Here is a 144,179-nt window from a genome sequence, read left to right as displayed (position 1 = left end):
AGAAGAATCGCAAGAGGATCTGGGCATGAGGCTGAATGAGTGAGCGAGAAATGACTTTGAAGAGCTCATCATCTCCGATCTATTCTTCCTGCCAGCAATTCATGCCTTCGCATAGTGCCACTTCATTATGGGGAAATAACTGTACACTTCTAGCATATTCCTGGCCGTCCCTGGCGGCCCCTGGAGGACCCTTAGCTGGTTAATACCTCATCATGGGCTTCATTGAACACTTTAATCTGCACTTGTGTGATCAATAGAATCCTGGTGTAAATTAAAAGGACAATTTCATGTAATCAAGCCTGTTAATGCTCATTTTGAAAACCATTATTTGTGGAAGGCATTTAGGAGAAAATTACAAAGCGACAGGCTGATGCACTCCGAGCCGATTCAGAGGGAGGTCTTTTTTGTGACTCTGTGTGTGTGGATGGTGGGGGCTGCCATCAGCAAGTGCGTTGCTGTGCTAGGCAGGAAGAAGGGGGCAGGAGGAGGTAGAGGGGTACTAAGAGAAGCAGTCCGGCAGGAATATGCGTCTACCTCCTTGCCTTCATGCGGGGAAGAAAATGAAATTTTCCAGTGTTCTATTTCTGTGGCAAATTCAATTACTGTGGGGACTTGTTCAAAGCGGTGTAACTTCCAAGAGGCAGAAATTGAAAACCTGGCAGCTAATGAAACGGCAAATCACTAGTAAGTTCAGACAGGGGCTGTCAGTCAGATCAAACATCTAGAGAAAAACAGTAGTTTCCTTCTAGTTTTCAACAGGCAGCCTTTCCTTTTGCAACACACCCACCCACACCCCTTTAAAAAGCAAACCAAAACTTTCTAGGGCACTACAGTCATTCTTTTCCTGAAATTAAAATAATCATCAGCATCACATGCTGCTTATTCCAAGGGCTGTGTAAACCTGCTCCACCCAGAAAGGCAAATCCTGCCTTTACTGGGTACCTGAAGCTGGTTTTAAGCAGATGAATGAGGATAACACTTGCCCAAAGCTCTAAGCTCAACACTCATCTGAGTAGTTCCAGCCTCCTTGCCTGTGTCTGTAGCACTGCAGCCCCTCATGTTTCCTGTCATTCAGAAGCTGACAGTTTTGAACCTTTAGGAAACAGAGAGATGGGAAAACCACAGAACACTTTTCAAATATTTCAAAAAGTACTGCATGACCTCAGCTGGCCAGTGCTTCCTGAAAGATAGATGTCACTAGTCTAGTGTCTATTGAATACCACTTTGCCTTCTCTACATCTAGGGTACGGGTCCACCAGCCACCAAGTCACACTTTGAGGATGAAGTTCCATGTAGGGACACAGCCTAGGCTCCATGATACTTTAAATGCTTCTTCCTCATGCCCTCTGTACATAGAATCATACCCATTATTAAGATCCTTATCATTCTGTAGAATCCTGTCCCTTTTTCTCTTGATTCTGGAACAGACTAGACTCTTTGTTGGTTTGTTCTTTTCATCAGGATGAGTTTCCTCACTGAGCTTCAGCAAGGGTAACAGCAGAAGATGCTGTTATGGACTCCTGTCTGAACTCAATTCCAAAAATACAACTGGTTCCCAAGCAGTGGAAACTAGAAATTCGCCAACCTTCCAGGATGTCCTTCTGTGCAGTCCTTTCAGAAATCCCTCCTTACCGATACTGATTGTTTCCTCAACAAGACATGTGTATTCATCTCCAGCTATCCACACCTCTGCTGTCAGTGAACAGCCATTCAATAATCACCCAGTCTCTTCTGAAATAAGACATTGAACTGAATGCAATACATTTGCCTTAATATCAGATGGCCACTTGCAGTGCCATCAAAGGGGAACAGGCAGTCTAAATCCAGGCTAAACGGACTGTGGCATAGAAAACTCACAAGTTCAAGAAGCAGCTAAACTTCTCTTTTTACTTCTAGGACAGAATTCAATGGATTTATACCAATATAAGTGAGAAAAACTGGTAAAGAAGTAGAGCTGTTGTTCTTCATAACAGGACGGCCCCTCCCTTTCTCATACAGTAAAGGCTATAAACAATCTGACCTCTTTCTGGTATAGATTGATCTTAATGTTGAGATAGGAGTGAGCTCCACCTCTCCCCTTTGGCCACTGTTGATGGTGAGTATATTTGGGCTCTTTCTTAGGAAAGATGCTTGTAAACACAACAGCCATGTGTCATGCTCATGTTACATGTCTTTCTGTGCCACTCTTTTTTAATGAAGTAATTTAAACCTCAGGCACCCTTTTTTGTTGCCATCTGAGCTATTTGGTTCAATTGCCCTGGCTTTATTTCTCTTCTGGAAAGGGCCAACTTAAAAAAATAAAGATGGATGAAAATGGGTGAAGGGAGGAGTTGTACTTAAATATACAGTATGTAAACAAATTTATTTCTATACAGCCAGATTCTTCAGAGGCCCATAACAGGTTGGTTGCATGCAAAAGGAAATGGTAAATAGTGTATGGAAGGCTTACTTTATTCATGCTTTCTTTTTCTGTCTGAGACAGCCCAGATAGCCATGAAAAGACAAGATAATTTGTCTAGGAATCACTGGGAACATGCTAAAGTGCTGAAGATTAATCAGGAGACAGAACTAAGCAACTCTTACAAAAACTCTGAAGGAGAGAAAGCCACAAGGAACGACACTAATAACACAGTGCTTCTGCTACTTATTTTTATCTCATGGTCTGTTTTGGAATGAAGATCCTGTCACTCCTCCAAAACTAAGAAAGCAAGAGCACTAAGCCTTGGTTAACGAGGATAATCAGCAGAAGACATCCTGTGAACTTGACAGAAGTTCTTCATTGTCTGTGAAAATTTGTGTTGGCAGTGCAGACAGAAATTCAAGTTCAGCATATTTATTTTGGGAAGGACTACAGAAAATGAAAGGAAGTAGGAATGACATGAGTGAAGAGAGCAGAATTTGACACTACACATTTAGAAAAGGAATTCTTCAAACTGATTTGGAAATAGAAAAGATGTCTTGTGCTAATGAGAATTTAGATTTCATCTTAGAAGTTTTACCAAAAGTTGCCTAAGGAGGTATTCTGACCCTGATTTTCCATTGTCCTGCATAGCTGTAAAAGTCAATACAAGAAACAAACTAGGTATGAAATACCCAGTCAGTGTCCCTTTGGTTTGAACAGTAATAAGCTCTATATTCCCTACTCCAAGTCAATTAAATTGCACATCTGATTCAGTGAAAAATAACTTTTCCTGAGATTCAGAATGGCAGGATCTTGATGCTGAGATACAAAATCTTTTGCAGAGTTAAAGGAAAAGCTTATCCCTTATTTATGGATTTGTAAAAAATATCTGAAGTCAGTGCAAGTTCCTAGAACAAAAATGGAGACACCAGGATGATACTGCAGTTTTAAATTCTGCAATTAAACTCTAAATATATTAATATTTTAAAAGTTTTTTTCAAGTGTGTCTACTACAGAAGTAATTTTGAGCTTGCTTCCTTCTTGTATTAAAGCTTGCACTATACATGAGGCTTTTGTCTAGAAATACTATCTTTGGTTATGACTGTTAACTAAGTTGTTTCCTGAAGAAACAAAACTTGCAGTCATGCTATCTATGTTCCTTGATGTCCCTCCCCAAAAACTTTCCAACCCAAGAACACATTCTGACCAACTCCAATGGGCAGAGAGGTCTCCATGATATAGAATTCCCACAGCCTTAGGAAAATGGATGACCAGAGAGACAAGAGAGAGAGTGAGAAAGAGCAAACCTTTGTCAGTGCCCCAGTAGAGATCAAAGCTGCAACATAAACTCACCATCAGGGACACAAATGCTCTTGGACTCCTTTCAGACTCCACATAGAAGCACATTCTTGCAAGACAGACGCACACAGAGTCAGACTTTATCAGCTCCTCTGTTAAAGGAACTGCTTGTTCCACCCCTGCAGTTCTGACAGTAGTAACCCTCGATGATTTCTACACCCAAATAATTGTAGTTACAGAAAACAGGCCAGGAGGTGGAGGGATCAAACCACTTTCACTTGGAAGTGATATAATGCTAAGGTGGTTTCCACTGCACTGGTGGCAAGCCCGTTTGGATTACAAGGCAGTTCTACGCAGCGGCTGACATCAAGGAGATGAAAAAATGAAAATCAGAATAATCCAACAGGAAAATTCACCATGTGCATTCTGGCTTTCCTGGCTATATTTGAGCAGAAGCTACCCAATCACAATAATGCCATGTCCCACCCACTTGATCTAAGTATTAGGTGCCAACAACCTCGCTGGCAAGCAGAGGGCCATCAGGGTCATTGCAGAAGTGCTTTTGTCCAAGGTAGTTTAGCACAGGATTGTTTTAAGTATGCGTTGCATTGCATTAAGTTTGTGATGCAGAAAAAAAAGTGGGCCTTTTCCCCCATAGTCACAGGCTCAGCTTTGAAAGCATCTCCACGCAAGCTGATTCTGAGTTTCCATCAGAACTTTGCTGAAACCGGCAGAGCTCTGCATAGGAGATGGCTGTTCAGCTTGGACTGCAAGACTGGGACTGAAACTCATGTAAAGCAAGAGGGAAAAATAGTGACTCTTAAAACATGTGATTAAGTCTAAGCATTTACTGGATAATAAATTATTTGCTAAAACCCTAAGACAAACTGAAGCTTTATCATGATTTTACTGTTAATTCAATCATTCTGAGGTACTTGAAGTTAAGTTAATTAATTGTTGTTGGCATAATTATAAAATATCTTCAGTTTTATAATGGGTATAAAGTTCTGAAATATAAATTGAAGATACTTCACATTTTTAATAGTTGTTCCTTAACCTTTAAGGCATTTAGTTTTGTGTGGTCAATGAAGTCAATGTGAGCTTTTTTCTATTACACAGAGGACGTTATCTGAGATATTATTTATCAGGCAACTGAACAGGTAGTGTTTGTGTTCTTACTTTTCCAGGTTTGTCCCTCTGTGATACTTCCATACTGCACACACATCTATCATAGATCATCCCATTTTGACACTCAGCCAATACACTGAGTATGGTCTTCGTTTAATCTCTTTTGCCCTTTTTCAGTTTACGTAGAGTAACCTTTCATAAAAGCTGCAGGACAACTGCCACTCAGTGGTCCAGGAGGTGCACTGGTCTCATTCCAAACATATGCCACAGCATTGTCTAAATAGGTTCTTGCAAACCGACAGAGATAATACAACCCCTTATTCCAGTAACACCTACGAGCTGGAGAAATCATGCTAGAACAAAACAGGGTAATGATGCTTTTGATCTTGCCTCTAGGACCATTACAGCCCACCTCAGGGCAGCGTACAGCTCTGCTATTCCTTTCAGTGTGCCCTCTATCTTGCTGGAAAGGCACAGGCAGCCAGCTGCATCACACAGGCGCCTCTGCCAAACTGTTGCAATAGTGTCTTACAAGAAAGTAGTCAGATTGGCTTCCAGGCAGTTATCAGGTCTTGGTAACATCTCAGTAGCAGTTAGACAGCCTGAATGTATCTCTCTCAGTGCTTTCTATGAGATGCCGCTTCATTCTTGTTGTGGTTGTACCAGTACCTGGAACATGTGCTCAAAAGCCAATTGTTATGGATGGGCCTCCCAAACCACCCATCTCCACCTCACAATGACCACACTAGGGTTCAGAGGCATTCTCCCCACTCTCCTTCCACAATGGTGCTACGATAATTATTTACTCATGAGCAGATCATTTTTCCCTAACCAACTCAGAGCATTGTCAACTTCTTGCTTTATTGCGAGGCACTCCACAACCCTCTGGGGACCCAGTCTTGTTTCTGAAAATCTTGCCACCGTAACGCCACACACCCCTGAAGGAATTGTTCTTCAAGGAACTGAAAGGTTCATAAAAAACTATGAAATCATACTGAGTAATAAGAAACCTGCAGATAGGAGTAGAACATGAGTTAATGAGACCACAAGCTCAAGGAAATACTGACTTTTTCACAGTAAGTGAGAAATTATAACAACCAGTGATTCTGAGGGTTGGTTTCTCTGCTTCTCCTGTTCACTCAGCAGAATGTCAGACAAAACTAATTCTCAAGGTGTTTCTTGCCACCCTGCACCTTCCAGACAATAAATCACATCTTTGGGATCCTTTCCCAAAACATACACTATTCTAGGGATACAATCTCCCCAGTGTGACCCTTGAGAGCTACATTCAGAGCTCAACTTCTCCCTCAAGGGTTTCCTGTAATCCATAAGCTTGTTGTTTAATTGAAAAGTAATGAAGATATCCATGCTTAGCATTTCCCCCAAGACTGTTGACTGCTACAGTAAAGCTTTTTCCTAGACATGTAAAGAATGCTTAAGAGTGCTTATGTCCCTTGGGTGTTGCCAGGCAGCTTTGTTTACTGGCTGTCCAGGAAATAACTCTATCAGTCAGAGGTGGCTGCAGAATCTAAAAACCTGGACGGTACTTAACTTGACTATAAAAAAATTTATTTATCCATTCTCCCTTCAGATCAGCAGGGATGGATTTAAGTCTCAGCTCAGCATATGAGCTAGAAAAAAAATCACATTTTATACAATCATATAAAAGAGAGCAATGAACACAGCTCATTACTACTTTTTGACAGGGCTTGGTACATCAGCAACCAAATCAATGTGAGAAGTATAACATTTTGGAGTAAAAGACACCAAAACCTGTCTGGATTGATTTGAAGGGCAGTGTGCTACGATATAACAAAGAATCAGCTCCCTGTGATAACTGCCATATTAAAAATAAATAAATTTCATAGTAGGTCCTAGTAGCACCACTTCCACAGTTTAACTTCAGCAAGACAATGTCTCTGCACTTCTCACCCAGAACTTATCGTTAAGTGCCATGCAAAAGAGTGCATCCAGACTTCTCACCTATTGCTGTTGTTCAGCTTTCTTTTCAAGCTTCAAGCATAGTGAAGGATGTCCTTGGATAAGCTTTGACTACAAGCTGCCCCTTATCACAGTGTTCTTACCACATATCAAGAAAATATGGCATATTTTATGAGTCTGATCCCCCCTCACCTGTGGTTAGCTTGTCTTACAGCAAAGGCATTACATTTGTCAGTGTCACCTTCCAGGCATCTCACACCAATACAAAGTCCTATGCTGTTGTTTCTTCCAATACTTAAAATAAATGTTGAACAGAGATCATCTTTCTAATGAAAAGCAAAAAGCCAAGAGAGATGGGCTTTCCTGTTCCTATTTTCTCCTGAGCACGCTAAGCCTTAGGCCCACTTCTGGGTGTGTTAACCACCTCATCTGTCCGAGAGAAACACCAGCCAGTAGCACCATTAAAGCATTGTCCCCTCACACACTGAAATTCATTACAAAGTGATGTTAAGTAGAATGTCTTTAGGATTGATGCTGGGTTTTTTTCACTGCCAGGACAGGAACATAGTCTGTTCTAGGTCACAAATAAAAGAAAAATGTATAGACTTTCATCAAATTATTTTTGTCTTCCCCCCTCCAGCTACAGAATATTCTCAAGATCACAATTAGTAGCAAGAGATCTGAGGTATTTTCCTTTCATCCATGCATCTCCGTCTCCATCCATCACTGGCAACAAAGTCACAAGGTTCCATTAGCCAAAGATATCAGTGCATTGATGAGGCTGTGGTAAACTATTCTTTACTGAAAGCTGGTGAGACTGGCTTTTCTGACTATGGAAAGCAATACATTGTATCCTCTTCATGCTTAAGCATCATTAAAAGTAGATAAAAACATACTATCAAACCAATTTTATAATTGCAGAAAAGAATATGACATGGACTAATCAATAAACCTCACAAGATACACAGGGAGATGATGGAGAGAAAGCCATCAACTACAGAAGAGTTGAGGTTGTTCAGCCTGAGGAGGCTAAACTGGAAGTGGGACATAACAGTCATGAAATATATTAAAATTTTGCTGCAGACAGGGAAGGAACAACTTGTTCTCCACTTTCACAGTGGATAAGCCAAGAAAGAATGGCTATAAACTGCAAGGAGAGAAAAAAAGCTTAGATGAAAAAGCTTTCTAATGGGAAGGATGATGAAGCCATCCAACCGATCACCTGGACAGGCTGTGAAGCCTCCAGAAAGGGCCATCTCTGAACTCTAACTGAACAGACATCTGTCAGGAATAACAGAAGTATCGCTGAGCTGAGAAATGGAGAAGGCTGCTTTTAGCGATCCCTTCTGCTCTGTTTTTCTACAGTTTCTGTGGTCAGTTCAGGAATGTAGCTGGGGTAAAACCCATGGCAGTGAAAGGGGGAAATCCTCTGCCTTTTTTAGGGAAGGAATCTGCAGTGCAGCTGTGTCCCAGTGCTGTGCCTATTCTGTGTAGAGGGTATGACACTACAAATAAAGTCTAACAAGACCTAACATTAGTACTTCATCTTAAAGTTGAGAGAACACGCCATTCAAATTTGGATGCCAAATGCTCACCCTAGTTTATCTCAAATACTCTACTGGAAGCTGTATAGCTACTTAGCAAAGACAATTTCTGCTTACAATCTATGCTGAAAGAGACAAGTGGGGAATGGATACACAGCAGGGTAATTGGATATACCCTGGGACACAGGCAGCTAGGTAAGACCTCAGGTCTCTTTTCAATAGGCCATATTCAGGGGAAGAGGACTACAGAGGTTTGTTTCATCCAAGAAGGTAACCGTGACTATTTAACCTGTTCTGTGCACCATATAGCATGTCATGATACATTTTCCTCATGGTGACCTCTACAGGAGCTTCACTGTTTTTTCATTTGAAAATTTGTTTTGTGTCCAAGTACCAAGGCTGTGGCACAGCTGTTGGCTCTTGGAAGTGCCAGAAGGGCAAAGGTAAGATTAGTGTTGATTGACGTCCAGACATTTATAGTTTTCTCATGCCATCACAGCACAGCCACTGGCTCAGGTGTACACACGTATTTTCTGGGTTGCAAATAGCTCAGTGAAAAGACTGTATCTAATTACCCCTAGCCTTGTATTTGTACAGCACCGAGCACAACACTGCCAAGACCATAACTAGCTTTCTCGATGGTAATCTTTAACAGAAATGTGAAATACCAAGTTAAGTGAAGAAGCAAGCATTTAAAGGAAACCTGTGACTGCCAGAAGCCGTAATTTGATAGTATATACATTTAGTGCTCTGTTCATTTAATTACATTTAATAGTCAACGTTTCTGGATGCGAATCACTGGCAAAAGATGTTTGGGGACCCATATGAAGACCTTTTTAGATCTGTGTCAAAGAAACAAGTCAGGCAACAAAAATATCTCCTCCACAGGAAATGTGTATTAAAACCTCTTTGGGGAGTTTGAAGGGCCCATTTTATGAGGCTTCCAGGTCAAGGCTCAGAAGAGAAGCAAATTTTTAAAATGCTAAGTAGGCAGAGTTGTCCATTTGACTATTTGGTTCAAGAAAGTTCAGAGGTTGCTCTTGTGACGCACTAGGCCGAGGCTATCACGGAAACCATGATAAATGTGTTTTCCAATGAACTGACCTGGACGTTAGCATATTTTTTTGCTGAACATTATGGGGTACTTTGCCTACTATATAATTGATTTTCCAGTAAAGCTTAGACTCCTTTCAGATTCCAACAGAAGTCTGCAAACCGTTTTCTTTATTATTATCATTCAGCACTGGGGCAGGGCTGGGGGGTGGTGGGTATGGTGGGTGGGGGAAGCACATTCTGAAAATCCAGCAGCATTACAGAGTACTACTTTAGTAGCTCTGAGAATAACCTGTTGAGTCCTTTGTGTGAGTGCACACACTCACATATTCACCTGATCAAGGAAATCTGCAAATCCTTAGAGGTCTTTGCAAGCACAACTGGATGTGCCCCAGCACTTACTCAAGTATTCAAAAACATTGGAATGAGACCTGATTAAAACTCACAGCTGATACTTCTTTTTTCTGTTCTATGTATGTTCGTTTTTTCCCTTTATCCTCTCACTTCCAGCACAAATATGTTTTCAATTTTTAGAATCTTTCTGCACAAAGCTATTTTTTATTCCTCCCAAGTTCTTCTCAAAATTGAACCCAAACTATCAAAGCTCTTAAGAGTAAATAAAAATAAATAAAAAGTTTTAAAAATCAAGGAACCTTGGTATATTTATTTGTTTTTTGAAACATATGAAAGACATAATTTGGAAAAAGATCTCAGGGCACACAATAGGGAAATATAGCATGTACAATCCAACTTACTTAACAAATGCCACATACAGTTATGCAGTGTGTCACCTGCCTGTAATTAGATCATCTACCATATGTAAAGTTTCCCATATAATATATACTATAACCTAGGTCACACTGATAAAGAACTCTACCTCCTATTTGATATATTCAGGCTGCAGAATCTGCTATTTCAAGAGTGCTTTCACCCTAGGCACTAATACCTATATTCATCCTGCTGCCCTTTTAGGGCAGATGCCCTCTTCAGGCATTCAGAGAGAACTTAAGACTGCCAAACCAAAAGAAAGGTGCTAAGTGTAATGTCAGCCTGCCAGTTGTCGGATTTCTTTGCAAAGCGTCATCAAAAGCTAACTGGCTGCCTTCTGGCCTCACACGTACATCCCTCTACTCGCACAAGCCCACATACCGTTTCTGTGACAGTATCTAGATATGCAAGACTACCCCGTTCTAGTAAAGGGACACAGTGCTGATCAAGGAAGTGGCCCTCAGTGCTCAATGAAGGCTTGCTTGTCACTGCTAGTAGTACACCACTAGCATGATGGGAGCCATGAGGCATACAGAAATGCAGCTGGTTTGCACTCTTATTCTTTGAAGAGTGGGTCCAATTACTGCAGCACTTAAAATGCAGCCTGCAGAAAGTAAACAACAGCCACTAACACTAAAACTGCAACAGGGGTACATGGCAACAAATCAAGGCACCTTCCCATTTCATTAGCCTGCTCAACCCTCAGGCTGACCTACCCATGCTAACCGATGCTTTTTCCCTTAGGATAGTCTGAATTAAAACTATCCCCCAATGTAAAAGCCCATCAACATTTTTACTTCTTTCCCCTCTGTAATAATTTACTTTGCAATCATGCTTTTCTCAAAAAGACCATAATGTACATGGGAAAAAATGAGCATATGAACAGCAGTAATATGCGAAGAAGGTGAGAAGAACACACCAAGTGCATCAGTGCATCTGTGGGCTTGCCAGAGTCCCATTTCTAAAAAGGTTCATCATATTCCAGCAGCAATGGCTTTGACTGTTTTAATTCAGCAGTATGTGTCCAGGGGCTAAGGCCGCCTTGTCATTGATACACTTGACTGGCAGGCATGGATCTTCCCTGTCAAAATACCGAAGTGTTTAAGTAATGACTAGTGCCACTTGAGTGGAAAAAACTAGGCGAGCTGTCAATACAATGGGTGTCAGAAGCACATTGTTACTCATCCTAATCACAGTAATTGTACACAGGGACAGGCAGGGAAGAAAAGGAAATGAATGCCTATCTGCTGGCAACAATGCAACTTCATTTAACCTTAACAGACCAGGCATTGATATCATTTCTTCCTGGCACTCTCTGCGATCCTGATGTCAAAACAGCTTCTCATTTGCAATGTATGACAATTTCCTCACATCTGAAAAGACACTGCTGCAAGTCAATAGACTATAAATTGCACTTGGAAATGGGATCATCTTAACTAAAGCCTGCCTGCTTTCCCCAGGAGGCCCAAGCCCACTCCCCCCTCCTTTTAATAATTTGTATGTTTAGGTGTTCGGTCAATTTACTCTACACTTGTAATGTCTTATAGCCAAGACCATCAATCAGATTCGGTGTGACAAAAATATCCTGCTACGATATTACAGGTTATTAAAGGGATGATGGGAGAAGGCTGCATGCATTTACTGGCCCCCTTTTTTCTCATCTCGGGAAACCTGTCACAGACCTAAGCTGGTGATTCATCTTCTCTTCACTATCAACAGGTAGCAGTCAAGAGTGGACTTTGATGAGCTGCTTTTACTACTCTTTTCGCCCCAACCTCCATCCTCCTCTAGCTACCCGCCCCCACCCGCCTGCATCACATTTTTGCCCATTCCTGAAGGAATGCATGGGCCAATTGCTCCTGTGAAGCCCAAATGGGTAATTAACTCGCAGCTTCCAACAAGGCCAGTGAAGAGCCCCAGGAAAGGTCAGTGCCCATTGAAGGGCTTTCAGGAAGGCACCTGTCAGAGCCTGGAGCACCATATTTTTTCAGTGAGCTAGATTCACCCTGCAAACATTTTGCATAAAGCTCTAAACCAAACGTTGATTAAATGCTACCATTCAGACACTCTTCTTAAAGATTTTAAAAGAAAAAATAAGCTAGATTATATATAATATTCTTACAGATGATAAAATATATACATAATTCTATTTATTAGGACTCATGCCATTTTTTCTGAGCTTTACAGCCTAGGACAAAGCAGGGAGGAGTGGAAGGGCAACAGCTTGATTTCCCAGACTACTAACTGTCTGCACGCAGGGTGTCTATTTATGACACTGCACATCACCACCAGAGCCACATGTCAATCCCCAAATTGAAAAAGATAGGGCTGAAATAAAGTAATAAGCACAAAGAACAACGTGAGGCCTACACACTACCCTGGGATTTCTACAAGTGACAGCCTGGGTCAGCAAGGGTCTGAAGGATGCAGCAGCCAGCACACAGATGCTGAAGAGGGATATGTGATCTCTCTTCCCATGTTTAGTTCAGTGGGAGAGAGTGTCACCCTGACTGTTTGTGATATACCAGCAGTCTTAACATTTTAAGCCAAGGGTCTTATTCCAATATCATAACATTTCCTGTCTTCCTTTGGAATAAAGATGATACTATACACCTGACCCATAACATCAGCGCAGCATCTCCATGCTGGCCCATCTGACACACGGAGAATCTCTGGGCAAAACAGCTGTTTATTTTCTGCACCACATCTGTGCTGTGGTAATGAATGGAGACAGTGTTACTCTCACAATAAAATACATGACTGAACTGGTAAAGCTCTGCTGAAAAGCAAGATATGCACAGTCCACCTGACCTGTGTATTAAAGTATGATTATTATGTACATACAGAAATATTTAAGTTAAGAGATCAGCTTAGGCCCCATTGCCTTTCCTCATGCTTTGCCATATTCTGTTCCTCTTTAATAACCTCAGGCTCCCATCAACTGATCACACATAAAAGCTCCAAGCCACGAAGGAAGAACTGTAGCTGCACCCAGTGAGTGATCAAACTGCAGAAATCTAAGGGAGACACACTGGTACTAGTCCTCCAGGTTTTGGCACACTAGAAGAACACTGTCATCATGAGATACAATCTGGCTTAGTACCTAGGAAACATGCTAGGCAATCAGAAACCTTTTAGTCTTAAAATCTTTTGGGGCCTTTCTGGACATGGTGTCTATTAAATGTTTGCCAGTTTCTCTGAGGGACCTGATACAGTGATGCCCATGATCCTTAAAACCCTGTATTCCTCTCTCCTATAATCTTTAAGAAATCCAGGACTGCTTTTGGAACTTATAATTATATCTTGTTTATAATTCCATTATTGTTCTCTATTCTAATTTAAGTATTGTCTTCTTAAAATCAATTTATCCATTTGGGTTGGTTTTTTTTTTAGCACTAGCTGTCCTGCAAGTGTGCAGAAACATTTAGGGAACATACACAGCATTAACCCCAAAGACTTTCACTGCACTTCTGACCACTGACCAAAATGGCATCATTGACTGGCTGTGAACAGTTCGTGAGGTGGCACAATTGCACTCAGCTGAACCTATGCTATCAAGCATTGGATCAGGCTGCCTAGGGAGGTGGTGGAAACACCATTCCTGGAGGTGTTTAAAAAAACTCATAGATGTGGTGCTTAGGGACACGGTTTAGTGATGGACTTGGCAGTCCTGGGTTAACAGTTGGACATGGTGATCTTAGAAGGCTTTTCCAACCTAAATGATTCTCTGATTCTGTGATCCTATGGCAGGAAACCGTGGGTTTCCATGGGCTGGTCTGCTGCTTATTCATATTTTCAAGAGGCAAATGCCTACTAATAGCAGTCACACAGCTAAATTAATGTAATAAAAGCATAAAAAAACCCAGTTACATCGTTTCACCACATTTAAGCCTTTCAGTCTCAGATGGCTGTTTTACTGCGTGCCCATGACTCAGATTCTTCCGCAGATAGCACTGTTTGTGTAAGAAAGAGGGCACTGGACTAGAGTTTGAAAAGGATATGTTTCTTACCTCCCTGCCCTCCCACCCTGCATGCAGGTTGAAAACCTGCTAGTCAGCCTGCTCTGAAATGCAGTTTCCTACCAAAGAAACGGCAAGGAAACATTTCTCCTGAGCTGTACAGGGCTGGAAGGACTTTTACATGGTCTAATACAGACTAAGACGATGATCATATCATCAGACAGAAAAGTTAGCAGTTTACCTGCAAAGAGGTGGAGCAATCAGTCCAAGAAAGGCCATTAAACAAGTAATGCATGAGTGTGCAAGTTGCACCTAAAGCTTTATGTGGAACGAGTGAGGAAGGAAAGACTGGGAAAAAAATAAGTTGCTGGAAAGACCACAGGGCTCTGCCGATGGCATTGGGAAGGAGTCGGTAGCGCATTCTTACCTTCAAGAAGGTGTTTCAGTTGCAGGACACCAGCTACCTCCCATGTGAGGTGAGCTGGCTGCACCGCCAGCAGGGGCTCTGTGAGACTTCCACAGGCTGGCTGGCAGGGTGGGGGTCACAGCACAGGGGCCCCCCTAGCCAAGAGCCCATGCTGGCTTTCTGCGCATTATGGGCAACTGATGTCAGCAGGGTTTTACTTCCCAGAGGGGAAAAATGTAAAGAGTAGGACAGGCAACAAGAAAAGAAAAGTGAGCCTAGAGCTAAAAAGTGATGGGGACACAGGCCTGTGTTCTTACCTGGGTGCCTGTCAGTGCTGAGGCTGCCTGGCATGAGCTCCCTCTGTGCCCCCCAAGGTTAGCTGGTGGCATCCTGGGGCACACGGGCCAGCTCTGATACGTCCCAGCCGCATCACTATAACTCAGGGTGTCTCAGAAGAGCTGTGGAAAATCCGCAGAGGGATAGGAAAGGTGAAGCATGACTGTTAGAAGACAGGACACAAGAAGAAAAACAGCAACACAAAAAACGTTTACAACACTAGAGGAAGAAAGCCCATGGAGACTGGCCAGGGGTGGGTGCTGCCAGGACTGGCCTTATGGGGCCAAGCACTGACAGCATCCTCCCTTGCCTGCCCCAGGCCCATCTGGCCAGCAGTGCCCTTCCAGGGCATTGCCAGCTGCTATGTTTTGCCTTGCGAGCTGATGAAGCATTTGGGTTATATTGTGAGGCAGAGCCCCTGCAGCAGGGATGCTTCCCCCATCTTTCCTCCCTGGCTGGCAAAGCCACCTGCTAATCCAACGGTGTTTTCACACCTACATACTTTTTTTCTTCCATACTCATCATCATCATTATCAAAAAAGGTTGCTTGTTTTTGTGCTTGTTAAGAGTGCAGTTCTAAGCATGGTTGGGTTTTGTGTACTGTTTATTAAGAGAAAAGGTCACAGTGATTTTGCTTTGCAAGCCATTAAGGGGGATATACATAAGGCTCTGATACTCAGCACAAATTAATAAAGCTCTCAAACAACCCTCGGCTTCACAGTTTGCTTTTCCTTAGCACCAGCCTTTTCCATAATTTAGGCAGCGCCCCTGCCCCGCCCCCCCCCCCCCCCAAATTGGGCTGCAGGGCAACAGCTTTATCTGGAAGGCTGAGAAGGAGGGGGGATGGATATAGTGAGTGCATTTTTTTTTTGAGCAGTGACGAATTTAAAAGAAGCAAAATAGCACTCCCAAAATTACAGGCAATTTCACTAATTTACTATTACCTAGTGTAGCAGAATTTTGACAGCAACGGCCACAGTATGAGTTACTGCAAGGCATGTTGTAAGATGCTGTGATCTTTGCACAGCCAGCCCATTTTTTTTGTATTGAACTTTGAACACTCTGTAGCGTCTGCGCCTGTGGAGAGATGGCCCAGGAAACAGCTAGAATATTAAGTACCCAGTTATATGTCTCCCAAAGGAGGCTGCTGCTAATATTATACATTACAACAACATTGCCTGAATGGTTTATTAATGGTAGCAAAACAGAGTGAATACGACATACAATGATAATAACAATAAATGTTATTTATACGGTGCCTATCTGCGACAGCGCTCTAGAGGCCTCACAAAAATACACTTAAAATGCTAGCATTGCAGTATTAAAATGTGCCCAAAGCCTCAGCAAATAAAATGGATTTGATGTTTAAAATGTGATTTACTTATACGCAGCGTCCTTAGCAGAAAATTTACATTTTAGATGGACAGATAGACATTTCTAAAAACCACTGATGGTTGTGTTTACCCAAGTGTCTGGAAGCCATCTTATGCTGATATAAAAAGATTTTGAGCCCAAGCCATCTGCACGTTCCTTTTAGGACTCAGAGCAGATTACATGGAAAGTGAAGCTCCTGAAGCAACCAGTTACATTGGATTATGTGTGCATGCAATTATAACTGCTAGGTAAATGTAAATGAACCTGGTTTTAAAATGTAGCTAAAGCGCAAGACAGCCAAGATAAACCAAAATGCCCCTGGGGTCTTTGATCCTTCTTTTATATTGCTAGATAAAGAGTGCTGCATATCTGACAGTCCTTCTCGACTTCCTGTGCTTTTCCAGCTTGGGAAACACCTTTCTCATGAGCTTATTATGTGTGTTGGGATTTCCCTCCTCAAGCAGTCTGCTGCTACCTGAGCAGACAAGGTTGTGCTGCAGCTTGTCATAGCTGCCTCCTGGCCTCTGAGCTCAGCCTGGCTTTCCACAAGGGGCTGGAGCTGGTATGTTATCTCATACCCGCACCACCCTGGCTCTCCTTCCAGTGTCCAAAGCCTTTCCTCAACACCATGACTTTGACCTCAAGTATATAAAACACAGCAGATTCTCAGGTGCTGGCATCGGTGTCAAAATGAGCAATGTCTAGAGGAGCAGCAAGTCCCAAACTGCAAAGCCAACGATTTCCAGAGCTCACATCCCTTCCAGGATTACAGGGTCTTTCTTTTCAGTAACTGTAACTTCAAAATTTACCAGCAAAGAATAAAGGCTATAGCTGCCAGAAAGCTCTGCAGACTAGCTTGGGGAAAGCAACTTGGCAGCAGGTGACAGAGACTTTAAGTTAATTCCTTTATTTATACTTGGTGAGGATAGCTGAGTTAACTGACAAATTCAAACCTGACTCTTCATTCTTAAATGCTTTAACTGATCAAATAGCCAAAATCATATTTCACCATTTTGTCTAGTATGCCATTACAGAGCCATCTTCTATTTCATTTTACGGTGTTACATAGCCCAGTTACCTGACCACACTTGAAAGGTGTAAGGAGACTGACCAGTGCGCCATGTATCTGATAAAAGCCTTTCCATATGCACTTCTGACAGCATCACAGCATAGCTAAAAGGATCCAGATTTACTGTGGAAAAGGCACAACTGCAGGGAAAATCCATTACTTTGACCTTAATGTTACCATTGATAAATAAAGGTTATTAACATTCATATACTTTAAATATACTTAAGTGTATGGTTTTATTTTTCTGGAAAAAATAAAAATCTGAGGTCACCTAGAGGGAAAAGATCTCAGACTCCATGGAACAGAATCTGGCAAATGGGCACAACCTGAGGGTAAAAAAATAAAAATTAAAAAAATAATCAATCAGTAAAATTTCAGTGGTTTGCAAGCATTTTAAACCACCAGAAAACTTGGTCCCAAATTCTCCATAGAGAGTATATAAATAATTACAGCAAAACTGTTCTTAGTCCCAGGGCTTCTCTCTGACCACACAAGGGTCTTTCACCATCCCACTCCACGTAGTACGCACAGTCTCTTTCTTTAACTGTGAACAATGACAATTTCTGCATTATCAAAGAACCCAGGGGAGAAAAATCGTCTTGTCTTTGCATAAAACTCAGCACATTTTTAAGCTTTATATAAAATAATAATGAATGTGGAAGGATCGCTAAGTTCCAAATCAATCACAGTCTTTTGATGTTATTATTAACTGCACATACTCCATTCTTGTGGTTTATGGTATCATCAGAACCCCTCAATTGATTTATACCCTGGTGATCTAGTTGTCTCTATTCATTATCCCATATTTAATTAATATATGCCTCAGAAGGAGTTGTCAAAAGGCAAAGTTAATTATAGCAGAAAAAAAAATCTAGTTGAAATCACATGTCATATTTTAGTTTAGTGACAGCTCCCACAAAAGATCATTTTAGCTGCTTCTGTAATTTTTCTGCTTCTCTGAATAAATACTATTGTATTTTCCCACCCAAGTAATAAAGACTTGTCTCTACTATTTACAAGGCACTTTAGACTGCAAAAAGGGTTCTTACATAATTAATCTTTTACTAAATATTTGCAATTTTTGAGCTACACTTAAAAACCTGATCCTGAAGAATGCAGAATTTGGCAACAGATTATTAATCTTACTCATCAGGCTCATACAGCATCCTTTATGAGGGAAAGCAAGTATTATACAACCTGTAGGCAAATACATCAGAATTTTTATTCAAAATTATTCCAGCTGTGTGGGCAACCTTTTTTGAGGTGCTTTCACCATGTTCAAACAAATGACTCCTTCTGGAGGAATGTTTGTAGAAACAGTACTTTTTAAGTTCATGTTGGAAAATATTGATATAAAATGAACATTTTAAGTCTTAAGTATAAATCTTCACTGGGGGAATTTGATTCAAAGCTTTACACTCATCCAATCAGAGGTGTGAGGCTCACATATCCAAAAAGAAGTTATTCTGCTTGTCTTGAGTTAGGTATATTTGAAATTGTATCAGTCAGAGCCTACTTACAAATAATACTGATTTCAAGACACGTTTGCAGAATTTTAGTGAATTTAAAAAAAATTGTAATATATTGAGGAGATCCTATCTATTCCCAGGTATAACTTACTAAAAGAAATAACAAATATTAATCATAGTAAGCTGGGGATGAATGCTGCTATGTACACAGCACTTGCACTCTTTACGTTATATATGCTGACACAAGGAAACTATTAAACCAATACTTTTTAATACTTGTTGTATAGGATTCTATTCTCATATATCTGTGTTCATTCTGCTTTCATTCTGACCTTTTACTTGAGGTCTAATAGTAGAATCTCAGAGGGATGGCAAAGTTAGAAATATAAAACATGTAAAAAAATTATCTAAAACTATTCCACCCATTTACAACTCCTTTATTCCATATGCTCATACCTTCCATTACACAGAATTTTACTGTATACAGCACCTGCCTAGATTCCTTTATAGAAATCCTTTTACACGACTTCACCAGACAGCTGATGTTCCTTCACTACAAAGATTCACAGATGTTTTAGACTGATGATTGCTGTCACCCCCCAGATTTTCTCCACCACCAGCACTATTGCTTAGAAATCTGTGATTATATATATTCCAGGTTACAGGTCTGGAGACATGTAACTATAGACCACTTATCATGACCTTATGGACTGCAGACTACCATTTATGAACCAGGGCTTTGAGACTCATCTTCCAGCTGTATGGAATAAATAGTATTGCTGCAAAGCATTTGAGGACACCCACATCAAGAGGCACAACTCTGCTCTCGATTACAGCCCATATGTATAAAACCACTGTAACATACCTATTTTATTTCCTGAAAGCTTTCAGGGGAAAATTTTGTCATCAGCAGATTCTTAAAGTGGAATTTCAGACTTCAGTTTTTCCCCATCAGAATTGACTGCAATGTTTCTGGCTGCCATTCTGCAACACTGTCATTCCGGAGTAACACAATCCTTCCTTCGGAGTGCCGAAATTTTCAGAACTCTTCTAAACGCTGTTTCTGATTTGGAACCTGCAACATTAGCATCCATAACAGTCACAGTGCACTGGACTGTGAAGTTGAACAGTATCTATGCCTGTGAGCAACAGCAACAATTAGCCCATCAAGCAGGAAAACACACCCTAGCAGCCTCATTGTCCTCTGCAAGATTAACACTGCTTTACCAGCCACCTGAACAGCATCATGTCCCAACCAGGGACACGGCAAGCATGTACTATTAATGAAGACCTGACATTCCTCAGCCTCTAAAGCTAAAATTTTCAAAACTGAGTGGACAAAACTGAATTCCTGGGTCAACACTTCAATACTGAATGTTTTGATCTTGCAAAACATGTACTCATATTCTTTTCTGTTTGGCAGTATATTTCACCTCAAGAGGACCGCTGCTCTACATACAAAGTTGATCAGAGTTTTCAATGCTTTGCTAAATTTCAAAAAATTGATCTAAGGATACTACTGCAGGACGTCTGTGCAGGACCCACAGAGCCTCCACCCAGCTCCCTATTGTTACAGTATCCCTAAAAGGCATCATCTTGCCCATCCCCTGCCACCTGCAAATCCTAGGCGATGCCATTTCTGGAGAAACTATGAATGTCTAACAGAGCTGGTCAACTTGTTCTCTGTGAGTTTTCCAGCAAACCGGGTGACATTATGTTGGTTCATTAACCATTTCTGAGCAGATTTCAACTCTTTACCTATCCATTTACTGTTTGTAGCCATATAACGCAGCTAATGCAAGTTTTAGCAAGCAAGTATCTAAGCCTCACTGCTTATTTAGATTTCTTGAATGTGACTTAAAGCATTTGAAATAATGAACACAAATAAAGAACATAAGAAACAAGTATAGAACATAGATATGGATATATTCTTCTATATAATATTTAGCTTAAATAACTAAAATAAATCTATAAATATTGTTTCTATACCTAAAATAATACCAATATATAACAAATAACACAAGTCTATATACAAATAAAGAACATAAAAATCAAGCTAGACCGTATTAAGTATCAAAAAAGGAGGTGTATCACGAACAAGTAATTCAGAAAGAAATATACTTTTGCAACATTTGCAATATGTGACCCACTATAATTTCTAAGAGCGAGACTGACCATAGAATACCACAGTTTATAACCATTCAACCTACATAAATATATTTATGAACTTTCAAGCTTATCTTAATTTTTACCATCATACAATACTTTTTGCCTTAATAAGCATGCATTCACAGGTTTGGGATTTTCTATTACAGCTGTTTAAGCTGGCTAATTGGCATATATCAGTGAAGAAAGTATTGTGCCCTTTAAATTATATCTCAGCTGAGACAGTATAGCGACCAGAATCAGAGAGCTTGTCTGTCAGGGAAATTATATCTTGGCTGAGACAGTATAGTGACCAGAATCAGAGAGCTTGTCTGTCAGGGTGGGGAGCAAACATCTCCCATCACCTTCCCAGAGGCAGTCCCTGCTCCAGCAACTGTATATTTAAGGACAGAATATGATTTTCTTGCAGTACTCTTTTCAAGTTACGCACGAATACACACTGGCACTCAGGTACAGTGATAATGGATATAGGCTGAGGAAAAAAGAAAAACCTGTGTAGGATGGAGGGTATAGATGTTCTTTCATCAATACAAGGACACTAAAAACACACCTAAAAAAGCTTCATCAGACCACCTCTGTGCATTCTTGCCACAAATCACCACTGTTCTCATGAATTTACAGAGGAACCTAGTAAGTAAATACCTCTTCTTCACTTGTATAGTAAAAATGGTAGGGAAAAAAAAAAAAAGGTTGTAAAGTGTCTGCTTGGGAGTATATACAAACTAAATCAAAGGTATTGTTCAAAATTTACAGCAGGTCATCTCTTCTTTTTTCCTGTTTCTTTTCAATATCGAATGAAGGGCTGACCAGCAAGGTCAAACTTTCCTTATTAATGAGGCATTGCTAGAGCTTTGTCTCATTAGGGCACTCAGAACTATGCATTTACTGCAATTTGCAGCACTTAATAGAGAAAGGTCAGAGCGGGTTACGTTCAATTTCCACTTGGCAGAGGGAGGGAAAATGGAAGCAATTCATTTGCACAAATTTGAATAATTCTTCTCAGTCTCCTTTTCTTTATCTATGTCTAGATAATTCGTGCATCTTAGCCCACTCACAATCATCCCAAACCTGCCAACAGCCAGCTTTCTATAAAAACTGTAATGGAGCTGACAGATTCTATGAATCCAGGTGTCAAAATAAAGCCATTCAGCTCGCCCCCCCCTGCCCCGCACACAACAGGGAATAGGAGCTGCCTCTAGTGAGCTCTTAAACTTATCATAAATGTATCAAGATTGCTGTGGGCCATGAAACAGCTGTAGACAATTAATCTTTCCACAATTCTTCGGCATAAGAATTGCTTTCCCCGTGAAGTAACATCTGCCATGCTGAGGTGATTATTCATGGGCAATGGGCGCCACCATAGTTTTATGCATAGAGCCATCAGTGGCAATGAAGCAAAATTTATAGTTTTCCCTGGTTCAGTAAAAATAACATTTCAGCTGCATTAAAATGTCATCCATCAGCATTGTCCCAGAGCACAGGGCCCCATCTCATCCAGAGAAATTAAAAAGTATTCATTTTAATGGTAACTTGCGAAGCTTGCAGTGACATTGCGCTTCCCCCCCCCCCCCCCATCTTTTTTGTAAGCAATATTGAGGAGGAGGAGGACTGAAGGAAAAGGTTATGTGGTGCAGCGAAGCTGAGGATTAAATGTGCTACTAGGGAGTAATGATATACCAATTACTGGGCTGCTGGTTCTTATTTATTCATAACCCCTGAACGTTTAATCAAAAATCCTTGAATCAAATTGAACAACTAAAGAAGGAAAGTTATTTCACAGAGATAATGTAATTCTTCAACTTAAAAAAAAAAAATGGAGAAAGAGAGAGCGCCAAATGGATGTAAAGGCAAGACATGGCTCTTGCCAGAATGACAGTGTTAGTCTTTTAAAACATTAGCTTAAAGGAGTAGGGAAATTTAAGCCGGAAATGTAATGGTCGTAATTTACAAGTGAGTTTCTATTCTAACTCCTAGAGTAAAGCTGATTAATGTCTGCTTTGGCAGCATGCTCAAGAGAGAAGTGTGCAAAAACTTACTGTGTGAGTTTAAAGTGCTCTGTGTTGCTCACATGTCATGGACAGACCCCAACCATCAGGCCGTTCTGGCAGCACCTTGCTCTAGCAAGCACTGACAAGTCAAGGACTGCTTAGGAACTGGGGTGCCATTCACGTAAGCAAAGACAACACAGCCCAGATTTAAGACTATTTGGACACTTACATGGATGAAAAACATTTTTCCTTGGTACAGAAGTGACTGAAACAAAGAGCGGACCACATCTGCACCTCTTGGAACTGGATCTGGACATACGGGCTCCACAGCCCCCTCTCAGGTATTTTTTTCCATAGCATTTCTGTAGAGAAAAGCTTTCCCTGAGGGTTCAAATCCTCTGGTTTGTGTTTCTCTGTCTTATAACCCACCTCATTAAGACATAAGGGCCCAAAACAGAAATTCAGGCTTGGACCAGGAGACAGATCTCAAATCCTTCAGAAAGTTAAGTGGTACCAAAATATATGCTGCTGAGTCTGGAACACCTTTAATTTCAATAGAACAACTATAGCAAGTAGATGGACATTTATCTGTGAAAGTATAGCTTATTCTAATAAAAATACCTCCTTCTCTCTTCTGAGAGTCTCTAAAAAATACCAAATGCACAGTGAGAGGCAAATTCCCAGTCTAGTGCCTTTATCTGAGAAGGCAATGAATTATGGTCTAAAAGAAAAACTACATTTCCTTAAGTGAGAGACAGGGCTCTCAGGAGCTGAGTGGTGGTGAGCAACTCCAATGAGGAACAAGCAGGCTTGTGCTAAATTGTTACCTGAAATGTTTGGGTTTAGCTTCATTCTTCTGTTTGCTGTGCAGTAGGAGGACTGACTCAAGGCCCACATCTAGGTTGAAGGAGGCTTGAGCTGATCTCTAATGGATCCTACACTTTTTACTGTTTGCTGCAGGAAAAAAAAAATTGTGACGCTATGAGACCTATCCCCAACAGGAGAACAAACAAAATCATTTTGATGGTTTGCATAAATTGTTTCAATCCCGCTGCTGATTCATTGGAAAGGACAGGTTCAGCTCTTGGGTCCTGACCAGACCTCCCTTGAATTATGAGGGGCCTTGGCTGGAAAAAATATTACTGTTGGCAAGATCAGAAAACAGTAACAGTGCCTGCCAGGCCCTCTTGAGACTTCAGCGATCAGCTTAAGTGGCATGCTGAAGGACAAGACTCAAGAGCAAAGAAAATACTGAAGGGGAATTACAAGTAACAAATCCTGTATGGATTCAGAGAGAGAAGGTAACAGCTAGCGGGAAATTATCTAAGAAATAAATTTCACTTAAGGAGAAAATACAGATTGATTCATCAGTGTGGTAAGGAAAAGATACCCAGTGTTTACTAGACTCCTTTGTTGAGGGAGAAAGATGAAGTTTAAGGAGGCAAAAGAAACCCCTATGAGAAGAAGCCAGAGAATAAAAGCAGAGGGAAAGGCTCTGGGAAAGTTGGGAAGACAAGGTATAAAATTAGGGACCAAAAAAATAATTAAAAAAAAAATCACATGAAGAACAACAAAGATAAAAAAGTAGCAGAGAAAGCATGCACCTGATACAGTGAATTCCCAGCAGCCAAGGCTCTACAGTCTGCAACCTTACACTCAACTTAAGAAATTCCATTTAGGAAGCACTGATCAAGATCCCTCCCAGTTTCCACAAGTAATCTGAACTTTCCTGGATTCAGCCTATGCACAGAAATAGCAACCTTTGGGTCCCGCTGCAGCTGAGAAAGCACAGTCATCCAGAGGAAGTACACACTTTGCTTTTTCATAGAAATTTTACTTTCATGTGATCTTGGACTGCATTCCTTATCTTAAAAAATACAGGGTTTGGCTTATGAATATGCAGCTCTTTATGAACAGAAAAAGTCCACAGACTGTGGATGACTACCTTTAAAATAATACAAAAAAAAAAAAAAAAAAAAAAAGAAAAAAAAATACAAACTCCTCCTCTTTTATTTTTTTCAGTCAGAGAGGTAAGGATAAAACAACGCAGAAACTTCAACAAACAAAGAAGTCTGCTAAGTTTCATATGCTTAACTCCTAGAAGAAAAATAAAGCAACCTTTATTTTGTGTGCTGTGGAGCTGCCTGGAGGCTTATATCAAACTGTTTAGTTACAAGGTTAGAATTGAGTTTCACAGGTACTAAGAACAGACTCAAGATCCATTCAGTACTGCACCTCTCTCTGACAGCTACAAGTAGCAGACTCCTCAGGAAACTGCATAAGATCAAGACGGAGTATTTGTTCTCCTGGGTGTTATTCCCAGTTTCCAGCAATGAATATTTCAGGGATCTCCTGTACCACAGGCTGCCTCTTCTACATCACTTGTAATAGCCAATCCTGCTCAACAGTATAATTGTGCTTTCGATGAACAGTTTCAAGCAGCTCTGGAGAGCTGCCCTTAACTCAGTGCTATGCCTTCCCCTTCCCACTACCTCTCACTTCTGGAGAAGGGCGTTAAGACAGATGTTGGTCAGCGCTACTGGCAATGGCCCAGGCAGATGAGCATCATGTCAAGGACTCACAGAAACCAGGTCTCTTGTGCATTCAGAGGAGAGACAGAATCCTTTGAGCCTCAAGTAGGGAAATTGGCCGAGGTGTTCAAGTAGGTGAACCCTCTCCTGGAAGTTAGCAATACAAGGATGAGTTGGCTTTCAATTTAAAAATGTTTCAACTCAAATGGTAAGCCACAAGGCTTTTAAAATTTGGCTCTTTTTTAAGCTGTACAATTACCCTTCCCAAGAAATGTTAGGACAAGACAATTAACCATGTTATTGATTTTCTAAAATAGCAATCTTACTGTGACTTCATCAGGAAATCTGCTGATGCCGGGCCATAACTGCATTCACTGGCCACACCAAGCTGTCTTTTCCAATTGGGAAGGTCTCCCTCACCTTGAAGATGCCTGGGTTTCACCATGACACAGGCTGGATATTTTTAGGGATTCATGAAGGAGTTTCAACTATCATTTATCACCTGAGGCCCAGAAAGCCCAATGGAAGCTTATGCTCATAACAGAAATCTGCACAGCATTATCCAACATCCCTGTACTAACTCGCTCTAACAGAATAAAAATGTGCAAGGAAGCACCGATGTCATAAGCTGCAGCACACACTCACAGCCCGAGTATGTACCCAGGGTGTCGAGGGAACCGGCATCTGAGTCGCTCAGCCAGGATGAAACCGAATCTCTGTTCTCCCATCTGAGGTCAGTCATGCATTGGATTTAACTCACCAGGCTCCACAAAAAAGTACAACTGTACTTCCCTTTTGCTGGGCAAATTTACCAGTGCAATTAGGAACAGTGTGTCAGCTTCAGCCAGAGGAGTCACCCATAGGCAAAAAATAGGGAAACCCTGGCAGGTAAGTACTGTTAGCCACTTGACAGGTAAGGTGATGAGGAAATTACAGACAATCTGCTTAAAGTCATGTAAGATTGCAACCAACCTGGGAACTGTCCTCAGATCTGCAGTCATACTCATCCATCAAGTATTCCTTCACACTCATCTTTTTTCTTGGTACATGGCGAGATGTACTACCGTCCAGCAATTTCTCAGCAGCTATGCCCATGTGCACTGAAAGAAGCAATTTAAGGCGAGCTGAGGGTCTTCTGTTAATTTAGCAAACCACCATTTTTTCTATCCTACCAAAGTCATAGCAAGGAGAGAATCTGCAGTGAGAAGGAACAACATGTTTCTGCAACATCAACTCTCAGCCAACAGCACCCATTCATTCACTTTCTAGCAATAACAAAAAATATGAGGTGTTCACATTTGGAGCCAAGGAGAGAGCAAATGAAATCTTTTCTCTTATTCTTCCCATAGAGCTAAACACCTTTTTTTTTTTTTTTTTAAATGTGGTTATTTACTATAACTTTACTTCATTAGTGTTAAAGACATTATTTCATGTTAAATGTTGTGGGTCTTTTAAAATAGAAGATACTGGGAAAAAATGGAGGGTTGCTTTATCAAACACATTAAACTCTATCTCTATCTGATTTTAAAAAATTGTGAAGCACAAATTATCCAGAGCTTAGCACTCAGTGTCTCTTCCTTGGCCTATAAAGTCAGCAGTTATGGTGTTAAAGTTTAATCAATCCCATAAAATGTTACTCAGAAAGTGACCCTGGTGTTATGGCTGAAGTACATCTCCTACATTAAAAAGCACTTTCGTGGAAGCCAGAGCAGTGTTATTGAAAGAGAGAGCTAATAGGTATCTAGATGAGGTTATGAAAGGGAGGTGGAAGTAAAGGGGAGTGTTGGGAAAGGCAGTGGAAGGAAGAAAGTAAGAGGAGAGGGAGGAGAAAATTCTTTTTTTCCAAGTGGTTCCCCACATAGCTAAATGTAAATATGTCAATGTTCTGGTTAGAAGGATAAGAAGTTCTTCTGACCATTGCTCAAAAGCAGAGTTCTTAATGAATTTCATAGTAAAGATGGATGCAATTTTCACAGTCAACATGGGAAGATTACAGCAAACAAGACCGATGGTTACATCACTGTAGACAGATGACAGGTCATGACTAATTTCTGCAAATAATAGGGTTTTGGATAGTCTTAAGATGAGGTTAATAAAACTATAACTTCATTGGAACATTATTTTTGTTGGCAAAAAAATAAAGTCAGATCACTAATTATGGTCTATGAACACCCTTTTTCATCATTATTGTCCTGACTATTGATTCATTTCCTGACATGCAGATATATTCCGCTGCAAATGTAAGCACTAGGTAGGATATAATAGGTCTTCCCACATGTTCTAATTAATTTATGTTTTGGGTCAGAACAGCCATCATCCTTTGATACTTATATCACAGCGCATGATAACTCTGTTTGGATATTGTCATCGATGAAGAAAATGAAAGCACATAAACACTTCTGAAGGAGGTAATACGGCTTAAAATCAGAACAGTTAAGCCTACCAAGAAGTTCAAAACTGCAGAGTGTGCTGCCAGATCTCTGTATTTCACCCAGCAGATTTTAGACTCCATCATTCACCAATAGATTTTCATAAAATTCTATCAGACTTCAGGTCAAGATTATTAACCATGCTGGTGCAAGATACCATGTCTTCTAGACCCATGTCCAAGCACATGCAAACAACTAAGATTATCAGAGGCATTCAGAAACTACTTAAGTCAGTACCTTACCAGAAATAGTCCCCTCTGTTAGATGCTATGCAAGAAGAACTAAACAGAGACAGATTCTGAGGACAACTCAATTTTAAGAAGCAGCTGAACAAAAACTATTTTAAGATGGAAAAAAATATTCCTCTTTCAAAGGACTCTGTCTCTAAATTACCTGCTGGTGATTAGCAGGGTATTCCCAAACCCTAAAGAAAACAACATTTGTTTGCTTCGTACCTATGAGAAATTTCAAGTGACTTTTTTTCTCAAGGCTACGGATGAGGAGAGGGCCATATTGTAAAGATCATTTGAAGTTAGTTATACCCTGAAGTGTGAACGTCATCTGCAGCATCATAACATAGGAATGTGCTAGTGTTCTAGCCTATTTTTACTACAGTAGCTAGTACTTGCTATTTTATTAAAAGATTATCCAAGCCTGACCTGGGGTGGATTCCAGTACTGCTTATTCCAGAGTGTCTTTAACTGCAGTAAGGATTAGCATGTAGTTCTGAAGAGGAAAACAGGAAAGCTCTCATCTTAAGGACAGAAAAAAATTAATGTAAGAATCACCACTGCAAAATTCATGTAGAAAACATCGCTGGACAGCTCCCTCAGCCTGCTGGGCCCTCCAAGACAAACCAGTTGGCAGCCAGCCTTCCTGCTGCGGCTGTTTTCCTCCAGAACGTGTTACAACATCTGAAAGGAAACATTCTCCAAACCGATTTGAGTTAAATCTCAAATAACCATATGTTCATTATCAAGTGAATAATTTACAAGGAAGTAGATACCTGCGATGACTTAAACAGAAGATGAAGATTGACTCTGAGGGCTTTGTAGATTAGACTGAATCTCAGAAACAAGACCACAACCTAAGGAGTAAATGATGACAAGTTATTCACAATTCCTACATGTTCACAGTTCTGCGCAAACTAATCTGTAAAGGCTATTATATGCTAGAGCTCACTGAACAAACTTAAATGTACAAAGGCATCAGAATGTATTGTCCAGGCTCAAACCAAATGATATTATTCTGAATTTCACTTTGAACCTCTCGGTTCACACAATGTGGAATTCATTCAAGTTTTTTAGTGTTTAGAGCTGAGGCTTTAACTATTTTAATCTTGTAATGTATTGCAATGCAAGAAATATTTTAATAAATGTAGTCCTTTAATCAGAAGGGAAATTATAGTAAGAATTCCATTGTCATTCCTAAGCAGCACTCACAACTCAAACATGGAGGCATTCTGTACAGTTTTATACCTAACTATGCCAAAACCTGTCTTTGACATAACCATTCTGACTGCAAGGCAAAGGTATTGAATAAAATTATGAGAAAACCCACCTTATTAACTCAAAGACCTTGAACTGTTCAGGTGAAATTTGCGAACATGCAGAAGTTGACATCAATCAAACACAATTTCTAAAGTCCTCAACTTGCTAATTGGTCCAGATCTCCAGAATGACCAAAGCTGCAAGCACAAAAGACTGGTTAACTTACTGTATTAATCTTCCAGTCTTCTGGGGCAATTGATGTGCATTTTGACGCCCAGGCTATTTTTAAACAGCTTTGACCACAGGCTTTCCTCCCTGCTGAGAGACTACTGCAAAGCCATGGCTGCCACCAAAGTTTTCGTTCAGTATTTAAACTAAACATTTTGCCCACCTTTTCATCTTGCTGCTCTGATTTTCTATGTCCTGTATACAATTCATAATTCCTTTCCCTTTTTCAATTTTTTTCTGATGAAAAATATTTATAGACAATGATTTCTTGCTCAAAATTGAGATGTTTGTAAGGCAAACAGTAATTAATTTGTCTCCCTGCCATGCCTCAGAATAACAAAAATCAAATTGAATTTCTCTCTAAATAATTTCACACAAAAATAAAGCTCTTTATCATCATCTTGACTCGAAACATATTGCTAGTGAACACACGTATAATCTGCAATGGGAGGAAGGTCTAGTATTTAGCAGAGATACAATAAATTATGAATAAATAAATATAAGCATGTCTTGACTACAAAGTTTCAATACAGATTAGTGTTTGAATCTCCCCAGCACAGAGGAAGGGTTGCTATTTCAGTATTCTTCTGACCAGTCTATTCAAATTATGAGCTAAAAAGGGCTTCTTTTTTTAGTTCCCTTAAATAACTTATTAGTTAAAAGGATGTGAATTAACTTAGAATGAATGTTCAATTCATATAGTAGAATCGCCATCATCATTATTACAGGAAGCTCTAATCATTACGCAGCCACTAATATAAGACATTCTGCTAGCTTGCCTTTAATGAACATGACTCACATTTCACTTTAATGATTCCTGCACCCGTCTCCTCTGTGCCTTCTCCTTCTACACAACCATGGGGGGAAGGGTGGCCTACATAGCTTTTTAAAGATGAAAGGCTACCTTTTAAGAAGAGAGTCACTTCCAGTACCTTTATTTTATAGGAGCTCACACTGCAAAGCCTTGGAGAAATCTGACATCCAGAGAGTACTCGGAGCCATCTCCTTTCAAGGAGTCTCCAACCAGGCCACCCAAAATGATGGCACGCCGCAGGAGTGACCTCCTCAAGGGGGCTGAACAGTCGGCAGCACTTCCTCCAGAAAAGTCACCTTCTCATCTTGCCCAGTCAATTCACTATTTTCTACAAGAGAATACAGCAACTTCTGCAGAGCAGAGCTCAAAGAGAAGGGCCTTGCAGAGGTGGCAAAACAGAGACACAGGTGCATTGTGTTAAGGACATGCAACTCCAAAGAGTCTGCAGGAATATTCCAAAAAGCAGCCCAGCACCTCACACCCTCCTTCCTCACCCAAATCTAGCCTCACTGTAAAAATCAGGTTTTGACATACTGAAGCTTCAGATGGCTAAAACAACCCATGTGGTCCACTTACTTCTACCTCCTAGGGCCTTAAATATCTTCACAGCATAAATCATTTCTCAAAAATCAATCAGATCACAGTCAGAAATACCTCTGTGGCACCCATAAACTATTGTTTGAGAAGCACTACTAATAACAGCCAGGGACAATCACAAAGTTAGCTCTTCACGTCTGCTACAAAAATACCCCACCCAACTGCATTCATGGAAACCCACCCAACTGCATTCATGGAATGAGGGATAAATAAAACCGCTAATTTTCACAGGATTTACATTACATTCCTTCCAGTTTTGTGGCCAGTAGTTACACAATTGAACCGCAGAATTAATTTCACTACAAAGCCCATAATTTAAACAGAATCCTACTCCTATTACCCTGACTGCTAGAGCCAATTCTATGCCATGTGTTATCACAGCCTTCCCAAAGGATAAGACTTTAATAGTTTGATGCAGTCAGGTTCTGGTTTTATGGGTGGTGGTTACAGGTGTAAATAAATTACTTCTTTACACACCAAGAAATTCTCCTCAGCCAGATAGACTAAATAGACTAAAACATTTTACAGCATTCCTGGGAACCAGATAAAGGAAAAGCAGAGATTATTTCACAGAAGTTTTCCCACATCCACCCCATCCAGGTGTGATGTCTGGCACAGACCCACAAAGCCCCCAGCCATGTGAGGCCAGGGCTGCACAATACTACAGCCACTTAAAACACTGACGTTAGTCTAGGGAGGAATGATGTCATTACTAAAACTGGCTGAAAAGTTTAACATTAGTGTGCTTCCCTTTATTTGGCAGTCTTTAGGTTTTTTAACTTTTACACACACCAATTCCTTTCCTCTTATCACTAAATTTACAAAGTCTGGCAAAGTTAAATCTAAGTTTCTTAAATTATTTTAACTGTCCAGAACCTGTTTAATATCCAGTCTTACAGGCAGCACCATACAGGAATAAGGTTTGATCCACTCACTCCTGACTTAGAGGCTCCAAAGTATAACTGTCATTCAAACTCCACAGGGTGCTCCTAGCAAGGGACACGGAAGGGGCACAGAGTGCAGTTCCCATGTCAAGAGGCTTGATTGCAAGCAGGGGGGACATAACATTTTAGGAACAGCACATTGAGCAAAAAGGGCCCCTGATCCTAAACTAAAGCAACAAGGCACCCCCTTCTAATTACCAAAAAAAAAGACAAGATACTGCCTTTTCCCAACAGTCTTTGGCTACCGCCATATGTGACACACGCCCATGCCTAGCTCCTCAGTTTCATTCATTATCTGTCTACAGCACATCCCTTTATGCCCAGCACTCTTAAGAGATGCACAACTTTCTTCCATTTTGGTTTTGGAAGACCATACCTACTATTTCATGCATTCTTCTCTTCTGCAGTTGCTTCCCTTTACTCCTTACAACTATACAACCTTTTCTCACTCCTTGGTCTACAGCACACAAGGATTTGCAGGATCACAGCTGAACTATTCCTGAAAATGCCAAACATCTTATGCCCAAAATTCATCCATGGTGTAGTTCAGCAGCTCAATCCATCACCAATGAATATGGCCCAACATGTCTGAGTACTTTTCTAAGAGGAATGGAACACCAAAGTCAGCTAAAACAACATTTCTGATCTGAAATGTTGACCAAAGATTTTAGTGGTCCAAGAACAAAATGTTTTCCTGTTTGGTTTTCATGGTAACAAAATTAAGATCCTCCCCCCAGAACTCACTTTTTGCTGTCATCCTGCTTCACATTATTACAACCAAGAAAAGAAGCAGAACTGCTGATTACCATCAGAAAGACTTTTCTAGGTTGACTGGCAGAAGGAAAAAACAGTTAACCCAAAAGAAAACACAGTACAAGTTCAGAAGCCTGCAAAACCACCCCAAGGCACCCAGGCATTGCCCACAGAAAGTCCCTGAGTCTTTTGAGTCAAATTCACACATTTCAGCTGGTGCTGAAGAGCATCTTTCTCAAGTGGCTGAACAAATGACTGTGAGCCCGTGCGTTAGACTCTGACCCTCACAGGCTTGCTCAAGTTTGCAACGATCCCAAAATTTATTCTTGTCAACACCACACAATTTTTAATACATCACTTGCTTTTCAAGTAAAATTAACACTTCACAGTCCGATCCTGCTTCCTAGACAACTCTATCCTAATTGAAACTTCCGTGATTTTATTCCAAGAGAGCAAGAGCTTTGTAATTTTAGCTGCAGGGATAGATAAATAATGAACTGCATAGGTTTCTCCAAACAAAGTATCACGTCCCCTGAATGCAGCTACCTGACAAAAGACATTAGACTACAGGAGCTGGGACTGTGCTTAAGCTCAAACGTGTATTGTTAAATGTGACATGCTCAATTTATCATTAGTTATGAAGTGAAAACGGATGAATACACATTCAATTTAGTTCAGCTGCTTTCTTCATTTATCACACTCTTTCATCATCCATCATTCTCTCCCGCCACCCTTTTGATTTGAACAAATAACACACTTTCATAAGTTTAATCTAATTAATCATAATTGTAAGGTAATGTTCCCTTAATGAAGCGTATATTGGGCTTTATAAAGTTTGTTGCAATTTTAATAAAATCTGTTCCAGATAAAATCTACAAATGTTTTCAATGGAGCCAAAACCAGCCCTATCTCTCTCCCACTCATTACTAAGGTTGATGATGATGTATCATTACAAAGGATTGCACAAGCATATTGTGCTTTTATAGAACCACTGTTTCAATAAATTGGAAAGCGTTCATCATTTTATGAGACAAGACATGCAGTTAAAAAAGTTAATTGAAGTAGAAACAAATTAGAAAACCAACCTAAAAGATTTTTCACACATTATTGTTAGGAAATACACAATACTCCCTATCTTCTGAGGGCATCTCACATGCCAAAGATGATATGAAGAAGTTGTTCCTTAGCAGCAGAAGTGGTGTACAGAGCTACTAAGTTTTGTTGCAGTTCTCCAACTGCAGTTAACCCAGAAGAGAGGCTTTCTAGCAACATCAGTGAACGTGTATCTTCATGCATTAGACCAAGGTAAGAAATGCCAGTTTTTCACAGGAGAACTCAGTTTTGTTCACTGAAAGTTTTTGAGCCATTATGACCCCAGATTCCATTCCCCACCCCACCCCCATGCCCCGCCTATGCTAGACAAAATTTCTTACCTCATCTTGTTGTGATTTTCAAAGGCTCATAAAGCATTTTGGAGCATCTGGGCAGAAAGTGCTGTGGAAGTCAATATTATGTATGATGATTATTAAAGAGCAATTTTATTTGATCATTAACAACATACATGGACTCTTCATACCAAGATTAACATAACCTCCATTTGCTAACATCATAGCATACTCATTTGTATCTGTTTCACTCTTATATTGGCAATTATTTCTAAGTTGCAAAAGCAGAAATAGCACATTAGAAAATTTACTTATTTTCCCACTGACAGGATTTAACATCTCTGAGGCACTACTGACAGATGTCTGTCCTTTTCAAAATCTGGTTGAAAGCTGTACTTCTTTGATCCAGTGATTTTTTCCCCAAATCAGTACCATTGTCATAAAGGTTGCTGCACAGGTATTGGCGATTCATACTCCACCCACCCAACCCTTTTTCCACAATGTAATAGCCATATTTTCATTTTCAAGTGCAGTTTTACTAGCTTTAGTTTAGCCTTTTCCCAAACTAGTGAGAAATTTTGGCAAGAGGAACAATTGTAACCATTATGTATTACTACCACCACCTTCATCAAAATGAAGGTTCACCTGGCTAGATGATGGGTGAACAACCCAGAAAGCACCTAATTCCAGCATCTTATTCTGATGCAAGTCATAGGATCCTTTCTCTTTTCATCAGGAAGGAGTAAAGACAACGTAGTTCTACAGATTGTTCCCTGGTTTATGTCAAGGAGTTGCAGAGCTTTTCCCTTCCACTTTGTGAAATGAATGTGTGATGGTTTCTGGCAGACTGTTAGACAAAATGTGATTGTGACTCTCCCTTGTTGCACACAAGATTAGAGCTGCACAGCTGCCAGTGCTCCCTTTAGACCTGGCAAGTTATTTTACATACCACACAAACAGTGGCAGAAAATAGAGATTTACTGGTTACAAACAAACACAAAGGCAACACTAAAAGGAACTAACTTCATGTCTAACATGGACTTACTGTGGCCGATTGCCTCTTAACAGCCACTTATTTCTGTAACTCACCCCTTGAAACACAGGAGTACAGGGCTTAATAATCCACCAAGGACACAGAACACCTGAGTAGTAATGCCAGGAACAGGAAATAACACAAGAGCAGTAACAAGCCCTTGTAGCTGGAGCTCACTGCAGTAAGTTCACCTGTAAAGAAGCAGATACCCAGGAGAGATACCTGGGTCAGCCTCTTTCTAGACAGAGGCTGGTACAGTGATATTACGTGGAAAAAAAACTTTAGACATTTAACATAGTTCCGTATTCTACTGAAAAGAGAAAAACTGAGGTCTCAGCTGGTAAGGGAGAAGGATGCAATGCAAGCTCTTCTCTCCAGACAGGGGGAGTTTCTACATCTTCCCAGCTGGGAGCTTTCCTGCTGTAGTCCCCTTTCCCAACTCTTCCCCTTATTCCCATTTTACTCACAACAATTACATGGGCCAGTGAGGTGGTACTTTCTGTTCCTTGTCTTATGCCCCTTCAATTTTTAATATTTTTTTTTTTACTCAGAATGAGTATATCCTCTAAGGCTAAGTTGCTACACCAGCCAGTGTGGCCAAAGCACTGCTACCAATTAAGTTAAGTACAAAGTATGAGATCAATTAATCATTCATTATCTTTACAATGCAATAGCTGAAGCTTCCAATAGCTGAAGGCAGCCCAATAATCCTTACAACCCCCAAGGTGCTCATCTTCTCCTAAGTTGATCATTCATTATCCAGAGCATATCAGCACAGAAAATTTTTCATTTTTCAAGGCAATCAGTCCAGTAGAAATGACAAGCCTTTGAAGCTCTGGTCCACCTCAAATATATGAAGTTTAAAAGGCCTGTAAACACAAGTTCAATCTTAAAACAGGTTTAAGACCTCATCCTGCTTTCAGTGAAAGCAAAGGGAAAATTCTTACCGAGCACTTGGAATTCACATTCATTTCACAATACTGACAAAACCAGGTAACCTTTACAAATGTATTGGTCTGCCCTAAGTGCTACCTCTGTCCCAAGGCAGAAATATATAAGAATCCAATCCAAGAGATGCATATGCAGTGAAGAAAGGTGCCTTTGGTAAATCGAATATAGGCAGGAAGTGCTTTCAGGCTTCTGGTGTATGAAAGCTAGAAAGTACACGTGCAAAATATCCCAGCTCCTGCCTTCCTTGCTCTGAAATGACCTGCAGCCTCTGCCACAGAACAAACAGCAAGATGGCAGCACAAATCACAGAAAGCCCAGGAGGTACACACATAAGTTAATTCCCTACTAGAAAACATTCAGACACAAAATTATGTTAATTCTCTTGTGGTGTGGTGCACCCATTCACCCTTTTAACAAAGATGTATTTTATGATAAGCCATGTCAACTTTACAGAGAAAGATTCTGCAGGAAAGAAGGCAATGCAATGCATCTCTGCTCCTTAAAACAGAGCAGTAACAAAGAGAAGAGAAAAAACAGCTCTGTGGAAATGGTGAAGCCTGTGACCTTAAGGTCTCAAAACAGGACTGTCCAGAGTAATATAGAGCATGATTTAGAGAAAAGTCATTGCCAAAAAAGATAAATACTCAGATGATGGGAGCGTCCAATTCAAAGGAACATGCTGGTCAGCGCTGACTTTAATTTACCCCCATAAGATCACACAGCTGTCTCCTCCTACTTCCTTTTGCCCCCAAAACTTCCTTTCTTTCAGACTCCAACCAAGGCCTCCCACAAAACCTTGCATCCCAGTCAAAGTACAGTTCCTAACATAGAAGTTGCTGCACAGGCCACCAAACGGCCAGAGGGTCTGGGATCCTTCATGCCAGGGCAAAGCAGGCATCAGGGCAGGGTGGTGATGGTCTGTGTATATGTGTAGTCCATAAGCACCATCTGCGGTGGAAAATGATTTAACCAAAAAGTGAGCCAGCAAGCAAGGAACTAGCATTTTCAGTGCTGGGGACCACAGGCAGCTCACAGATCTGCAGGGGCAGTAGGTCTTGGAGAAGGGGTTGTACACACTATCCAGAGATGGCTACTCATCCCAGCATTATACAGGAAAGCTTACACAGCCCTGGATCCTACGCAGCGATTACCTAGCTGTGTCTTCGCCACAGTTTTGGAAACTTTTCAGATGTAGTATGGCATACAAAACCCACTCAGGCTTAAGTTTAAAGAACCTTGCCTCCAGTCCTTTCCCTCTCTCTGTGGGACCTCCTTCCATACAGCAGGACTAAAGAAATTTGCTCGCATCCGGGAAACATAGATAAGTAGGAATGATAATCCCCAAACTGCTAAAGAAATCTGGTCCAACTTTTCTAAATAAGAGATCTTCCATGCAAAAGAAAACACCTTTCTTCTTCCAAAATGAAAAAATACGACAAAACCTCAGAATCTACTTACTTTCTATATTTTCAAAACTTTTTTGAAGGAAACTGATGACTGGGAAGATTTTTCTGTTTATCAAAGTTTCTTCTCCTACTTTTGCTTGGAAATGAAAGGGGAAGAAAGGAGAAATCTTAACACAGCTGAGTTAACATAGTATTTTTGCTAATATCCTTCCAAATTCAACTTTTTCCTTCCTGCGAATCATGTAAGAAAAGGAACTTTGTAGTTCTTCCATGGCAGTTTCCATAAGATTTCCACCAGCTCTCATGCAAAGAGGTAGCATTCCCAAAGGAAACTGCATCCCACTAAACATAGCCAAGTTAAGGTTCTAGGGGCACCTTCTCCATCTGAACAACAATACTGCCCATGTGTGCTTGAGACACAATTGTTGCAGCAGTGCTGCTTCTCTTCCAGTACAGCAGGCAGCAAGCAGGCAGGGGTTAGCCTACCCACTTTTGACTTCACCCACCCAGCAGACACTGGAGCTGCTGGATGGTTCCCCTCAGAGCTAGACTTGGCCCTTTCCTCAGAGCCAGTGGCCAAAACAACCTCACCCCTTATTATTTTTTTAGTAATTTTCGCTTCTGGTTTTCCCAGCCCTACAACTCACACACCGCAAAGGCTTTGAGGCCACACAAGGGCTGTTGTGTCCTACTTAATATTGGTAATTGTGTCCACTTCAGTGCACTCATTGAGTCAGGAGGATTCATCCAGTGAAACTGGTGGAAGACCCTTCTATTTAAGAACTGATTTGTTACAGAGAACGATCTCTTGCATTTGGTTGTTGTCTGTCCAGGGAGTTCCTTTGTCATTTACTTGCATGGTGCAAGGTATTTACTGAGCACTGCATTCCTGGCAGCAGCACAGAAACTGCTCGGACTCAATTCATTAGCATTTAACGTTATATTTGTAATAAGATCCACCACTTCAAAAGCCCTAGCAAATGTTGCCACCATATTATGCTGCAAGCACAAGGTAGGAAGAGGAGAAAATGTACTTAACATTATCTTTGTTACATATATGCCAACGTTAACTTTGCTGTATGTGGCCATTAAAACCTTGCTTTCAACTCTACTGAAACAGCTTGTAAAATCTGCTGCTGCTATACAGCACTGTCTGCTCACTCAGTGCTAATGTTTAATTACATGGATACTTCATAAGAAAAACACAAGAAAGGACAAGTACCTTCCAGTTTAGGCAAGACAATAACTCACTCGTATACAAACATATCCGCAGCTTCAAGTTTATGAGTGTGTAACAGCACAATATCAACACACCCCAGCTCCTGAGCTATGCAGATGCATTTGTATTTGTTCAACACCCATACTCAACGCAAGAAAGCATTTCCTTCGGGCAAGAGCCTGACTTAAAAAATAAAATAAAATAATCATAAAAATCTTAACAGCATGTTACCATTCAAATTTTCTTAAGCAAGCAATTATTTTTTCTTTTCTTTTCCAACTTTTGGTTAAAAAGGTGTTTTCTTGGAATTGTTTAAAAGAAAATTGCTAGGGAACAGAGCTGATCAATTAACACCAGGAAAGAAGAATGGCGTGCATATGGATAAGCAAGGAGGAAGCGCAGGGAGAAAAAGAAGTGGTAATGAAGGGGTACAGAAGGAAAAGAACTGAGCATTTCCTAGGAACTGTCTTCCATATGTTGGCACCTAATCCCAGCTTTTAAAAGGAGAGACACAGTCTAGAGAGAAAATTCAGCAGTGTCTACTTGAAATCTAAGAGTAAACTTAGGCCCTGACAATTACTAAATAAGAACATAATTAATTATTCCTTCAACTGAATAGTCCTGAATCCTACCACAAATCAATCAGTTCTTCTTGCCTAAGAAGCTCTGACTCTATTTTAGCTCAATGAAAACAAAATCAATGAAGGCCAATTATAGCCCATCTCGTTAGAGTATGCAAATAGTGCACCATATAGATGAGCTGCTATTGCTCACGGCACTGCCGAGGAAGACACTTGTCAGGCACACGCAAACGTGAGCCGGTGCTGGCCCCTAGCTGCCTCCGCTGTAAAACACCAGCTCCTTTCCAATTCATTTGAAGGGGACGCAAAAGTCCCAGAGACCAAGTGTGCCCAACAGCAGTCCATCAGCTTCCTACTCAGTAATTTCAGGCGCAGAAAGCCGACCGATGTGTCTCAGAAAGCAGATTTAAGGTTAGTTACAAGTAATGCTGCACACAAAGCTACAGAAAACTGAGCAAGCCTATCTTTCTTTCACTGCCATCAGCCAGGTTGGATGGAGCTTTGCGCCACCTGGTCAAGTGGAAGATGTCCCTGCCCATGGCAGGCGGGCTGGAACTAGAGGATCTTTAAGGTCCCTTCCAACCCACTCCATTCTGTGATTCTACGATCTTATGCCAAGAAGAAAAGGCACTTTAAGCAGCACATATCTATATCGCAAGGCAAGGATTTCATCCAATCACCACTCCATCAATTAAATATCTTGCCCTCTCAAATGACAACCAAGAGTTCTGAGTCTCTTGAACACATTTCTGGCTACGCACATAGACAGCGGTATACAACCACCCTGCCACCACTCTAATCTGAGCTTGCTTTTCCCCCCACCAAACCAAAAACAAAACTGTAGCATTTCAGGAAGCTTCATCCTCTTCCCTGCGAAAATTTGAAATGTGAAGGAAAAGTTTGCCAAAATTTTCACACACACAATATACGTTCTACAGCTGTCTGGAGACACAAGACACAACGAACTGTTTATAGTTGAACCAATGCTCCGCAGCTCTGCATACCACAGCCATGCAGGAGTATTGACATAGTAGATGGCGACTGTATACACATCCTTGCAGCATGCATGCAGTGGGCGTGCGCCTGCCAGACTGTGAGATCCAATTTCACACACAGGCAAAAATCAGGCCTTCCTGGGTCCCATCCATCCTGACCGATTTTCCCATAGTTTGCTCACAACAGACAGGATTGATTCTTTCAAGGAGTTACCTACAGGGACTGAGTTTCCCAGTTCTCTGGCTTCAGCCCAAGCACATTTTTGGCCAAAAGCCTCCTGCATAGTGGCTTTCTTGCCCATGTAGTGGGACTCTACCCTTGGTTTTATAAAGACAACTTTGACAGACAGTTTCATCTTTCCATTGGTAACCTAAAAATTATGATGTAATGCTTACTTTACTGCCACGCTTGTCAATGTAGCCAGGACTTGGAGTAAACTACACAACAGCAGCTACAGAAGGACTTAAAATGAAGCCTGCGACTTTTGCAAGATCAGGGTGCCTCCAATTTTATTTGTGGTGTTGAAACTGATATCACAGCACAGCCCAGGCTTTTGGGATGTGCATTTTCCAGACTTTGGGTTTGGAGGGTTTTTTTCTATTTTTGTGTTTTGTGTTCTGATTTCTAAGCTAAAACTGGACATTTGCATTTTTGCCATTAAAAAAAAAAGTCTTTTTATTTAAATTTTGTACATCTCTAACTTCAAGAACTGAAAGCATTAGAACTGAAACCTTTAAAGCAAAAAAGTGGAGAAAAAAATTGTTCATTACTTCATAAGCAGCTATATGCAATAAAAAGCATCCTCTTCAGACAGTTTTGAAAACAATGAGCAAACCCTTGTGGCAAAGTAACATGATGCTCAATAGCATAATAGCCTCCTTGAAACAGTATCCTTTAGAGTTTATTTTACCTTTCTGCTAAGAGAAGAGTGCAAAATAACCACCCTCATTTCAGGATGCACACATAAATGCACACAATTAGAAGGCTTTCTGAGATGCTGCAGCAAGGAAATTCTGTAAGCTGTAATAAGGTCTGCTGGAATTGTCATCACAAGCCCATGAAAAAAAATTCAGGGCTATCAAGGGCATTCTCAAGACAGCACTTCTCCTGTCGCATCCTGGGATGTATTTCTTCTGCTTTCTCTCTGGGTCACAAGCAATTCAAATAGCAATTTTCTTAATGGCTGAGAGTTTTACTCCCTGCAGAGTCCATCTTCTTAAAGAACCACAGTGACATATACAAGCAACCTTATTCTTTATCTATTTACTGATATCTCTCTCTCTCCTTTTTTAAGCCTCTGGGAAAAGATGTTCTGCAAACAGCCAGAACATAACAGCAGACAAGATGAGGAAGGCTGCCACACCGAAGGAAAATCCCAAGGACAGCAACAAGCCTGCAACAAGCCCAGAGAATTGGCTGGAGTAACATAACCTGCTGTGAGACAGGTGGCCCAATATAGAAGGGGCTAAAATGCAACACCATGTAAGCCTCAACAGTGGGTCCATTTACACAGATTCCATCTCTACCCAATTTCATTTCAGTTGGTGATGTAGCAAGGCAAATAAAGCTATCTCAAGCAAAGATTAATCCAGTTTAAGGTCTCAAATTGTTAAGCCACGTCAGCTCTGAAAAGCTGGACAGTACAGTCTTAAGTAAACAGTTTTAGCTTTCTGACAATAAGCCTGCACTTGGCTCATTTCCTAAACTGGATTTCTATAATACGAGTTTATTATGACTTAGCCAGATCAAACTCAAACTCCGTGCAAGAAGCTGATGTGTATTTCCACCAGAAGGAGCCAAATGGTCTTATTTGCTCCTACAAAGTCAAGTCCAAAGTGATAGTAGCAGTACCACCAGTATTCCCAGCACCAGGAACTGGTGCTGGCATCAGCAATGACTAAAACAGCTACACCTGATGCACAGTGTATCAGAGAAGCAATGTCTGAATTGCTACATACAGATTTGAATATCATTAGAGTATGAAAATCCCCATTTCCCTATGTATCTGATCATCTGCAATACTGCTTACACCTTTGTCATCTTTAAATTATTGGTGCACACAACGCTGAGGTTGGGGGTTGGGGGGGGGAGGGGAGGTTTGGAGGGTTTTGGGGGGGTTTTTTGTTACTTTAAAGCCTCAAGAAATTCCAGTGCAAATTCCGAATCTGAATGTCATTAGCATAAACCTTCAGGCCACATGGAAAGCATGTGGATCTGCTTTTGGTTTTTTTCTCATGCAATTGTTTTATTCTTTTTCAAGAAAATTTACAATGAATCGTGTCCCCAAAAGTTGTTTATCTAATGAGCTGGAGGAGTTGCTAATAAGCCTCAAATGGTCCCAATGATAGGAATTTTCTTTATCTAGGAGTGCTGACAGAACATGAGGTAATGCAGATTTCCAGGAGCTTTTTGCCAAGCAATCAGGCAGGATGTGAAAATGGAGCCTGGCAATTTTACACCATGCATATGATGGCACTTATGTCAAAGGTACATTCATTTTTCATGAAACATGGAGGATTCGAAGAGGTAAAACTTATCTACACAGTTCATGGTCTGGATTTTGCAAATGGATTCTGGCAGTATTTTGGGTTCACAACCACTCTAGGCTCTGTGAAATAGAGATCAGTAAGTGGAACTTGAAACATACGTATATGTCATATATTTAAAAAAATGCCAGACACTCACTGCTAATGTCCTGCTGGAAGACGCAGTATCTGAAAAGAACCTAAAATGAGGAGTATATGCAGTTTAAAAGGATGTGAAATTCATTTGACAGAAACATAGTTATACCAGAGGCTGATTATTGTATAAAAATGGGAACAGTAATTTAAAGAAACTAGCAGCATGCCTTAACTTTGGCAATTAGAGATGGCACCTGTAGTAGTGATAAAGCAGACAGGCTGGTTAGTACTTGCTAGTACTTGCTAGTGAGCAAACACATGCATCTAACCTTGATCTTTTCTTTACACTATATGATAACATGACAGTGATGCCACTCTGCATAAAAGTTAACTCTCAGTCTTAGCCCCTAGTATAAACCTTAGCCCTTTTGCCAAACTACCCCAGCCCTCCCAGTGTGCTCTGAAAACCTCTGCAAATACAGCAGCAAACACCCTGTTCAAATAACTTAAGGACCAGAAATCAACATGTCTATGGAAACTGGAAATCCTAGTCCCGAGATAGCACGATAGCACTGGTTATCAACTCCCCAAGAGTTTCCTTAAAGAGAGAAATGAGTGAACGAGATTTCAAGAGTAGCAGGATGAAAGACAAACACTGCTGCCATCCTCAAGGTTTATTTTGAGCTCCTTTGAAACACAGCAAATCCTGTACTGATTTAAGAGGGAGCACAGGTAAATCCCGAGACCAAAACACATTCAAAACTGTTGAGGACAACATCTCAAGCTTGAACACAAGCAAAGGTTTTGTCCTTTTGGTGCATGAAGAGTTGGTCATTAGACTGCCCAGCACAGCTCTATAAGACAGAGATGAGTACAAACTAAAGATGCAGTCTGGCTTGAGCACTGCATTTTCTGAGCAGTAAATTACTTCAAAGTCATAACTGCAACCCCTCCCGAGTCATGTCTTCTTTTTAATTCATGTGTTATTTTAGTTTCACCAAACTAGTCCAAGTCTGTGTTATGTTTGGGCCTTACACCTTTCTCATGGTGCCAGGGACAATTTCCAAAGATCTTTTGGCACCTGAAGATTAAGATACAAGGTTTTCAGGCATCCCAAGACAGTATCTAATACCCACCAGGCACTTCACAACCTTAGAAGCCTAGAGTACCCTCCCCCACTCCCTAAACCCTCCCCAAACCACAAACAAAATATTTAACTTTTACCCTAAGCCAGCCCAGCTAAATAAACGGGTGGGTTTGGGACTTAGGTTGATCACTGTTTTCTTCACATGGCCAACTTGGGGGTGACCACCTCCTAAGTAAGATTCTTCTTCTCCCTCCCCAGCTGATATCATTATTATTGTTAAGCAAGGCATGAAAGAAATTTCTGCTGCTGACAAGAGATGATGCTTCTGAATTCCCTTCCCCTAAGCACAAACACAGGATTAGGAGTCGAGTGCATGAGTGGAAGTTTGATTGCAATTGTTGGAAAGGATTAATCCCTGCCCAGGCAGCCCACTTCCACAGTGCAATAATTAAGTGGAACCGTTGCACGAGATGAAGCATGAGAAATAAAATTAGAGTATACCATGCAAGGGTTGTTTTGTACTAGAGCTGTCCCCACCTGGGTTTGCACTCCATCAGGCTCGCTTTGTGCAATGCTGTCAAGCATCTGGACTAATCCATTATTCTAGGATGAAGTGAAAAGAACAGAGGGCCAATCTCATCGTTCTTCTATGTAATTGCAGGAGACAGTGACTTGCTATTGCATGGGAATGGAGGTAAAGAGACAAAGTCCAGAGGCAAGCAATATAAGATCAAAACTGAAAATACATACAGACATCATTCTTCAGTGACAAAACTTCTGCCTTCCTTTTGAAAAAGAAACCCAAAACATCCGGCACAAAATTGAACAGCCACAGAACATTTAAACAAAAATAAAACCTAGGTTACAACAAATGCATGACAAAAAGCACAGAAATGTGGGAAGTCCTGACGAACAACACACATAAAAAGCTGCTGCTGTTCAGTAAAGCTCTAACTCATGTCAACAAGTCAGTTCAGAGGCAGAAAGTCTTGGCATGTCTAACCTAATACTGACACAGGGCCCCAAACTGTAGTTGGCAGGCAGTGCACTGGTAAGAATCCCCTCTACTTGAACTCTTAAGAACTTCAAGGAAGACTGACTGGCAAAATGCCCGAGTCCCCTGCTCCCATCCTAGTTCAGCACTGGTTCATCCCAAAAGCCCGCTCTTCACTGCCCAAAGCAAGAGCATTTCCACTGTTTTATGGAAAGATAAGGTTATAAGTTACCCTCCAGCCACTTCATTTCACAAGGATGTAACCTGACCTGGGGGTAGAAAGACCCACAAAACCCAATAAACCTCCATGCAGTCATCAGCTGAAAGATGGGACTGCTTGGCAAGGATGTTTCTGTCCTGCAACACATTCAGTATATGGCTGGATTAAGGTGATGGCCTCAAGGTTTCGAAGCAGATTTCCTTTAGATTTCCATGCAACTTGCTTTTATGTGAGGCAACTCAGGAATTATCAGGATTTAAAAGCTTAAGTACTAAGATAGGGCACTTATCCAAGGTATAGCTAAAAACATCGCTCCCGAGATCCACTCTTGTTTTAAACTGACATGACTCCAGCAAAACGGACTAAGTTAGACCGGTGGAATAGTGTCAAGACATCACATGGAAGAGCAACTCACAGAACTTAAGGGTTATTAATCTCTCACGTTCTCTCCAAAATTAAAATCCCTGCAATGTTAGGTCTCCAAGACATGCCGTGCACACAGAACGCCATCTGGTGTGTGAGAAAAACTGGATACAGCCCAGCCTGAGTTGTACTCTACCATGGCATAAGAATGCAACAGAGTCACCGCTGCTGCTAAGAACACTGGAAATGTCCTGGAATTGGGCAGGGCAGGTGGCCCTTCCCACCACAGAAGTGCACAAACTGCAACCTGGCTGCCTTTAGCTGAGTTTCCACCCCTGTGCCATGCCTGGCCTACAGAGAAAACGTAGGAAGCTGCTAGGGAGATTTCACTGGGCTTCCCCACAATGTTGTGGGGCAGCTTCACTGAAGCTTGGATGCAGATCACTCCATAGCCCCCTGCCTCAAAGGCAGTCCCAATCACCCAGCAATTTTGAAAACTGAGCCAAACACTTGCCCATCTCGTGCTAGTTAACAGAAGTATCGGTCTTATCCATGGAACTATCATATCTTGTGACTGTCTTGTATTTAAAAACAATATCATTTTTCTTATTAGCCAAAGGGTAAAATGAGGTCACACAAACCATTATAGAGCCTAAAAGCCAGATATTAATTTTGAAAGACTGTAATAGCTTTGTGATCTGTGAAAAAAAAAAAAATAATTCACCATCATTCCAGATGATGTCTTACATGCACTGCCTTCTCTGTAAAATGAATTTACCTTTTCATTATTATTTACTGACTGTGTTTGTATTTCATTTGTATGGATTTTATCCAGCAAACCAGAGGGAAAAAAAAAAAAAACGCCTCAGAAAATCTAATAAAAAGATGGAGACAGCGAACAATCATTAGAATCTGTATCTTGACTCTTGAGGTCACATTTCTGCCTTTTTTATTATGTTCACTTCAGGGAAACAAGAACAACATTCTGAATGGGAACAAATCAGAGCTGGTAATGGCGTGGACACATTCTTCAGGAACGGCAGCGCCACAAAGCACAGCTGTGACAAAATCAGGAGTTCACCATCACTGTTAGGCAATATTAAAAATCTCTGAGACTTTTCAGTAGCTTCCTAACACAACTGCCTATGCTCACATATGGCTGAGTCAAGATCCTTATTTTGCAGCACATACTGTCCTACACCCATGCTCCAAGTGGTGGCCTTCAGGGGGCTGTACTGGGAGCAGTACTGTTTAATATCTTCATCAATGACACAGTGGGATCAAGTGCACCCTTAGCAAGTTCACAGATGACACCAAGCTGAGAGTTGCAGTTGACAGCTGAGGGATGGGATGCCATTCAGAGCAACCAGGCAAGCTTGACAAGCCGGCCCATGTGAACCTTATGAGATTCGACAAGGCCAAGTGCAAGATCCTGCACCTGGGTCAGGGCACCACCTGGTATCAATACAGGCTGCGGGGATGAAGGGATGGACAGCAGCCCTGAGGAGTGCTTAGGAGTGCTGGTGGATGAAGAGCTGGACATAAGCTGGTAACGTGCACTCACAGCCCAGAAAGCCAACTGTATCCTGAACTACATCAAAAGAAGCATGGCCAGCAGGTCAAGGATGCTTCTGCTCCTCTACTCAGACCCCGCTGGGAGTACTGCATCCAGCTGTGGAGTCCTCAGCACAGGAGACATACACCTGTTGGAGCAGGTCCAGAACAGGGCCACAAAAGTGATCATAGGAGAGGGGTTTCATACTTCTGAGGACAGGCTGCGAAAATTGGAGTTGTTTAGCCTGGAGAAGAGAAGGCTCCAGGAAGACCTTGTTGCAGCCTTTCAGTACTGGAAGGGGCTTATAAGATGGGGGACAGACTTTCTAGTAGGGCCTGTAGTGATAGGACAAGGGGTAATGGTTTCTAGCTAGAAAGTAAATTCAGACTAGATATAAAGAAATTTTTTTTATGACGAGGGTAGTGAGACACTGGAACAGGTTGCCCGGATAAGTGCCAGATGCCCCATCCCTGGAAACATTCAAGGTCACGCTGGACAGGGCTCTCTCAGAGCAACCTGATCTAGCTGAAGATGTCCCTGCTCATTGCAGGGCAGTTGGACTAGATGATCTTTAAAGGTCCCTTCCAATCCAAGCCATTCTATGATTCTATGAAAACACTGCATTACACCACAATTTCAATTAGAGCTTGCAGTCTAAACTGAGACACAACTGCATATAAAATCAGGCTTCCTTAGTGCTAGTACTGACAAATGTTCCATTTATGCAACAGCTACTTCATGTCCAACACCCACACAAAAAAATACCTAACTAGGAACCTCCTTCTAGGGCATTAATACTAGAACCTGGGACAAGTCTTCATAGCTGAAGTCTGCTTTCATCGTCATTATGTGTCTTCAGGGTGTAATTTGGTATTTTCCTTTAAAACCTCAATGCTGCTTAAAATCCTTTCCTTCCACAAGCAAGAATTTGCTGATTTGGATATATGTGGACTCTCCAATTCTTGAGAAATACTTTGCCAGCCTGGTGCTTAGTCTTCTACAAGTCATATCAGATAAATATTGGGGGGGTGGGGGGATGGAGGAGAATGTGACCTAAGTCTAAACCAGAAACCTCTAGCAATCTGTTCAGTAGCGGGGAGGACAAAGACATTTTAAGCAGCTTAAATCTCAGGGTATAATATAATTTAGATTTTGACCCAGAAGCTTCCAAAGCCAATACTGAGTTTTTTCTAACAAGTTTGCAAGGACTGTCAGTTTGAATATTTTCATTAGTCCCCTTCATATCAAGCAAGAGTTTCCTATGACAGCCTGCCTATGTTTAATGCATTACAGGCAGAGCAGTTTAACAGGATGACCCTTGGCTACACCCACTGTGTACAAGATAGAAACAGCATGTAGATTTCAGCAATAGGAAAACAATTAATGACATCTGAACTGGATTCCACCACCATCTTTAAAACCAACTGTTTCTTTGCCCAAAGCCAGCGAGGCACATACATTTTTTTGTCAGAGGTTGAAAGGGGCCGCTCGTTCTCTGAACTCAAAGATCTTCCTTTAAATCTAAACAAAAATAATAATACGTACTTAGACTGTTAAATAAGAATCTCTAGGAACTAAGACTTCAACTGCTGCATGGATTTCTTGAGCTGTCTCTACTGATCCAACTGAATTCACCTGCAACATTTCCCAGTTCTATAAGGTGGAAAGGAAAAAAATTGCACAAAAAGCTTTCCAAAGGCAATAGAAAGAAGACAGTAACTTAACTGGCACCGAGCAAAATGGTATCTTGTATTCGCTGCCCTTCTGCTATTAGCCATTGTGGTATACATCACTGCCCTATAAAAATACTTCTCCAAAGTTAATAGACTCATTTCCAAACCACTCAAAGAATGTAGATCTCATGCTGTTACAAGTTTGGGACATGGCCCAGAACCATCTATCAGTAGCCACCATTGCTTACACAGACTCCCTGAACACAATATTTTCAGAGACAGATCAGTAATATAGGGACACAACACCAAAAACCTATCAAGTCTTGCAAGGAATGGAGTCAAAGAACAAGCAAGACAACATTTTGCTTAATAAAAATGTATAAACAACTGTAGGTTCAAGAAACCTCATCAGCTTATTCACTCACCTACATCTTCTCCACTCATGCAGCAATTAAGAACTGAGTGATGCCTCTTCTCATGGCCACACAGATATACTCTACTCATACAGCTAATCTACATGTTTTCTTGATAAATCCTCTCCAAAATAAAGCAGATTTTGTTTAACAACGAGTTCAGTAGAGGCTATTTCTAAGTCTGCCGAAATCACAGATTCTAAAAGAAAGTAAAAACATCCCATTTGGCTTGCCAAACAACATTTCATTACAATGTCACTGAATAATCTTATTGTCATCATCCTCTGACTTACAAGGGTTTGGGTTTTTTTGCCTTAAAATTCAGTTTTGCCCTAAGCAAGAAACAAATTGCTTTGACACTTTTCCCAAAGCTCACAAATCTGTTGCTGTAAACATGTACACCCCAGCAAGCACAGTTCAGATTTCAAAAACCACTGCAGTTCAGTAATTGATGACTGGACAACTCCAAAAGCAAGAAGCAGAGGAACATCAGCACATAAACTGACTGTGAGGATTCTCTTAGGAATCATATATTTAAGCCTTCAGCAAAACAATTCTTGTTCCATCTACAGAGGAATACATCACAATCTATAGCTTAGAAGTATTTTCTTATATAGATATACACACCAATATTTATACATAAAAGAGATTTTTAAAAGTTGTATTTTATGTGAGTATGCATGTGCACACATTCAGGCATGTTTTAATAAAAGGTAAGTTGTCCTTACAAAGCTTCCTACTGTAAGTGAAGTCCAGGAAAGCTCAAGCTCACAGCTAATATCTGCAATTATGAAAAACAGATTAATTAGCCCAAAGCTTGCATGGCTAGTTCATTTTCATAGTGTAACAGTTCAAAGTTGAACTAGGTTCACACTAAAAAAAAACACCTTTGCTTTGTCTCATCACTCTAACCTTTTTAATATAAATAGTTTTGTTCTTAAAGGCCTGCACATTTCTCTAAAAGCCCCTTCCCAGCATTTTCTTCCAAGGTTACATACCTGCCACAGGCTTCAAAAGCAGATTTCAAGACAAAGTACAAAATGCTGCATGCCTATGTAATAGTCAATAAATAAATATATTTGTCCTTGCCTAAGTGCATGGACTGAGATATAATGGAAACCAGAACAGGAACCCTTTTTTGGTAGGCTATGTTCTAACAGGTTTTTAAACTTTATTATTAGCTGGGGAACAGTAATTTATTTTTTTTTAGCTTTAAATTAAAAATCTCTTTGCTACAGGAAAAAGAATACTTACAAACGAACTTCGTTTGTTACAAGTTTAGAAGCTCATAGTTGTTTCCAAGTTAATTACAGCTTAATTAGTTGAGTCTCCCTAATGTGACTTCATGTTGTAATTTCAAGTTCAGTCTGCATGATGAGTCACTCCTACTCTAGAAAGTATAAACATGAAGCCATATAAGTTCCTTAGAGTCTGAGAAGGGGGAAAAAAAAGAACAAAAAAAAGGAAAAAAGTCAGGTTAGAAACAAGGCAAGAGCTAAACTACAATTTGTCCTTTAAGTCACAGTGACTGAAGTTTCCAGGACCCTAATTTTACATTTTCAGGAAGTATAACTGTTTTATTTATACACATTTAGAGAAGAGCATAAATGTCACACCAGACCCATTAGAAATATAGAATTTATTTCTCTTTACATTCAGACAGCAATATATTGCAGATTTGAACATGCCACTTCTTGTATCATACGTGACTTATGGATCCTATGCTTATAGTTGTGATAGCTATTGCTATCTTAGATCAACACAAAATGTGTTTCTGGACTGGTTCTCTTAAGATCTTTAAGCGATTACCAGCAACTTTTGAAGAAGGGTAGTCTTGAAAACCCACTTCATAAAAATTAATCTGTCATAGCCTACATCATCCAGCTGCTTACTGTTGTCTTACCTTTACAGCTCCAGATCTCAGGAAAGTAATTTCAACAGTAGCAGTGGACAGAGAGATTGACGACTTGCCCCTTATCTTCCCTCAGGTAGCAGTTCTTAATAAGGCAATACCATGTTATAAGGCCACCAAATTCCTCATGGTCCATGAACTGTGCTTTTGGCAGGGCAGCTCCTTTCCCACCTGCAGCCCTTGCTTCCCTTCCCCCCTTGCACTTCCAGGTGCAAGCTAACCACAAGAGTCAATCTTAACAGTCCTGACAACATCCTAAAACATGTTAAGTCATCCACAACTAAAAGTCTCTGAAGTAACAGGGAAAAAAAAAAAAAAGAAAAAAAAAGTGTTATGTTTAAACCTTCAAAGTACCATGAACAAGAGGTATCTTCATAACCAGTGTCCTGACAGCACCTGTTCAGTGTACTTCGCTTCATCTTTACAAACTCAGAAAAACTGTGGTGCTTTTGTCCTTTTGCCTCTTAATTCTCCACACATTCAGCTCAAGAATACCAGGAGCTGCAGTGCATCACCACGTGAAGATGGGGAGGGGCAAGGGAGTAAGAAGAGTGAAAAGGGAGGGAGCGCTACAGAGACACTGCCCCTTGGCAGGCTCTGCACCAGCCATACAGAGAATATGCATACACATGATGAGAGATTTTGTTGCTCCAGTTTATGTGGTGTTTTTTGTTGGGGGGTTGGTTGTTGTGTTTTGGTTTTTTTTTTAATTAAAAAACATTATTCCCACTAAGGCTGGTTGTGCAAAGTTGGTTTTCAAGAGCCACCGTTCAGTCTGACTCTGTTCCTGTAGACAGACTTCCTATGGATCCATTTCTCACTAGCATCTTGCTGTAGTTTTTCTGCTGTTCTTCTTTGAAAGTATCTTTGACTTTCGCTCGTTTCAGACCTCCATCCCTGGAAAAGAGCAAGAAAGAAAAGTAACCCATCATGATCGCTACCACTATTGTTATCAAACTATGAGCTGTATTAACTATATTAGTCAACTCTAGAGCCTTCACCTAAAAGATTATTAAGAAGGCTTTTCTTCAGAATTTTCAGAACATCCAAGTTTAAGCAAGTTTATTAAATTATGGCCTTAAGCCATAACGCTTATGCAGTCCAAATTTTGAGTCTAGCCCATTAAAGCAGCCTACTCATGTTGGTAACAGGTTGCACCTACCATAGAAATCTTTGCCAATCTGGGATGCTATTTCCCTAGACTGTAGAAGCAGTCAATCTTGCGCAACGCCATAGCTGTCTCTTGCCTTACATCGTTCAGAGGGCCAGAGCTGGGCCTCATAGTTGAATCCGCTTTCCTGTTCTCTTCATCAGAATCTTGCTCTCAAGTCTGTTTCATACAGTCCTATGAAATCTAGGTATTATGCTGCTACTTACTGAGGTAGGACACAAGAAAATCAGAGCAGAAAGCCTCAAGCCCTGTGTTTTATTTGTTGTTGTTGTTCATCAGTTTAGCCAAATAACTTCACTTCTGTTCTTTAATCTCAGCATGTCTCAACATGAGAAACAACTCCGAAAGACTGATCTTCAAAAGCATCAAGCCTTTAGGTCAACTCACTGCATGAGAGCTATGTGCTCCAAAGACTTTATGTATCTTTTTTTATTTTTACTCTCTCATACACATGAAGTTACTCCCTGGTTTTCTCCGGAGTGGAATAAAGTTATGTTAAATGTTACCTGTCACAAAGCTAAGGAGGAAGAATATCTCAATCAAACTAACAACAGACAGTCCACGAAGTTCAACAAGGACAGCACCACTCACCAGGGAAGTTCAGTCAGTCCTCCTTGGCGAGCAATGGCTGACCTCACTCTGTTGGCAAACTGAACAGCATCTTCGCCTTCCTTCAAAGGTCATAAATTCAACATAAGCAAAGCAGAGAGAAGTGAATTGAAACAGACTTCCGTAACACTTTTCATCTGCTGCCTCATCAAATTAGCTCACTGCCAAATGATCTGTCCCCTACCATTCCAACACGATCTAATGTTCCAATACAATAATAATTTAACTCATTTTTCCCCTAAAGTGTTGAAATTAAAGGAAAACTTTGCTATCAATGTCCCATCCTCTTGGAGCATCGCTACTGTGAACAGCCCTGTATTTACTGCTATCCTTTGTATATATGATGCACTGCTGATGGTACCAAGCTGCATGAGGAAAAGCTAAGTCCAATCATACATCAAAGTCAACACTAACAAAAGTCCAGTATAAAACTTTGAATTTGGAGACATGGGGTGGGTAGGAGTTTTGCAGGAGAAAAAAAAAAAAAAAAAAAAAAAAAAAAAAAGAGTAAGAAGAGGCACTTGCAACACAGTCAGGTTCTTCAATAGTTAAGAATCAAACAGATGCTAGATTACCTTTCTAACCATTGGTGGCATGTACCACACGTTGCAAACAATGGCCCAGCTGGTCATTATTCGCAGAAGATAGCTCACGATGTTATATTTGCTGCTGTTCCAGAATGCATCTCCAAACTGAGGATCATACTGTAAGGGACCACAAAAAAACAAATGATATAACCCTTTCCCCACAGATCTGAGACAGGCTGTGATGTTCTGAGGTGGATGCTTTCAGTCAGATGCCGGAGTACAAGAAGATTCACAACTGACATGTTTGCTTAGAATGAGGCTTTAGAAAAAGTAGCCTGTGCTTATTAGCAGCAGATGTCACCCATTTGCCTGAACTAAGAGAGCTATGTCTGCTGCAAGCTGCATGCTTCGCTTCCCTTCCGCATCAGTGAAGACTAGCTCAATCTCCCTTCCTTCCAGCTTTCTGGAGGAAGAACCTGACCCCACCAGGTCCTACCACCCAGGCTCCATAGGCTGAATGACTTCACGTTCTCATTTTAGCCACTCATACGCTAGGAGTCACCCATGACATGTAGCCAACTGCCAGGGCTCCTGTGCTTCCATTAGCAGCCATACTGAAACAGTTTCCTACTGCCCTGACAAAAACAGATCCCAAACTTCGATATTCAGCAGCTAGTTAGTTCCACTTACTTTGATTGCAACAGGATAGATTGTCCCTCCTATCTCAAAGCTCCCCTTCTTGAACATCATCACAGATGTATTGTTTATGCAGGTGCCTGTCCAGAGAAGAAACTTGGGTCATTACTTCATATAGCCTACCACATTTCAGCAGCAACACTACATCAACATACAGGTCTTACACTCATGAAGGAGCAAATGCAGGCCCTTTATGGCTAAGTTAAGCATCTCTCCCCTGCTTGCTTTCATTCTCTGTCTTGTGACTAACTCCCTGAACAAAGTCAGAACATGTATGAGACAAAAAACACAAGGCTGAGGTTACATCTGTAAGACAGCGAACTGACATTCACAGCACAAAAGAAACAATCTTCCCATTCTTCTGCCTACAGCTTCTGTCAGGAGATCCAACAGCCAGGGACCGTATTGTGTTGTCTTCCTGTAATCTCATATTAAATTAGCAGTTCCCTAATAAAATCTAAGCCAGAGGTACATTTGATACACCAGACACATTTGAGCACCAAAAGCCATGAAAGAGAGAACAGGGATGAAATCTACACTGAATGGAGATAAGGAGCAGTTCAGCTTCTTACCTTCTGGAAAAATTAAGATCGGGAGCTTGCTTTTGTCCGCCACATGTTCCCTGAGTCTGTGGAAGCAGAAGGAAAGCTTCAAAACCAGCTCCTTTCCACTTTTTTCCCCAGGCAGGTCTATTAAAAATATCTTTACGTAGAACACATCTGTTTGACAAAGCCTTTTACTGGACATTAATTTGCACTTGCTTTTCTGTTTCTCACAAACCTGAAGCTTTGGGCAGGCCACCTCTTAGGCCCCAGTGCATTACACTGAGGCAACATCCTGCTTGCTTTCCTCCATATTATTTTATTAATGACTGCCAGGGAAGCCAACAAATGTATGCCATTAAGTCAGTCAGATTAATTCTAATCAACTCAACCTGCAAGAAGCTGTCTACATAAGAAAAAAACCAAACAAAAAACCAAAAAGCCTTGTGCAGCAGTCCATCCAGGCTTTGCTTGCTTAGCAGCAGATTTCTTAAAAAGAGGACTCTTAAAACACCTACAGCTCACACTACTTGAGTTAGCACTTGGATGACATAGCAAAACCATACTGCTGCACAGAGGCCAACGAGGTGGTGAAGTAACCTGCTAAAGTTAACCTAAAAGTTCTTTAAAAATTAGGAGGACTTTCTATCACTTTTACTACAGTGTTCGTACTGTAGTGATAGTTTGGTGATAATTGCAGAAGACTACCTTTGTAAGCAGCGCAGTTGTATAGTTAGACACATTTTTGCCCCTCATCCAAACAAGCAAAGCTTATTATTTCTAGCTCACAATTTCAAATTAAGTTGAGACAGTTCATGTCACAGAAAGCCCGCTTCATCAGTATTTCTTTTCAACAGAAAGTCCCAGAATTTGAAGTATATTCACAGCCTTTTAGAAGTGTATCTGAATTCATCAGACATTAGTTATTATGCTGATGGTTACCCAAATGAGATGTTTTGTGACAGTCTGCTGCAATCCAGACCTTACCAGAACCTTTGGTCTGCACCATTTCACCCTGTATAAACCTTTCAAGCCTTTCTTGGTGACCTGGGAACCTAACATTTTGATCACAGCAGCAAGCATCTTCAGGTCATTGTGAATGATCTGGTTTGCTTCCTACCACCCCTCCAGCTCACTCCACTAACTGCTGTTGAGCCACTACTATACTGATTGCTTCCACTCCTGCTGACATCTACCAATTTGCAATACCCTGCATCATTCCAGCCTACAATAACATGCAATTACAGATAACTCGTGCCCTTGTGATTAGCATTTATAAGCAGCAGTCATCGTTTGGAATAAACCAAGTAGATATGGCTCCTGTAGATGTAGTGCTTAGGACATGGTTTGGTGATGTAGTTGGCAGTCCTGGATTAACAGGTGAACTTTACAATCTCAAAGGTCTTTTCCAACCTAAATGATTCTAAGATGCTCTTGCAAGTCAGCCTTTTGCCCTCCTGAGATCCCTAGGTTCCAACTACCCTGTTTCCCAGTGCAACCTCATCAGCTTCTTGGGCTTCCGTCTTTCCAAAGTTTTAATTCCTCATCTGGGTCTTTGTTCAACAACTCTTCGAGGATTACATACCTGGGCGTGGCCTCTCGGGCACTAGCAGGTACCAGAGTTGCACTAGCAGGGCAATCCCCTGCTCCGACCCACACCTCACCTTTTTGTCACTAGATGGCGGTCTTTGATTTCTGAGCGTTCAAACCAGACGTGAGGACAGGCCTTGACCGTGGCTCTCTGAATGACTCCCATTAGTCCACCGTGAACCTGGCCAACCTGCAAGCCCAATAAGGCACATCAATCAGCATATAAGACACCTGAAAAGCAGAACTTCCTCTTCTGCATCCCCCTCAAAAAAACCCACAAGCACACCGGAGACCGCAAACCAGGACTGGGCAGTGCCCAAAAGAACTATTAAAATGTTTGAAAGGATCTAGATGCAAGTGTGGAAGCATCTCTCAAGTATTTCATCAGGTGAGGAGCCTAGCATTGACACTGCCAGGACAACTTCACCAACATGTAACTTGTAGACCAATTTCAACACAATTTATACTTTTACCCACTACCTAGTGCTTAAGTTAACTTTCACAGTAGAGATTAACTGAACTCCGCAACCAATACCCCACAGCCTTTCCCTTTCCTGGTCTCTCTCCCTCTGCTGTGGTCATCGTGGATCTCCTCATACCATTGCATAGCATCCATCATTTGTCAAAATGATTGCATCTATCGGTGATGTGTGGTTGGCAACACAAATTCCTCCTTTCTGAGGTTTGTTTTCCCTGCAATTACATAAATTTTTTGTTAGACTACTAGTGCACTAACCACCACACTACACACACAACAGTTCCATAAAGCTGTCAAGTGAGTCAGCATCTAGCGCGACATTAACCTGCAGGTCAGGAAAGAGCTGCCCCATTTCAAATAGGATACTCACACATGGAAGTATACACACACTTTTGCTATAGTAACATCAGCTCACTCACTTGTTATGGTAATGGATGGTACCAGACAGAGCTCTGACAAGGATGCGGGAGCACGTGAGGTGGACCACTTCACTCAGATAGTTTTTCACACTGAAAGAAATCACAGGCATCTGGAGCATCCTGGAAAGCAGCTAGACAGACACACAATATTCTCCAGCCTCAACACAACTCAGGGCTGAAATTTTCCTGGTACTCTGGAGCACAGAGGAACATTCCCAGCTCTACCACTCACTTGCTACAGCAGCTCAGCCAAGACATGCGAGACCCTTGGTCTCACTTACTGAGGCAAGGCTGTCATCTCCTCACCAGGTACTTCTTTGTCCCATGATGTCCCACGACAGTAAGAGGAGCCCATCAGAAATCACCAGCCTCGATGCTAAGCCTGGCAAGAAGCCAACCTCTGCCCAAGTTCAAAATGCCACTAAAAGCAAGGCCACAAGCTTGTGGGTGAACCGTCAGTAGTCTACCACTTGTGAAATCTGTCCAGTCCTAATCTTGAGCTGTTTGCACGGATGCCAGTTGGCAAATTTGTCCCTCACACACCACAACACAGTACCTACCTGCTGTTTGGCAGCTGTCCGACCATTGTTGTCCCCACAATCATTGAGATAATCCCAATGGCAGCCAGGGTAAAGCTACAGGGCAAAATAGAGATTAAATCAAAATAAGTAGTTTTGTTCATTTTAGTATCACTCTCCCCTTCAAAATGGAAAGGGATTGCAGGAATTCAATTATTCCTCAGATACTCGACATATCCAGTTCCGTAACTCAGTAATTCCCCAACACATTGCTCAAAATCATGGTCTAGCAAAGGCAGCAGATTTAGATACCCCAATGCATGTAGTGTCACGGAGTTTTAGAGCTTGCCCAACTTACACTTACATTGCAAATACACAACTTACAGGAAGCATTCACAGAAAAAAGATGACCACTAGCCCTAACCTACTCTCCACAGTAAATGGCAAGATAGAAGTGTTCTGAATGGCTTCTTAACCATTCAAAGAAGAATTTAAGCAGGTTCATCTTTCTTTATCTACTAATGCTGCTTTTGGGTTAAAAGAGCTGAGATGACATTTCCCAAGAAAACACACATTTACGTTCCCAGACTGACAAAACCCCTCAGCACCCATGAGCTTACCGCAGGGGCAGCAGTAAGCAGTACCGCACTATAACCCCAACGACCCACACAACAGTCAGCCTCAGGCTGATGTAGTGGAAGTTGACATTAGTCCTTGTGAGGAGATTCCAGGAGACCAGCTCTTCAGAGGAAAACCTTTGGGTGACTTCATCTTCCACAATGGCTTCAAACCCTTTTCTGCAGAAGTAGAATATGTCAGAGAATTCGAAGTCCACTCGATGCAGACGTGCGATTTCTTTCTCCATAGGCGTTTCATCTCTTTCAATGATACCTTGGGAAGGAAAGGGTAACCCTATAAGGAAATAATTCTATACAGTAACAGTCATCCTGCAAATCACTTACCACTCTGCATTACTCAAGGAGACAAATTCACTGTCGGAGCCTCTCCTATGAAAGCAAGATCAGGTGGGTAGTTGAACACAGCATACTGGTCAGTAGGCCAGTTCTGGATCCCCTTCCTCACATAAACACCTTGAGCAGCAGATATATCAAGTTCTGCTGCCTCCTGAAGGTGAAGCAAGAAGGTAAACCCTTTCCCACTGTCTGACAAGTCTTCAACTCAGCAACTTTATTCAAGACCATCTTACACTTCCAGAGCAAACCAAGCAAGACCTTGGCCTTTCCATTCCCTTCTCCTGGTGCTCTGTGTATTTAAGGGCATTCAGCATCCTCCATGGATAGTCATAGGCCCATCTCTCATCAGACATTCTGGCATCCCACAGCCACATCCAGCTGAGATGCACTCCACTACTACCTGCCAAAGCCCCAGACCACAACTGCTACCTGACATCTGTGCATGGACCAGCTTTGAACCAAATGTACCTCCCTCCCTTCTCAGCACAAGTGTTTTCTATAAGCAAAGACAGGATCACACTAATTTTTATTTAAGTCAAACCAAGAAAAACCCTCCAAAAAACACATCAAAGAAAGTTGTGTCTATTGCTGCCTTGATAAAATTTAGTTCAGCACTAACAGTTGTGTTTCAGTTGAACTGTGCCCACATAATGCCTGGCAATAGAAAAGAAACCTGGAGATTTCAGAATTGCAGTACAAACAGCAAGTATTCCCTCTCCTCCTCCTCTTTTCATTTTTTATACTTATGGTCTGACAAGCACCAGTTTCCCACTAGAGCTTACAAAGGCAAGGAGAAACTGCGTAAGCTAAATATAAAGATCAAGTAGCTGCTTTCAAGCAGGTCTGGCTCCAGAAATTGATGACCGAAGGAATCCAGAATAACATTTAACTAGAACAACCACCCCATGAGACACTGAACTAGGATTAGAGGTCCAAGTTCAGGTTGTCACTCTGTCAGACACCTCTCACAAATTGCATAATCTCTCTGTTTCCGTGTTGAGATTAAAAAAAAACAGAAAAGGAGGAAGCATCTGACTGTTCCAAGCTACTTGGCAGTTTCCCACAAATACATGTTCCACAATGTGCAAATCTGTACCTAAGAAAGTCTTTCCAGCAGGAGAAACTTTGTGAATATATTTGCTGTACAAATCACATGCAACATTTAAATTACAAGTGACATGGAAAAAAATCTTTTTATTGCACTGTTGCATACAGACGGGATAACACAAGAAGCTCTAAGATACAAGTCCAACAAATCACTGAGGTAAACACTACAGAACAACATGCAAGAGAGATGTTACACTGCAACAAAACCTATTAGCACCTTCAGCTCTGAACCTGGCAGCCACGACTTGCAATTCTACCATTGGACCATCTCAGTGCATTCTGAGCATGACAGCACTCCTATCACTGACCTATAAACAAATTGTTAATATGGCACACCCAAACACTCGCATGCCCTTTGGGATCTGAATTATAAAACATGTAACACATCAAACATTTAGCAGGATAGACTACACTCCTGTTGCATTTTAAACACAAACCAGAGCTCTACTCTGTGGTTCAATTTTTCCTCTCAGTCAGTCCCTTAAACCTCTAAATTGTGAAACATCCAGGACTGTAGGTGAGTCAGCCCAGCCTGTCAGCTCCATGCTGCTGTGGGGTGTGAGGCAGGTCATAGCCAAGAAACTGGCCAGGGAAACTCTCCAGCACTGATCACAGAAGTACCACTCTTCTGTCCAGTTCCCAGGAGAAATGGGAACACTTCCTCCTTATCCAGCCCCTAGTTCAGCATCAGCCAAGCAGTTGGCTCCCCTGGCTCCTGCTTCTTGGCTGAAACCAGCCCAGGGTTCAATTTTAACACACTGCTGGCACAGTCAAGAATAGCACAGCTGTAACGTCTTGCCCCACCACCCTGTGCTGTCATTGTCACATGACACCCCATGTGCAAGCTGCTTTGCAGCCTTTGGACAAGCTACTCCAAGCCAAGTTCTCAACAGCACCCGAAGGTATTATGAACAGAATTAAAACACATGCTGTTCAGGCAACGTACTTAGCCTTCTTGTAATCTGAAGTAACATTTAACAGCCTTTAATCCCTTGGCCATGGGCAGAGCTGAGTTTGCCAAAAACAGCATTATGCAGGAGTACAGCAAACCTCACTCCCAACCGAAAAAAAAGCCATAGCTGCTGCTTTCCTCAGCGTCACAGCACAAGCCCCAAGCCTCCAAACTCATATGCTCTAGTCAGCTAATTATACTAGGCTTAAATTTAGCACTATTTACACAAGCTTTTCTTTTAGTGGATGTCAGTTTTAAAACTCTGACTTAACAGCATCTTTGTACTTTTTAAACCCATCAACTTAAAGAGGACTGCTCACCAACACAGCCAACACCCACCCAGACAGCTGAGAGCTGGTTATTCAGCTGCAGTAAGATAGACATCTACACTGCAAGTGTCTGCTCAGCCAAGAGCTACCATCGAGCCTGGCACATAAACACGCTGCCCTCTTAACACAGAGGGACCTTGAGGTAATAGCATCAGGTAATTCTCCACATAGCAAATACACCAGCCAATTTCTTGGGACTATTTCCTATCACACCACCAACGCAGGGACACTGGCTGCCATTTCTGCCAACAGATGTGAAATACACTGGATTTGGTACTGCAGAGAGAGGTGGTGTCCCCTCAGTCATGCACTCTCTCTTTCATACTGAGCAACACTGGATTTTCAGGTCTTTGGGGAGGACCATTTTTGCTCTGCCTGGGAACAGGAAAACTTGCCCAACTTGCCCTTGCACATGCATCTGCAATGCTCCCTCCTTTCCTGACTCATCTGCTAGTGAGGACTGAATGGTCAGGAAAGATGAAAGCGGTATTACACATTCCCCGCCCCACCCCCAGCACTCAACATGCATATGCATACACAGACACCAACACCTACCTTTACCCTGGTTTTATCAGATACTCCACCAGTTATCACTGGAAATGTCTCCTCCCTCAGTAAATACTGTGTAATGCAACGGCACCTCTCTGCCTGCTCATGCTCTGCCACCTCAGAGAATGCCAGAGTATATGCTGCACTGTTAGATCTACACCTACACCGACCCCCAAGTACTTCCATTGACGTACAGGAACCCAGACTCCTAATTATAAGTCAGTCAGTCCTGTGGTTAAAAAGGTCTAAAGAGCAACATATAGAGCACAGCTTGGTGCTGCAGAGTCCACATCTCCCCTGCTCCCCATACCTTCTCAAGTAAGGAGTAGTTGAGACTCTAGCTTACTGCAGTAAGAGCCACCTACAGTGGGGAAAGGTTAGTTTTAATTTAAAATATAAAAAGGATATTAAAAAGTGTATTTTGGGCCACTGTTGTGATTGCGTATCCCCATCCGTAAAGACCACTTGAACACAGCCTGCATGCAATCTATATGAATTACCTCAGGCCATTTTTACTACCATTAACGCTCCAGACAGTAGAGCGCAGTCGGATTAGTCCAAGTTCTGATCTACAGCATGTATTAGCACTTAACGCCCCTCAGTCACACGTACAGGGGGAATAGGTACTTGCAGTTTTATGGAAAGATAGATCATAGAGCATTACCTACTAGGTCCTCTCTCCCTTTACCTTTCTTTTCTAGGGGAAAAAAACCCTATGTGCCAGAAAGATCAGATGTCTAGGAAGACAAGAGCTCCTACTGTGCAGCTCAAGCAGCACAGTTTGAGATCTTGCCCTCTCACTGACCCGTGACGTGAAGGAACACTATCACCCTTACAGGAAGAAAAAGGATATCTTGCTGCATCACTGACAACCTGTGAAACACAGAGAGCAGGGAACTGACATTATTTGGAAGGATCACACACCTTGCCTTCCCCCACCCACAAAAAAACCCACAACTTTCAGGACACTGGTGAGTGATATGGGATATACTTTTTCTCAGACACTTTGAAGTCAGGAATTAAATAAGACCTGTTTCAAGAGCTGATGTGCAGTACCTCCAGTTTATTATTACAGGTGCTAACTGACAGTTGGATCTGCTACCATTGAAGCCTGTTTTGTGCCTGGCCTGCAGACAGTACAATACCAGTGTTTACACTATTGATAAGAATACTCCTTTGGAGATGAAACACAGCCAGCTCGTTCAGCACATCAGTCCCCATCTCATGTTCGCATGAGCTAACTCATAGACTCAGGCAACAACTGACTTGTCTGCTAACTGGCAAGCTGGTTCTGTTTCCAGCTGTGCTGCCTAACAAGGGAGCACTCAGAAAATGCTGTCAAAAACAAGCAAATCAATACCAATACTGAGGCTGTCAGGAACCAAACGAAGCACTGGCTGCAATGTCTTGTTCAGCCTTCTCCTATTTCCTGGGCAAACACAGACTGCTCTCACCACACTTGTAGCTCCAAAGTCTCACAGCCAACTCTGACCTAGTAGAGCCTATCATGACACACACACAGAATGGGTTAAGATATAGTACAAGAACCAATTTCAAAATTAGGCTAGAGGAAGAAATATGAAGCAACTCTTCAGCTGTCTTTCTACAGATGATGAGTGTAAGAAGTTCATCTGGCAAACACCAGGATAACTCCAGAGGACAAAAGGTGAATAGCAGCAGACTGAATAAAGGGAACAAGTGTAACACCACACACTCGCATCCAGCACTCCTACAACAGAAAAAAGCATGGAGCTTGGGAAAAAAGTGCTGTCCACTAAATATTCAGATCTTGTTAGAGATTAAGCATACTCTGATGCTGTTAGGACTGTGACAGTTGGCCAGCAGCCCTGCAAGCAGCAACCTAAAGACAGATTTCAAGACAAAACAAAAAAAATCAAGTTCATAATGTAACTCAAAAATCTCTTTCAGCTGAGGACAGTCTCCATCTTAAGCTCTACTCTGTTTTGTTAAACAATGTTCTTTCATACCCTTCATTTCCTCACCCCCAGGTTTTTCAACCATTCAGTACAAGCCACTAAAAGCAGCATTTCATTCTGCGGGAACAGTTCTTGTGCCAGCAGCATTGCAAAACAATTACATGTATCTGTTAGCTTGTAACCACCCCACCTCTTTTCCAGCTCTCAATCTAACTTCTCTGTTTGAAAAGGACTCAGTTCTCCTACTTTAGAACATTAGTCTTATCAATTTGACTTTACCCCAAGCTCTCACCATTAGCAGCAGGAGTCTTTAGCATCTGTGGCTGCGGCTTTTTGACACCTTTTTCTATCCGTATAGTGGCCCACTGTTGAAGAGAAAAAAAAACATTAATTTCACAAATGTAGGATTCACTTAAGAAAAAAGTCACTGAAAAAACCAACAGTTAATCAAAGTAACTTTCAAAGAATATTGTCACCAGATAATCATCACTCATCTTCCTCAGATGTGTCCACAAACCCACACACAGTTCCTATAAAGAAACGCTGAGGTAATGTCCTAATAAAAAAACCCCACTCAGTGCTAGTTAGTACTTTCCAACTCTGCTTGCCAGTCTTTGGAGAGCTGACTCAGTGCTTCACAGTTGTTTCAGTTCCAGTTCAGGTACACAGCCACCAACACCATGACAGGCCTCAGTCAGCCTTACAGGAAGCTCCAGGAACTGAGCTAGAACAGCCCCTGAGCACACAGCATGTGTTCAGTACCAACAGACACATCGCAGCTCACCTTGTCTACTTTCAGAGTAGTTTCACCATACTGAAGCAAAAAAAGCCCTAACTGGATTAAGTCAAACTGAGGCCTGCACACAGCTAACTCTGCTAAAAAACAAAAACAGTGTTTGTAGTCATGGGTAGTCTCATTTAAGTTCAGTCTCAGTCCAAAGAAGATTGCACCTAGGATTTTTCCAGGCTGAACAAAACTGAAATTTCCCTCCACTCTGCAGTTTCTCATTTCTTGGCATTTTAGAGGTCTGAGGAGCAGAGAAACAGGCCAAATCACCAGCTCTAGTGAACACCTGCAGAGCCCCTTCCCCTGCCGCTGGGAAGGGCTGCCAGCTCACTGGGGTTAACTGCTCTTTTCTAGTGGGTGGGCTGAAAGAATTCGACTGAAGTAGGAGATAAAGTAAGCTCTGCTCCCCAAGGCGTGTCAAAGCTTCCTAGCAGTTCAGCTCCCTCCAAACCCCAGCGGCAGAACCACAAAGGCATCAGGAGACTTCCTCTCATTTCCAGCCCTTATTGGGCTGGAGCCAGTTTAACCTGTTCTCAGGCCAAAAGGTTTTCTTGACCTTCAGCTGACTCTGTTCCACACAGTGCTTTTAAATAGCCCTTCTACCTCCTACGTCAGGCTTCATTTTTACTGGGTTAACGATTACAACCCCTTTGCCACCCCAAAAGCCTGCCTGTGATGACAGAATAGCCCTTCTGGCCTGGATCCTTCCTTTCCCTACATGGCAGCTTTGCAAAGGGATGGAAAGCTCAGCCAGCGGGGACTGACTTTATGGCTCCCCATTACGCACATTAATTCCTCCCTCATGAGACTTAATCCTGTTTTAAGGAGTACTGTTATAACAGGCATTTCTAAGACAGACAGGTGACCTGGCAGAAATGAGCTCATATCAAAAGATCAGGATATTACCCTGATTATTATACAACTTACGCAGTATCAAAGGCATACTTTGTTTTAACAGCGTACAGATGGTCCACTGGTCTGCACAGAAAGGACCCAGACCAATGTTAAACCATGCAGCTTCCACCTTTCCCCTCCATCAGAGCTATAGGGCATTTGGTGATGCAGTTCCCTTTTGAAAAGTCACTATCCTGACTCACAGCATTATCTCTACCATGTAACTTCCGAGGAACAGCCAGGACTGCTTATTGTATCAGGTCTTGTTGAATCACAACCTAACCTGACAATATATTCACTTGTTTTCTCAGTTCTGCTGCTGCTAAGGCAACAGGTGTTCCAAGAACTAATTTCACCTGTAGGAGTAACCCAGTACTTTCTGGCTACATAACCTCAGCAGTGCTATGGCCATAAAAGTTGTGGGAAACACCAAAACAAAATATTGTTCAAGGAAGAACCTATACACAATACCTCCATTTCTACATTTCTTCTACTAAATGGATTTGGGGGTACACAAACCAGCAAATACATTGACAAAATCGTTCTCTGACCAGACCTGAACCACTGTATTCAAAAATTAATATCTCCACAAGCAGGTAAGTCACTTATTACATAGGAGGGTAAAAACAGACTTTGCTAATGGTCTCAACCATATACACTAGCTGAGAAAATAAGTTTTCATCTCCCAAATCCTCTCAAATGGGTTATCAAAACTTAGCACTGCCACCTTTTGCTATGCAAAATCCACAAGAACAGTTTCTGTTTGATGCTCTGAAAGAGCATGCAACAGTCCCTTCACAATACTCTTGCCACAGAGATCATGCTAGACAGTGCCAAGAAGTTTGAGCCTCAGCATAAGCCATGAGGACACAGGCTATTGAGACATGCTTTTGTAATGTTCGACAGCTTGCAACATCCTACTGCATTGCAGTATCTTTTGATACTTTGCTATGCAAAGGAGGCAGCGGACTTTTCCCAAAGTAGACAGAAATTGTAGAGTCATGCTACCCAAGTAAGCTTCTACTGCTTAGAAGCATTTATCTACTCTATTCATAGAAGTACATTCCTGCTTCCAAAGTAGTCTGACCTTTGGTCCACCGGTTCATCTAACTCCAGAAAGCTGCAGTACCCTACCTGGGGGATAGGGATGGGGACACAGACAAAAAGAAAGACGGGAGAGGATAGTTAGCTCCTTTTACTTGTGGATAACTGGCTAGCTGAAAAGGGTCACATAGACATAGTCCAGCTGGCTGGACAAAAATGCACATCGCTCTCAGCTTATCTGAAGTAAAGCAAAATACACTGTCTTTGGCTGTCCTTGTTACACAGTAACAGGAAGACTTTGGTGGGAAAAGAATGTTGCAGGTGGGAACAGAAAACTACAGAAGAGAAACTAGGGGCGGGCTTGGTATTTAGGCAACTAACCAATAATGAGCTTAACTTTTGTAATATATATGAGCTAATTATAAGAAGGCATAAAAGGTGACTGTAAGAGACAATAAACGAAGTCTGCTGATCACTCATATTGAGTGACTGTGTCTTCCCTCCGTCGCGACATTTACTCTCTACCCATGCCTTCCCAGGAGATGGAAACACTGCCATAAGCTTGACAGCTGTGTGGCATCTTGTACAAAGCGTTCCAGGGGACAGCTGACTTGTGCTCCACATGTCAATAGCTGAGGCAGTTTTACTTTTGGTGCCAGATCTCCCAGTGGATTTAAGCATGTTTCATAAAACCAGCAAGGACGACACCAGTTGACCCTCTTGCTGCCCTCTTGGCCAGAAGCCTTTGGGCATTCCTAAGGGCCCACATCTAACACATGCTACAGCAAACCAGTTTTAAGTCCTCTGTGTCAGCTTTCTTCCCTCAGTCCATTACATTTCCAAAAATTATGCATGTTCCAGCAACCAAGCAGCAAGATATTTTTACTTATTTACTTAATCTAATCCTTCCACTTATTCTCAGGCACCTGAAATAAAGGCACTATCATCAATGCCGAAATTTGAACTCTGATCAAGTAAAAAGCTTGTTTATATCCAGTCTGGAAAACAAAAGAGAGACCACATGCAGCAATGAGTAATCTCCCTTCCTTCCTTCTAGCTAGGGATTTGCGCCATCCATTGCCATTTCAGCTGGTTCCTATACTAAAGAACAGCTTTATGCTACAAAGAGCTATCACAATGTAAGCTGATTCATCCCACAGGTAAAAATAATGTATTTGTGTATCAGAGATCAAAAAAACATGAAATAAAATTTTAAGCCATAGCCTCTGTTCTACTCAGGAGATGAGCAAAAAGGAGGATGGCACATATTTAGGGTTTATCACTTACCAGTTACATTGACACAAACCTAACCAGCTTCTCCCAGTTTGCAAACTGGTGCTGAGCAGGCAGGCTCAAGTACCTTGTTGCAGACCTAAGCCTTCAGCAGGAATCCTGAACCACTTTTGGGGAATGACTATAACACACCAGGCTCACAAAGAAATTAAAAATAGTTCTGCAGCTGGGGCTACCCACTGAACTAACACATAAAGTTAGAAAGCAGCATGGTCACAGAATCTACACAAATACTACCGCAGGTCTGATTTTGAAATTTTGGTATTCCAGCTGCTCAAGGCAAAGTAGCTTGGATACTTTGATCATACAAGGCATAGCCTCAAAAAACCCTACACTTTACTAGGCAAGGAAAACATACCAACCTTCCTCACAAGAAAGGCTTCTAATTTATCAACACCTTAAAAAAATCCAAACCACCACACAGCAAGTCAACAGCCTACACAAAATAGCTAAAAGATCAACTTCAGTTATGCATCACTATGCAATTCCCATATACATAGGGCCTAGGCAGTAATTGTGAAAGATCCAGTAGACCTCAGAAGCAAAAAATGTATGTCATTTACAACAGATGACAAAAAAAACTTCTTATCTCCAGAAAAGCTGCCTATCTGGCAACTATCTCCAAAGCCAAGCTTGACATGTTGTTTCATGAAAGCGTATCTAGAGATGCTGTGTTAGAATCAGTCACAAGTTTTTAGGATTACTTCAGGGACTTCCCCCTTTTCCTTAAAGGATGGAGCTTTGCCTTTCACCCCATTTATCACCTTTACATCACCTCTGGCTTAATAGCAATGCTTGACAATTATTCAGAAGAGAAGAGAATTACTGATGATGACTGAAATCTGCAGTCATATGGAGTTAGATCACTGTGTTCCCCTATTTAAAGGCATTGTCAGGTCATGTTCAGAGCAAGAGTTCATACGCTAGTTTAGCTAAGCATTCCTCCTTGGAGACTTTCCAAACCTCAGTAACAACAGAAAGACTTCGTAGCACCTCCCATGCAATGCTACATTGTTTAACGCAACAGCATGCCAATTATTGACTTATTTTGTGTGAGGAGGAGAGGAAAACACCACCACCAAGAGAAGCAATTATTCCCGAGTGAGGGCAAAAGGTCCTCTGTGGTCACCTATTCTGATGGAACATCCTTGTCACTGCCTCCAAGCATCTTTCCAAATCCTTCTGCACACCTGGGCTGTGTAGCAAGTCCTTCCTGGTGGACAGGTATCCAAAGAACAACCCAGCTTTACAGAAAAACACCACAGGCATCAGCAACAGAAATGCCAGACAGCCTCTTTCACATCACCTTCACAAAATGTTACTTTAAGGCAAGCTCTGAATAGAGCTGCTGTTATTTTTTCAAGCAGCATTTGCTTATCAACAGTACCAGAAATCCCAGCATTCACATGCTATGAAATTGAGAGCAGTTTCAGATCAGAGTTGTTGACCAGAAAGATGCTGCATTAACTAGTGATGCAAATCCAGCAGAGGGTAACCCCCAACTCTGCCAGCCTTACTTAATGTACAAGAAGCCTTGATTATTAAGTCTGTGGAAATGATACGCAACAGCCTTCGTAGGACTGGGGTCTAGGTTAATACAGCCCAGGGATATACTTCAAGATTATGCAGCAGATTTGCTAAAATACTACTCTGAAAGTCAGTCAAAGCCCTTAAACAAGGGCACATCATTCACATCAGGCACATCTCCAAGACATGCTTCTTGTTAGCATCTGAGCTGAGCTGGCAGCCCTCAGAGCTGCTCTCTCACTTCAGAGCTCTGTTTCTCATCTGCCCAGCAGCCCTTGAAGGATACCAATTACACAACAGAGGCCTTCATTGACACTGCGCAACAACATTAGTCAGCAAAGCTTGCTTCAGAGGCCAGTGAGTTAGAGGAAACCATCAAAACCCCACAGTGATTCACCAGTTACTAGCTTACACATTCTCCTTTTCTGTTCCCCGCTCTTATGCCCAGCACCACATGCAACCCTGACAGTGGTTCATGAGAAGAAGCTACAGCGTGGCGTACTTGGGACAGGATGTAACAGCCCATCCCACTCACACTGCACAGCCACAGGCACCAAAGGGTCCTGCCCCACTCCCCACCCCCCATATATTATTCTCAGTTTTAGGTCCATTCACATTGCCAGGGTTATCTGCAACGCAAGGAACTTTGGCTTGACCTCCTAGCTGCTAAATATGTTACACCCTTGCCTAGCAAAAGCACATTCCCTGCAGGGCAGCATAATAAGCTATTCGAAATTGCTTCTGTTACAAGGGGCCACTATTAAACCCAGATGGATCAGTTACAGGACATGAAAAACACCTATGACTTCAAGCATCTGCTGTGCATTACAGCACAACCAGCAAAACCAAACACTCAATAAATGCTTTTTCTGCAAGCCCCACAATCTGAGAGCCTAGGGAGACCGGGGTGGGTGGGTGGGTGCATGCCCATTCAAGGTGCTTTGCAGCCATCAACAAAACATTAGCCCAAAAATACACAATAATATGGTGTTATTTTATAGCCAGATTGTTTCTTAACACAAGTGTGACCTAATCACTTCCCTCAGGCGATCACATTTCTCAGTATTTCCTAAGTACCAGTTTAAAAATACAAGAAATGTTTTCGCATTAGAAAGAACAAGCAGGGCAGTCTGTACAAGTGTTGCTGACAAGTCAACTCTACTGCCTCAAGGAGCTAGGCACATAGGCACACCCCAAAAAACCCCACCAGCAGACTGGGGGGGGGGGGGGGGGGGGGGCACAGAGAAAATAAAAAAAAAAAAACAACCCACAAAAAACCCCACAGAGTGTTGGAATTGGTTCTTAACAAGGTGAGCTGCAATCTGTCAAGCAAAGATCATCACTCAGGGGTGCTCATTGCTACTGCCAAATATATAGGCACACAGTCAAAAGTAGTCCTCCAGATTTTCTGCAAACTGATGGAAACAGAGAAATAGATTATTACTCTGTGGTAGTGGCTACTCTATGGGCCTTAATGAAAGACAAATCATTTTCTGAAAGGCTGGATTTCCCCACTGCTTGGCAAGAGTGCTCAAATGGCATGCTTTCAGGGGACTTACCAGCCCCAGCTCATAGTAGAGCTTATAAAAAAGGCAATGGACTACAACAGAGGAAAAATGAGACCAAGAGGTAAAGATGCACTAAATTCAAAATTGGAAGCTATCCGATGATACTTAAAAACAAACAGGGAGAAATGCAGCATGTTGTGGTGATTGCCATATGCAGTCCCCAGCACTTCAGCAACAGGAAAGATTTCTGAGATTTCTGTGGCAAGTGATTTCACAAGCAACAGCATGGCAGGTGACTAGCTCAGACTAGCTTCTTGTAGGAGCAAGCAGCTGCTGGAGACGCTGTTGTAGCAGTAATCCAACATTTAAGAAAAAGTACGCTAACATTGTACCAGAGATCCTTCTATTAACACTGAAAGGCAAACCGTGGGCAGAAGCCAGCAGTTTCCTAAAAATTTGCTTAGTTTGGTAAGGCAATTCAGAATCAAGTTATGGTACTTTAAGGAATAACTACGTGATGGGGGAAGTAGGTTTTCTAATAGCAAGTAGCCTGCCTGCATTCCTCAAGTATTAGCACAGCTGGTTATGCTTTTCTGCTCTTTTTTCCCTATTGCTTTGGAAAAAATGTAATCATATAGGAAAAAATATATACTACATATAAAGCTGGTGCAAGTACTTAAGGGTCAAATGCAACCCAGCAGAAGCACATCCTCAACACTGCTGTCCGTACATGCTGCATCTTGCTTAGAAGCATGTGCCTTGCTGAGGCAGCCCAGTGCAGAGAAAAAGCTATTGTACACCAACCGATCTCCCTTGTCAGTAGTGTCAGAGAGTCAAAGAACACTTTGTTCCTAAAAGTTTTCCTCCCTCTTTTCTTGGGTCATGCTTACAGCACTAAGAACAAGCTTCTGCTCTCCTGAAACCAGTGGGAACAGATATTTTTTTTGACAGAAAAAAAATTCCAGCACAAGTCAAGTAACATCCTCAGTTTGCTCCACACTACAGCCTAGACAACAATTGAACACCACAGACTCATTTCTATATGCCTTCTGTCATCTGGCATAACAGTGGACCAGCAGACATACCACAGCAAACTACAGACTCTCCATCTACTTAGTCACTAAACTATGGTGCCAAAGTAGACAGACCTGGACCCTCACAACAGATTAGCTTTAATAAGCACATGTTATTACCTGACAACATATGCTGTGTGGGTAACAAACCACATAGTCACTCCCACCGGTTGTGTCCTCCCACTATGCCAACACATGGGATACAAACAGACAAAGCCAGAGAACAACCTGGTATTCAGCTGGGGGTATACAAACAGCCACCGCTTCACAGTTCCTACAATCTAACCCATCAAAGAGGCAACGAAGGCAGCAGGAGCACCACTATCCTGACCGAGCACTCCGCAGGTAACCATGGGCAAAAGTAAGCTGTTCCCTAAAAATTTTTCCACCATCCTGCAAAGAGAAAAGGAAGACCACCTGGGTGATCCAGGGCTGGAAGCCAAAGGGGAACCTTAAGGAAGCTATTAATTTAACCACTGCGCTGAAAATGCCTCAGCCATCAGAGACTGCAGCATCCTGTGACTCAACATAGCCACAAAACAAAGACTACTGCTTCTCAGGAGAAAGACTGCATACTCGATTCAACAGCCCAGGAAGTTTCAGACACCTGGGAAGCTGTACAAGGCTAGCAACTATGTATTTAACACTTTCCATTGTTAACATGATTTTTGGCAGGGAAAAGTCAGGTGCAACCACACATATCTTCATGCACTCTTCAGGTGCTGCTTCAGCTGGCTGGCAGACTATCACTCTGTCTCTGCCAGGCTGCTAACCAAGGCAAGTACGTGAGCCAAGGAACAGGAGACATTTTACAGCAAAACACTTTCTTTCAAGGACTCTCCTCATGCAGGTATTCTGAGGGCATAAAGAATTCACAGGCAAAACAAGGCCAAGCTGAGATTAATTAAAATTAAGTAAAATAACTTACTTAAATTAAAAAATTAAACTTTTCACTCTCCTGCAGCAAGTCCAACTTACCACTCTTCTCCTCAGAAGACGTCCCAATTTGTCATTGGCTTTTCTTTTATATAGATATAATATTTTATAGAGATAATGTTTATGTACAATATAATCATGTATTAATATAATATAGTTTAATATAATCAATGGCACGTAATTCCAGAAAGTATTTAATGCAAAAGTAATGACAACTCTCACGATAAGTCATTGTTTCCTCCCTTAGGCATCAGAAGTACGCTTACAAGTCACCATCACTGATATGCTGTCAGCTGCTTCTCCATGCTTCTACCCAAGATATTGTGAACCACCTCTTGTCACAACATTTGATGACACTAAAAAATAATGATTAATGAACTAAGAATAAAGAATGTAAATTGTGGTTAATCGCAGGTGAAGGCAAATCATCCAAACAAAACTATCTTACTAGGCCATCTGGATTGCTTCCTCAGGCCAGTGTGACCTTCACCTCCTCAGCTTCTGCTGTCTTTTTTTTGTTTTCCAGTAACAACTGCATCTTCTATCCTTAACAGTTATCCTCATGGCATGCAGGGCCTCAGAACACACTTCAGCAGGTTCCTTTTCACCTAAAGCCGTAAAACATTTTAACTTAAGATGTATTTAACAGATGCCATTCTTATTAGGTGGCTCACTGTTTTTTTTTAGCCAAACACCAGGGATCTTGAAGGCACTGAAGTACACCAGCCAGATTTGACTGAAAAACCTCACAGAACAAGATGAAATCAGACAAAACCTACTTTCCATAGCCACATACTGACATATATTGAATTGCCACAGACTGTGCCTTACATCATTTTACTTTCCCTCCTTGCAACTGTTCGGTTGGTTTGGGTTCCCCTCCTCCTTGGGCAAAAAGTGTAATAAAGATTTAACCAGATCACTTCCACCAGCCACTTTAACACACTCTTCCTCACCACCACCACGACCTTCAGACAAAGCATTTTCACACACTTATGAACTATGCCACATCCAGAAAGCAGTTGTTTTGCAAGAAACTTGCTTTCCCAGAGAATCTGGAGGAAGATGGCAACCAGGGTGCTGGACATGCTCGACTCGACTCGGATGGGAGCCCATTATCTCTGAGCATCAGCACTGCTGGCACTTGCCATGGCAAGCACTGGGCATGCTGCCAGGCATTTATACCCTCCAAGGGCATGACTTGGCAGGGTTTCTCTCAGGTGGGGAACAGCTGACACCCAGCAGAGACAACCACACCCAGGGCATAGTACAGCCTGAGGGAACAAGGTTTGTTTTGCACTCCTCCAGGTTCAAAGAGCGCATGCCAAAGTCTGCACAACCACTGAATTCACAGGTTTAGGTTCCCGCCCCAAGGGCTTGAACTCTAAAACTACAGCTGGCCACCCGATAACGCCAGACAGGATGTAACCCACCACCTCTCCTCCACAGCCCTCACCCCCCGAGGCAAGCCCAGGGCACAGGGGTCCCCGGGCTCCCCAGCGCCGGGCAGGGCCCCAGAGGCGGGAAAGGCCGTCCCCTCACGCCTGCCCGCGGGGCCCCAGGCGGGCTGCCGGCGGCCGCCGGGCAGCTCGGCTTCCTCCAGCCCGAGGGACCGTGCCCGGCTGGCGGAGCCCGGCACCCTCTCCTCAGGGCAAGCACAACTGCGCCGGCGCGGCCGGGCGGAGGGGCGCCGGGGAACTGTGAGACGGAGCCAGCGCGCCCCCCGCCTCACGCCGGCCCCACGTAACACCTCAGCGGGGCGCCATTTTGAAGCCCCCCGGGGCTGCAGGCCAGGCCCCGCTCCCCGCGGCGTGAGGAAGCGCGCCGGGCTGAGGGGACGGCGGCCCCCGCCTACCTCCAGCGTCTTCACCAGGACCCACATGTAGGCCTCGGAGATGCCCAGCGAGACGCCCAGCGCCGAGGGCAGCACGATGAGGCCAAGCACCAGCGCCAGCCACACCGCGCCCACCCGCCCCGCCACCGACCACACGTCCTCCATCGCGAATCAGCGCCCGAGGACGCCGCCGCCACCGCCGCCGCCACTGAGCGGGCGGGCGCCGCCACCCGCCGCCCCACACCCCGCGCCCGCCCCCGGCCCGCCCCGGGGCTGGGCCAGGGCGGCGGCACAGCCCCGCCGCCCCGCGGAGGGGGCTGCAGGCCTCCGGTTTAATTGAATTTATTACATTTACCGTTGTTTAGTTCATTTAAGCACATGTTTCTCCAGCGAGCGTCTTCCCGTTAGGGGGAACAGAGGGTGCTCCTTACCGAAGACCCCCTTGGGGGAGCACAGGGCTGGGGAGATGGGGCTTTGCCTCAGGAGGTGACGCTGCGGGGGGCAGAAAGTGGCTGAAAACAGGCCACGTCCACGTTAAAAACTACTCCTGCAGGAAAAACATCTCCAGCGGAGCTGGTGCCACAGCGCAGCGCTGCGCGTGAGGCAGGTGTGTAGGTAGAGGCCACAGGGAGCCCGAAAACAGCAGCTCAGGAAGTAAAAGAGAGAAGGAAAATTGGGTAACGCTCCTGGATCCATGAATTGATAAGGAGGACAGATGAAGGAACAAGGCCTGCGCTTTGGCCAGCAGTGTCTGTCCACACTGTGTCCCATGCATTGTGCTGGGAAGAGGGATTCGCTGAGGGACCAGCCCGAGGGTACCTGACCAGGCAAGAGAAAGGAAACTGTGGAAAATGGCTAGAGGACGGTTTATCTGCCAGGGCCTGTGCATGGCAGTCAGAGCATGGCCTGACACAATCTCTACCAAGAAAGCAGTGTTTAGCAGGAGGAGGCTGAAGTAGAAGAGGGATGGCAGCCTTGCTGAAGCATCCTAGGGGAAGAGAAGAACAGTTTCCTGTAGGAAAAAGGCCTTCAACCTCATGTCTGCGCACATCTTTCTTAGGCATTTTTAAGAAAAGGGATTTTGATTTCCCTTTCCATATTTGAGAGGTCAGAAATGTATCTAAGAGCCAATTTCTTAGGGTCCATGGAAAAACCTGAATCAGACCCCAAGCCCTTGAGAACTATTTGCAGGAGAGTCATGGGAACAAGGGTGTTGCATTCTGCCTGCTATTTTTGGCTCTGGCACTGCATCATTTGGACGAGTCTTCTCTGGTCTCAGCGTCTCACCTCTCCTCCCACAGTTTGCTGCACATAATTTCTCTCAGGCAAAGACAGGATGATCCCTGATGAAGCCTCTGGGCACAACCACCACAGAAACAATCATCCAGCTAGATCTGAGATTGCCAGCCAGAACTTCAGTATTTTCATCCCTCTAAGTGTTTAGTTGCAGTCATGCCTGAAAGGCTCACTTAGAACTGAAGGCAGTAGGCTGCCAGTGCCATACACACATTAATGCAAGACTCCCTACTCTAACGAACTGTACTACAAGTGGTGTTCGTACGTTACAGGGGTGTGTGGATCCAAGCCAATTAAGAGTGCCCAAAGTCTGGAACAGAAACAAATCAAAAGAACATTACTTTCCAAACTGGATGATATTCACCACACATACACCTGTGGGCAGCTTACTTTAAATTTGTATTTTGCCTGTTGCTTCACAAGCAGAAGATGATACAGGGCATTTAATACTTGCTCATGAATTTTCATCTGGGGTGCAAATGGCAGAGGCCAAAGGCTTGGTTGATCGGTTTGGTTTTACCTGGCATTAAGGAGCAGAAGTCTCCATCCAAAGGACAGATGTAGCCCAGGTAGCAACAGTGGACGCTGCCTAGATCCTGAGGAAAGCAATAAGGTGTTCACAGTAACATGCCATACAGTTTTAATCTCCATTACATTTCAATATCTTAATTTAGATAGTAAGATATAAAATTGCCATCTGAAGCAAGAACTGCAATACAGATAATCCTGTGTGCAAGGCAGTTTTTTGCGTTTGTTGACAAAACCTTGAAAACTGAAAATAAAGAACTTGTTTGACTTAGTCCACATGTTTGTTAACCTCTGCTTTAGTAAAATGCAAAAAAGTCTTGACTCAGCACAGTGTATGTCAGATTTGGTGGCATATGGCAAATTCCTGAGTCTCAGAGGGCTGAAATCCATCAGTGTCCATGAAGCATCAAAAGAAAATTCTGGAGACTCCTATCATAACATTCATCACGCGGAATTAAGGCATTGCTTTTTTGCTGCAATAGCCTCACTCTTGAACCTACTGCTGCTGTCCACAGGCTCCGTAAACAAATAGTAGGAAATGAGTAGTCTCTACCAACGTTTGTGTTTTAGAGCAGGGGAAGTTGACTGGTTTGATCCCTGCTGTCACGATACACCAGTGGGGAAAAAAACGCTGGCAAAAAGGTATTTTGGCAGGCAGCAGTTCTAGGCACAGCCAGCCATTCTGCATACACTGAACAGAAGCAGGACAGAGGCAAGACTCACGTAAACAGAAACTGTTGTTTTATCACATCCAGGTTTCCCCTCCACGCTCGCATGAATAATTCACAAAGCCATTAAAGCTAAATTGGAAAAAAAATCAATTCCATTCTTGAGCTGCTTGAAGAACCACCCTCGCTCTCTGGGACAGCAGAGAGGAAACATGCCTGCTAACCTGACAGCCTCCCTCTAGTGACAGAGCTGCTGGCAAAGTCTTATCATGAACGGTCTGAAGTTCATCCTTTGCGCGTATCTCGCATTCCCGTCAAAGCTGGCTGTTATTGCAGAAACTGTTGACGTATTAAAAAAAAAAACAAAAACAAACCCAAAAAAACCAACAACCACCAAACCAAAAAAAAACAACACAAAAGCTTGCTGTCTTTGCCAGGTGGCCTTGTCTTTTAAAATACAGCTATTATAAGCCACTGATCACCTATCTACTGATAAATCAGTTTCAGATGAATTCCATCATTACATTTTATTTGTTTCCTTTGTAGCCTGTGAGAACATACAATTTCTCTGCTTTGCTTTTACCAGTAAGCCTGTTTTCCTAAGAAAGGAGGATTTGCTTCATTCAGGCACTAGGACCATACTTTCAGCATGGGTAAGACGGCATGATTCCACTCAAGACACTGAAAGAGTGCTAATGTTAATTTTCCATGCTTTCATTTGTAGAAGGCCTGTTTTATACCCAAAGGCTACATGTAGTCATGCTTTCTAGTGGATTATTTTTCCAGTAAAAAGTGCAAACCATAAGAAAGAAACATCCCATGAAAATATATCAGAGTTGATAAACTTGCAAGAGAACATTTTCATATATCCTTATTTTTCAACTTATTTCACAAAGTACAGTGCAAACAAAAAAAGCTTCAGTTGAAATTATATGCTTCAAGTTCATCTAAACCAGGTACTCCAAATGGATACAAAAACTTTGGGTTTGTTTCTTTGTGAGAAGTTATCAAGATTCTTAATTTTTGTTCTATAAACACTAGTAATAGTGTATTTTATGTCTGTATTAAGAATACATTTACACTTATTGCCTTCATACGCACGGCTGTGTAATGTAATACACTATTTTAACAGTGGGCTGGATTGAATCAAAGGCTGAGAAAAATCATGTGTAAAATTCTCATCAGTCTTACCACACTGCTTTTCTGAATGATGTATCTTCAGGTTCCTTTGGTTATACTTATTTTATCCAATTTAATTATCAGAGCCCATCAGGTTTTGGCGGTATGGAGTGTGCCTGCAAATGTGGTTTCCAGGATGAGGGAAATCTTGTTGAACTGACTCAGGAAGAGAGACAGGACAGCGTCACTTCACATAGCAGTCACAGTCTCCCTTTGCTAGGTTATTGCACACGTTATTGGCTTCTGGTAGGTCAGATCCAATAAAAAGTAGCTTTTCATTTGTCTCCTGTCACTGGAGCTGGGCAGCTTCAGAATATCGAACAGTTTCATCTCATGTAAATATCTGTATTTTATTGGAAATAAATAGGGTCATGGTAGTTATCCTAGTACTCCCTTTTATCTTCTGCTGTTGAGGAATGGCAGGAAGCCAGCAAACCACTCGGAGGAATTCTGTACTCCCTCACCTGTCTTCTAGCTGCAGGCAGGTCATGCATCCTCTCCACGACTGTATTTGCTATAACTCACTGTAAAAATTGATACCCTCTACACAAGGAGTCAGGTTCCCAGATAAAAAGTGAAGCTGAAAACATATAAGTGGAACGTTACCTTCTGTTGTCGTGGTCCTCCAATTCTTATTACACTGAAAATAAATTCAAGTAGCCTGACTCCTACATACCCTTTAAGCCTAGCAGTGTGTATTGACAGAGCCAGACCCTCGTGTTTGTCTCCAGGAGGGATGAGGGCTCATAATAAGCACTGTGCACTTCAAGCAGTGTCCAGGTATGCCCCACCTCAAAAAGTTTAACTTCCATAATTTAGAAATTTTGGTTTCTACAAGTTATCAGTCCAGCTACAATGAAAACCTTGTTAAAAGCCCTGAGCTTATCTTCCCCTTATACGTGGGGAAATGTGAACACAGGAGGATATGAACCAAAGCAAGCAGAAAGGGAGGGGATTCTGGCCAGAAGAGCTAATTGGAAAGACTGTGGTGGAGATAACTGCAGGCCATTGGAACTGCACACCTCCCACACAACCCAGAGGTGCCTCAGTGAGAAACTGGTCTTTAACAATGGAGGGGGAAGAGGGAAGAGAGGGCTCTTCTCTAAAGCAATGGTCATATGAATAAATGCCAGGGGCAAATGCTCCCAGGTGTTCAGCATCCAGCACTTTTCATTTGGATGCCCTAAGCACAGGCATTGTGGTCATTTGGCCTCCCACCTACAGCAGGACTGTATCACTTGGAGCACGGCAGCTGAGACTCCTCGTTAGTCTTGGAAACAAACAGTACTTTGTGACCATTCTAGCAAGAGGTACGCTTGCACATTTTTGAATGAGACATCTCAGTGCTTGTTCCTGCAAGTTGCTAAATATGCTGGCCTTTATACAACAAAATATTTAAAAGCATACTTAAAGCTTGGTTCTGTGGTAGAGGAGCATCAGAAGGCAATTCAGTATGGGTCTTCCTTTATGACCTTAAAAGCATTTGCACACAACTGACCAAACCACCCATAAACCTTCAGCACTGTATTACGCAGAGGGGCTTTTGTGAGTATCCGAGCACTTCTATGCATCAAGCACCAGAGGAGATGCAGACACCGTCTTCAGAGCAAAAATGCTACAGACAACCCAGCAGACGTGCAAGAATCTGCAGCATCAACACAAGGAGCATGCCACGTGGGTGGTACCTCCTTTTACTGTCTACCATGACCTGAAGCCTGGCTTTCTACTGCACTTAGAGAGGAGAAAGAGTCAAGAAAAAAATATGTAAGTATTACTCCAGAACGTCATGATCTTTTTAATGACTTAAGTTTCCAATATAAAAAAATTACCACTTAACATGATACTGTACTATTCTGTTCATGCCAGTGTTTTAAGGAAGAAAAAACCCCATGCTGATGTCTAGTAAATTGACTTATCTTTTCGTCTTTTTTCTAAACTGATAGGAAGGCTTGTACTTCCCAAAAGAGCATCAATAAGGTTCTAGTCCTCGCGGCAGTGTTAGACACGCATACAGCACTGCCACCTCCTGGTCCCACAGCAAGAGTGACCCATCCCCGCTTGACACGTGAAGCAGCCAGTGCGGTGTAACGCCCTTGGTGCACCCACCACATTCCCCTGGCACACCTGCAATGCAAAGAGCGAGGACGCAACATGCAAAGAACCACTTAAAAGCCCAAATGTTTAAGACGGCATCTGGATAGAAACCAGCCACAGCTCAAATCTAACATAATTTTTTTATATTAGATATCTCTGCGTATAGTCCCTTGTAGGTGTATTTTATAAAATCATATTCATAAAGACATGGCAAACAGAGTGGTTACTTGAGGTGTAACACAGTTTACTTTATTGAACATGTCTACATACATCTTATGTAAAGTGATAAATTATATGAGTAAAGGAGACTGCCCATAGCCATATGATAAGCATCTTTTAAAATCTGTTATATAATTGATAAACACAGTATTTAATGTATGAGCAAATGAATGTTTGTGATGTAGTTCCAAAATAAGCTGTTTAATAGATGCCCGTATAAACCTGAAAGGTAGGATTTAACAGCTATCCCATACAGAAAGAAGAAATATACTTATTTCTTAAAAGTCCAGTATGCAAGTATATAGTGTTTTCCCCAATATTACTCAATTTAATATCCACCATGTAGATATTAAATGTCTTTCACCACATGCATCTTTCATATAGTCAAACACAAATACCAAGGGATATCAACTGATGTCAATAATCTGCAATTGCACACAAATCATGACTACCGATTAGTAAAGCAATTATCATATTAAAAGAGTTCAACAGGGCTCAACATACTGTAAAATTAGAAATCAGTCAATACCACAGCCATTATATAGAACATCATTGATTGGATGTACTAAACGCTAGCCTTGATGACAATCGATCACGATGAACCCTGCTCACAAAGGAGTCTGGTACACTAATTGAGGAGCCATCGTTAAATAGAGTAATAAATAGAGGAGGAGGAAAGAGGAGAAATGGCTACAAAGCTAAAGTCCCTCCTGTCTGTACAACGACAATAAAAGAGCAAAGAGCCAGGAAGGTGCCTCTCTACACCACATGTCCACTAACTTCTAAGCCTACTTTTCCAAAACCAAATGAACCTGTGAACCCCTCAATCCATGCCACAGCTGGGAAGCACACTCAAAAGAGCCTCAGCAATTGGTATTTCACCTCAGCACAAACATTTCCAAAAGCAAATCCCACAGAGGACTTGAAAACCCAGAGGTCCTGTAACACCTCTGTGAGCTCTCTCCGTCAGCCTACCTGAAATCAGGCCTCAGACCGCACACATAACAGAATACACCCCTTAGAGTGCCCTGGGGCTCACAGCGGACGCCACTGAAGAGCTGCTTTCCTCACTTTCGTTCAGGGCAGCTGCACAGGGAAGAGGCTGAATAAAACACTGGGCCATCGAGTTTGGCACTAACTGCTTGTTGTTCTCACTACAGCTCAAGGAAACACTTGCTGGTAGAAAATAAGTTCAGAACATCTCCCTTATTATCAAGAAAACACATTTGCTTCTGAAAGTGGCCCCAGACCAGCAGCAAACAGCATCAAGGTACTGAAGAAAGGTACACATCACAGCAAATGCAACTGTTGGACTGCTTTCAGGAACATCCCAAGCTTGCCCCCTCTATGGAATTTTAAAATACAAATAAAAGCTCAGGGGTGAGACCCATACCTGATTTTGAAGCAACTGAAGGACAGAAGTATTTCTGATTTTGGTTTGTCACAGGGAAGAGATGACCTGGGGAAACCCCACGCAACACCGCCTGCTGAAACTCAGAACAAGCTCAAGCTTTGCTGGTAGTACACCATGACTTATAACCAAAGATCCGGTGTTTGGGGTATGCAGAGTTATTTCTACGTTTTCACGGTTTCCTGGAAATGTAGGAGGAATAACAGGCTCGTTCATTGGAATTTAGGGCAACTCTGCATTCAATGAAACACGCCGAGGCGACTGTGCAAGGGCGTTTGCTACTGTTACCCAGCCGCCACTGGGAGGCACCGTTTGCACTTTTCTTATAACGCTCGCCTGTGCAATCGCTGAAACACGTTTAAAAACAGCGGGTTAGGAAAAAACACTGTCTCCCAATAACGCAGAAGTCAGCAGAAGTGGGAGAGAGAAGAGCATTTCAGACCTTTCCAAAGTAAGACAGATACAGCTGTAGAAAAAGACATTTGGAGTCAAGAGAATAAAAGGATTCTAGCTACATAAATCAGACTTAACGTGCAGGTACATTACAGTGAAATATTAGACATTTCAGCAAATTCCCATTCAGCTCTCACAGAGTACAAGAGGTCACTATGTCTTCTAATAATCTGTAATGTTTCTATTGTTATCATTAACTCCTCTTTCTCATGTTCATGCTATGCTCCTAATTGATAGTAGGCATCTGGGCGTCCCTTTATATACGTACAAAGTGAGTACATATATATACACACACACACACACACACAGAGAAGAAAAAAAATGTATATTTATATATATAAAAAGAGACCTCAAAAACTCTGTCTTATATTGGTTTTGAGTCACATATGTTCTTGGAGGCCCAGGAAATTTAGAGAACCTGTCTAAAAAAATGCTTAAATACATTAAGGCAATGATGGTCATTTACCCAGAAACTCACCTTACACTGCTTAACAATGCATAGTTACAACCTGATTCAGGTTACTTTACCCTTGTAGCACAGCAGCACAATATACTTTAAACATTAATAGCGGTAATGTCTAAATAACCTCCCCACAGTCCAGGGATGAAAACTCAGAAATACGAACCTGACGTTAAAGCTATTTCAGACAGCGTATTTAGTTTAAAGGGGTCAAAGCATAAGTCATCTTTACGTCTTCTACTCCCAGTCAAGGAAAATTTAGTAATGCAACCACCCAAAAAAATGCTTTCAGATTCCTTCTCAAGCTCCAGTTTTGGAAGCCTGCTTGAGGAAGAAGAGGCATGTTAGACACAGTGACTCAGCCTTTACGGCATTCTGAGAGCTGCCCTCACTTATTCAAGGTTCAGGACCTTAAATACGGGGGACAGAGCTCCAGCCTTCAGTCCAGTGCAGAAGCAGCGTAGCACCCAAGTGACTTAAGGTCCCAGACCACCCCAGGACCCATGTTGTGTACAAAGATTCTGCACTGCACCTTGGGCATGGTGCACAACTGTCATTAAGGACCTAAAGGTGGGGTTTATAAGTGTATCTGGCTTTCCATGCACCAGCTGATCAGACAGTAATGTCTTCAAAAGTCAGCATAAGCAGCTATTTTGACTCAGTCTCTGACAAACCCACATAGCGAGAGGGTCTGATTTCATTCACTCGTTCCAACATACACTTACTTTCAACTCATGGCCCACTGTCTTAGGCATCTCAGAAGTTCAGGATGAATGTACCTAGGACTTTGGTTTGCTTCAGTTGCACCAACATGATGTGTTACTGCCACAGCAACAGTTAGCATCACTTAGATGCTCAGTATGTAGGTATTAGCCAACAGCACCAAACTACAAAGCAAGGCGACATTTTATAACGTACATCTTCCCTACACTGGTTAGCCGTATCACAAGGCCCTCGTGTTTTATTTGAAGAAGCGACCCAGTCAGAAGTGAAAGGCTCATTCGATAAGGAACTGAAGGGTAAATACATTAAATAGTAAACAATAGAGGAAGTTTGTGCTCTTGAGGAAGACAGAGCCACAGGCTTCTCCAACGTAGCTTGCACAAACAATTAATAAAAAAGCCAAAACCCCTGTTACTTAGATATTTTTTTAAGGTTTTTGGCAGGGGGTTTGAGTGTCTGATCCACTGAAATATTTATTCACTTCCATCTAAACCTATCACTTGGCACCAATCAGCATGAGACTGTGATACACTTGATCCTGCAAAGGAACAGAGAAAAAAGGAGCAAGAACAGTTCAGAAGCCTGGCTGCTGCAAGACCAGTGGAAGATAAGCAAAGAGGAGGAATAACACAAGTGTGAGTTCTTTGATTGTGAAAAATAAGCTGCAGTTTACCAGCTTCCCACTCACATACTATCATGAGAACGTGTTCTTTTTACTGTTACCTTATCCTCCTGTTGGAGGAGAAAGAGACACTTATCTGTGGTGTCCTTTTGGAAAACAATCAATTCCTTCACAACCTCAGTACTCTAAGGGCAGTACACAATTTCAGTTAAAAGCAATTACAAGGCTACTGCTGATAAATGCAAATGAAATACAGAATAGAAAGAGAAAGGAAAGGGGGAGATGGGAGGCAAGTAAAGAAAGCACGACCAAAACCAAGAAACATTTCTTTAAAGCAGGGCAAGACAAAAAAGTTTAAGTCAAGTTGGCATTTTTACTGGCAGCTAACAAACCCCACTTCTCTTGTTGACAAGCTCATCACTTGCTTTAAATTTCCCTATTCTATACGTAAGCACTTACTTCACAGTTTTTCACTTCTTTTGTTAAGACAGCCAAAAAATGGCAGAGAAAATACAGACAACATCACCACTCCTCCCGCAGCTCAACAGGTGACCTGTAATACTCGTACATTCAGAGGTCTGAGCTATACTTTTTACAAGAGTTGGAGTCGTAACCATAATGAGGATCACACATTCAAGGGCTCTTCTGCTCTTGGTGAGCTGGGGAAGTATTGCAGGACAGCAAAAGAGGCCCGTCATCTTCTAATGTCTTACAGAAGCAAAGCCCAAATAAGAAAACTGCTGTTCCAATAGTTCTTCTTTATCACCCCATCTTTTCCTGTCTCTGGTCCCTCTTTTTGCGTGTTCCGTCTCCCCTTTTACCTCCAAGAGGGAAGAAAGCATGCAGTAGTGTGGGAAGGATGCTCCCAACACTTGTCTTAACCGCTTGCATACAACTACAATCTCTGTTAGCAACTCTCAGACATCAGTCACACAAAAGGAAAAACTCCCAATTTTAAGCTCTGGCACACTGAAGAGATTTACCAGTTGTCAGGATAGTCTGTGACATTTCTTCAGCTTTTTATACTTGGAAACCAAATCAACAGCTTCAACAGACATGGAAGCACAGCTTACTACGGTCAGGAGCAAGCAGAACCTCTTTCACAATAGGAGAGTCTGAAGCAACTTTCCTCTGTAGGCACACTGCTAGCACTCTCCCTACCTGGGGAGCTAACAGCTTTTTAAAAGGGCAGTTTCTCCTACTGCTTACCTATGACCCCAACATTTGAACTGACTGATCCACCAAGAGAATTCACATACCTGTAGCAACTAGACCCAGGGATGATACACCAGGCCTGGCCACAGAAGAAGAGAGCTCAGTTCTGTGCCGTGCAGCCTCAGGGCCGTTACCACCTCTGTTAGCTATTAGTTTCCTAGACCCTCCAGGGCTGGGCAATGCAATGGAACATCTGTGCATCTGTCTTTCTGCAGGGTGTATTATGCTCACCATGACAGGTCCTCCATCTCTGCTGAGACCTCAGTCAGGGGGCTGCTGTCACGTAAACTTTATTAAGTGTCCTTACCAACTCATTTGTCTTAAAGCAGCTTGGGCAAAATAACACCTATCCATGTGTGCTTCTTTAGTGATGTTCAGATCATTAAAGAAGCCAGATTCTTCCACGTGGGAGCTACTCAACAGGAGAGCAAATATTTTATACAAAGAAATACAATGGGTGACAGAAATATTTCCATCTCAGATTCCTTAAGTGCACTTGCTCTGTATATTTCTGGAGGGTGGGCTTGCCAGAGAGCAAATCAGTAGCCTTCACATCAAGCATTATCACAGGCAGGTCGCTATCCAGAAATAAATACGACAGAGAATAACAGAGGTCACGTCATAGGTTTTCTTTAATTTGTGTAACAAAGGGACATGGCAAAATCAGAAGACAAAATATATTTTTTTAAAAAAAATATGTATTTTTCTACAACATTGTCCTTTCTTGTGACTAATTTATCCCAGCATCACACACCCAGGCATCAGGGACAGACTGCCCTGGACACTGTTCTGCTGTTTGTTAGTGGGACCCTGTAAAATTTCCTACGTTGCCATCACGGGTCTTGCGATACAGAGGGGAAAGTCAATGACTGCCTCTTTCCCTCTGACAGTCAACACTTCCTCTACAACTTGCAATTCAGAAAAAAATATTTTAGTGAACTCCACGTCTGACATCAGGACTCTCTCTCTCCAGCAACACAGTGACTGTGGCACAGAGGAAAACTGCTAGTCTAAGTTGTTGAGAGAGGCTAGTACAGTGGTGTTTTATTACAAGTTGAGAAGTTACTATTTAAGTCTTCAGGCTAACTCAAAGGTTTAAAAAAATATAATGGTATTTTAATGAACCTAAGTAATTTTATTGCAGATTCTTCCCACTCAACAATGCAGAGAATTTTACTAGTAAACCTTCCTATTTATAGGATAATTGTATATTGTAAATCTCATTTATAAAATTATATCCTTATTTAATGCAAAATACTATCTCTTTATGGTTTACCTGCTGTGTCGTATGCAAAATATCTTACAGGGACAGAAGGAAAATACGTTGGTTTTAATATTAAAAAAATAGCCCACTGTCTGGTGGAGATAAGTCACAGAAAAATGAGATAAACCAACATTAAATAATACAAAATTAACAAACATTTCTGTTTCCCACAGATCCATTTTCTATTACTATCTGGCAATATTTTTTCTGTTGCTCTTCCTTGAAAGACTCTTTGACCTTTTTCCTTTTCAGTCCCCCATCCCTGAAAAGATACAGAAAAGAAACAGCCCTGAGCTCACCTCAGGGTCAAGGCAGAAAAACGTTACAATAACTAGACTATGTAGTCAAAGCACTTTTCACCCTAAATGTTGGCTCTTGCAATACAATGCTAAATAGTCTGCGCTGCCAAGACTTACCACAAAACACAAAAAACACCTTTCCTTTAACCCCACGTTTAACAGGCAAATAATTTCTTTTCACCAAATACTACCTGCTGGCTAGATCCACATGTCAGCACCATTTCTCCTTTTTATGGTATATTATTCTATTTATTCTAGTGGAACCGTTCAAGGAATAAAGTAGTGTTTTCTGACTCACAGTCAGTAAGGGTGATGGACTACAGCCCAAGCAAAGCAAATCTGGAAGAAGTTTTAACAGATTCCAGGCTAATGCTTCAGAATACAGAATGCCTAAACATACTTTAAACGCTAACCTCAAAAGTGTTGCTTCTTACCAAGGAAGCACAGACATTCCTCCTCGAGCAGCAATGACAGCCTTGACTCTGTTGGCAAAGTGAACAGCATCTTCTTCTTCCTGAAAAAAAAAAAAATGAATAATTTGCTTTGCAACTTAAACATTTTCTCCATGTCTCACTTAAAGAGGTACTTTCTGCCAGACAGCAGGCACTTGGGTTTCTGTCAGGCCCACAAGCCAAACGTGACCTGCAGGGCAGTTCCAGCTAGCTAGTCTTGGGGAACACTGCCTGGTTTGCCACCATCTGCTGCCAAAAACAACTAAGAGGGAGGCTCTGCCGTTTCTGAGGCAATCTCAAGCAACACACAGGGTGAGGTCACAGATTAGGCCAGAGCAGGGGATGCATCTGCTCCCAGTATTTCAGTATCAGTCCAAAGCTGGGAACACACCAACGGGATCACCCTTGGAGGAGATGGCATGCCTTGAACATGGGTGGGGCCTGGTGCATTCAAGACCAGTGAATTATTGTGAGTTCTCAGGAGCCTGTTTGCCCAAACTGCAAAGGACTGAAGATACATGCATTACAGCAGCTTCCTTGCCAAAACTAGGGCTGAGCAAAACCAGAGTAGGCAGTACCAAACTGGGGCACTACTGGAGCAAAGGCCTTGACCACTTCATTAGTATCAGGTCAATACCCACAGGTAGTAGGCAGAGAAGCTGTGCCAGGTTGTGGGGTAAAGCTGCTGAGCAAAGGATCAGCTGGATATGCTGCAGAGCTGAGAAACACGGAGGTGGGAGGAAGCTGTGCAGATGGAGGTAAAGGGGGAACACAGAAGGCAGAAGCACCCCAGGACAAAGGGAAAAGAAGGCCTGGATCTATGTATCACTTCTGAAATAAAATAGGGAAGTCTGCACCAGGCCGAGGGACAGGACGCCCACAGCATAAACCCACAAATTTATCATCTTTCCTAGTTTCTGGGAGAAGAGGAAAGCAAGGCAACTGCACCCAAGTAAAGATGCTGTTTGGGAGCAATAGGAAGCATGGCGCAGAAATGTCTGAATATCTGCAAAAGTAGTTTTTTCTTGAAGGTAGCTAACCCACATAAATCCATGCCTGCTTACTTTTAAGACTACAGTGTTACTTTCTGGCCTTTGTCCGTTAAGTTGTCAATAAAGATTCACAAATATAATGCCAACACACTGTGCGCAGTAATGCAGACTTTCTACCAGACAACACTTTCTGAGCATTTCCAAACCATAAAAAAAAGAAAGCGTAAGTACCTCTTTGATCATCGGTGGCAGGTACCACACATTACAGACAATAGCCCAGCTGGTCATCACATTAAAAGCATAGGTCATCATGGAATACTTTGTGCTGTTCCAGAATGCATCTGCAAAGCGGGGGTCATACTGGAAGACAAGAATAAGGAAGGCATAGTATATAAACCAATATAAATACCTTGGTTTAAATCACATAAGCTGTTCTTTTTTGGCCATGAAGTCACAGTTCAACTTGTTAAATCAGGGGCAAATCTAATCACACTTCCTCAAAGCAGTAGTAAATCCAGAGTAAAGCTCCACATTTCAACATTTATTACAAGTTTATAACAATTAACCTTTAAAAGCAATGCAGGACCCCAAACTGTGACAGACCCGTTGAAACATCTCAACTGTAACAAGATAGATCTACTCAAAATGTAAAGACTTGTCATCTACAGGTATGCTGACTACTAAGGTTTCCTTGACAATGCTCACACCAGTTATAATGATTTTTGTAAGATTAGGCAACGTTATAGTTCCAAAAAATGTAACTAATCTATCTAAAGCTAGGGTGACTTGGCTAAACCTACTCAGAAAGCCTTGGGAGTGCTAAGAAAAGTGCCTTTATCCCCAGAGCACACAAAAGCCCTGGGACAGAAAGAGCAGGCTGAATGATACTGGAGTAATTTTATCAGTGTGCTTAACTGTAAATGTTGCGACTAATGTATCCATGACATGGCCGAACTGTACAACGCTGTATTATGTAGTTTAGCTACTAGTAGAATGCAGCATTGTATGGTTTAGTTAACCAGATAGGAACCGAATAATGTCCGAAATGAAGACATGAGCCAAGAGAGCTGAAACAGGGCCAGAAGAAGAAAAGGTCATGAAAAGGATAAGAAGAAGAGGAAGATGACAAAGAAGATGAAGATGTCCCAAACGACCACCAGAGGACCCCCGACCCATCAGGCCACACATGTGTAGCAAAGAGTGTGGATATGATAGGTAGTTCTTGGAACTGTAATGAATATGCCAATAGTTTTTCAGAAATGTCATTAATACGTATAGATCAGCCATATAAACAGCAAACAAAGCCTGTATGCACATGGGGCAGAACTTGTCCCCCGTGCATCCAGCTCCAAAAATAAAGCATGCTGCTTTCTAACACTCCAAACTGGGTATTAAGAGAGTTTTGTATCCGATTTTTCGGTATCAATAACTGAACACACAACACAGTAATTGCACCTGTGCTTTTCAGGTTCTTCGTTAATCAGTTGTAAAAATATGCAGTGTTAACGTTTGCCATACTGCACTGACCTGCGAGATATTGAGCACCATGAAAAGAATCCATTTTCTCAGGCTTATTCAGTACCCTATTCACACAGAGCAAACCCCTGTTTAAGGTTTATCCGCAAACAGCTTCTCCGACATGAGAAGTTTCTGTGAATAATCCTTCTGTGTTTGGAAACATGCAGACACGTTACCTTGATTGCTACTGGATGGATGGTCCCTCCTACCTCAAAGCTTCCCTTCTTAAACATCATTACTGATGTGTTGTTTATGCACGTACCTGCCCAGAGTTAAAACAGATTAAGTTTTAATCCACTCTAAGAAAAATATCATCAAAAGAATCCTAAACTATCTTTAAGGAGACTTTAGTTGCTAAAGGAGAAAGTAAGTTTTAGTTCTGAAACACAATCCCAGAGCCTGTTCTCTCTTCCATTATGCTATAAGCTAAAGCAAATAAGACTGTCATAAAACTGTTGCAAAATACTAGAATCTCACTTTCAATCTCTCACAAGAGCTAGTTAATTCTACAGAGTAAAACCTAACATCTCACTTGAAAAGACTGGGTATAATAAACTCCACTCAGTGGCAAGAGCAGCAATAAAATCAATATATTTGTTTCCTACCTTCTGGGAAAATTAAAATGGGTAATTTGGCCTTATCTGCAATGTGTTCTCTAATTCTGTGGAGAGAAAACAAAATTTCAGTGTATACTTCATATTTTCATTTGGCCAAGAATCTAAACATCCATTACTTCTTACATAGGACAAGAAAAGCCCTTGCCCAATTGCCCTTTGCCAGTCAGTAGCCTCAGCCAAGACGTGTGCTAGTTTCAGGCCTTTATCCCAGAGGTTATCACTTGCTAACTGCAGAAGCAGGTCTTCTACAAAACTGTATACAGTCTTTATTTCACCATTTTAATGCAATTAACATGAAGTCAGAGAACAGTGGTACTTGGAGCATGTAACAATCACTTGCCATTTATTTTTGACAGGTTCCAGCTACGAACACAGTTGAACTTTTTTTTTGATTGAGGTATATTCCATATTTTAAGTTTCATGCCTTCTAGGTTCATAACATCAGTTTTATGCTACCTAATGATTCTCTGCATCTAGTTAAGAGATAGGCCACTATTTCACTATATTTGCTGCATCACTTAAAACCAAATGTATTACGAGTAAGCAGGTTACCAACACACAAAATCTGATGTTTTCTGAGACACCTCTCTTGCCTATGACTCAAAAGCATGCAGTTCATCTCCAGCCTGCATATAAAACCAAAAAAACCCCCACCATCACACCAAAGAAAGCAGAGAACAATCCAGCATGGAAGGGACCTTCTCCATTTTTCTAAGAAAAACTGTTATAGACAGTTAATGTTAGCTGTGTTGCACCCTATTTCATGAAGATTTAGGATGACTACGAACAGCCTCTGTGAACACCTGAGAATACTGACAATGAAAGAACTGCCACACTGAGTCAATCCTGTTCACGTCCCTTAAGTCCAACATGCTGTCTTTGCCAGGAATCAATACTGCAGGCCCGGAGAGCAGTATAGGCAGTAAGCAAACACACTGACACTTCTCCAGAGTGCTCCTCCGGTGTTTAGCAGTTAGGTGGTACCCTGGGTTTGGGTTTGGGTTTTTTTTTCGGTTGGTTGGTTGATTTTCTTGCTACAGTCAGCCTCCCTTTAAGCTCTACTCACAGCAAATATAACCAGATTCAATGCTCAGAGCCAATGAAAAATGTACCACGATCTGGGAAGCAGATGTGCTAACAGAACTCAAAGTTCTGTCCTGATGTCCCAAATCATCAGCCTCAAAACTGAATGAACAGGCTCCTTCCTGTCTGTGGAAATTCCCAGAGGTTACAGGGCAAATGATCAAAAGTTCAGTAGACAATTGCTATACCCTGCACCTTCACTGGTGGAGCAGTTCCAAACCTTACACTGATGACAACCTACAGCTGTCCAAAGAGAGATGCGGGGTGAGAACAGTCTCAATTCATGCTTGGACCTCACAATTACTAGGCCTGACGGGACAATTAAGCAAACACCTCACTACCTTACTTTTTCCTCACCAGATGACGATCTTTCATTTCTGAGCGTTCAAACAAAACATGCTGACTGGTTTGCATGCAAGATTTTTGAATGAGTCCCAGAAGCCCTCCATGTGCCTGGCCAACCTGCAAGCCCAAAAGAAACTGGTTACTGTACAAACACACACACACTTAAATAATAAAATTATGAACACAGATGCACCAGTTCTTAAGCTCATTCACAAAGTATAACAATCTTGGACAAAAGTGTGCACACACCTGCCTGTATCTATTATCTTGCAGTCTTGAGTGCTATCAAATCCCACCTTTTCCACCTGTAAGTTTATCCTTTTACCTAACACTACATCCACAGGCACCTCAACATTAGCAATATTTACCGACTCTCTTGTTCATACCAAAGAATAGCATCCATCACTTGCCAAGATTAGAACATCTAATGGAGATGTGTGGTTGGCAACACAGATGCCTCCTCCTCGTGGTTTGTTTTCCCTGCAACAACCATAGAAGTAATTACTTAATGTTTATTCTCCAGACTACAGGCCCCATCCAATGACCATACATCCACAATCGAGACTCTCTGTGACAAAAGCATTCCAGGAACATAGCTTATCTACAGATCCATAGTAAGTGGAAGAACACAAAGCATGTTAAAATACTAATATTACTATGATATATGTTAAAACTTCTGGCAGCACTTTACAGCAGATAAGTCATCCTTCCTCATACTTTCAAGAGTCTGTTCACATTTCCATCGTCTTGGCATCTCACCAAAACCAGTTTCCTTTAGCTGAGAATATAAGACTTCATTGGAGCAAGCATTTTAGCTGCATGTATTCATAGAGGCATATATCAAAGATTATTCGGACACTCAAACCCTTAACAGCAAAGACACTAGAGCATGATTTTACTTGTTTTCTAAAGTATAAACAAAAAAAAATATTTCAGAAGTCTCCATTACATAAAGCTCCATCAGCAAGCAAGCAAGATCTTATGAAAACTTACTGAAATACCATCCATAACTTACTTTAGGAGAGAGCATGAAGAATTACTTACCAAATAGATCAGCTAATAGAACAGCTGAACATTTTACGGTGATACTCTTGCATGTGATTATAATACATTCATAACAAACATTGAGATAAATTTCTAAGGGTATATTTAACCAAGAATACAGTACTACTTCCCTTTCACATACCCTGCCAATACACAACAGAAAACACAGTGGGGCATGCAAACATCTCAACAGGGTCTAGATGATCCAAACAGCTCCCTGGATCAAATTGTACCATCATAGTATCTGTGCAATAATGGAATAAGAATCCCACTCTGAAACTTGATACACTGAGTACTGTAAGAAATCAATACCAAACCAACAAGAGCAGGGTGGCACACTCACCTGTTGTGGAAATGAACAAGACCACCCACACATCGGACACCTAATGTGGCACATATCATCTGAACCTGGTTGCTCAGCCAGCACTTAATTCTGTAAGAAATAGACATACATACATTTTCATTTCTATGTAGTTGCTCACAGAACAATGTAATGTAAACTCTTCAAATTATTCCCAATAGCTGTTACAACAAAGACCATACTAAGCAGATTACCTGCACTAACACCTCCATGCAGGAGGAGCTTATCAGGTATCACAGATACTCTTGTTCCGTTCTTCTACTGTAATCTATGCTAAACCCACCAGATTCAAATCAGAGAAGAAAACAATCAGGATTTTGTTTTATAAACTTTCTCTGAAAGCCACTGCTATTGACTCATTCATTAACATTAATAATATAAAAATATTTAGCTGGTAAAACACATTTGAGGTTTTTTGCACTGACAGGACATAACAGTCTCACAGTATTAATATGCAGTCGCTCAGGACAGATGATTTACTTGCCCTGTTCTGACTCAAATAGAGCATACTCTATCTGGCTTACATTGCATGTCCACTTTCAGATGCCATTGCCATACTCTCTCTCTCACAGTGCTCTGAGTTTACAGTAGAGAAAAAGTCACCCCATGATAGTCCACATTAACCCTTTGGACTCAAGCAGATTTACACACCACACTAATTCAAATCCTTAAAGAAATAAAAAAAAAAAAAAAAAAAAAAGCAGAGACCTCAGCAAGCACTTACCTGCCATTCGGAAACCGTCCTACTACCGTAGTGACTAAGACCAGCAAGAGAATGCTGAAAACAGACAAGCAGATGCTACAAAGCAAACAATCAAAATTAAATGCTAAGAAGCAAAACTGGGAAAGCAACCAAGAAAAGGTTTTATTTAACCCTTTGATCCATTTCAAAATTCATCCCTCCACTATTAATAGCATCTAACTAGCAATACAAACCAGTTAAGGCCAACCGGATAATATGAGCACGTTTCCACTCAATCCTGCTGTATTAACTTATATATTGTGGCTACAAAGGCCAATGATATCCTGGGGTGGGGCATGAGGAGGAGCATGGCCAGCAGGCGCAGGGAGGGGATCCTGCCCCTCGGCTCTGCCCTGGGGAGGCCGCCCCGGGAGTGCTGTGCCCAGCGCTGGGCTCCCCAGTTCCAGAGACAGGGAGCTGCTGGGGAGGGCCCAGCGGAGGGCTACAAAGATGATGAGGGGCTGAAGTATCTCCCTGACAAGGAAAGGCTGAGAGAGCTGGGCCTGTTTAGCCTGGAGAAGAGAACACTGAGAGGGGATCTTATCAATGTCTACAAATATCTTAAGGGCAAGTGTCAAGAATATGGGGCCGGGCTCTTTTCAGTGGTGCCCTGTGACAGGACGAGGGGCAACAGGCACAAACTGCAAGGCAGAGGGTTCCATCTGAATATGAGGAAGAACTTCTTTATCTGAGGGTGACAGAGCACTGGAGCAGGCTGCCCAGAGAGGCTGTGGGGTCTCCTTCTCTGGAGACATTCAAAACCTGCCTGGATGTGATTCTGTGCTACTGCTCTAGGTGAGCCTGCTTTAGCAGGGGGTTGGACTAGATGGCTTCCAGCAGTCCCTTCCAACCCTGACCATTCTGTGATTCTGTGAAACCTGCATTGAATACAAAACCTTGTGCTGCCTGGAGTCTATCTTCCAAAAAGCACTACACTCTGATCTGAAGCTATCATATGGTAAAGAAACAATCATGTTGGAAAAGAACAGCAAGTAGGCTAGTGTTCTTTAATGCAGATGACATTTTTCAATGCCAAAAGGGACTTGTCATTTCATTTTTAATAACCTATCCAGAAATTTCAATATGTACTTCCACCCCAAGCTGTAAGCTACTATATAATCACGAAAATTAAATGTTATTCGTTACTAATGGCTGAGCAAGACCAATATTGAAGCTATTTGTACACGAATGTTGTATTCTTAAGCTCCATATCTAAGCTTACACACAGGCACATGTGCTCTACTATGTGACTGACTGTATGAAATCCCTGTATGTGCTGCAGCTATGTTTTAAATATACTGTCCTCCCATCAAAGGAACAAGGAAATTTAAAAGCTCCTGCTCTTTACAAGAACACATGAATATTTGTAACTGTTTCGTCAATATGATAAAGGCTGGTTTTGCTTAATAGAAAATTTTAAAAGTTTGGAAACATAATACATTCCAAGTAGATGTCTCTCTTTCCCATCCATCCCTGTGCTCCCTCAACACTGGCTTTGCTTCAAATCCCAAGTGTTCAGCATACAGTTTCCCTGTCTCTCAGGCAGGTAGGGCCTGATCCTTTCAGTTGAAAAAATCGTTACTTTACATAGCAAAAAAATCTTCAGATAGTTTCTGTAAAGTTTTGCTGGATTTTAAAAACAAATTAATTACTAATAAAACATACAGAACTTGAGAAATGTACAACTTCAGCGCGGTTTTTTCTTTTAGCAATATTTATGTTTCAATGACATCTTGGAAAACAAAGTAATGCTAGGTTCTCCTTTCTGCACTAGTCAACAGCATATAATTTCACATTTTTTATAAGTAGTAACACAAAAACCAGATCCCAACAAGTTACACCTGGCTTACCGGAAAGGCACCAGAAGACAATACCGAATTAGGATCCCAACGACCCACACAATGGTCAGTTGCCAGCTGACATGGTGTAAGTCAGCGTTGGTTCTGCTGAGGAGATTCCAGGACACCAGCTCCTCAGAGGAGAACCGCTGGGTGACTTCATCTTCTGCAACTGCCTCACACCCCTTCTTTGAGAAGTACATAACATCAGCAAGGTTGAAGCATCCTTGGCAGTGGCCAGCAATCGCCTCTTCCATGGAGGCTTCCTCTCTCTGGACAATCCCTGCAGGAGGAAACGAGTCTTCCTTCCACACAATGGAATGGACAGTACGGATTCCAAAACGAGCAAAATACACATGCCTTTTAGAAATAGCTCTCCTCCTACTCCAAGCACCATAATTGCATTGTTATGCCTCATTTACATACTGGCTTTTAATTCCACAAGTTACTTGTCTAATCCTGTGCCACGTAACACCACTCAATGGTTGAGGAAAGGAAAAAAGCATTCAGAGCAAGCTGCAAATAAAACCTTGAGCACAACACCTACTTCATTGTCATTTAGCAAACAACATATGTACACACACCCAGAAATGCCAATAGTGCACTGCTAAGATTGCAGACCCCTCCTGGTCCTTTGACTCAAATTCAGGCAGTGTTTCTACAGTTGTTCTTGCTGCTGTTGATTAGTTTTACTTTTTCCCAGCAATAGCAAACATCTTTCTCTGGTATTTTTTCTCAGAGCCTTCTCTCTTCACATATCCCTTCTCCTTTAGGAGTCACTTCACTACCGAGAAACTTCAAGAAATGTCTAGATTGTTCCACTGAGATATACCTAGTGTAACACAGTAGTGTTGTGCAGGAAGAATGACAACACATTCATGCTCCATATCTCTAAAATTATACCTCATAGGCCAGCCACACAGCAAGTCTCAGTGATGTTTGCTGTGGCCACTCTGAGACCAGATTCTTACCTAGCTGGTTACAGTGACTAAAATTTTATTGACTCATACCAGCTAACACCTGGGGGTTTTGTTTGCCTTTTTTTTGCGGGGTGGGGTGGTGTAACTGGAGGACATTAGATATGCATTATACAACATACATTTAATTTGCCTTAATCAACATGCTACCTTCTGATCAAAATCACAAAACCTTCCTCAGCTGCACTTTGATCAAACCTTCAATGTTCAGAAAATCATCAGACCTGAAATTCTGACAAACCAAACAGTCCACATGACTAGTGACTGAAAATGGCACTACAAGTAAAAGGATTATTATGAGAACTTAATCCAGTCCCCTTTGGTCAAAGAAGAAAGGAAAAATAGTTGGGAAGAGAAAAATAAATAAATTGGTCTTTCAGATTTTAACCCCATGCTTAGAGAAGAATGCAAATTGTAACTGTGATCTGTGGGACAGTGTAGCTTCTTTACTTGAGAGACCCTGGCTTTTTGCATGCTAGGAGTTACAAGAAGCAAGAGAGAATCCATACAGAGGAATGTCAAGGGCAAAGAATACTCTGTTCTCCTAATCTCTTAAAGAGAGGTGATGAAGTCAGAAAGTACAAAATACTCATGAAAACAGGGACAGCTTCCCAAATGCTTATCGGCAATGTCCTTCTATACCCACACTGTCTCTAACATCTTTTATTTAGAAGACTCCATTGTTCACTGATTGTCTTGCTTATAACATACTTAAGGTCTCTTTGTAGTTTGTAACCTCAGCAGTTATTTGCACAAAGTCCATTTTGGCCATTCCAGTTTTCTTACTTAACATCAAATGCAATTTATGTTTCTGCTTACTCTTTTCTAGGTAAGATATTAAAATAGTTGCCTTTTTACAAGACAAATAGTGCTGTGTCACCTTCATTCAGAGATCTTACCAGTGGAGATTAAATTTTCAAGTGCCAGCGCCTTCTGCTTTTTTACTCCCTCCTCAATCTGCAGGGTGGCCCACTGTTCCCAAAACAAGAAAAGTAGATGTTGATGGTTTTCATTTCATCATTTCCAGGCATTCTGTAATTACCTTAGGTGAATTGTCTGAACCTCTCTTATTGAAGCCAGGTCTTAGATTTTCATTTTTCAAATTCAGCCTGAAGGCTGTCCTGCACACCTCCTTGTTTCATTTGTTACATAGATTACCTTTGAGCCAAACAATTTTTCCTGAAAATGACAAAACTTCTTTTCAGGACACAGGCAGTTGTTTTTTCCCTGGGGTCCCACAAATTACTGTACTACCTAAGAGACTCTATGAGGTCCACGGGTCCAAAACCCTCTCTTCCCCAGTTAGTTTCAGGCAATAGAATGATGCAAAATACTATCGCTGACATTAGAGACACGCCGGAAAAATAGATCTAAAAATGGATTTTCAGAATAAAAGACATTACCACAGTTTTAGGGCATTCATGCAGTTTCTCTTAATAGAAAACAGAGGAGGGATCATTTCATATCCGTAGTATCTCTGTAGTAGTAGCTCTGGTAATTAGCTCTCACCCTTCCCCATCTTCACCTTTCTGAACTAAACCAAGTTTCTCCTCCCCGCGCACAGCAGCATAAAACTTCTCCATTAGGCATATTGGTATATTTGATTTTGCTAATTTTTGAAGTTTTCATAGTTTTGAATGTTTCCATCATACACATATAGACATACAAATAGTAGCTCTCATGGGTACTAGATCCTCCCATATTTACATCAAGATATCTGCCCTGACAAAGGACACAGGACACTTGTGTGTAAGCTCTTCTCATTATTAAGGTATCAATGACCCGCTCAGGTTATGTCCTCACCTGCTATTAAGGCTTTCCCACCTACAACAGATAAGGACAAACTCTTGCTAAACAGTTTATTCCCCTCTTACTGACATACGCAGCGATTGAAGTCACCATGAAGCATGATCTCAAAACAGTCTTTACCACATTACAATGTGTTGCATGTGCCAACATCACCAACTAGCTTTTTTGCCATCCTTAAGTTCTCTACCATCTCCTTCTGTAACTATTGAAGTTTAAGTCAGTAACAAAAAAGGGACACTTTAGCTCAGCATAGTTAGGATATTTCAGTTACTGTTAGTTGACTTTTTCTGCTGGCCATCTGAAAAGAAAAGAGAAAGCAGAACAGGCAGTGATGCTGTATTTTAACTCCATGCAAACCATCTGTTATAACACCATAAAAAACCAAACCCAATCAAACAAACAAACCAAAACAAACAACAACAACAAACAACAAACCAAAAAAACCCACCAAAATCCCAGACCTTCAACTTGTCTATACTTCCCAATCATTCCCTAAGAAAGGTAAACTGCTACATCATCCGTCTCGATCTTTTACAACACATAAAGAGTTGCTCAGAACTGGGGAGACAGGGGATGTCATGAGAACAGCAGCCCATACACTGAGAAATGAAAGAATATATGGCATAGGAACAAGGGTATCGCAGAAGAGAGTAATGGCAGACATGTCAGACTTAATCACTTCATAATGCACTGCTGGTCTTCACCCCTTCGCAAATATCCTTTAGAATAGTTACATGGTATGAGGGAGGAAAAAAATAAAAATCCCCTAGTTCAGCAAACAAAGCCTCACTCCCTGCTTTCATGTCTCCTGTCTACCACCCTGATCTTGCCCATCTCAGTCCTCCTACATGAACAGGCACCTGCCAGCTAGCAAGCACTGCCAGAAATGAGCTTGCTGATACTATCGCGGAGGATCTGGAACACATCGAGGAGGCTGGCTTCTGAAGCACAGGTAGGAAAAGGGTGATAATCACTGACCAAGCTGACTCACAATATATGTTAACCAATTCAAATGAGCAAGACAAGTCAAAACCAACAAAAAAATTATAAAGTTTACTAGTGAAGTATAAAGTCCTGCCTTATAGCACAGTGTAACGGTGGGACAAAATACAAGAACTGGGGAATATCGTATGAAAGTGTTGGGCAGAGTAGGTTATGGACTTCACTGTCCAGGACATATTGCCAGAGATCATCAGAAATTGAAGCAGTTGCATAAAAATATGGATGAAAATCATCACAGGACACAAAACTCTCCTAACTTTCTAATTGGCATGGGAGGCTAAAGCAAGCATCTGGGAGGGTATTCCTGGCAATGTGGCATACAAGCACTCAGCTCTTAGGCTTTTCATCAAGCAACTGAGTTGATGCCTGCCAAAACCAGGCTCTGTCTGGGTGAAAGTCTGGACTGACCCAGCAGAGTAGCTTTTATGCTGTTCTGCATTCAGTGGCATCTGTATGTTTGATTTGTTTTCAAAAAGGCTTTGTGATTGCCTTTGTTTTGCACAGTATTGAGACAGAGCTGTCATGCTGGTCTTTGTTGCAAAACAGTAATGAAAGCATGTTTTAAATACCTTACAAAAACATGGATGTTGCAACAAACACAGAATTTAAGTGTTAAATGGAGCAACTTAATTTCTAAGTTTGCTGACCAAATGAGAACTCGGGTGCTGTACTTGCCTTCCTCCCATTTCTGAAGTGGACGCAACATGTCCAAACATCCAGCAGGTGATCCCAGCTGGAATACTGAAGACTTGACAGCTTAACTCCAACAGCCCATTTGTTTGAGGATTCCTCTAATTAGATTCTGAACAAAATAAGGGTACCTAATACTTCTTTTATTAATTACTTTCTTCATAGTACATGACACGAAGAGCTATACATTATGGAATGTTCATTTAAAAAAAAAAATATCTCACTTCTTGTGTTCTTTCCTCTTAAGTACATTTTGGGGTGTTGTTTGGTACTCCATTTTTCCATACTGTAATAATTTGGTTTTGCCTCTCTCCCTCTACATTCCCATAGTTTATGGCCTCTTCTCCTATGTTCTCAGGAAAGCTTTTTCTAATCACTCGTTACATTGGCTTTTTTCAATCCTTTTCTTGACTTTGCCCCAAGGCCTTTGTCACGCATGAGAACAATTACTCTATGTAAAGTCTCCACATACAATTACAAAGAGAAGGTCAATAGTTTTTTACTGCAAGCTAAAATTACCATCTAAGATCAAGCACTTAGGACCTTTTCATCCAACAGCCCTTTCTGTCCGGCCTCATTTCCGCTTCCACTTCCCAGACAAGAACCCAGATCAAATGAACTGTGTATTACATTGCATGTCTGAGAGGATGTGCAAGCAGCAACTTGTCTGTAATCAGATGGCAAAAAGCACTCACAAATCTCCTGGCTGCTCTACTGAAGGCAGATGAAATGCGTTGAGAAGGGTTCCAAACATTTGTTTGGGATAAAAGCACAAGTATCAGTTCTTTGTTTTTTGATGCAGTGGCTAGCTCAGGATAACCATGTACTCCAAAGCACGCCAATGAGCTGCTTCTACTAGCTTAAGTGGCTGCAACACCTGGTACTCCAGTGGGAGCTAACAGCATACCAGCTACCTCAATGTACAAGGGAGCTATCAATTCAAAGAATATCCACAATTATTAGATGGCTGATGTCTTTCCTACACATGAATATTTCTCAAGAAACAATACACCAATTTTATACAGAAGCTCAGATCACAACATTCCACAAGATTCTTGGCAAATGGAGCTACAGCAGTTTAACATATTTATTTGACTCTCCACAGGACTGTGAGAGTATGATGTAGATTTCATTTTAGCAAATGCATTTTTTTTTTTGCAGCTGCAAAGCTAAAAAGCTAGAATCATGTCCCTAGCATAGCTTTGCTAGTATCATCACTTCCACCAAACCCTGTTACAGACAAACAAATACAAAGCTTAGAAAAAAGACATTATTTCACAAATAAAAGCTTACAGGCGTATTGGAAACCAACCAAATTTATCCTTAAAATATTTCCCAAAATTATGAAGATGAACTGATGGTAGTAATAATAATTATGGGCTAATAGTTATGCAACTGAGAAATTACAGTCTTGGAGATCTTTTATTATCATACTATCCACATCCTCAAAAAACAAAAGCACCCAAATACACCAAAACAAAAAAACCCAAAACACAGAACCAAAAACCCCACAAGCAATCACCCCCAAAAATTTCAAACCTTGAATCTTGCTTTTGTGAAAAGGTTTGTTTTGTTTCTGAAAAATTAGTATCTAGATTTCTCGATGGAGAAGCAGCAAAGGGTACAAATTAATTCCATACATATAATACATCTTACCCATTTGTTCAAGTCACTGTTCACACTGATAAAACACTTCAGTGAAGTCAGGAAATCAAAATTACTTATCTCATCATATGCCACCATTACTCACTGCTTAGTAATAGATCTGCAAATTTGGGCTTTATCCTAAAATACCTAGAGGTCCCATCAAATTCAGTAAGGGCTACAGAGATGCTTTCTTTGAAAACACAATCTTGAAAAAATATCTTGCGACTTTAAAGTCCTTGATTTCAGTCTCCACTCTTTTTCTCCAACTGACAAAACATGGAAGAAAATAAAACACATTTTCCCTCCGCCTCCCAATGTGAATAGTCAATTACATCTGTAAGAAGCAAATACGAACCATTCTCAGGTGAGCAGTTTTCTGTTAATTTCACTGGTCTACCTAACAAACTAAATCAAATGCAACACAATAGAAAAATCCAGTTACAGTGCTCAAGTTTGGATTTTTGGTGAAACATCAACAAGTTGTTTGGTACTTCCTAGAGCACTGATATTCCTGTAATACAGTCAGTAGTGTGCTAATACATGGCTAAGCATCTTCTTTCAGCATTTTCAGCTTAGCTATTTGGTAAGGCATCCTATTTCACCATTCAGGCTAACAACAGGAATCAAGGATGGTCTTTGTGCATTACCCGGTTAGCAAGATCTCAGGTAGATAATGTCACAGCTAGAAACAAGTTGACACTTCACTAGGTTATCAATGTCAAGTTGTTCTTCTCTTGAACAAAGGGCACGTATAAGCCTGTTTTAAAGCTAACTGTATCCCAAGCAGCAATTTCAGCCATGTTCCGGTGAACCAGCCCCAGGACTTCAAGATTAGGCCCAGCAATTGCATGCACAAGCTCTAACTCAGCATTTCTCAGCCCTACCCTTACTTGCAAAGAGCCACATGAGCCAAAGCACGAGCAAATGGGACCTAACACATTCCCTCCGTTCCCTCTCTCTCCCATTTCCCATCAAGATAGCTCTTAGTACTCATTTTTTGTCACTATGAGACACATTTGAACAATACTTCAAAGGAAACAGTGGAAACTAATTGTAAGATTAAAACAGAGGAAACTGCTTTTTTGCCCCCAGGACAGTTACGGAACAACTTTAAACTAAAGAACAAAACAAGCCAGCCTGACCTGCAGTATATGGAGCTGTGCTCTTCCTGTTATTAGTTGCTATAGTAATGGGGAACTAGGCATAAAAGGCTGTATCTGATCAAGTAACAATTAACTTAATTAATTCTATTTTGATAAATGAATCTTCCACATTGTGAATACAAAATTATCATGCTCATAACCGGTTACGAAAACTGTGGACAGAAAAACATTTAACGTGCTTTTCCAAAAAGAAGTGCCTTCCTATATAAAACACCCACTGAGTGGGTCAAACATCCTTCAAAGTTGGGAAATGCATAGGGGAAAAGATACAGAAATTATTTTAATGTCTGCCAACTGCAGCAGCAAAGCTGTCCAAAGACCTCCTCATGTTTGTGTTTGACATGAGTGTGCCTGATGAAATCAATTCCAAGTGCCACAAGCCTCTGACTCAGGATATCAGTAAGAACTTAATTAGCATACCACTGCCTGATTTAAAAATAAGTATCACATAAAAGCCATATTAGATATAGACACTGCAGGCAGTCATTTCACATTGACATCAGTATCTGAAAAAAAAAGTAACCCCTGAAGTTTGCAGTCACGTGCACTATGCTAAATGATGTTCATACAGCTGAAGACAACCCCTGCCCAAGAGCTCTTAGTATGCGCGAGACAGAAAGAGCAAATTACGAAACAGAAATAGCAAAGTAAGAGGGTCATGATATTAACAGTATTACATTATTATAAACATATTCTACTACACAAATAGATGGTTCTAACAACTTAATAATAGTAATAATACCAGTAATAAGGTTTCTGCCACAAGGAGAAAGTATATTCATGCAGAACAGGTTTATGCCAGAAAGACAAAGTTAATCTACCGGAAAATGGAAATGTTTCACTGTTCAATATGATGAATTCACAGCACCTACTTTTGGCCACTGATGGATATGAAAAGTCAGACTTGAAAAATTAAATGCAATTGTGGCTTATTAAAAGCCTCTGAAAACTTATATCGGCAGAATCACGATCTTAGCCATGACCTGTTCATCTCTAAAAAAATTATACTTTTAGAAGGTTACATGGATTCCTCAAGTCTCATACAGCAGAAATTATGACTGCTGCCTCCACCAGATTGTATAACTGGAAAAAGCAAACACACAGTCAGTATTCTTACCTAGAACAGTGCTCGTCAATACCATGTAATTAAAATAATCCAAATAAACCCACAGAAACTTATGTACATCTAAAACACACGTACTTGTTACTTACCAACTCCCATGAACTACTGCATCTTTTTATTTATATTTGACTTGTCCTGAGTATAGCATGAAGTATTCTAACCAGCTTGAACTAGAAGCTACATAACATGGAATCCCTAACCCAAGAAAACCTCAAACTGGTACCAGATTATAAGATTATAACCCAGAACATAACTAGGTATCATTAAAGACACCATTCAAAAGAACTACCAAAAAAAGTTCAAGCTGCAGACAACAAACCCAAGTTAATGGAATTCTTTCTGCTGACCTCTACGGCATCTCTACCAAATGTACAGATTTTTATTTTTTTATTAAACATGTTTTGTAGTAAACATGTACCTCTTTAACCCAACTCCCAACTTACCTCTAACATTTTAATTACAATTTTCACATATAAATGAGAAATCCCCAATGACACTCGAAACACCGAAGGCAACAAAACTAACACCACAAACAAAATCATCCAGATAGACAAAATCTTGCCCTCTGCAAGGCCATGACCTTCTCTATTTTCTTCCATGCTTGCTCCTTCAAAATGGCAACCCACTGCTTCTCTGAAAATACATGCTCATCTGTAGTGGAGAATCCAGCAAGCTTTAAGAGACAGAGGCAAATGAAAATTGCACATCCTGAGAGCCAAAGCTTTCTCTAGGAGAAGGCTGCTGCCCTCTGAAGCCTGACACCACCAATGCTCTCAATGATAATGTAATTTCTACCTCTTGTCCCGCCCAAATTCCACCCACTTCCTTTTAATTGATAAGCATTTACTCACCAAATATAATACAGGGGAGAAGAAAGAAAAAACATAAGTAATAATATATGTTAGGTAATAAAATGCTGACAATCAGGAAACTTGTCAATGTGTCAACTAGTTTTCAAAAGGTGTCTCGCTGATAAATTACAATACAGAACCACAAAGGTGTGGTTTGCAGACTGCCAAACATTTTCTGTTCTAAAACTCATTTAATACACATGAAGCACTTCTCCAACTGGCACTTGCTCTAATTAGTGACTTATTTAGTCAGGCTTTCTACTTCATGATCTAATGACTGCCTCATTTTGGTATTTGACTAAAGGAACCAAACTGAAGCTTGCGATAAAAGTCAAGTGTTTTTATTTTACTTTATATTTCAATAGCACCTGTGAAATGGAGATGCAAATTTCAGCAGGCAGGAACTGACAGTCTGATAAAACCTGCTCCCTCCACTGCTCTACAAGAAATTACCCAAACCGTGTTACAGCGTTACAAAATGTACTGTGATGAAGTAACAAGTCATCTGCCTCTGTATTTATTCAACTACAGAATTTAAATACAATAGATAAGCAGTTTTCTCCCTCTATCCTATCAAATACCAACCATATAGTTCAGTCTCTTTCACTGACCCCTCTCCTGCCTCTGTATGCATCACAGAAGAAACAAACGTAACTGAATCTCTAGAACCTAAGAAGAGCCTATCAGCTGCTCATACAACCTTATCACAGAATAAATTAACTAACCTTGGTGAAACGAGGGTCTAGGGGCATAACTTCCAAGACAGTGATATGCTGGTCCATAACAGATCTTTCCTTTGCACATGCTTATTATTAGCATGTTTGTCTAAAGTTGGGGCTATTCTTTTCAAAATACACCCATTCCCATGTACCTTTGGTTTGTGTGGTACAGCAGCCTTGGTACAGACAAACTGGATTCCTTAGAAATTAAAGTAGACCCAAAGATCCTCTGTAGAAAGTGCACCCAATACACACCAGTCAGTAACAGCAGCACAGGTATCAGTGGGCTACACCACACCAAGTCCTCTAGTTTATACCATGCACCCAGGCACTAACAAGCAGGTTCCTGACATGTTTACAAGCTCACGTGACACCATGGCATGCTTCTTGTGCCATATAATGAGTCATATAGCTTTGCACCTTCAGATTTGCTGCCGAATGCCATCCCTCAGATCTTTGTAACTACATCGCATCTTCAGCCATCTGCCTGCTTTACCTTCTTTCCCCCTGCTGACCTCTTTTGGAGCCTTCTGTATCTTCTACAAAACCTCACTGGTTTGTTTTTTAATATTTCTGCCTGACCATTGCTTTCTTTCACTGGCAACCTCAAGCCCCACACTCTCCCACTTACACTGCTGCTGCCAGGCACATCATTACCCACGATTTCTAATGCACCTCACCAAGACTCTAGTTCTAGGCTTCTTTAGGAACAACGTTTCATTATTTGTAAAACAGCTTTGCTCAGCCATTTCTGTTTAGCTGCCATTCCCTACATTCTCATTTGTGGTCTCTTCCTCAAGTGGCTTGCACTGCTAACACACATTCCTGAGGGTGGCATATGGTAGAGAGCTGGATGAGCGGGGGTTGATCCTGTGGCACAAAACAGCACATCTCCAAATAGCTACCTTCAGCCTTGACACAGGCGATCAGTATGCATGTCGTCTGGGTGCTAAAAACTTTGTGGGCGGGAGGGTGGAGGTGGTTTCTGGGACCTGATTTGAGGCTGGAAAGGTGGGTGAAATGAAGTATTGATAGTACACCAGGAATTAACAGGAAGGTGTGGTGACTGTCTTAATGGAATGTCTTAGCAATAAGCCTAGGCACAAAAAAAGAGGGACCTTCTTAAAAGGATAGAGGGAAATACAGAGTTCCCTGCCTTGGGGGGAGGAAGGTTTCCCCTTCTGAATGAGGAAGAATTGTTTTCCATCCTGCAAGACTGTATCATTTGCACTGTCTGTCTAACCCTTACAAAGTCATATTCCCCGCCACACCAGTAGCACAGACACTGTAATTCTTCCCTGCCGCCTTCTAAAAAACCAGTAAGCAAGCCAACTCCTCCCATGAGCACCCATCCATCATGCTGAAGGATGGGACTGCAGCCCTTTGTCAGTTACATTTTTCCCTGGCAAACCACTCAGTCCAAGTCATACGACATTTTCGGGGGGCTACTGAGACAACTATCACAGGCATACCCAAAAAAAAAGCAGAACAGGTTCGGAGGGGGAACAAGTAAAACAGAGAGGCTTTAGCAATCTATTGCTTTTCACCCAACATGTCACATTTGCCACAATTACTACACCCATTCTACTCAGTGTGTTCCTGGACATGCAGCACTGCAACAACGCACTGCAGTGAAAGCATCACTTTGAGTTCCTGGGCCAGCCTGGGAGGCCCAGCCCCTTGCAGGGCTGTGAAAGGGGAGGCTATAGGGATGGCGTTCCCACATAGTGAAATATGAAGAGTTGCTAGCAGCCTCTCTACTGAGGTAGCCAAACTATCTAGCCCAAAGGTACTACAAGATTTAGAATGCCAGGTCTCTTCTGATCTTTACTTTATCCACTTTGTACCTCCTGAAATCATGCAAAATTTCAGTGTTCTTACTGTTCTGTTGCAAACCTTCAATGTCACATGGTTGGGGCCGCACACACACACACAACCAAAACAACAAAGCAAAAACAAACACCAAAACCACCCAAACTGGGAATGACACAGAAATCACAAAGATTCCAATCAATTCTACATCTGCCTATTAACAATACAGAACAAAAAACCTAATGCAATGGAAAACTGTCCCAAAAAGCACTAAAGAATGAGCTTGAGTACTGGAACTGGTCCAATCATGACCAAGTTCAGTCATGGTTAATTTTCTATCAAAAGTGGCTGGCAAAGCTTCTAAAGCATCTTTCTGCTCTTGGGATCATGAGCATGGAAACAACTGAGACATGGTCAAAGCAGGTCTACTTAACTGCAAAGCACTCAGGATTGCTATAGAAGTAAATCTGGACTTGAACTGTATCTCTGTATAAAGGTGATGCACCCGCTCGTGATGTGAAAAAGAAAGGAAATTCTTTATTTCTCCAGACAATTCATATCGCAGCTTCCTATTTCCAGCCAGAAAGCTGGCATAGCTTATTACACTGCCATTGCAATCATTGAGGGGTTTTATTATTTCAAAAGAACCACTGCAATGTATGTTTGTCAAATTCCAGTGTAAATAGACATGCATCCAACACTACGAGCTGAATAACTACCATTCGTGATGGGGCTACAGAAAATTCCTCAGCATTAGGACTTTCTTTATAAATTAATATTAATTAATTAAGAAGTATTAGGTTTTTTAAAAATTAGCTCTGCCATCCACTGACTTAACAGACCTTCTGCATGTCGTTCCTCTGCCCTTCTTGTGTTCATCCATTTTACCAACAGCCAGCTGGCTGAAATCATGTCCGTTTTGAGGCTGGAAGAGATACTTTATCCAGCAGTGTGAAGGTATTGCAAATAATTTAAATAAACATGCAGCAGCAGAATGTAGCTTCACTCATTTGTAAGGTCCAGTAAATAACAGCTGATTAATTTATACCAAATAACTACAATCACTTCTTTATGAAGTACCCTATATGTCAGGAGAAGTAGCAAGATGATGCATAAAACTCTCTGTTCATTTGGAAGAATGAAATCCAACTTAGAAGAAAGGGATGCTGGTAACACAGGAGGAATTGAAAAGCAAAGCTCCATTCAATTTAATGAATCCCAAATTTACACCTGCAAGCATAAGAAATTCACTTGAAACAATGAAGATATTCCTGTCTCCTAATGAAATGAGAAGGAGATAAAAATGGGTGTCAGCTGCCTGCTCTTGGCTCTCCATCCTTGAGGTCATTCTGCTAATTTCTTATTATTAGGCAATGTTTTGCAATTGTCTGAGGGAACCGGAATTATGACCAATTTATTTTTTCACTGCAAAGAGAAGCACTGACCTCTGCCTATCTGTAGTGCCTTACACGGAAAAGTTAAATCATGCATAAACTGCCTTTTCCTGCATAGGAGTGGCTATACAGCAGTCATCTTTCAAGCAGGTATATATACACTGTGAACAGATAAAAACTACAATAGGATATAGCTTTCAAAGAGCACCACTATGGTTTTGCCTTCTGTTTGGTATGCTACGTACTGTGGACACAGACTAGAAAGAACACTCAGCGTGGCCTATAAAGTGAAGGAATCACAGTCACAGAAATTTTGGGAACCGCTCTTTCCAGATATGTCTCCTTCCTGTCCAATACTAAGTATTCCAGTGACTCCAAAGGATGCCTGGAAGGATGTCATCATAGAGGAGAGTCTGCAGCCAATACTGGCCTGCTTTTCTTATTAACTCTTTTTGTACCAGACTACCAGAACGTTGTATGTCCCTAGCAGATACTATTCCAAAAGAGCACTGACATACCAACTTTAGTCAGGTGGTGCTTCAGATGTTGGAAGCAATACATTCCCTACAGGTTAACAAAGAGGTATTTCTACCTGAGGCAAATGACAATAGTCTCCATGACTATCAATCGTGGTCAATCTTCCATCCGTTTATCTTCTTTTTTACACTAAGTATACAGGGTATATTGTTTACTTGTTTTGAGCTGCAACATGATCAAAAGTTGCTTACAGCAAGAAGTATACACCCTAGCTGTTGTCATTAGGCACATAAAGGTGTTACTGTTGCTAAAATTGTTCCTCTGACTCCAGTTGTAGGGCTCCTTAGTATTTCTATACAAGTTTTGCCATGCTACAAAGACAGCAAAGCAGACTGATCTACTCAGAAAAGCCCTGTAAGTCAACGACACAAAAGTCAAGAGAGCAAACCCGGGCTGATTTCCCAGCATCTCTTAACATCCAGGGGTAACAGGATTATGTTCTGCAAGGTAAGTTTTTCAAACAGGACCAACCTGAGCATTCTGCACTTGAGAAATTCTGATGTGTGTACTCGTATGTGGAAACTACTGAGAAGACCTCTTTTTCAATTAAACTTTTACCAACTATAACGACAAAAAAAAGGTCCTTTTGGTTTTTGCTTGTATCTTCTCAATGTTTCAACCCCACATTCAGCAAACTCCTCACCTGATTACTACTTGAGGGTGAAATAATCTCTGGTAGTTTTGTTTTCATTTTTATCAAGACGGAGGTTCACACTTCACTTGTGAAAAATCCTCCAAAAGGCCAGAATAATTTTAACGATCACCTATTGCATGGTAAGCACTGTCAGGTGCAATATTTTTTTATGGAAACCACACTGTCTTCACATACTAAAGTGCAAATATCCATTCCTCTGCATTCATACTCTAACTGATCTATGTCTTCTGCTCTTCAGGTCTGCACAGATCCTGTCTATGCCACTAAACAGATCTTGTTTTATATCTGGCTGCGGCAAGATTGTGCTATTTACAGTTTATCTTTGGCCATCAACAGCTGAGTTATGAAAACATTGAAGAAGTATGTTTAAGTATTGTATCACTCACTACGATGACTGTAACACATTTAGCTCTGACCACACAGCACTATTGTTTCCACACCAGATAAATGCAACAATTACAGAACCTTATTTATCATGTCCTGTAGCTTACAAAGGGCTTGTGGTTTTGTATCACAAAAGCGGGAAGTCCACTACACATTCTGACTGCATTTGTTTGCCTCAGCAATGTACAGATACCCATCAGACTTGTAGGTGTCCTGGTTTCAGCTGGGATGGAGTTAATTTTCTTCTTAGAAGCTGTGCAATGCTGTGTTTTGAATTTGGTGTGAGAACAGCATTGATATCACAGTGATGGTTTTGGTTGTTGCTAGATAATGTTTATACTAAGTCAAGGGCTTCTCAGTTTCTCAGGCCCTGCCAGCAAGGGGGCTGGAAGAGCACAAGAAATTGGGAGGGGACACAGCCAGGACAGCTGGCCCGAACCAGCTAAAGGGGTATTCCATACCATGGGACATCATGCTGAGTGTATATAAGCTGGGGGAAGAAGAAAGAGGCCGAAGGGGGGAATTTGGCGTTATAGCATTTGTCTTCCCAAGTAACCATTACACATGATGGAGTCCTGCTTTCCTAGAGGAGACCTGCCAATGGGAAGTGGTGAATTAATTCCTTGTTTTGCTTTGCTTGCACACATGGCTTTTGCTTTACCTGTTAAACTGTCTTTGTATCAGCCCGTGAGTTTTCTCATTGTTAGTTACTCTTCTGATCCGATCCTCCATCCCACTGTGGCAGGAGGAGCAGCTGCATAGTGCTTGGTTGCCGGCCAGGGTTAAAGCACGACAGTATCGGGCATTACATGACCAGCAACACACATCTCATATATTGTCAATATAACTCTTGCATATGGATGGTGTATCATCAATGCTGAATGCAATAAAATTCTTTGTCAATGCCCAAAATTTATTGCCTTGATTAAATGCATAAAATTTTCTCACAGTTCTGACTTAGGAGTGACTGCAATTACAGCACAGGGTTCTTTGGGGCAATTTCTGAAAGATGTCAGCATTCATGTCTGCTTTCATCATTTTCTCCACAAATGGCTATGGAAGCTGGTAATATCCATCTGTTCTTGCTGCCTCCACCATGGCAATGCGCTCCATAATGGAGTCATCTGTTGTAATGTATCACTTCAGTTGTGTTGTACTTACTACCCATTCATTTAGTAACACATGGCCTGCATTGCAAGAAATGCATACTAGCTCTTACCCATTAATCTTGTTAGTCATTCCGTATCATCTGGAGACTCGTCACCCCCTTATTCAGTGACCTAGATCGTTTATGAGCATGCTGATCATGCTGAGATATGAAAGTCTTAGCTGGTCCCTCTCTCCACTGTGACAACAGATAAGCATAACAACCATTTTCATCTTCTAAATACTGGCACCCATCACATGTATTTTAACTAATACTTAAGGAATTTTATTTAAATGTAAAAATGCCAGAACTAACCACTCTCCTTCTAAATCCTGCCAGCAAGTTTTAAGGGAAAAGAAATTGCACTAAAAAGATTGATTTTATATGCAACCTGGAAATACATGCATGAGACACCAAAACCATGGAAGTACCTCTTCTTGAAAGACCACAGGAACATAAATCCTATTTTGAGAGTCAGAAATGAATGACTAAGGCTAAGAATATGCTTACCTATAGCTCTGGTGAGGGATGAAATCAAACATTCGCTCTCCTGAAGCGAAGGGGAAAAACTCCTGTGGTCTTTAGATGGGATCTCTGGTCATGTTTCGAAGAATGCTGTCATTTTTAACTCTCCCTTCCTGAAATTTTTTTCTAGACCTTTCTTCTGGCTGACATGATCAGGAACACCTGCTAGAATGTGAAAAAACATGTTACTACAAATATTAAAAAGAAGTAAAATGTGACGACTGAAAAAAGACAAAACATGCATTCTGCAAACTCAGTGCGTGTCTCAGGAAGAAGCGGTACCATTTACTGCTGTCAAATCATTGTTTGGCATTATCATTTTATTACTTCATTATTACAATTTATTAGGTTATTAACTCAGAAGATTCTCGTCACAATCTTAAACAGTACAGTGCATCTCCAGGCACACAGCTGCATGTCCTGTTTCAAAAGGTACAACCTTGTTATAGAAAGGAGCTCAGCCAACACCATGCCTTATCACCTCCTCCCCCTCCTTCACTGACCTTGGTGTCTGCAGAAATGTTGCTCTCACATAGTTTCTCTCCTCTCTCCTGGTGGCGCAGATTTTTTTTTCCCCTTTCTTAATATGCTATCACAGAGTCACTACCACTGCCACTGATGGGTTGGCCTTGCCCAGCAGTGGGGCCACCTTGGAGCCGGCTGGCTTTGGCTCCGTCAGACATGGGGGAAGCTTCTCACAGAAGCCACCCCTGTAGCCCTCCACCACTACCAACAACTTGTCACTACAACATTGCAGGCTTGCATGACACAATCCTCCTGCTCTGATGACAGAAATACAGCTTGCTTTACCCACACTCCCAGCTGGATAATGCGGGCCAGGCAGCTCTGTTTAAATGCTGGTTTGATGCTTTACTAAAGCTCTCAGTATACATCAACAAGGCGCTTCTACAAGGGCTGATCCCAGCCTTCGGCCTGGAGCTCCGCATGGAGCTCGCAGGCAGGGACTGGCTGCTATCGCTGGGGCCAGACAACCCACCTCGCCCTCAGGAACAGCCCCCGCTGCCTCGCCTGCCACCCATCCCTCCAGAAGCCACCCATGAGACTCAGGGGACCCGAGCCGCCTTCTTGAATCGCAGCATTCTGTCACCTTGAAGGGTAAAACCGAAATAGGTATTCAGAGTTCAGAATTACGCTGAGACCAGCCAAAGGGCTGGTTTTGCAGCGAGCATCGCCGGGCTGGAGGCGGGAAGAGGCTGTGAGAGGCCTGAGGCGGGCGCGGGGGCGAGGGCGAGGGCAGGCGGGTGAGGAGAGCCCCTGGCTCGGGCCCGGGCCGGGCCGCCGCCAGAGCCCCGCACGCCGCCGCCGCCGCCCCCCCCGCCGCTCCCGGGGATCGGATGTGCCCGCCCGGGCCCTGCCCTGCCACGGGCGGCCGCTGGGGGCTCCCGCCGCCGCGGCGCGGCCCGCCATTGTCGGGGGCATGGAGGGCGAGAGCACGTCTGCTCTGCTCTCGGGCTTCGTCTTCGGCGCCCTCGCCTTCCAGCACCTCAGCACCGACTCGGACACGGTGGGTGCGGCGGGCCCCGCCGCCGGAGGGGCGGGAGAGGCACGGCGGGCGGGGGGAGCGGAGGGAGGGTCGGCTGCTGGTGCGGGGGCAGCCCGCCGCCGGGCCTCCCACGGCCCCGCCGTGAGGAAGGGTTGCCGCCCGCCGCAGGCCCGCCCCGCCCCGGCCGTTGAGGAGGGCCCGGGGCCGTGCCGGGGCCGGGTTGGCAGCGCCCATCCCTCGCCGCTGTAGCGGCGGCTGCTGCCCGTGCTGGTAATGGCAGGAGAGCCGAGGGGGGTCTCTCGAAACGCTGAGATGCGGGCCTGGTGCGGCGGCCTGGGTGCCGGGGCTGCCGGGAAGGCTGCCCGGGCCTGCGGGCCTCGGGGGCGGGCACCGGCTGTGCCGCCGCAGGCTGCTCACCTGTGAATGAAAACACCAGGAATGGAACAGCCGAGTACACATTCCAACCTTTTTTTTCCCCTTAAATACAGGCAGGTACTGAAAAATGAGTGAGAACCTATTCTGTTAAAAACAACCAACCCACGTTCATTTTGACAGCATTTTCCCCCTCCTGAATACATTTACACTGGTAACAGAGAGAAAGTCCTGTTCAATGCTACTGGTAATGCAAATGTGGTTTTTTTTTTGTCTCCCTCTATAAAGGAAGGTTTTCTCCTTGGAGATGTGAAAGGTGAAGCCAAGAACAGCATTACTGACTCACAGCTGGATGATGTTGAAGTTGTTTATACCATTGGTTAGTCTGTCTGCATTTTTTAATACCAATCTTGGTTTCAGGCAGTACATGACTGCTTACAGTTTTGATGAGGGCAGTCAGCACCTTACAGCAAGATCAAAGCTGCTAGATCCTGGGATCCATGTTGACATAAAACAAACATGGAAAAGTTATTTTATAACAATTGATTAAAAAAATTACAATTTTACTGTAGAAAGTACAATAATTTAACAGAAACAGTAGCTCTTAGTTCCTTGAATAGCTCCTCTTTGCCAAACATCTTGTCACAATAAAGTTAACTTAGAGTTTAGAATCCTTATTTGTCTTGGCCATGTTATAAACTCTCCTGGGTTTCAGTTGCCCTGGAAAAATTTGGCTTATTTCAGTGAAGCGAACTGTAATGTGTTAGCATCCGTTACCTGCGTATAAAATACTGTGTGTGAAGGCTGCAAACTTTATATATTTCATTGAACAGGTGCCAAATGTGTTTTTCTTTATAGTCTTCACAAGATTCGATTGCATGGGCATTTTCTACTAGCTCTTAACAAAAACATATGTATATGTGCCCACATATTCAACTCCATTTATTTAAAATGCAGTTACACAAAAAGAGAACAAGGTTATACAGTATGGGCCTTCTTTCCAATCTTCCTGAAAATATGGTAGGGAGAACCTGCATGCCTTTTTCTAGTTCTGCTCTAGGATACAATTAAGGTGAACGCTTTCCTCCACTGAGTGCCACAGATGAACTAAAAATGTGGGGAGTTTTTTGTGGTGGCATTGATCAAGTCACCCAATCACCACTTTCTTGTAGGCAGAGTTAGTTCCTCCAAAGCTTGGGGGTTTTTTTAGTTTACTTGTGAAAATGAAAGTAATGGAGACTTTAGGTAAAAAAAGGATTTAGATTGCCATTCGATCACCTACCATTTTTTTTCTGGTAGTCAGTCTTCCAGTTATCATTTGCCCTATGGGTTTCTGTTCTCCAGCTTCATCCTCCTAACAGCATTCATGCCTTGCTGCAGAGCAACTCAAGTGAAATCTTTCATGTTACATACTGCAGTTCTAAACAGAAGGAAGTGAAAAATAAGTGCCCAAATTGATTTTTCACTTGACAAAACATTAAAAATACAGTTTATGTAAGTGGTTCATTCCCTTTACTTTTGAAAAATGTATTAGAATCCTTTTAAAAAATACTTCCTTTCTTAAGCATATTTAATTAGATGTTAATGCATTTGATCTTAAGAAATTATATAGAATTCTTTCTTGGTGCTTCTATCAGATTAATTCTGATCATAGCGTGTAGCATACATCTTGAACTGATGAACCCAGAGTAATATTACCGTCTCTTTCCAGATATACAGAAGCACATTCCATGCTACCAGTTGTTCAGGTAAGAATCTTAATCTTAAGTAAAGGGATACGAAAAAGTTAAAATTCACCCTAACTTGAACCCTTTAGGACCTAAACTTGTATTACATTACTGAGAAAACAACCCAGCTGTAACTACAGTACCCACGTCAACCTCTTGGAATTAAGATGCAAAATGCCTTATGTTATTTCCATGTTGGTTCTGCATGTCTTTTTTTGGTGTTTGTCTATACATATAGAATAGAGGTATAGCATGTTGCACCTTCTGGTGAGTTATACCATACGAACTACAGAATATTGTCAACCTTCTGAAAAAGAACCATTGCTTTTCTAAAAGCATACATTCCAACCCCACTCCCTCAAATTAAAAAAAAAAAGAGAGAGAGAAAGGTAGCATCAGCCATAGACTTGTAAATGGGTCAAGAAAAAGAAACACTTGTTAGCCCCACAGCAGCAGTAGTTTCAAGGACTAATATAGTTACCTCATAGATGGGAACACAGCTGTGCAGGTTTACAACCCTGTAAGGGGAGAATCAGCACGATTTCCTTCTCAAATCCTCCTGAAAACTAATGAACCCAGATATTACTATAAAGGAATTTTGTATCAAATTGACCACATCTTACCATTTCATAGCTGAGAGAACATAGATGCTACCTTTAACTTCTGTCCCAGTAGCACTTGATGCCAGAACAGCATCTGGGCTGTACAAGACCCCCTGCATAGCTATTTGAGTAATGAAATTAACTGCACTGTCCTAGCAGAGAAGCTGTGTCAGCATATCTTTATGCTTACCAGGGGGGGAAAAAAAGCTATTAAAGTGAGATGATTGCTACACTGCTAGGGAGTACTTATTTCTAACGTAGCATTTTAGGTTTTAACAACAAGAAGTGCTGGGTCCTGGGCTTGGGTCACAACAACCCCACGCAATGCTACAGGCTTGGGGCAGAGTGGTTGGAAAGCTGCTTGGTGGAAAGGGCCTGGGGGTGCTGGTTGACAGCCAGCTGGGCATGAGCCAGCACCGTGCCCAGGTGGCCAGGAAGGCCAGCAGCATCCCGGCTTGTGTCAGCAACAGCGTGGCCAGCGGGACCAGGGCAGTGACCGTCCCCCTGCACTGGGCACTGGTGAGGCCGCCCCTGGAATCCTGTGTTCAGGTTTGGGCCCCTCGCTGCAGAAGGGACACTGAGGGGCTGGAGCGTGTCCAGAGGCGGGCAGCAGGGCTGGGGAAGGGTCTAGAGAACAAGTCTTACAAAGAGTGGTTGAGGGAACTGGAGTTGTTTAGCTTGGAGAAAAGGGAGGCTTAGGAAAGACCTTATCATTCTACAACTGCCTGAAGGGAGGTTTTAGACAGGTGGGTGTCAAGGGCAAGAGGAAACGGCCTCAAGTTACACCAGGAGAGGTTTAGATTGGATATTGTGAAAAAATTCCTCACTGCAAGGGCGGTCAGGCATTGGAACAGGCTGTCCAGGGAGGTGGTGGAATCACTGTCCCTGGAGGCGTTTAAAAAACATGTAGATGTGGTGCTTAGGGACATGGTTTTGTGATGGACTTGGCAGTCCTGGGTTAATGGTTGAACCTGATGATTTTAAAGGTCTTTTTCCACCCTAAATGATCATATTTTGTCTTCTAATTGCCCTAATTTTCTTCTAGCTTTTATAATTCTGCAGGAGAACTGAATGAAGTTGCCTTGAAGAAAATACTATCAGGCTGTAAGAAGGTATTTTATTTTCAAACCTAAATCTTACCAAGGAGCTCACTCAAATTTTGAGGGCTGTTTTGGATACCTCTTGTACCAAGCTTTTTTTTTCTTTTTTAAAACTTGTATGTAGTCCCTCACTGCTGGTCAAGGCACCTGCATCATGTTTTCCCCCTGAAAGATGAGTTTAGGTTTTTTTTACTAGGGTTTGCTTACGTATATGTCACAACTTCATTTCTTTCTTATTAATTTCTCAAGTGAACAGTTCAAATATCCCAAAGGAATTCTACCAATTTCTACCTTGAGATCAGTTGAGGTCAGCTTATTCAAGCAGTTAAGCACCACTTGACCAAAAAAATGCATCTTCTCCAAAGAACAAAGTTTCACAAAGGGAAAGTAGAAGCTGGAAAGAGACCAACAGCAAAATAGCACAACAAAGTTTTCAGCTTGAGAACAAACTCAGAAAACAGGCCAGTTCAACATGTGGTTTTGAAAGAAAGAAGCTGTCACACTGGAATTAGGCTTTGATGTTCTAAGGGTTTCAGGTTAACTACCTGCTTGAATATGTATTTATCACCAAAGAATTCAGATTTGTGACTTTGTACTGAATCATCTTAATTTGCTTCAATGTGACACCAGGGACAACATGATTCAACAGTAATAATAAATTTTCTTTTGCCTGCAGAGTGTAATAGGATGGTACAAATTCAGACGTAACACAGACCAGACCATGACATTCCGGGAAAGACTTCTTCATAAGAATTTACAGTCACACCTGTCAAATCAGGGTCTTGTATTCCTTTTATTAACCTCTAGCGTGATGACAGAAAGCTTCTCTACTTACAGACTGGAACATGCTTTACATCGGCCACAAGAAGGGTAATTTGTTTTTTCTATAGTTTTAATAAAGCAGGAGCATAGCATTTGGAACAGGTGGGGGTTTTTTCTTTGTTGGAACTGAATTAGTTAAGACTGTTTTATTTTATCCTTGAAACTTACACATTAAGTAAGATTACTCCTTATATTGCTACAGCCCAGCTGAAACCTTACCCTGGAGTTCTGTTCAGGGATTTGCCTTTATAACTGTCTGTAGTGCCAGTGTCAACATGCAGACACTATTAGTTCATCTGTGCACATAGACCATTCTTGGTAAGTTTGGGTTTGTGTATAGGACTTCAACTACACATGGTGTTCACCTTCACCTATCATTGAAATATTTAAATTGGTGGTAACCTCCAGTTATCTTCAGAGACATGCTGCCCATAAGCTAGGCTTGACAAGCAAGTATTGCATTATTGCATGACTTGTACTCAGAAATGGGGGGAAAAAAACCAGCTCAAGCCTCTTGTTGCTCTTGCAGTTTTCCTTTAGCCATAAGTAGTCATCTGTGTGTGATACAATACATCCAAGCAAGAACTATACTGTCAACTTTCATCTGGCTTAATGGTCAAGAACCTTTAACTATCAGAGAGGCCTCTGTGTGTTAAAAAGTCATGTTTTCATACTCCTGCTTTTTAAGTCTTTTCCAGAAAGTTCCTCTGGTGGTTACCAACTTGGGTATGGCAGAACAGCAAGGTTACAGAACAGTGTCTGGTTCCTGTGTATCTTCCGGGTTTGTCAGAGCAGTAAGACAACACAGGTACAATATATGCCACATTTACTGTTAGCTGTAGCCTTCAGTTAAGTATAGTTATCTTTAAAAAGTTTTTTTTAAATGCTTTTGCAAATGCTACAGCCGTACCCTGCTCGCTTGTTGACCAGTTTCCTCCAATTATTTACCTTTCCAAGCTACTTGGAAATTAATCCAGGCCCATACTTAGCCACCAGGGCAGCTGTTTGTCTCAACACAGGCACCTAGTGTTGAAGCTCAAAATGCTTCTTTATTCATTATAGCTCCTACTAAGCAAGCACTGGGATCATTAACTTGCAATTATACAATCATATTCTTGGTCCACAGGTCACAGTTCTTTTATGAAGATGGATCCTTAGAAGAGGTTCATAAGATAAATGAGATGTATGCCACCTTGCAGGAGGAACTGAAGGTAAGTCGGGCATGCCTGCCGATACAGTTACAATTACAGATTTCAGCAGTACTACAGAAGAAAGTCAAGCAAAAGGTACACCATGTTGCACCACATGAGAAACAAAGCTGTGTCTTGGAAAAGCATATTGAAAGATCAGTGAGTTCAACTTACTATTAGTAGCCATATACTAAGTTCACAAAGTTGAAGCCTTGAGTTTCCATTTGATCAGAAGTACACTAATAAATCCTCAAGTCCACTAATAATTTCTCACAAGAAGATTATTTTGAAGGAGTACTATCTGTAGTTTGTTAGATCTTCTTTGCTTAGTTTGGAACAAATAAAATGTCTTGCACCTCATTCAGCACAAGGTTCAATACAACACTACTTTGTATCCAGCTTGAAGTCATGAGTACCTTTAGGGATTTTGCAACAAGGTTAAAGTCACTTCCTTGAATACTGTTAATTCCATCAAATGCCTTTTCCTTGCAGAAAATATGCTCTACAGTAGAAGTCAGTGAACGATCTGTAGAGAAACTCTTAGCAGAGGTGAGCCAATTAAAAGAAGAAATAAAGCGGAAAAAGCAACAGAGTTGTTCAGGTAAGTGAAATAAATGTAATGCAAATCTTAGTGAGACTTCCAAAGTTGTTTCAACTTGCAGCAGCCAAAACAATTGTGTTAGAAGTGTGCAGAAGGGACTGCAATTCTCGCGCTTTTTTTTTTTTTTTTTCAGAAGACAGAGATGACCCAGGAGAGCCAAAGGAGAATGTTCTCCTTTGTCAGGCACTGCAAACATTTTTCCCTAATTCTGGATTTCAGACATGTATTGTTTCCTTCAAAGGCCAACAGATATCCAAGAACTGCTGTAACATTGACCATAATATTAATGTCATAGACAAACTGACTCTTATGGTAAAGGAAAGAGACTTCACTGAAGCTGAAACAAGACACCTAGCCAAGCGTAAGGTCAGAGGGACGATAACAGGATCAAAGTCATTCAAGAAATCCAGATCACTGCACCTTCACCAAAAATTACTTCAAGACCAAGAGGACAGTGACCAGGAAAGGAAGTTTATGCTGATGAGCACTGAAACAGATGAGGACATCTTTGAAAAGGGAGACACAAATGAAATCTCACTCTCTCCTACTTTTTGATCTGTTAATGATTTGTCCAGATGACTTTGCACCAAAAGCTACTGCCAGCATATTCAAGTGACATATCATTTTATAGCAGGGATGAAAATAACAGTGCGTTTTTGCAAAACATACAGGTGGTTTGTTGTTTTTTTTATTCCAGTGCACAAATCCTGTCTGGCATAGAGACAAATTGGATGACATTCCCTCATTTTGCCTTCCAGAGTTAGATCTGTGTATTCTCTCTCAGGGTTTGAAGATTGCACTAGCAGCATGTTAGCAGTCATAACTAGTTGTCACATACTGCCTCAGAGAAATACAAACCGAAGCTGCTGTTGAAGGAGCAGTACTACCCTCAGCAGAAGCTGAGGCAGGGAGCATCAAATGAATACAGGTAACATGCTTAACAGAATTAGCCATCTACATGAAGTGCCACAATTTAAATACTTCAATTTATCCTTACATGTCCAGCACTTGTTTATTTTCCCCTCCCCCTTCCAATCCAGCAAGGGAAAATACAGCCACCTCAACTTTAGCAAGACTTGTAAGCAAAGTGGTCCATACAGCTCCCAATTTCTGTTGCTGCTTTCATCTTTCATACTTCCTTCAGACAATGAATTTCAGAGACCTGACACTTCATAAAAAAGCAGCTGACACCCACCCTTCAGTCAGTGATGCATTATGTTAGCCAACCACATTTCCAGTAAACAAGTATATAAACAAGAAAAGTAGATTTATTGTTTATTTCTTTACAGTGTGTTACTCTGAATACTTGATATTACATATCTTGGGGTCTGTGAGAAATGATGGGCTCTTGTACATAACTGGCATAAATCCTGTAGAAAGATAAAATGGAGGTTTTCTTAATAGAAAAGTAGGCTTGACTTGGAAAACTCAAAAGCCTTATCATACTTACCAAACACATGAGCTCTTTTAATGGCTTTTGTAATTTCCTTCTGCTTCTTGTTGCACAAACCTAAAGAGATGAATCATTTTTAGTCTCTTAAATCAACAATAACCAAATCATTAAAGGGTGAAAGGCATGTTACTGACAGCTCCTTCTAGCTTTGTGTGTCTTCCTACACTAACACACGTGCTTATACTGTTAAATACAAAATACGTATAATTAAGGTATATTTTCATTCCTTTATGCATACTACTAAGAATAATGCTATTACAAAATGTATAGAGTTAATAGTAGTTATTTGGAAAAATAGCTGATATACAGTTACTTTATGAGTCTAAGAAGAACATCTAATAAGAACATTAACCAGTAAATTATTTAATTTAATACTTCACATACCTGTTATATGCCTGCCGTAAATGCAGCCAGTGTGCGGAGAAACAAACTGGGAAAGAAGCTATGTAAAATTCAGAAATCCAAAGTGAGTTTAAGAACTTTTTTCAGAGAGCATTAGTTTATTTTACTACTTGCATTTTATTTTTTGGGGTTTTATTTGTTTTTACAAAACTCAGTTCTACCTAGAGACAAGAAGTATGGCTTCGAGCTAGACAGTATTTTATGTGCCACATCATTTAAGCTATATCACAGTGGAATTGGAATCAAAGACTCTTTGGTAAATAACAAAGTCGTAACACCTGCATATAGGATTAGTAGATGAACAGCTTATCACAGCTACATTATTTGACTTTTATCTGCACACATTCTTACTCTTAAGTTTTAAACCCCTACACAGATAATTTTTTTTATTTTTGTGGACTTCCTACACGCATATTTAAATATAGTGAACTAGTTACCTTCATCTAAGGACAGGTATTTTCAAACTCACCTGCACATTCTTATAGTCCACATTTATTCCACATAAGACACATCTTTTTGGAGGTTCTTTATAGGGGTTCTCCATTTGTATGGGCTGAAATTAGAGAATTAATATAATCTGTAAGCTTCACAAGAATATAAGGAACATACATTATTTTTATCCTTTGGGCAAAACATGCCTTGGAACCAAAAGCAGTATTTAGTGCGTTACTGAAGTTTTTCCAATACCTTTATCTCCATTTCTCTACACAGTGTTCAGTACCTAGCAATCTAAATGGTGTCTCACTGCTACACAGCCTTTTAAATCTCAGTAATAATGACAACGTAACAAGTCAACTAAAGCAATCAGTAGGATAGTGCTTACACCCTTTACTTGGAAGGCAGTATCTACAGAAGCTGGTAGTAAGGTAGTTCTGTCTAAGAAGCCACAAGGCTTTCCTCAAAATAAAATCAAAGCAAATGGCCCGAGGGAGCTCCTGCCCACACACACACTTTAACAGGGAGGTTCCCAAAGGCCTCCCAAGCCTCACAGCACACCACCCAGCACCAAATCCTTGCAAGACATGAGCAAAAGGAGAAACTGTTTTTGCAGACATAGCTGGAATTTGGGCAAAAAAATGTTTTTTAAAGTTTTCACTGGTACCAGACAATATGTTCTTATGACATAACAACTATACCTACTGCATTCTCTCAGGTTTTCCCAGCTATATACAGGAAATCAGTTAGTACTGCCAAAGGTTTTTTACTCCAAGTTTGAGTTACTGAGAGTTGCTTTAAGTGACCGCAGGTAGATACAGGGCTACAGAGCTCCAGCACCCGGTGACAGACAGACACAGACACACCCCCCAGCACCCGGTGATATGCCCCCACCCTCCCCCTCAGTACTCGGTGATATGCCCCCCCCCAGCACCCGCGGGGTACTGCTGGGGCCTCACCTGGTCGGACGGGTCGAGCGGCCGCTCATGCTGGAGCCGCCGCGGCTGCTCCCACAGTGCCGCTACAAGGTAAGAACGATAGGGTTAGCGATAGCACGGCGGGAGAAGCGGCCGCGCACACACCCCCACCCCGAGGGGCACGGCCGCTCATCTGACAGGGGAGGGACGAGGAAGCAGAAGGAACACACCCGGCATCAGCCGGCGCCAGGGACTCCACGTCCCCACCGCCCGCGCCGCCATGACACCCTCCACAGTGCCCCGCCTCGGCCGCCCCACTTCCGCCTGCGCGGACTCGCGGTGCACGAGAGCGATGGCTGGCCAATGGGGCCCGGCCTGCCCTACTTGAGGCAGGCGATTGGCCACCACCTGCCGCTCTACCGGGGTAGCGCGCGGCCGGAAGCGATGCTGCGGCGGCTGGCTGCGGGGAGCGCGGCGGTGCGGGGTGTCCGCTCTCCTCATGGCGGCCCTGCCTTCCGCTGGGGGCTCGGCTGGCGCTCGCCGTGCCCTGCCGCGACTGTGACCGTCTCTGCGCCGCTTACGCGCAGCCCCAGCCTCGGGGTGGAGGCTGATAGCCCTGCAGTGGCACGAGGCGGTGGTGATGGCCGAGCCCGGTCCCGCAGTACGGAGGAAGAGCTGCCCCGGCTCTGTGCGCAAGCGGCGCCAGGCCCTGGTGCCGTGTAGTACTGTCTGCTCGCCGGTGGCTTGCAAGAAGCTGAGCTCCGGTGGTGAGGGGCCCGCGGCAGAGGCCACGGTACGGGGATGGCAGGGTACGGGCATTCTGACGCTAGGCGCTGTGGCGGGGTGGCTGAGCCCAGGCCGAGCCTGTGGGACACTGACCGGGGAGGGCCTTGCTTTGTGTGAGAGGGGATGCGTTTTGGCCTTCACTAAAATACATCACTACTAAGTAGGTATGCAGGCATCATGTCTGCTTGTAGATTGCTGTTCCGTTGAATTAAAGTATGCATTGCTTTAGAGTTAAGCTGCATTTTCCTCACAAGCAGTGTCAGAAAAACACTTAACTGTCTTGTTAAGTTGGAGAAGAGTTAAATTGCATCTGATGTGTGTGGTGTACAAGTTATGCTTGCCCTCTTTGGTGTTACTTTGGGGTATTAATACTTGTGTTTTTTTGCAGTGTAGTAATGATAGTGAAGAAGACATGTTTGGCGACTATGACAGCTTTTATGGAAATGATTCTTTGCTAGCTCAAATTGATGATACAGAGCACGAACACCTACAAGATAAAAATAAGGATATTAAAGCAGACGGAGAACTCATACTTGGCAATCTTCAGTCAGGAATTTACCAGGAAAAGGACAATTTTTCTACTTCAGAAAATATGGTTATCCTTAAAGCTGACAAAGAGGATGCTTTTGAAATGAACAGAAATGACCTGTTAGACAGCAATCAAGAACCAACTGAATCTATTTCGGATGACTTGCCATCATCACAACTTTTGTATTTTGCAAAACTGAATGAACTTTCTTCTGGTTCTAGAACATCTCCACTCTCAGAGAGAAAGCGTAAATGTAAGAAGTCTTCAGACAAAATCAGGAGTCCATTGTCTTTTTATCCTGATGATGAACACAGGAACAGACCTACTGACTTGTCCTCACACTCTAACTGTGCTTTATTTAAAACTGACAGTCTCAAAGATAATCTGAAAAGTGCTATGACTGGAAATGCCAAAGCTCAGACTCTGCAGGTCTCTAAGACCAAGCAGCTTAAAGAAGCTGTTTTATCTGAAGAGATTTGTGTTGCTAGGAAAACTATTGAATCATCTTCTGTTGATATAGGCCCTTTTTATGGATTACCTAGCAAAGTTAAAGATCTATTCAGACAGTTTCGAGGGATTGAAACACTTTATGGTAATGTAACTAATGTTTTGTTGGAAAAAAATTGCTAGTGAATTATTGCCTATTTTACCTATTACACTGTAAAAATACTTAAGGTAATATTTATTGTAAACATGTTAAGAAAGTTGTTTTATTAAGTGGTTATTCTTGGTTTTTAGGTGGATGGGAAAGGTTGATATGGCTTAAAGAGTACTTTGTAAGGCTCAATCACCAAAAGCTTTTAGCAGTTTATTGAAGAAAAATAGACGCTAGTCTTAAAGTATTCTATATCAAACACAAATATTTTGATACTGGTTAACATGGCCCTGGAGGCTGCTAATAATTCTTTTTTAATTTTGCAGAATGGCAGCATGATTGCTTAATGTTAGAATCTCTGCAGCAAAGAAAGAATCTAATATACTCATTACCAACCAGTGGTGGAAAAACACTTGTAGCAGAAATAATAATTCTACAAGAATTACTCTGCAGGCGGAAAGATGTTCTCATGATCCTGCCATATGTTGCCATTGTCCAAGAAAAGGTCTGGATACAGTGTTTCTGATACTGCTTATCTTTTGTGATATACCTTGTTATTTGTCTGGTTATAATACTAATTCTTGCAAACTCAATGATGTTCATAGATAGATGGTGGTGAGTGACTTCTCCTAGATGCTGCTCTGAGGGTCAGTAATATTGCAATAAAAGACTTAAATTGAGGTGAAGATGCTGCATTATAAAGTGTGTTGGATTTTTGAAATAATAGCTTTTTGCAATGTTACATATAGTTCTGCAGTCTTAGAGCTGTACTCCCCAACTTGCTAAAGAAATGGTCTTGAAATAAAAACTTAACAATTTTTTGATATAAAGGAAAAGTTAATTTTAGAGAACAGATATAACCCAAGCTTGATAATTTTTGTAAGCACTTCAGCTTTACAATTGGAAAAGGTAATCGTAGCTCGTGTGTTTTCAGGATTTCAGCCAGTTCATTGTGATTTGTGTTGGTTGAGTTCTTGAGGCAGGTCTGAAATCTGAAAGGAGTGCGAGTTTGTTCTCTAATTGATCTTTGGGTTTTTACAGGTTAGGGGGTTATCAAGTTTTGGGATAGAATTGGGTTTCCTGGTTGAAGAATATGCAGGAAGTAAAGGAAGATTTCCACCCATCAAGAGGAGAATAAAAAGGTCTCTTTATATTGCTACTATAGAAAAAGGACATGGTCTAGTGAATTCCTTAATTGAAACAGAGAGAATTGATGACCTCGGTCTGGTTGTAGTAGATGAGGTATGCTACAAGATTTATTCATATTTATAATATGCAATTTTTTTATATTTACAATATGCAGTTATTAGCAAAGAGCAGTTTTTTGATTACTTGGGGGTTTTGTGTACTTATCAAATTATTACTAAAGTTTTTTCTGTATTGATACATAATTTCGTAATACTTAAATCATTTTTCTTTAACTGAAGCATTTGCTGCTATATCAGGACAATAGATTCTATTTTGAGAGATCTACTGTGTTAGTGGTTGGTGTTGCATTACTTAGTAACTGCTTGTCAATTAGACATCTTTAATGGATTAGAAAAAAAAAGAATTAATTTTAATCATACTGAATGTATTTATGAATCCCAGAACTGAACTCCTAAATGTGAAGCCTTAATACTTTGCCTCTGGTGTTAATAATCACTAAATGGAACATCAAAAAAAACCCAAACCAAAACCAAGTTACATTTAACTGTGACAATTGCCCTTTAGTCTCCTTTTTAGTAGTGTGGCTGAGTTGTGCTTCTAAGGGTTGTTTGTGGGGTTGAATCACAATGTGTTACATCTAACAGAAATGTTTAATTTATGGAATGATTCAGGCTGACTGGCCTTACTTTAGCCTAATAGCTTCTAAACACAAGGCAGCTTAAGAACTAACTTCTATTTTTTCTGAAAGTAGCTGGCTGCTACAATGTTTTTGACGTTAACTTGCCCTGTAAGTGTTGCTTAACACTGTTTACAATCAAAATCACTTTATACTGGTTGCTACAAAGATCTCCCCACTGTTTACTGTCAGGAGTTAACTGTTTATATCAGTTATGGTCTAGTTAAATGGAAGGTAGATCTTGTTATCTATGTTTGCTTTTGGGTCTGTTTTTCTGTGGCTCTCAAGTGTTATTTCAGTGAGGCTGTACCTCTGGAAGAGCTTAGCAGTCAAAATTTACCAGAGGGGTGTCATGAAGAAGCTCAAAAACCACATTCCTGTAATATTTGTTTAGGACTACATAATTTTGATTTGTTTTGTAGAAGTATTCTAAATTTAGTAGTAATCTTGCATTTTCTTTTTCCTTTCTTTGCACAGTTGCATATGCTGGGTGAGGGAAGCCGTGGAGCAATGCTGGAAATTACTCTTGCAAAAATTCTTTACAGTAGTAGTAAGTCATGGCTACACTTAATGTTATTAAAATATTTTTGTGACAGCATCTCTAGGGAGAAGCCCTACTTTAGCTTTCTGGATTTGTGGTGTTCTGGCTGCTTTTGAAAAGCATGGTATGACTCCATGCAGTAACAGTGTTTACTTGTTTAAGTCTTAATCAGTTGACCCTGTAATGATGGGCTGGATGGTTTTGAAGCTTTTTTGATACTACTTCTCCAATTAAATGCTTCCATAGAGAAGGATTCCTTTTTTTATGTTTACATCTCGGGTAATATTTCTTAGCTATATCCCCCTTCAAACCTGGTACTTCGGTATTTAAAAAGATTAATGATGGAGGCTTATAAATTAGATACTGAGCAGAAGTGTTAAAAATTGTGAACATGGCAATAAATTCATGTCAGTTTCTGTTTTACAGAAAACACGCAGATCATTGGCATGAGTGCAACTTTAAATAATGTTGGAGACCTGCAGAAGTTCCTGCAAGCGGAGTACTATACTAATAATTTTAGACCGGTCTGTATGCAAAAATACCATCAATTAGTAAAGAAGATATTTGGCTTTAAAACTATAGCAAATCTGTTCAGGATTGTATTGCAGCTTTTGTGTTTAATTTCATGCTGTAGTGTAATATGATGCCTGCTACTGTTGGCAATTGTACCAGTACAATAAATAGCACTATGCACAAATGCAGGTACCTTTATATTGTTGTGTTAAGCCATTTGTGTCATTTTATCTAAATCAATTTCTAAATTACAGCTACTGTGATAAATCGTTGCAGTTCATTTGATATAACTAGAATCTGTACTACTGGTACTTGAATGATGTCATGACAATGGTTTATGGATAGTCCATGGGATATAATATTTGTCATTCTTTGTTAAAATTAGACATTTTCTCAAGTCAGATAATTAAAACAAATTCACTTAAAAAAAAAAAATCTTACTGGAGTAGAGTCTGTGCTTGTCTACATGGAAGTATGTATATGAAATGCGATGCTTAAAAAAAACCATGAGCTGTACATCAGTAATAGCTTAATCTTTAGAGAAGGTTTGGTAATTCAACTAAAGTTTTTGTTTATGGCTTATGTCTTCCTAGGTAGAATTAAAGGAATATGTAAAGATAGGAGGCACAGTTTATGCAACTGACAGCAAAACAGAAAGTGGCTTTACTTTTTCGCGTTTCCTTAATTTCAAGGTAAGACTGAAGTGCTTATAACTAATTCAAAGAAACTATGAAATGTATTATTTTTTACACTGATTTGTTTACAGAACTTTTACTGAAGAAATTACTTAAACATGGTCATTCATTTGTAATACTTACGAGACAGAAAATAGTAGGCTTTGGGGAGGGAAAAGGCCTTTAAAATAATGAGCACTCAACTTTATTTTTCACTACTTTACAGCTCATTAAAAGGTTTCTTCAGTATTTTGACATGTGAAGAGCAATGAGTTTGAGTGTTCCAGATAAACAATGCTTTATGGTTTGGGATAAATTTCCTCAATAGTTGATCACTCTTAGATGATACCAAAAGACGACATCTCTTTTTTATTTTTGTCAGTTTATTACTGCCTTGTAAGGATTCATTTCAACCTTTAAAAATAACAGTGTGTGTTATGGTAGGCTGGCAGTAGCACAAGTAACATCACTATGGTGTTGCTGTAAAGAAATTGTAGTATTAAGAGGAAGAAGCAAAGCATTCAATTCTTGCATCCGTTTATCCCTCAGTTAAAGATGTCTTAAACTTTCAAGTGAGGATTAGGAGAAAAACTTCTTCTACAACTTCTTACAATTGTCACATTAAAGCAAGTGGGAGTGTTCTAGTGAAGGTTGAGAACAGGTATTGAATACTTGGTTTCTGAATTAATTTCTGTGTTTAAATGTTTGTCAATCTGTGATAGTATTCTAGTAATCTGCAGAAAGCAGATCCTGATCACATCGTTGCACTGGTTACTGAAGTTATTCCTAAATATTCCTGCCTGATCTTTTGTCCCACTAAAAAGAACTGTGAGAATGTGGCTTCAATGGTGTGCAAGTACCTCAAGAAGTAAGTGTGTCGTGACTTTTTAATTGTATATGGAATAATTGGTCAGAAGTTAGGAATTGTCTTCACTAGTTTACAAGTGATTTTCCTTGGTTATCAGATGTAAGTGCTTTTAATATGGGATCATGTGGAGTTCCTGACTGCATAAAGGATGGCAAACTGCTCAAGGCTCATTAAACAAATGTTTTAGAAAAAAAAATATTTTTTTTAAACAAACTATTTGAAAAAAATGGTTATTTGAGGACTAATAATGAAGAAAAAAGGAAAAGCTTACTAAATTAAGCTAACCTTGTGTCCCTTTGGCACTGGTCTCTGCAAGCTTAGGAGACAAACATTCTTCTCTATAGCCTGGTATTTGATCATGTGTTACTAGTTGATTATCTCTGTTCCATACCTACTTTGTGAATGTAAGTTTTACAATGTAAACCAGGCTTTGTTAATTAAAGGAAGTAAGACTTAAGTTTGGTTTCATTTAAATGTGGTTTGATCAACTCATAATGGTCTAGCAAGTTACATTTTGTGTAGGAAGAAATTAAACAAAACTCCTCCCTTGCTATCAAAATTGAAACCATTTTTGATGTATCTATAATCTTCACTATAAGCTGATACTGTCCCTATTTCTGTTCTTCAGTGTGCTCAATACCCACACCCAGTCAGTATTTGGTCCTTTCTGTACCTGCGCTTACAAACAAGAAGAGTTCTGTTGCAACTTAATCAGTCTCCTGTGTATTGCTGTTTTAAAGTTACTAGAAATAACTGTTTCTCTAACCTACATTAGAGGAATGGATAATGAACAGAAATAGACAGTAAGCATGTCTTGATATTTTTTTAAAATAATTAATGATTGATCAAAGTCTGAAGAAACACTTTTCCTCCTAGAGAATTTAGAGCTCACAGGGAGAAAGAGAAACAAGATCTCATCAAACACCTCAAGAACATTGGAAATGGAAGTATCTGTTCTGTTCTGAAGCAAACGATCCCTTACGGCATTGCCTATCACCATAGCGGCCTGACAAATGATGAAAGGAAAAGTGTAGAGGAAGCATATTCTGCGGGTGTCCTGTGTCTACTTGCTTGCACAGCTACTTTAGCTGCTGGAGTCAACCTGCCAGCTAGAAGGTTAGTAACTGGAACATATTTCATTGTTACATTGATGTTTGCTTTGTGAAAAAAATTGCTTTGACAACTTGGAAACGTCGGTGCTGTTTAAAGTATGTTTCTGCTTTTACTAGCAAATTGGAAGTGTAAGGGGTTTTGTGTTCAACTCGGGACAAGAGTGCAACATTGTTACATAGGAAATATCAATCTGTAGCAAGTCCCTTAGAATGCATAACTGAAGAATACTTACTTAAATGGATTAAGGAAACGCTTCAGTATTTTAGTAATGTTATCCAGAAAAACAAGGAATTCATGGTGGTTTCTTTACATGTGGTCCTAAGAACAATGTTTAAATTGTAAAATAAATCGTTTCTAAGGAAATGATTTTGAATGTGTTTTAACACAAAAATGTGTTATCTTTTCTTATACAAGTGCTGATGATACATGGCTTCTGTACTGTGTATGGCCAACAACTGTTTGCCAAGAATCCAGTTTTGTGTGCGTGTATGTTGGAATAATGTGTCTGAGGGGAGAAAAAAATTCATACAGACAAGTGTTGTCTTTCTAGCATATAGCTGATATATGGTCAGTGTTGCTTAGTAGAGTTTATATCTCAGTAATTTTCTCTCTTAAACTCAAGCCTTTGAATAGATGTAAAGACGAGTTCCAAAGGTTCTGCTAAACATAATAAACATGGCTTATCATTCAATAAGCCTTAAATTGTAAATTGTGTTGATTTACACAGCTGTTCAAACAGGTGCATTTGATTTTTATTAGTTGCTGAGCAAGGAGCATATATAAAGAATGCATTTGTAAAATTTTATTGCTACTTTAATAATTCTAATGTGCAGCATAAGTTACTGAAGATTTCTTTACAGGGTTATTCTCAGAGCTCCTTATGTTGCTAATGACTTCCTGAAGAAGAACCAATATAAACAAATGATTGGCAGAGCTGGTCGAGCTGGTATTGACAGTGCTGGAGAAAGTATTCTCATAGTGCAAGAAAAAGACAAACACTTGGTAATTTTTACAAAGCTGTTGGTAATTTAAATTGTTGGATTAATCTACTGGTACAAACGGGAAGAGCTGCCTGTCTTAATTTTTGTTCACTTAACATTGCAAATATTTGACTTATATAGTAATACCTATAAACTACATTTATGTGGGTTTTTTCATATGTGAACTGTGAACTTCAGATGTCTGCGCTTACTTCCTTTATAAAGCTGAGCCATGCATATCACTATCTTAAAAATATTTTTTTTAAAACTAATGAATAAGTATTTTCCCTGAACTAGTATGTTTCTTGCTCTTTATAGGCTCAGCGTTTAGTTAACAGTCCTTTGGAGAACTGTTACAGCAATCTTCTGCTGGAGTTGACCAAGGGAATGCACAGCCTGTTGTTGTCTTTGGTTGGACTGAAGGTATTGGTTGACTCTTCTCTGTGAGTAACTTAAGTGCTTGGGAATGGAAGGAAAAGCTTCTCTATTGATTCTATAGAAAAAAAACCAGACTTCTAAAACAGATGGCCTTACAAGTTCAGAACAGCTTCTGATCAAATAAGGACAAGGATTTGATTAGTCTTTTAATTTAACTCCGTTACCAAGTAATCATGTAACATGACGATTTCCTTATGTGTAAAAGCCAAAATTATATCTACCTTATGGTTCATTACAGTACTAATAATGTTTCCATTTCTGATACTAGATTCAAAATACCAACAGAAACAGTGGAAACAAATTAACACGCAGTAGCTAGAATAGTGGAATAGATGGAGACCAGTCTCATTAGATCCATCATAGACTGTCTATTGTTCTGTTGTCATCTATTTCTGTAGAAACACATGAACAGGATATCAAACTGCTGCTCCATTCAGTAAATTTTTTCATATAGCTTATGAAATATGTGAAATGACCACTTTAAAGATGCTAATTGCTTACAAAACTGATGCAGATAGCAGTTACCCATGAGGAAGTCAACACTTTTATGTGCAGTACCTTGCTGGGTGTTCAGCAGCATCTGCTATCTAAAGAGAAGAGCCTCTCAGAGGTAATTAAAGATGGACTAGAACACCTAATAGAAAAAGGACTCCTGGAAGGAAGAATGTCTGGGAAGAACCGCAATTCCAAATATACGTTAACAATCACACCGTTGGGTAGAGCTACATATAAAGGTAAGACTTCTTTTTTTTTTATTCTTGTTATAATCTATTTCAACAAAACCTTTCATCTCAGCCTTATCTCAATTTGATATGCTTTCCCATCTTGTCTGAAACTACAATGAAAAATAAGTTGTAGAGAGACAGTTTTGATTTACTAAATTACGTTCATCCCCATTTTCGGTCTAGCACAAGTAGTGCACGACTGAACATGATAGGAATGAAGTGTCATAACAGTGGTCGCAATGGAAGTAAAACCAGAACTGTAGCCCTAAAAGATGGAAAGATTTGTGTTGGGGATTTCTTGACCTAGAGGGAAGCTTGAGAGAAGGAAGTATATGACATGTAGACCAATTGCAATAGAGAGTATATCAGAAAGTTCTGATATACGCAAAAAGATAAGGGGTGTGGGATGCAGTTGGAATAGGATGAATCTCTGAAAGATTCCTTCAGTCTACGAGATTGTTCCAGGATTTCATTAAAGCCAAGGCAATTCACAAACATTACAAAACCACACACAGAACAGACTGCCTTTCCTCAGCTCCGTTTAACTGCTCGTGTTAGAGTAATTATTCAAGTTACATTTATTTTTCTTCAGTTCATACAGTATAACTAGCTTTGATGGAAGATAAAGGAAATATTGATTCTATGTTAAAGTCTGTTGCACTTAACTCTGTATGCCTGTTTAAAATTGCAATACGTTGTGTGCTTATTATAGGATCTATAGACTTGGCATACTGCAATCTTCTTTATAGAGAATTGAAGAAAGGTTTGGAAGGGCTGGTTCTTGAGAGCAGTCTTCATCTTCTGTATCTGACAACTCCATATGATCTGACTTTTAGCTGTAACCCGGACTGGATGATATATTTGAGACAGGTGAGAATTTACTAGCAAACATGCATTGGGGCATGTAGTAATTCTGCTTATTAGATTTTAAGTAAGTTTGTACACATAGGAAGTTTAGACAGTAGGTAACAGCTTGATGAAAGTTAAGATATGCTACTTTATTTTAGTACCAGGGCAGAAGTGTTTTCCTGAACTGCATAAAAATCTAGAGTTCTCTTTCGCATTTATAGTGTTTGACCCTGTTTGGGGGAAACAGTGATGTGAAACACTTCTCTTGAGTTGCCAGCACTCCAAATCCTGACTCTAACCTTGGTGCTAGTGTTGCTGTCATCAGAGTCTGGTTAATCTCAGACAAGACTTTCCTATAAACTAGTTATATGTAACCACATAGTCTTGCAAGAAAGCCACTGTTAAATTAATCAATAGACATATTTAGCTTCGGATGCTTGCTGATTTAATCTGTAGTTTAGGAAGCAAAATCCACTAGAGGATATTAAGTCTTAATGTGTTTTATATCTAATGATTAACACCAGCCATGACTGCAACTATTACACTGTGACCAATACCTTCCTACAGATTACTATGCTTTTGTCAGACTTAGCAGCACAGTCCATGCTCTGTGCAACTACTCTTTTCTATGAAGTGTTGTAAAGTACAGGTAGTGCTAAAATCTATATTTTCTTAAAATGTGGCATTCAGAGATGGACAGTTACAGATAAACAAGTAGGCAGAGAAGCTGCAGATCTGACTGTCTAGTAACTAGCCTAGTGACAAAGTACTGCATAGAGATATTGAAAAACACTGTTTCATTTTGAGTAACAGATTTGTGTTTTCTATAATATTAAAATAAATATCTGAAAGTTCTTTATAAATTTTTACTTTAGTTCAGCCAGCTCAGTGCAGCAGAGCAAAAAGTAGCAGATATTTTGGGAGTACCTGAAAGTTTTATTACAAAAAAGGCTTCTGGTCAAGCCGTCAAAAAGGTAGGCTGGAGATTTCTCATACCTAAGATGACAGTTCAGTCATTTCAATTGATTATTTACAAATTCGAGATTATTACTGTTCTACTTACTAAAGTTCTTTTAACCTCATTGATTGGTTTTCTTTAATGTTGTTTAATGTCTTTAGGTATAATAGACATGTTTTAGAGATCTGAAGGACTGTAGTGCTAGCAGTATCTTGAATGTGATATTGACTTTGAATTTTAATTTGCTTTATTCCTAGAATGTAGACAGTACTGTGGCAAACAGGCTTTATCTGTCATTTGTCCTTTATACCCTACTGAAAGAGACAAATATATGGAGTGTTTCAGAGAAATTTAATATGTCCCGAGGATACGTGCAAAATCTCCTTAATTCTGCTGCCTCATTCGCCTCCTGTGTTCTACACTTCTGTGAGGTAGTGTGTTAAATGAATTCCAGTAAAATCATTGGGATTGGTTTTGCAAAATCTGGAAGTTTTTTTGCTTTGATTATAACAAAACACAGGTGGTGTTTTGCATAGAAAAGGTGAAATACTTCTTTTTCACCTTTCAAAATTATTTTTCCTGTTCAGAAAAGCATACTTGTACAGTGATACTCACTATAGCTAAAGTAACCTGTATGCTGTGAGACTGTGAAAATATACAAATACAGAGCATTTAATCAGTGTCAGTGCGACTGGTGAAATAATTGCCAATTTTACCTTTCTGTTGGAAATCAGGCTATCTGGTTGTGCAGTGTCATCTTGGGAAAAGAGCTGACTTGGCTTGGGTTTGGGGTTTTTTTTCTGTATTGAAATAATGCATTGCTTATCCTTAGAACTGCCCCACCTTTGGGATGTTCAGCTGAAGAGTGCTGAATACAACTCTGCAACCAGCTGAAAGGATAACTAGAAACAATAGTGCTTCCCCTGTCTAAAAGACAAATATATGCTTGTTGCCATAGCAGAACTCTTATCAGCCATACCCTTCAAATACAGAGCGTAGGATCTGATTCTAGTCATCTTTGTCTCTGCAGGAATTGGAAGAATTCTGGGTTTATAAAGCCTTGCTGACAGAACTTACCAAGCAGCTGACATACTGTGTTAAGACGGAACTGATCCCTTTGATGGAGGTAGCAGGGGTTCTAGAGGTTAGTAAACCTGGCTTTGTGAGATATTTTAATGTAAACTTTAATGCTAAATGTTACTGCTTTCAAGTATATCTGGAAGACCAAGCTAGTCTTTTATTGAGAATTTGGTGTAGTGCAAATTTTCTTGAAAAGAGTCCTGCAGAGTAGGGAAAAAAGTAGTATGTTGAGGAGTTGTGAGCCAGAGCCAATAGTGTTTCTCTTCTGACTCCTACCACAGCAACAGTGAAAATGCTGTATTTGGACAATAAGTTAGCTATATACTCAGTGGGAAAACAGAGCCCGGGTTTCTTTTGTGGTAAGGATCCTTCAGTTCATGGTAGTAAAGAGGAATAAGGATTTAAATATTTTAAGTTAGAAGATCCTCACAGAAGTATGTGAAGTCCTATTGGGAACTTAAGCTTTTACAATCACTTGCAGTGCTGCCTGTATTTAAAATAAGAAACTTAACCAGTCTCTGAACTGAAGACTCTTATTAAAGCAGAAAATCTTTTAGGGCTTCGGTGCAAGGTTATAAGTAATCACTGGACCTCTTGGCAAATTATCTAACTTGCCTGTCCACCCTGTTGTTAGAATCGGTTTGTCAGCAAACCACTGTATTTTTAGTGGCGGTACGGTTTTATTCTTAGAAGCCGAACAATGATGAAGACTTAAAGCCTAATCAGATTTTCTGAATTGGATGCAAAAGCTAAGTAGTCTTTTTTTCCCATGGCTTACTCTGTATGGGAGTGTTTCTGTGTAAGGACAAAACCAGCCTGGACAGCATGAATCTGCTGAAGTTGCGTTTTAAAGGTGACTCTTCAAAATTGTTGCTATAACCAGGGTACTTTTGCACTGGAGTTAAAACTATACCAACAGCTGACACTTGTAGCAAGTAGAATTTGATCTTGAACAGACATGATTTGCTTATATTTGTGTGGATGAAGTAACATCAATCTTTAGGTTATTGTAGTGAAAGAGAAAATTATTTCTTGCACATTTACTTGTACAGTTTTCAAAGAGCAGTTTAAAACCTTTTCATGAGACTTCGATCATTATTGGAGGAAGGATCTGTGTCACTGGTCATACTGTGCAATTAACAGCCAAATAGAGCACAGAAAATCTTTGTTGGATAAAAATAACCACAGTTAGTGGTTATTTTTGGTGAAACTAATGACACCTAGTTCACATCAATGAACATGTGTAATCCTCTGTTACCATGGAGGAAGATAATATATTGTAAGCTGTTACCTGTTGGATGCTAAAAAAACGCACATATGCCATCAAACAAATGTCTTTCTATTCCTTGTCACCTCTTTTAAGAGGTGTGGGGGGGTGGAAGCCCAAAAGATAATTGATCAGATGTTTGGAGGTGTAACACTTATTCATCAAACAGGTTTTATTTCATAGCGCAGGATACTAAAGCGTTGGGTATACTAAATTACTCCGCTACTGTGTAGAAATGCATTTTAGTTTAAATTTTGTAAAGCTCTAGCAGTATTTGTTTTGCAAAGGAAATGTTTGCCCCGAGACCCTCTGTTGAGAAAATACTGCTTGGCTATTTTACATAGCAACGGGATCAAACCAAGCTCAGAAAGCAAGTAATGCACACACCCCTTGCACTGGTGATAATCAAATTCCAGAAAATCTCTCCTGTGATGTATACCTGTCCTGTATATGTGAGCTCACAGCCATGACTTCACACAAAACGAGAGAAAGTTACCGTGGTATTAAAGGAAAAATCATTTATAAGCTTGAAACAGGAAAGTATAGCCTTTTTTGGAATCTTGTTAAAGCTTTGTTCTGTGAAAATTCTGTGGGGAAAAAAATGGATAAAATCAGCACCCCTTCTGCTTAGACACCTCCAAAGAATGCAAGACAGTCATTCCTGTCAGTGATACTGAATGCAGAAAACATGTAAGAAATGAGGATGTCAGAGTTGGTATCACCTAGGCTTAAAGAAGATAATGATAAATGGGTTCCTAAGAGCTAAATAAGACTGTACGGGCCAGTAAATCTTAGCGCTAAAGCTGTATTTCTGGGGACATAGATTTTCAGTGATTATTTCTGTTCTTAGAAAGATAAATCAGAGAATTGGATTGATATGCAAAGATAAAAATTGAGTCTGGTGCAGTGATTGGCACTTAATGGTAATTCTTCTTGCCTGTTCTAATAATTTAACACAATTTTGGACTTGCAGGCACGGGCAAAACAGCTTTATAATGCAGGGTACAAAACTCTAGCACACTTGGCTAACGCAAATCCAGAAACTCTGGTCAGGATGATTGAGCACTTGTCAAGACGTCAAGCCAGACAAATTGTTTCATCTGCAAAGGTAAGTAGAAACAAAGTTATGAAAACTTGCTTCAGAACTTCAATATGTCAAAAGTGGACATTTGAATGACATTGAAAGTGAAGGGATGCACTGTAGTAGTAAAAGCATTAGTGGATATTTGTGATCCAAATACTAAAATGCATTAATAATATGTTGAAATATTTTCTTGGCAATATAATTTATCAAAGATGGTTAAGAGTAATGAATTGAGCAATTGCTGACAATCTTCCTGCTCCTAAATGATAAGCAAACTTAAACTTTTCTTGAAACAGTTTCCTATAGATTGGATAGTGGAAAGTTGTGCTCTTTTCCAGAAGGGCAGTGAAGGGCAAAAATGTTTAACAGCTTGTCTGATGAAATGCAGGTATTAAATGACTACCTTAGTCTCTGTGCTGAGTCATCATCACTGAAAATGCTGGATTCTGCCTCAGGATTTACCTTACAGAGGTGCTAGTGGTAGTTGTGATAAAAGAACAGGATTTTCAGGTTTGTACAGATGGAAGCCAACAAGGTGTAGGGTTAACCTCACCTATTTAGGTTGCTATTGCCATGCCCTGGTATTTGCTCTCTAATTGTTTGCCATTTTGATTATGCATTATGAGAAGGGCCTTCACTTAGTATCTGTCTCTAAGGCACACTTAATGCCTTAGACACATGTAAATAATCCAAGGGAAAGAATCTGTAGCAAACATTAGATTGTGCCTAAACAAAAAATACACTTATCAAGTGGTAGTACTTTCTCTCCTCCATTAATCATCCGCTGTTGTGCTGGCATTGGCTTCATGTTTGATTCTGCTAAAATAGCAAGTTTTTGGTAAAGTGAGGGAATGCCTAGAATAAACAAATGAGTGGTTGGTGTGAAAATGATACAGTCAGTAACAAAGTCTTAGGTTTTTTTATTCTCATGGAATAAAAGTACTACCTTTGGGGTTTATGCAATTAACGTTAAATGGCCATGACCTTTTTTGTTGTAGGCTCCTTACTGCTATTTTGCTGCTGTGTGAGCTGAAAGGGAGACGTGCAGATTCTTTACCTACATGAGTACCAAATCCAGCAATCTGCCTTACTCATGCTCAGATATTAAACTGATGGAGTTTTCTAACTTGGAAGTTAAGAGTCCTTGCATGTGTTATGCTACACATGTTGCTGGGGGACTGTTACACTCCAAATGCCAGCCACAAACAGTTCAGGGCAGTAGATTAAACAATTGCTAATGTAGGAGGTCCTATATGTCTGATGTAAAATGCTGTAGTAATTTCATATAAAGCAAGAAGTCGGCATCTTGGCAAGTGCAACTTACAAATGCTTATTCCAATATGGAAAATAAATGTTTAAGTTTAAAAATGTTCTTGTTAACAGTTCTAGACAAAACTGTTTGTTCTGTTAAATTTTGTTTATTATGATAGAACTGAGAAAATCATGTGTACTGCATGAATCTTTGTGTGTTTTTCATATGGATGTACACTAAGCAGTAACAATGTTGATTGTAGTACTTGTGAAAATGTTTGTCCTGTGAGGCAAAGGTGGTGTGGCCCTGTGAGCAGCAGCAGGAGGGTTTTTTTACAGACTTCGAAAGAAACACTGGTCTTTTAACCTGGCTATAGCTAATACTTGTGTTTGTTTTCTGATATTTTTTCCCCCCTTGTATAGATGCTGCTGAGTGAAAAAGCTGAGGCTTTACAAGAAGAAGTTGAAGAACTCTTAAAGGTGCCTACAGATATCCCAGGGACTTAGTGACCAGCTGTCATGAAGAAAAATCATGAATTCAAAAATCAGGATATTTTTAAATTACTTTGTAAAGTGCTGTAATTACAAAAGACATTAAAATATTTATTATATACCTCAGTTTTGTGCAAGTTCTGAGTTAAGAATGTTTCTTGGACAGTTGACTTCGTTTGAAGGTTTCGATTATGAACCTCTTGAGCAAATAGGCTAGAATCAAAAGGTGTGATCTTATTTCATTCCTGTGTTTAGACATAGCCCTAGGAGTGCTTTGGGGACTGAACTAACTGCCTGGTGTGTACTTCTGCCTAGAGCTTAGGTTCATAGCTGACTTAATGCCTTTACATTGGATATTCCCTGTAGGACACATGCTTGAGTGAAGTACTCCAAAATTTCTCCTTGCAGGAATCTCTGTACTCTAGGTGTGGCTAATGGAAGGAGTGAAATAACAATTGCATTACATAAAGAAGTTGTCCCAGAGCTGTGTAAGAAACTCTAAATTATGCCTAGTTTAAGCCTTGTTAAAAGAATACAAGAATATCAAATTTGTATTCAGCCTCTGGCAATACCCCAGGGAAAGAATTCTTTCAGGATGTTTATGTAAGTCTTCCAAACAGAAAGTTTACATTTTTTGAATGCTATTAAATTTCTTGCTTAAATGTTAAGGTGCAAGAAAGATGAAGGCTTGAAGAACAGATTTTTGAGAAGCCCTGTCAGCTTCTGAGACTCCATGGGCATGTGTCAGTCACACTAGTTGGGATTTTTAAAGGTATCTGGACCAGATTTGCTCCAGCAAAAGCTTAGGCTTCATGAGAAGAGTCTTGAAGGTACCTGAAACTTCTTCAGTTGTGATACAGTGCGCTCCTTTTTTTCAAAGCTGGTATGTAGCACATGACTAGTACATGCTAGAGCACTGCACATAGAAACACCTGAAAGCTGTGACAGACTGCTGGGTTAAATCATGGTAGCCAGTATACTGGCACACTTAAATATGGCGTTTCTATGTAAAATCAGGTGTCACTTCTCAGTAAAGGAAAAGTAAGGCAAGCCTTAGTTAAACTGTCTTTTTTTTTTTTTCATTCAACTTAAGTTGAACACTTGACTGAAAGGGGTTATAATGAAAAACTGATGAAAAGGCCAGTATTTTACTGCTCATTTTGCACTGGAGAAATCATAGGCAGCAATTTAGTAAATTCTTTGTAAGCCTTCATTTAGCAGAAACATGCCTCTGAGACTATATGATAATTCGTAGTGGCCTGCTAAGTTTGGATAAGTAAAATACTTGAGTGCGTTCAGTATTAAATCAGGTCAAGCATTTGAAAACAGCACTATTCAGAGGGAGCATGATTCATTTCCACTGCTAGATTTAGTGTCTGCAGGGGAATCCTTGTTACCAAAACATCAGTGCCTAAAGCACAAGTGGTTTTGGAAACCTGAGAACATGTTCAGTTGGCTCTGACAATAAGGTATAATTGGCCCTTAAGTGCGGAGGCAGTATTTGCTATGACTTGAGGTTATCTAAGTCTGTCTCTTAATTGCCTTACCTTTTTAATTGAGATATATTTTTGACCAAATGATAGATAATATGAAGTTCTCTTGGTTTATTTGTGTTATCTTCAAAAGACACATGATACTTGCTCCAGCATAAATGTGGGTACCTATCTAAGCAGTTGATGTAGCATGCATGTAGGAAAACTAACGATTCCTAGGAAAAAATGATGCCTGTAAGGCCTTACTGGTTGATGTAAAGGTTTATTGGTGCTTGATGGTGTTCCTCCAAAGTCTGAGAGTCTTGGGTGGATTTGGGGTGTGTGTGAGCAAATTATGCAAAACTATTCACTCTGAATACCAAGTTGGTGCAGTAACTGATGTTTTGGAAATAATCTGTTAATTGCTACATTAACTACGGGAGTAGTTAATGAGCCATTAACCTCTGTCATGATACTTTTTGTGACGTTTGTACTTGCATGCTAACAAAAGCGTACACTTTCTTACTATATTGTGGAGGCAAACGGCAGGGAAAAATTGTTTCTGCCATCTGTCTGTTGTTGGGCTGCTAACTGTCCATCCTCACACTTGTACGTCACCGTAACAACCAGCACTGTTTCAAGATCAGGTTCTGATGAGACACGTGTTTAGGAATGAAGTCAAATATTCCCTACAAGTGCTGGGAGCCCCTTGAAAATGTTAGCAAAAGCTGGTTTGAAGTGAGCGGGTGGTTTCAGGTCTGCATGAGGCTGGTCTGGAAAGAAAACAAGGTTGACATTTGTTGTCTCTGCTGCTCTGTTTATACAAGCTGTGCTTTGCCAGATGGATGAGTGCAACTCCCCCAAGGCTTTTTTTATGACATTTGATAACATCAGAAGTGAGATGAACGATACTGCAGCTATCTGCACTGAAACTTTGCTATATGTGTATCTGAAATGAAACTTGTCAAGCAAGGCAGTACAAATCTTTCACATTGCTTTTTCTTGCTACAGTAATAATATATGATTAAATGCTTTTTCACAGAAAGCTTTCTTACCTGGGCTTTTCGCCTGGTTGGAGATGGGAGGTGGGGGGGGGGGGGAGTGTACAACATATGCTGCTCACAGTGTTTTTGTGCCTGCTGGATGATGCTGATGTGCCTCAGTATCAAGTACTGTACTGAGCTCATCAAATACAGTATAATGGGCAAGTGCCAGAACAGGTGTTCATTGGTTTGGTGAGCGTCTGTTATGGGTGGTCATGCTATGGGAAAACTTGCACTAAGGATTGTGTTTGGTGATGTTTTGGAAGGCAAAGATTTCTCCCTTATGTCAATGGGATGTTTATGTCTTAAAGCTTGTGTTGAAGCAAAAGAAGCAACAATAGCTTACCTATGTGAAATAACAACAGGCGCTTCAGTGCTAAAGTAGGTCAAAAAAATATGACCTCTGTAGGACCATCTATAGGATATTCCTGCCAATTTCTTCATAACCTACTGCAAATTGGATCAGAGCTGTGGTGCGTGCAAGTCTCTTCAGGCTGCAAATAGTACAGAGTAAGTGTTCTTACCAAAAACTTCAGAGCGTATTTCTTAGTCTTTATGCCTATTCACTTCACGTCAGAACTTGCCCACATAGACCAGTTCTTGTGTTTGTGTGACTGACTCCCCTTCCCCTGGGTCTGTAATTCTGTACTCAGGAATCCCTGTGCATAACTTGCTGAAAACTGCCTGGAAGGACTGGGAAGAGGATTGGGCTTAGCTTAAAGTTTAGCTGTTAATTTCCATTGTGTGAACGAGACCTATTGTGTTCCCATGTTCTGGAAAGCCGCTTCCATGTAAGCTAGTCCTGCCTAGGCAGCTCTGGTTTTGTCTTTCTTTTTAAAGCTTCATTTCATCTCTTTCAGCATGGTGGTCCAGCACTGGGTATAGGTTGTAATGAGGGCCAAATATTGTTGCTTATAAGCTTTGTTTTGATGAGAAGGGAGGCTGAGTGATTTTGCAGTGCTCTGGTGTGCTCAGCAGCTTCCGTGGTACCTGAATTCATCAGCTGTAGACTCAGTGGAAACAAAGTATTTTAGCAATATCCAAAAAGCTGTGTGTACTTCGAGGAGAACTGCTAAAAGCTAGACCCAAAGTGTTGTTTCCTTCTCTGAGGAAATGGAGCGTGTGCAGTCAGAGTCTCATAACCGGCTGGGTTCAGAAATAAATCCATCTGGGAGTGCTGAGAGCTGTGTGCTGTGTCAGGACAAGGTCTGCCTGGGGTTTGACCAGCAGGGAATAAGGATAATTTACAAAAACCTTGATAGGCATCTCTCTGTTTTTTACAGCTTCTGGATTTCCCTTGGCATCTGCTTAGTCTTAGATTCATCTTCCTGAGGCTTCTTATATAGAAACAGATGAAGTGCTGCTCTGACATGGGTCAGCTCTGTTCATCCACCCAATCACTGCTATGTCACAAGAATTGTTTGCCTTTTGTGCCGACAGCTCTTCCTTTCTGAATTCCCTTAATATGCACAGGTAAAAGAGAGAGATATGATATTTGTTCTTGGTTCTTACCCAGGAACAGCAGTGGGTGCTCGCTCTTAGCAACAGCAATGGTGCTGCTGCTGTTGGACAACTGAAATTCCTGGAAAGTTTTATTTTTAGTTCTTCCTAGTTGTAAAAACCTAGTTGGCACAGTGTGCTAATGGTGTCACTGGCGTGGGAGAAGCAGAACCACCAGACAGGAGCTGCATGACTGAAGTGCTTGAATACCACAAGGCAGGCA

General features: G+C 41.2%; 5 protein-coding genes across 19 annotated transcripts; 2 read left to right on the top strand and 3 right to left on the bottom strand.

Moving 5' to 3' along the window:
* Positions 1–50,806: 50,806 nt before the first annotated feature.
* On the bottom strand, positions 50,807–81,847 carry LOC130159189 (glycerol-3-phosphate acyltransferase 3). 2 transcript variants are annotated; one of them, XM_056360544.1, is made up of 12 exons: positions 81,768–81,847; positions 63,787–63,859; positions 58,267–58,537; positions 57,689–57,763; positions 57,129–57,218; positions 56,831–56,924; positions 56,306–56,421; positions 54,672–54,727; positions 54,094–54,179; positions 53,452–53,580; positions 52,859–52,938; positions 50,807–51,993 (listed from the first exon to the last, which is right to left on the bottom strand). In XM_056360544.1, the coding sequence occupies exons 2-12, from the start codon at positions 63,809–63,811 to the stop codon at positions 51,867–51,869; spliced, it is 1,149 nt and encodes a 382-aa protein (XP_056216519.1). In that variant the 5' UTR covers positions 63,812–63,859; positions 81,768–81,847; the 3' UTR covers positions 50,807–51,866. The 2 variants fall into 2 exon arrangements, with proteins under 2 accessions (XP_056216519.1, XP_056216512.1); XM_056360537.1 differs by lacking the exon at positions 81,768–81,847 and adding an exon at positions 74,412–74,622.
* Positions 81,848–82,027: 180 nt separating this feature from the next.
* Positions 82,028–115,828, bottom strand: LOC130159209 (glycerol-3-phosphate acyltransferase 3-like). 4 transcript variants are annotated; one of them, XM_056360583.1, is made up of 13 exons: positions 115,407–115,828; positions 112,234–112,413; positions 97,690–97,762; positions 95,826–96,096; positions 93,958–94,032; positions 93,216–93,305; positions 92,215–92,308; positions 91,830–91,945; positions 90,389–90,444; positions 89,960–90,045; positions 88,497–88,625; positions 87,256–87,335; positions 82,028–86,784 (listed from the first exon to the last, which is right to left on the bottom strand). In XM_056360583.1, exons 4-13 carry the CDS (start codon positions 96,068–96,070, stop codon positions 86,670–86,672), a joined length of 1,086 nt encoding a protein of 361 aa, XP_056216558.1. In that variant the 5' UTR covers positions 96,071–96,096; positions 97,690–97,762; positions 112,234–112,413; positions 115,407–115,828; the 3' UTR covers positions 82,028–86,669. The 4 variants fall into 4 exon arrangements, with proteins under 4 accessions (XP_056216558.1, XP_056216576.1, XP_056216566.1 ...); XM_056360601.1 differs by lacking the exon at positions 97,690–97,762; XM_056360591.1 differs by lacking the exon at positions 115,407–115,828 and having other exon boundaries at positions 112,234–113,378.
* Positions 113,592–120,832, top strand: ABRAXAS1 (abraxas 1, BRCA1 A complex subunit). Of its 3 annotated transcripts, none has more exons than XM_056360557.1 (9): positions 113,597–113,773; positions 114,413–114,503; positions 115,836–115,872; positions 117,499–117,565; positions 118,230–118,423; positions 119,064–119,183; positions 119,502–119,586; positions 120,058–120,166; positions 120,300–120,832. In XM_056360557.1, the coding sequence occupies exons 1-9, from the start codon at positions 113,687–113,689 to the stop codon at positions 120,719–120,721; spliced, it is 1,212 nt and encodes a 403-aa protein (XP_056216532.1). In that variant the 5' UTR covers positions 113,597–113,686; the 3' UTR covers positions 120,722–120,832. The 3 variants fall into 3 exon arrangements, with proteins under 3 accessions (XP_056216538.1, XP_056216532.1, XP_056216548.1); XM_056360573.1 differs by having other exon boundaries at positions 113,608–113,773; positions 114,417–114,503; XM_056360563.1 differs by lacking the exon at positions 119,064–119,183 and having other exon boundaries at positions 113,592–113,773.
* A 584-nt stretch (positions 120,833–121,416) lies between these two features.
* MRPS18C (mitochondrial ribosomal protein S18C) lies at positions 121,417–123,696 on the bottom strand. Its single transcript, XM_056360624.1, has 6 exons — positions 123,604–123,696; positions 123,416–123,477; positions 122,491–122,574; positions 122,004–122,061; positions 121,617–121,676; positions 121,417–121,536 (listed from the first exon to the last, which is right to left on the bottom strand). The coding sequence occupies exons 1-6, from the start codon at positions 123,653–123,655 to the stop codon at positions 121,460–121,462; spliced, it is 393 nt and encodes a 130-aa protein (XP_056216599.1). The 5' UTR covers positions 123,656–123,696; the 3' UTR covers positions 121,417–121,459.
* Positions 123,697–123,808: 112 nt separating this feature from the next.
* On the top strand, positions 123,809–140,067 carry HELQ (helicase, POLQ like). Of its 9 annotated transcripts, none has more exons than XM_056360459.1 (18): positions 123,809–124,166; positions 124,548–125,280; positions 125,610–125,788; positions 126,325–126,525; positions 127,586–127,658; positions 128,076–128,173; positions 128,756–128,854; positions 129,559–129,704; positions 130,581–130,820; positions 131,678–131,819; positions 132,116–132,220; positions 132,750–132,969; positions 133,673–133,830; positions 134,685–134,783; positions 135,025–135,198; positions 135,798–135,911; positions 138,088–138,222; positions 139,873–140,067. In XM_056360459.1, the coding sequence occupies exons 1-18, from the start codon at positions 124,014–124,016 to the stop codon at positions 139,954–139,956; spliced, it is 3,153 nt and encodes a 1,050-aa protein (XP_056216434.1). In that variant the 5' UTR covers positions 123,809–124,013; the 3' UTR covers positions 139,957–140,067. The 9 variants fall into 9 exon arrangements, with proteins under 9 accessions (XP_056216434.1, XP_056216443.1, XP_056216460.1 ...); XM_056360495.1 differs by having other exon boundaries at positions 124,027–124,166; positions 124,553–125,280; XM_056360477.1 differs by having other exon boundaries at positions 124,030–124,182; positions 124,553–125,280.
* The last annotated feature ends 4,112 nt before the right edge of the window (positions 140,068–144,179 follow it).

The sequence above is a fragment of the Falco biarmicus genome, chromosome 1 (genome assembly GCF_023638135.1).
Source record: "Falco biarmicus isolate bFalBia1 chromosome 1, bFalBia1.pri, whole genome shotgun sequence".
Classification (NCBI taxonomy): domain Eukaryota; kingdom Metazoa; phylum Chordata; class Aves; order Falconiformes; family Falconidae; genus Falco; species Falco biarmicus.
This window is presented reverse-complemented; position numbering and strand designations above follow the sequence as displayed.

Bases quoted from the DNA above. Each gene is read 5' to 3' on its own strand.
- ABRAXAS1 (XM_056360557.1), top strand. From the start codon at position 113,687: ATGGAGGGCGAGAGCACGTCTGCTCTGCTCTCGGGCTTCGTCTTCGGC. The intron at 115,873-117,498 runs GTAAGAATCTTA...ATTTTCTTCTAG, and splicing joins CCATGCTACCAGTTGTTCAG to CTTTTATAATTCTGCAGGAG. The intron at 118,424-119,063 runs GTAATTTGTTTT...CTGCTTTTTAAG, and splicing joins TTACATCGGCCACAAGAAGG to TCTTTTCCAGAAAGTTCCTC.
- MRPS18C (XM_056360624.1), bottom strand. From the start codon at position 123,655: ATGGCGGCGCGGGCGGTGGGGACGTGGAGTCCCTGGCGCCGGCTGATG. The intron at 123,478-123,603 runs GTGTGTTCCTTC...CTTACCTTGTAG, and splicing joins CTGGCGCCGGCTGATGCCGG to CGGCACTGTGGGAGCAGCCG. The intron at 121,537-121,616 runs GTAAGTATGATA...ATCTTTCTACAG, and splicing joins TAAAAGAGCTCATGTGTTTG to GATTTATGCCAGTTATGTAC.
- HELQ (XM_056360459.1), top strand. From the start codon at position 124,014: ATGGCCGAGCCCGGTCCCGCAGTACGGAGGAAGAGCTGCCCCGGCTCT. The intron at 124,167-124,547 runs GTACGGGGATGG...GTTTTTTTGCAG, and splicing joins GGCCCGCGGCAGAGGCCACG to TGTAGTAATGATAGTGAAGA. The intron at 125,789-126,324 runs GTCTGGATACAG...GGGTTTTTACAG, and splicing joins TTGCCATTGTCCAAGAAAAG to GTTAGGGGGTTATCAAGTTT.
- LOC130159209 (XM_056360611.1), bottom strand. From the start codon at position 104,823: ATGGAAGAAAATAGAGAAGGTCATGGCCTTGCAGAGGGCAAGATTTTG. The intron at 96,097-97,689 runs GTAAGATCTCTG...TTCCTCCTGCAG, and splicing joins TGAAAATTTAATCTCCACTG to GGATTGTCCAGAGAGAGGAA. The intron at 88,626-89,959 runs GTAACGTGTCTG...CTTGTCTTCCAG, and splicing joins TCCATCCAGTAGCAATCAAG to TATGACCCCCGCTTTGCAGA.
- LOC130159189 (XM_056360537.1), bottom strand. From the start codon at position 74,555: ATGGAGGACGTGTGGTCGGTGGCGGGGCGGGTGGGCGCGGTGTGGCTG. The intron at 56,925-57,128 runs GTGAGTGAGCTG...ATGTAATTGCAG, and splicing joins ACCATCCATTACCATAACAA to GGAAAACAAACCTCAGAAAG. The intron at 56,422-56,830 runs GTATGAGGAGAT...TTGGGCTTGCAG, and splicing joins ATGATGGATGCTATGCAATG to GTTGGCCAGGTTCACGGTGG.